We start from the raw sequence: 108,085 nt of genomic DNA on the forward strand, positions 1-108,085 counted from the left end.
GGATAACAGAAGATGATAAGAGAATGGCTGAAGATGAAATTAACAAAGCTCGTTTAGACTTCAAAAAAAGTATAATAAAGAAACAGAGTTTGCCAAAAAACAACTGGTAATTATTTGTAATATTTATCTCATTGGTTCTCAAACAATGGGGGGCGCCCGACAAGAGGGGCTTAGACAATTTTTCCTATAGGTACATGAAGCTAATTAAAATAAAAATATTCGTTAGATTTGATCTTGCCTGCCTTATTTTGAATATTTATATTTCTTTTTGTTTTAGATATTAACGTTCCATCTATGTATTTTCAACATACTTTTTGAATAAAACTTCCGAACTTCGCTTCACTATCTGTTATTTGTAGTTTATTGTTAGCTAGTTATTTTTGAGGTATGATGCAGGAATTGACAAATGTAAAAAGAGGGTGTGGCTCAAAAAGTTTGAGAACCACTTTTTTATCTCCAAAATACATAAAATTGTTGGATAAGCAGATATACAGGGTGTCTCAAAAGTGAGTCTACATTATTAATATTGAGTTGCTTCTCAGGTACTCATCATAGAGCGTTCATTTCCTCAAAACCATCATTTCCAAAAATCAAAAATAAGAAAGAGGAATTGAAGGAAGATTTGGACGAGAAGATTAAGGAAACTGAAGTGGTAAACAAAGAAAATAAAGTAAGTTACCCCCACCCCAGAAAAATACTTTTATTTGTGAGTATGGGTATTCATATTTTAGGTGGGATAACTGAAAAAGGTCCAAAAATTTTATATATATGCAGTGGCGCAGCCAGGGAGGGTTTTCGGGGTTGAACCCCCCCCCCCCCCCCTCTTTGGAATAAAGTCGCCGATAACGCGTGCAATTGCCTTCTGCTATAATCGCCGGTTGTTTTTATCAATTTGGCGTGATATTTAGGCCGTAAACGCGGTGAGATTTATTATACGTTCATCGACGGAGAAGTGCTAAAGACAAATGAAGAATGAAATCCGCCATCTACATTTTGTGATTGAAAAGCGGCAATATAAAATACTGACAATAAAATCGTAAACAATATAAGTTTTGTTGAGTCCCGCGACAGTCTAAAAACGCTTTTCTAGGCATTGAAAATCGCAAAATTTTGTGTGCCCACGCCCCACATTATATTTGATCGCGTTTAGGAACATACCGTCACTAAAATCGCAACACGGTTAATTGAGGGTGGGATTTGCCTTTTTATCCATTACTTTAAAATTAGCGTCGAAAATTTCCGTGTCATCAATAAACAAAGTTTAAAACGCAATTTTTTCCCGGTTTGTGATGATAAATAAGATAATTGAAGTATATCGATCAATTGTTATTGTACTGAAATAAATTTTACTCCATGAAAATTTACAGCAGATTTACGGATTTTTAGAAAGGTTTTATCTTTGAAAATAATCGGAGTGGCAGCATTTCAATCAAGATATTTGTATTGAGTGGCTTCAAACAAGGAATTAGTGAAAAATATTTGTGGTTTAACTTTGTTATCAAGTCAATGATTTCCAACCATTTTTGGTCTGTGAAACACTTTTTAAATCAAGCGATTGAACAAGCATTTATTTTGGCTTTTTCTTCATGTTGATAGCCTATATTCATACAGTATTTTACAGACCATAAGCGAACCGGGTTATGAGGAGCAGTGTCAATAAATAACACTATCATTCATACGTAAGGCGCGCCAAGCTATCACACAACGGTATTTGGGCAATAGTGTAGGGTAGGCAATAATTAAGCCCTGATCCGCACAAATGTGTTTTGACAGAAAAAAAAAAGTCTTTAGAGTGCGCCCTTTGATTCGCAAAACACGGTAGATGCTTTTGGAAAAAAAAATTATAATATAATTCTGTATTCATAATTCTCAGCATATACCAATAGTTCAGACATGACTAGAACAATCCATCCAGCAACGCCATTATTGTTGGTCAATCTGCTAGTGATTAAGCTATTGATCCCAATTGTTATGATTATCTTAAAATCAAATTATTTGTATTATATTAAATCTTTAACCGATACCCTGTATATATACTATGCAATTATTTTGCCTTCCTGATTATCTGCATTTCATCACCTAAACCAATGTGATTACCAATACGAATAAAAAAATGGTAAGAAGCTAAATAAGTTAAACATGGTTATATGCTCACGCAATCCACTGATGTTCCTGCAATACATACTGATTCCTATATGTATGGTGTCATTGCAAGTACCATGAGGTATGCAGGACGGGGTGGAACACCTATGATAAGAATGAGCTTATTTATGGCCCATATATCTTTTGGTATTCGAATATAGGGCTGATTTATGGTTTAGGAAATAGGCCATGTCCGTTTACTCATCCTTGGACAGGCAGCCAAACGAGGGACAGCGTTCTAAATAAAATGCTTTCAACTGCATGCAAGTGCTTGCTTGACCAGCCATCATCTTCTCTATGCGCAGGGTTGCCATATCGTGCTTATTTCTAAGATTTGTGCTTATTTTTTAGCCCGCGTCTTATAAAGTAACGATGTGCTTATTTCTAAGAAAAGTGCTTATTTTTGAGTCGCGTGCTTATTTGGTCTTAGAAACGTGGATGACCAGTTCTTGTTTTGTGTACAAAGCTTCCGTGGAAACGAGGGACGAACTTTTTCTGTCAACGGCGGAGTTTGCGGTATTTCCAGGCAAACTGTGACACACACAATAGTTGCTGCAAGTTTTTAGGAATACTGTTTTAGGGACAAACTGCAATTTAGAGTAAGTGTAACCATGAGTTCTGTTTCGAACATGAAAAGAAATTTTCTATTAACTACTGCTATTGCGACATTGAGAAAGGTGGGAAACAGTAATCGATGCCCACAATACTACCACAAAACACAAGAAGCATTACGGAAAACCAAAGTATGAAGACTTTAGATCAGAGGTCAGCCACCTTCGGCACGTGGAGTAAAATAATCCGGCCCACAGTGGTTCACTTAAACCTACGGATCGTTATTATGTTATTCTTGTTCTTCATTAATAATTCGTTTTCCCATCGTTATGAAAAAAATCGTTTTTGATTTCAATTACTTAACCAAAATGAAATTTTCCTTGCGAAGAACTAGAATTAGTGATAGACATTTAGAAAGTGTTCTAATTTTGGTTTTATCTAGTGTGTCACCAAGTGTCGCATTAAATGTTATTTGTAAATATTTTGCATAGTAAGACGACTTGAGTCCACGAGTTGTCGCAGTGTTCGCTCGCTATTTAATGTCTGAATTTCTAATCTGTATAAATAATGTGGTTCATCAGCCAACCGTTCAGTTTTTAACTTTCTTGAAAAAATATGGGTGGCCCGCCAAGATTCGTAACACTTGGTTTTGGCCCGGGAGCGACAAAAGGTTGCCGACCCTTGCCTTGGAGATTGCGTGTGGCAGTGACTGCATGGCCTTTTGCGATTTCGGTGCTGCGTACAACAATGTTCGAAGAGACTTCTAATGATAAAAAGTGGGAGACTCGTGTATAATCTCTTTCTCATTCTTATTCATCGTTCTGCCGTTGTTAAGACCCCCTTTTGAAAAATAACCTTTTGACGCCAGTGCTTATTTTCGGCTCTGGGTCGATGGCAACCCTGTCTATGCGTCATTGCTCGATTGTTTAGACTGGAGAGGTGGTTTTGGCCGTTGAGGGGTTACTTTGACCTACCTATATTGGGGAATCAAGTTTGCAAGCAAAAAAATGCCCGAACTAATTTGACCATGTTCATTAAGTCTTCACCTCATGAATACTGTCCAACCTGGAAGTCTTTTTTTATAGTTTTACAGCACTGCACGCAGGAATAGAAGTTTTGTTTAGAGCAGAAGGCGGGCCAAAATTAGGGGTTGCAAGTCATTGGCTGGCCGCACATATTTTGTGCAAACTGATCGGATGATACTTTGTATAATAAAAATGGAAGCAGTGATACATATCTCTCGATTGTATTGCATCTCGAAAAATTCCATTTAAATATTTGCGGCGCCATTGAACCCTTTGCACTTAGCATCAACTTTTCTGCGTTGTGTCTAATTATAGGCTCATTAAATGAGTAATTGTGAATTATTTACTTATTAGGTTATAATATATATAACTTAGTAGTCTACACGTTTCTCCCAATAAATTCTGTTACGTGAAGAATATAATTGTCAAAACAGATGTTTTTGCCTCATGAGAATATTGAGATAATGGGGGTTGAGAAGCCTTGGTATATAACCTTGTTCAGGGCCAAGACGTGAAGTGAAACATTTCCTAAAATCACAAATAATAAAACAAGATTCGGAACAGCATCACATCAAGCATTTAATTTATATTCCGGTTATTTTTTAATTATTAATAAAAGACGAAAAGCAGAAATTTTACACATTTTAAACGAAAAAATAATCACAAATCACCTAATTATACTAAACACACAAAATTAAAAAACTAGATAGTAGCAAATCATCTCATGCCGAAACAGGTGTCTCAAAAGTGTCATGCCTCACACTTGTCCTTTTTCAGCACTTCTGTTCCACTGTTTCGAGTTACAGTAGATATAGATATGGTGGGATTAAGTAATCATATGAAGCGACGCTCTTGTGTCAGTATGGCTGTACATCCTTTGGCTGACGGTTTGGGAATTAATATGGAATGAGATTCACACAATTGGTACAACATTTTCGGAACAGCGCCGAAATTGCAAAATAATTTTAATTGTGTTATATACAGAGATGCTATGAACACCAGAAACCCATCCATGCCTGGAGTCGAAGGCAAAAATCTATTTCTTCTTCAGCTAGTATTACTTTATCATTATGAAATAACTAATGAAACCACATTGAAATTTAAAAGCAAAAAATTTTGAGAGTCTGTGGTCCAAATCATGAAAGTTTGAGAAACACTGGTGTGAGAGAATAATTCTGATTTTTGAATTTAAAAATTAACATAACTCTTATTCAAAGAAGAAGTCAATAATATCTCAAGTCTATGAACATTGAACATAGTATGTGTACCAGGTGAAGATTCAGGTTGTGCGTCATCTTGTGCCGAATTTTTTATTTACGTCACAGGGAGAAGAAAGTTATTAAGAAATTATGGGGTCCAATATTTTTCGAGTAATTTTCTATAATACAAGGACTAGGAAACGTGGAACTTTCTAGAAGCAAAGAAAATTGCACTAAAAACTCATAACAAATATTTACAAAAACCTGCTTCATAATAATAATGTAATGATACAGGGTGTCCATAAAGTCCCTTTACAATTTCAATTTTGTTATGAAGTCAGTTCTCAACATGTGTTAACCAGGTTTGTTGTTTTTTAATCAGTAATGAAGTAATTGATAAATACCCTTTGAATTTACCCACAGAGCTAGCACTATGAAGTTTGCATCAGTGTGTTACCGAGCTTTTCATTTAGGGAGAAGTGTTTTCAAATTTACAGAACTGGTATAATTTTACTAGTAGTGATATTTGTAACATATGAAAATGTGATATTGTATTTTAATGATTATCTACCCAGGCATATGAGCCACTTTCTGAATATTCAATTATATTTAAATTAGAAATTTAGAGCGTGGTGTCAGACCTCAAAATTAAGGGGGATGTTCGAAAATTTATATAAGGGGGCAGGGGTGCCACCCCCTATAGAGGCGTGGAGGTAAATCACAGTCCGGCGTGTTCTCTCTGTGAAGCTAAAGTCCAATTTTCAAACTTCCCAAACTTGAACTTTCGTACTATCCGAAGCTGTATTTTGCTTTGAAGAGGAGGCATCATTTTCTGTCATGTCCTGGTTTTTTGATGACTCTTGCGTTGTCTCACCCTAAAAAAGACAATGTTTTACAATGACAATACTTTAGCAAGAGATAAATGCTTAAAACAAATAGACACGACGGTCCAAACAAAGTAGTATGAAATCTTTTACAGTGCCGGTAATCTGATAACCAGCAGAACATTGAGATGTGATCACGTTATCGAGGCACAGTGCACAATTTTTGGCGCTCCGGAAGTATTGTACCAAGATGACACACAACCTGAATCCTAACCTAGTACATATACTATGTTCAGGTTGTGCGCCATCTTGGTACATATACTTCGGGAGTACACAATTTTCAATATGAATGACGTCATCACACAAAACTTTGAAGTGAGAAACGAATCGGACAGCCTTGTTCAGAGTGTTGAAGTAAATATACTTCAAAAACTATTTTTAACCACCAGTATTAAATACCTCTTGAAGACCAGCAGTTGCAAACCAGGGGGCCATAGAGCGATTGAGAGGGGGCCACAATGCTAGACGCAGAATTGATTTTATATTTCACTTAACAAGAAAAACTCGTTCTTTCTTCTGGTTTCATTGCTTGATAAGGTTATTCAACAGGGTATTTTCACTTCTATTGTTGAAATTGTTTGAACATAATGGGATTTGGAATCTACCAATCAAAATAACACTATAAATACCACTGGAATGATAAACAGTGGGACCATAAGTGGGAAAAGCCACGAGGGATAAAATGTATAATCTGTTATGGTCTGTGACCACAGATTTAGGCACTCCCGTAGTATGTGAACAAAGATGCAGAACGTGGTAGAACGTAGTATGTGTACCAGGTTAGGGTTAGGTCATAATTTTATTCCAATTTTTCTTATTTTAGTACTATTACGAGTTCAGGAACTAGCCAATTGACTCTCGTAGTATTTGTACCTGAAATTATGGCCTAAGCTCAACCTGGTACATATTCCACGTTCTAATGTCCGCCATCTTGGGAGTACATAGATTTACTTTATCTACCTGGGTGTTCTCCAACTCTTGCACCTGAGTGTCCTCCAAACCTTCAGGGCATTTCATTTTCGTCAATAAAGCTTGAAGTTGTGTCACATGCCTCTGCAATGCTGTATAATTATGAGCGATATTTCTGCGGCCATGTCTTTCATTTGCTTGTTGTTTAAGATCAGCTAACCACTGATCACATTGAGCGAGGATTTCTGTTCGTTTGAGCCAGAAGTGGTGTTCAATAACCTGGAATGAGATAAGATGGCTTCATCATACAGCCAACCACAGCCTCTTATCTATGACCTGTCCATGTCTGGTATGAGGTTAGTTTAGCCAGCTTTGTGTTTCAGCTGCATGGACAAGCTGTAAACGACAAACGATTACATCAACCACTATATGGCGACGAAGAGTCTAATAATCCTCTCGCACATGATTAATACCTCTATTGCAGTGATTCCCAACCTGTAGTACACGAGGTTCTTCCAGGTGGTACATTCTATTTATCAAAGAGAGTTCTCAACTAATTGGACTATCGAGTCATCTATACTTACTTATACACCTATATGCTGAATTACAGAAGCAGATATAGAAAAAGACATAGAAAGAACAATGATAGAGTGTAAATAAAATACGAAAATGCGAAAAGCCATAAATGTTTATAGGATACTGGTTGATGCGCGCAATGCCATTACATCAATTACACAAGAACAATATAATACTTAAAGCAGACAAATAGAATAAATTTAATGGTCAAGCCCAATTGCTAGATATATCAATACAAACCTCTTTGAAACAGGGTGAAGGGTTCTTCAGCTGTTCCAGCATTCCCCATTTCACAGTAGCTTGTTGAATATTGGAATCATATTCCTGGCTGCTCTGTTTCCCAGCAGGCGTTCCTCGTGACCTCTCGTAACCAGGTTCGTTGAAATACGGCTCCGATACGAGAATAAGAGACTGAATTGAGACTAGGATCTAGGAGAAATAAAGTTTATTCATATAAAATTTAATAAAAGAGTAATTATTTTAAATGAGTGCGCATGTGTTTTTATTTAAGAAACTGTGCTCAAAGCGAGGTTATCACTCACACTCTCTCAGAGGAGATGACTAATTTCTGTGAAAAGTTACAGGTGACCTCTGGAATGCCAAAAGATACTGAAAAAATTTGCTCAAAGCAAGGTGACGTGTACTCACTCAGAAGTAAAGAAGATTGATCACTGAGCGAAGTTACAGGCAGCTACTAAAATGCCAATAACTACTGAAACTATATAGAAATATAGTGGTGAATTATGTGCATTCACTCAAAATGTAATGAAGACCCATCTCTGTGTAAAGCTATGCGCACCACTGGAATACTAAGATATATTGAAACTATATAGAATTATGATACTGCATTATGCAGACTCACTCACAAGTAAAAGAAACTCTCCTAAGTCACGAGCGACAACAGACATGTCATATCTACTGAAGTTATATAGATATATGGTGATGCATTATACAATAGTAAATATGGATTGGCACGACACTAGGAAGAGTACATACAGTCAACTGCAACATCTAGTATTTCTGTCAGTTTGGGCACAGAAAGTAGGGTACTCCCCCTAGTGTATGTACCAGGTTAGGGTTAGGACATAATTAGGCTTCCCGCTGCTTGTCAGCAGGGAACCTATTGTATTCCTGTGTTTTATTATTATTATTATTTATTTATTATTATTATTTTTTCAAATTGGTCCTACAAACTTGAAATTCACCTCAAATGTGCAGAAGTTCTCAGCTAGCAATAAAATGCAAATTTTTTTTTACGCGGGAAGCCTGTTAAAGCTGCACGCAGCTCTAGTTTTATTCCGATTTTCCCTATTCTAGTTCTATTACAAGTTCAAGGACTGTCTGTGTTAGTCAAGTAAATATACCCCCTGCCCATAGGTTTCCGTCCCTTCACACAACTTGATGTAAAGTAGGCAAACAGACTTAGTTACCTCCATATTGGTACACACACTTCTGGAGTAGTAATTCATTAACTTTAGATGCGTTACAAGGTTCACGTAGCGTTTTTAAAAATTTACTGGGCAAAAGAAGAATATCTTACCTGTAAGAAACTAGATGTCTGTGGATTCCACTTTTCTTCCGGCCTTCCATGCCAAGTGTTCAGTATACTGAGGCAAACCTGAATAAAAAATATCTTGAATTAAAATCGTCAAATAAAGAAATCACTGGACTTGAAGTGAGGAATTCTGGAATCAAATTAACCGCAACATTTTTCGGCGCAAAATGGGTAATGGATGTGGTATACTGTGTAAAAAGACCATTGATTTTGAACTAAGCCATGGTACAAAAAGTGGTGCTCCCAAAGTATTCGTACCATAATGGCGCACAACCTGAACATAGTACATGTACCAGGTTAGAGTTGTTCAGGTTGTGCGTCATCTTGGTATGAATACTTCCGGAGCGCCTAAAAAGACTTCCAAACACACCGGATGGAATTTCAGAGAAGTTGTCATGCAATAAATTATATCGAAGCTTGCACCAGAGATGGAAAGTAGAATAAATTACTGGAACGAAATAGTATTTTTGAAAAATGAAGTATAGGCATATGGCAAGTGAAACACAAACCTTTCCATCATTATATAGATTTGGGTTAAATCTGACACTGTGGTTTCCAGTAGTTTGTAAGTTAACAAGCGGAGGAGAATTGTTGTAATCTGAAGGGAAGAAAACATCAAACTCGAAACATCCGTTGGCGTACGGGGTTTCTGACGGTCCGGTTATCAGTACTTTCATAACGTCTAGTCTTTCTTCATCACATCTGGAGTGTGGAAAAGTTATTTAATTTTATTTTAAGGTTTAAAAATATTTGGCTTGAAAAACTGGAAATATTTTGTTTTATTTGGAGTTTTAAAAGTTTAATGTGTGTTTACCACAGCTCAAAATTTGGCTATTTAAGATTTAGTGGCTGCATGTACAGTGCCTTGTTCGGAGTGAAAGGCGTTAAAAATGTGGAGTATACAAAGCGACATCAATTGCTAAAATGAATTTCATGTCTGAATAAAAATGAGAAACTGAATCAACTGTTTTGTAATATTAAGTTTCAAAGAATGAAGACTTTATTCTTCCTCATCGCTTCCTGATTTTCCTTTGAAATACTAAAAAAATCACTCATGTTTGCTAAACCACTCACTTTTACTGTCTGTATAAGGGATCATATTATACATCTTTGATTTTTTTGTTTTTTTTATACTAAAAGGAGTGCATGCCATACATTCGTGTTTTAGGCCGGTATCAAACATCACGTCTTCAGTATTGATAATTGTCAACTCTTTTATATTGCTTTTACAAGATGAAAAAACATACATACATATATACAAACTCTGCTTGGAGGGCACGATTTTCGGGAACCACTGACTTATACATTCACACGGTGACCGTACATTTGAACCCACGTACCATTGAACCCATGTGTATATCCACGGGTTCAATCTATATGCGGGTGCTAAAACCCATGGGTTAGGGTTGATATGGGTTCAACTATCCGTAAAACAAAACCAAAATTTATAGGTACAATAGCATACAGGTGCAATTGTCATGGGTTCAAATGTAATGGAACCATTCACACAGATAGGTATGATACAAATTCTCTCACCTCACAAATACTGTAGAACTGTGTGACAAGGGCAATGAGTTTGATAACGTCACGGTTTCTTGTGCGAGTCTTCTGGCCCTTGATGCATCTGCAACATTTGCTGCATCCTTGATGTGGGATGCGTAGTGATGGCCGGACGGAAAGCGAAGTTTTCCTGAAATAATGAAAGTGAGTGTCAATGAGAGGAAAGCCTAGAAAATGCAGGGTGACCCCAAAAAATGGAACCCAGTGTTTGTTGGTGTAAATTAATTTTTTATTGAATACAAGCAACACTCAACCAAACAGAAAATAATTGACACCACAAATAACAGAAAATATAAAGTCAGACATAAGACACATGTTGCTTCTGCTATACCGAATGACCTCTGGAGACCAGTATGACAGTATTTACACCCTGGGAGCATGCTTTAGTGGTTTTACCCACAATGCCATAACATCATGCTGTGCTGTCATTGGTCAGTTAAAGAGTGGGAAATGGGGTTGGAACACGTTATTCCAAGATGACAACCAACCGGACAAAATGTGAATGAGAACACAAGTTAACACCCAGTCCATTCAAAACATATCTGACAGGTCCCGTTTTTTGGGGTCAGGATGTTAACTAATAAATATACATTTTCAAAATTGAAAAGTTTTCAGCCTGGCATTGCAAGTTACATAACTTAGTTTCAAATTTCAAACTAGAGTAAAAAAAAAGGCTATGAATTTTCTATACATCTGAGCCTGTTTTCAAACATAAAATGTCGTATTAGAATTGCGCATAACACAAACTAAGAATCTATTAAAATATTAAATGAGAATATCGGTCAGAGACCGAAGACTTATCGATCGAAAGTTAGGGGATCCCCCAAAACAACGCTCTTACTCCATAGTGACACCTTGTGTCCCATCACTAATTAATTAATAACTCGCTAATTATACGACATAATTCGCGCAAAATCAATAGGATTTTGGGCCGAGATAAGATGAATGCACATGCAAAATCTGGAGCAGATTCAATCTCGCTTTCGAGAGATATCGCGTGCATCTAACAGACAGACAAACAGACATACAGACAGACAAATACCTATCAACATACTTACCGATTAAAATCGATAAGTAATGAATAAAACAATTTTTATGCATGGGGGGGAAATAAAGAATTTTAAAACAGACAAAAAATGAGTACAGTACTCCCATAGTGTGTGTACCAGGTTAGGGTTACGCCACAATTTTATTCCGATTTTCCTCATTTTAGTTCTATTACGAGTTCGGGACGGTTTATGTTAGCCAAGTGAATAAACCCCCTGCCCATAGATTGCGTCTTTTACACAACTTCATGTAAAATAGGCAAACAAAATTAGTTTCCTCCATATTGGTACACATACTTCTGGGAACGCTAAGAAAAGAACTAAATGAAAAAAGGTTCGGAATTGATGTACTAACCATTGTCTTCTTCTACCACTAATTCCGAAGTATCAAATTGCAATTGTTTCATGTCATCAATGTATCTTCTTTCTAACGAATCAGAGGAGAGAGAAAGTTTAATCACACCGGAGGGCGATGCACGTCCAGAGTCTGTGCTGCTTGTTGAATTTGAGTTCCGTGCTCGCTGGGAATCTGAGAAACATAAGAAATGCTTTTACCAAATCAGATGAATGAATTATAGATGTATTATTTTGAAACCATGGTAAAAAAAAAGAGCACAACACACAGCGCAAACACAAGAATTCCAGGAAGTTGCCAACACTTTGAATGCCTAAAACATGCAATCTAGAAGCCCTACACAGGCAAACATTCAATGATAAGAAGCAAGATGAGATACTCCGGCTTTGAGCTTGAGCTAAAACACAAATTCAAGCGCAAAAATTATGATTCAGTTCCTTCCAATTGAGCTTTAATAAGCTTGTGAGCTTGTGTAAAGGGGGTGTAAGCTGATCAGGTCATATCCCAGCCACACCATCTTACCCAGGATATATGCGATCAATATGGCAGGGGCGTCAAACAGAAAAAATTCCATTTTACAAAAATAGCGACTCCTTACACAAGGTTAAATATAAGTAGTTGTTAGTATAGGGCTTTGAATGAAATGCGTAAAAAGCGTCAGATATAACAAAAAAATTGATGAGAATGTTTTTAAAATACTGCAAGAAAATTAACCTTTCAATTTGAGTTCTTTAGCAATCTTCGTTAACATTGATTCTGTTTTTTGCACGTTCAACACAAATGATGTCAAACCTTCTTCTCCTTGGCTTTCTAATGTTGTATTAATGGCTCTGGAATAGAAAAACAAACGGTATCCTTCAATGAAACTATTAAGCATATTTATTTATATATAATGAGTTAGTAATAATAACTTGTGTAGCACGTACCACAAATTATGTCGGCATCACTTGGCGCCGCACAAACAAAAAGTTCGGCAATCGCTGCTTTAGGATATCGTTAGATATAAGGGGCAGCTTTCATCCGACTTTGTTCGGAGAAAAAGGAATGAGTAAGTTTTGTATTGCGGCATTATACAATTTGCATTCTCCCAACAATTCAGAGGTCTAGTGTGGTTTAGTTATTCCTAACCCCCATCTGACTGTGTAATCCATAAGTAGTCAGCTAGGAGTTCGGAATAATCTATGAAAAAATGGTTATGACAACTGCACTAGAAATACTTGTAGCACTAAACTACAGTAGACCCAATTTGGGTTGGCTACGATCATGGCAGTGACTGAGACTACTACATTAAAAAACAATACAATAAAGATCTTAGCTAAGTTCACTTACTTTAACCTGCTTGCATATGTATCTATACATTTCCTCATTTTTGACAAAAGTGAGAGAATTGAATCTGAACTTGATGATTTCTCTTTGCTGCCATCTGGAGATTGTTTGCTTGTCATCTTTGAATCCATCAGGAGGCGACAGAGAACAGGACAAACAGCAAATGATCGAATAACACTCAATAGGGAACAATATAAAGGAACATGGTGAGCCATGTCAAGCACTGAAACAAATGAAAATGTACCAAATTACAAGAGGCCCTCCAAGATGTCATTTGCAGGTTGGGATTGATCTAATGCAGTGATTCTCAACCTTTTTCTTTTGTGGCCCATTTTCGTTGCACAAAAATTCTATGACCCATTAATTTAACATGTTGGGGAAAAACTTCGGGAAAAAGAATTCTTTCTGCGACAATTTCACTTTAATAATAACGAGGTTAAAATTACCACCCTGTAGCAAAAACAGCATCATCCATTGCTACTACCATCAAATTTAACCAACTTTATCAGCAACAACTCTAGCAATTTTAATAGGTATGTGGCCCACCTGAAAATGTTCCTGTGGCCCAGTAGTGAGCCATGGCCCACATGTTGAGAACCAGTGATCTAATGCTTTCAAAGGTTACTCTGGTTGTTTATTGAGATATCAAATTAAATGATCAGATCAAATTGTTAGAACTGTGCTTACAAACAGCTGGGCGCGAAAAGTTTTCAAACAAAATAACTGCCACCAATAAGTGTGAAGGGCAGTTGATAGAAGTAGATTCTTAAAAACCAGTCACCGTTTATCTACCAAACAGGCCTTTTTCGAAGTTAAGGCTCTAAATACATTCAAAAAGATACTAGAATAATATTTTAAACTACAATATACCTATTTATAAATCGCCAATTGTTTAGCACAGTGGTTCTCAAACTTTTTATGCCACGTCCCCCCCCCCCTCACAAGGCCATCTCAAAAATAACTAGCTAAAAATAAGCTATAAACACCAGATAGTAAGGCGAAAATATGTTGAAAATACATGGATGGACATAAATATTCAAAATGTAGAAATGTGAATATCCAAAATAAGGCGAGCAAGATAAAATTTAACAAATATTTTTATTTTTGATTAGCTTCATGCCCCCCTCAAAAACATGTTTATGTCCCGCTTAAGGGGCACACCCCGCCGTTTGAAAACCACTTATTTGAAGCCTTGTTCAGAGTGAAAGTTTCTCATGAAAAACTCACCAGAATCATTTCTTAGATAAGAGGCAATAGCTGGAATCAAACCCGATGCAGAAAGTAGTTCAGTTATTGAAGTTGCAAATTTGTCTTCAATTGGAATTGGTTGTTTGCCCTCTGAACTTTCACCTTCAACCTTTGGTTCTGGGCACACAAAGTTGGCCAGGACCTGAGAATGGGATGGAAGTTTTTGTAAAAAATGAGGTTTGAAATGAAATTACTTGTAAAAAAAATTGGTAAATATTGGTGAACTGATATTCAATGTGTTTATACAGGTCCCCCAGTGAACGCTGAACTATGTCAGATATTATTAAAAATAAACTTAGTAGGCTTATCATAAAATATACCGGCCCTTACAAAATTAGGAGCTCCCTACAAGAATTGTGGATGTTGCACTAACCATGAAAAATTCACAGGTTGAAAAAATCTGAGTGCAAACAACATGCATGCAACCCCACTCAGTGAGTTATCAAATGGACAATGCATATTTAGAAAAGAATGCTGCCACGATGTCTCAGTGGTAAGAACTTTATATTTAATTTCACCGGAGTTGCAGGTTAAAAGACCTTGGGTGCACACACCGTGCCCATCTCGAGCAGGGTTTTATAAATTAAGAAATGCAGATTTATGAAAAGACTAAGCAAAAACAGATAAACAGAATAACTTTTTAAATCTAAACTTTGACCCTGTCCCTGTAATCAACATAATCTTGTATATTCTGGGGGTAAAGCCCAATAGCAACAATAATGTAGAAAAGACTGACAGTAACTTTAATGAATAAAAACAGATGAATACAATACTACCTACCTCCAGGAGAACAGTAATATATCCTTCATCTTTTTTCTGTTTCTTTACTGCATTACCAACATCCCAGTCACTAGTTGTTGAGCCAGTTCCAAACCTAGAAAAGGTAAATTGGCAAGAATGAACGGATCAGAATAGTATAAATCAGCGGTCCCAACTAGGGACCTATGACCCCCAAGGGGTAACAATGCCAAGTCGCAAAACTCATTTTACTTTTCCCCTTTACAAAAAAAAAACGTTCTTCCTAGTTTCATTGCTTGATAAGGTTATTTCATAGGATGTTTTCATTTTGTTGAGCATGAATTGCTCAACATAATGCAATTTGGAATCTACAAATCAAAATAACACTTCAAATACCACTGGAATGATAAACAGGGGGGCATGAGTGTTAAAAGCCTCCTGAAGGGGATCACAAGCCATAAAAACTTGGGAATCATGTATAAAAAAGTACTTTACTCATTCATTAACTTGATCATGTGGTTGTAGGCAAAGTTTTTAGAAACCTAACTAAACATACATTTTCTCATAAAGTGACCTTAAACTACGTTCTTCTATCAGGATTTTTAGAAGTATAGGGTGTCCATACCGTCTCAATATTATGTTGTTATTGTTATTATTTGTCTCCATCATTTTTAAAAAATCGCTTTTCTCTTCGAAGACCAATTGCTTTGAAATTTCAGTGTTTGAAGATAAAATTTTTCTCCAGAAGGCTATTACTTTTTTTTTCGCTACGACATCATCAAAATTATTGCCATTGGGTGGCGCTACGTGTCCATATATTTGAGCATAGCTCAATATATTAGCATATATAGTTTCGGCCCTCACAGATGTATTAAATGAAGTAAAAATACAATTACTGATTAAAAAACAACAAACCTAGCTAAAATATGTTGAGAAAAATAATCATATAACTTACCCTGTTCCTTTAGCCCAGTAGTTCTTTTCAGTCTGCTTTAAGCCTTCACTGACCATTGGTTTCTTAGGGGTTCCTTGTGGTTTGATTGGTCCTTTATAAGAAGGCGGGGCAACATTGATGGGCGCGGTTTCCTGCTCTGGGAGAAGCTGAAATGTTTAAAAATAAATTGGAGGTAAGTAAAATTAAATATCTTTAAGATTTAAAACAGTCTTCACAAAGACTTCCAGTATGTGTATCCTCATTAGGTTCAATATGAGTAAACTGTGATATACAGAATTTTTAATTTTTTTAAAATGCAGTGACTGTTTGCACAAAGTCTGGTTTAAGTGAAAATGTTAGAGCGCCTAGAAATACTCGCATGAGTAACGTCTACTTACAGAAGCTAGAAGCCTTCCCGCAGGTGTATCCTCATTAGGTTCAATATGAGTGAATCGTGATAAGCAGGCTAGTACGAGATGAATAGAAGTTGTTTGATAAGTCATTGCTTCACGAACAGACATCCCTGACGCCGAGTCGGGTCCGTGCTTCGATAAGAGAGAACATATCGCAGTGAATGGCAACATAGGTAATGATTGCGCAAGATCCAGTTTCAAAATTTGTTCTGAAGTAAAAAATATTACGTTGATGAAATGAATTGACTGGAGCAGTGGTTCTCAAACTCAAGTTGTGTGGTTAATTTCTTCAGACTTCACTGCCCTGAGGAGTCTTGTGTAAAGTGAAAGCTTGACGGTGTGGCGCATCATGCTAAGCGTTAGGAATACGCTCGCAGATTCGAATCCCATGCAGGGATAATTAAGTACGAAAGTATTGCTGGACTTCTCATCGTCGTAGGGTGGTTCACATAACTGCTTCTTACACCATCAAGTCCATGTGTCTTAATGGACTAGAAACCGGCTGAGAGGCCTTAGTTTGTCATATGATTAATTAAGCAGTCTTAACAGCTTTCCTTTTCTCGGGATAAATATGTAAACCCCAATCCAACGTCCTTAAAATGCTTCATATAAAGATAACACACTAACCTCCCTGTCCATCATCTTGTACTCCGAGCATCAAACGTAGCAAACAGCGGGCTTGTTTCTGTTCTGATAAAAACTCATCTGCGAAGTGGGGGACACGTAAAAACAAACACAATGCTGACATCGTGTGTGCAGGTACACACGGATGCGACGTTGTGCTTACAATCGCCGAAGTTGGCGGCTTTTTCGTGCCTGGTTTCGGATGGATTTTCACCACTGGTCCTAATTCTTCTGGCAGTTCTGCTTCCAACTCATTGTCAAACTGTAACAATAATTTGAATCAGTGATTGGCAAATAAACAAATAAACTGCAAGCATGTCAGTGGTCGTTTGTAACTGCTTTTCTTGTACTTTTGGGTCGGGCGCTTCAATGTTTAAATGCTCTGTGGGACAAAGATCGGAATTGCGATTTATTTCGTCGCCAGGGAGATCTCCGTCGTCAGTTTGCCTTCCAACAGCCAAAAAAGTTTGAGAAACACTGGTCTATCACAAATATTACTCTTTTTTATCACTCAAATATTATTAAGCATTCTTGTGGAAGTGGCCGCCTACGAATCCTAAAAAAGTAGCATAATATGGAGCCCTCATTATAACATAGGAAAGTTCCATAGTTCAGGGGGACCTTCCTTTCCACCCTAAAAAAAGAATCTCTACACTTATTACACTTGTTAGTCACTCCTATCTACAAAAGTGATGCGGGAACATAAATAAGCTTGATTGAAAAGCTTATAAAAAGACTCAATCATATGACCAACCACGGCCTCTCGTCTGGTTACCGGTCCATGTTAGATATGGCAATGATTAGCAGATTAGAATCTTTGTTATAAACATCAAAACCTCATTCTCACCCCAAACCAATCCTCATCTTCCATCCATCCAGGTACAGTGCTGCCATAATGGCCAAAATGTTCTGCAATGCTTTGATGCTGTATGTGAGACATTATTGGTGGTTGCATTGGTGACGGTTTCGCATCATCGGTGCTAGATGATTCGTGACCAATGTCAAGGGTCATGGTTGGTAATCTTTGTGCAACAAGGGCAAGTCCTCCTAGACTGGCGAAAACCTGAAAAATGAGTCAAAGTGTTATTATAAAAATTTCGTTTTTTTTTGGACTTTTACTGTTTTATTCATAACAAAACAAACTGGATAGCAACGGAGACTACCGACTTATTGATCTGCAGTTTCGATTTCTTCGCTCTGACTCAATAGCGACACCACATGTCCCATCACTAATTAAATAATAATTTGCTAAATATATGACATAATTCATCCAAAATCAATAGGCTTCTGGTACGAGATATGATGAATGCACATGCAAAATTTAAAGCAGATTCAACCTCTTTCATGAGATATTGTGTAACGGAACGAAATGGAAACAGACAAATACCTATCAACTTACTTACCGATCAAGATCGATAAGTAATTAGGTAGAAATGACATGGAGCCGCAGTGAGATGGATGTAACGTCAGCCAAACTTTGAAAAAATTGGGAGAAAATAGTTTTGTAAAAAAAGCATTTGAGTTTCATGCATGTTCCAAACCAGGGGTCGGCAACCTACAACCCGCGGAGTAATATATTCCAGCCCGCGATGCTTCACTTAATTATAAGCATCATTATTATATCATGCTCGTTATGGTTACTTGCTAACTTATTGTTATAAAATGATTTCGAAATATAAGTGGCATCATTGCGTTGAGATTTAATAAATTTTAATTACAGCAGTATTTTAGTACTACCTCACGTTTCAGAGTAAAGGCACTTCACATATACTTTTTAACAATGGCAGCAGTCTGTTTTAAAAATTTTGGGGGCATGCGGCAGAATTTTTTCCTTAAATTTACCAGATTCTGGCACGTAAGCCGAAAAAGGTTGCCCACCCCTGGACTAGTCGGTAGGAAAATGACATTAGCCCCGTTTTTCATGCTTGTTCACAATCTTTGAACAACTTGCCACACTTGTACGATATGTATAAAGGACGGATGTGAAATACCTAAAAATCTCATTTAATTGTATCTCATGTCTGTTGAACCTTTATTACGACAACATGTTCAGCATAGTATGTATAACCGCACCACTTGTTACAGTAACATCATTTGCACCTTTTGTGAAGTGTTTATGCGCAAAAATACCTCAACTGTATTTCCTTCCAACTAGATTCAGTCATCATAATTTGAAACTTTTGTTTCTGCACCATTTACACCACTTGTACATTTTATATAGTGCACAGATGTGAAAATGCACTAATTGTGAAAATCTCACCTCTAACATTGTCTTCATACAATCTTTTTTCAATGAAAATGTATCTTTGGTTGCAGAAGTGGAAGGAGTCGATAATTCAGTTTCATATGGTTTTAAATTTGATGTTGATGGTTGTGGATCGTCCACTTCATCCTGCGAAAACCAAACCACATCAAGTCTAACAGAAAGGCACTGAAGGTTATTGGTTTATGGCAGCAGTTTCCAAACTTTTTGTTCGTGTGGTACCAAATTAATCAGAAAAAAACTCGACAACGCACTTACACAAAAAAAAAAAATTATGAAACAAAAAGTAAACAACATAGAAAAGCAAAATGAATTTAGCATTAAATATAACAAAAATTGAACATTTATAGTAAATACAATATGTTAAACATTCAATCATATAAAAGCACTCACATTCAACATTTCTTCATCTTTACTCTCTGGCGCCCCTGTTTCCATGGCAACATTCGAGCCTTCTCCGCCAACTTTTACTCCTATTAGTATCGGAGATTTGAGATCTTTGTGGAGATGGAACTCAAAATCCATGACTGATATGAATGGCTGATTTTCTTCGGCCTGTGACAGATTTTAATAGTATTTGTGATTAAACTTGAGAATAGAAAAGAGTAGCCAACTGGCACACGGACTAATGAAACCAACAAAAACTTATCTTTAAGAATAATAATATTAAACAGTTGGTCTCGTAGAATCATATTAGGCAATCGAGTATGTTCTGTTTGTGGACATCCATGCAATGATACTTTTGTGAGATATGAGGAATATTTTATGACAGACCTTTTGCCAAGATATAACTTGCAACAATGTGACATCATCATCCAATTTTTCAAGGTCAAGTGAAGGACATTTCAATCTGACATATGGAATTCCAAACTTAGTAGGTTCTGGTGTTGAAGCCTGTTCCTCTTTATTAGATTGGCCAGTCTAAAAACGAAGAGGATGTAAGTTTAATTAAAATGATTGGACCTCCAGAAGTATGTGCACCAAGATGGCGCACAACCCGAACACAGTATGTGTGTACTGGTAAAGATTCAGGTTGTGCGACATCTTGGTGTGCATACTTCTGGAGCACCAAATGATTATTGCACAATGAATGGACCTATGAATCATAGGACGGGCAGTCTAGAACATGATGGGGTGGGCAGAGTTGAATTATCCCTAATGGACCTATGGGTCATTTTAAAAAAAAAATATTTTTGTTGTCTTCTGTCATCTCATAACTAATGAACTAACTGATTTGTTTTGAGGAGTTTGTTTGTTAATGGTAAAGAAAGTTATCTCATTCATTTTATTAATATTTTGTGTTCACTAGATTTGAAATTATCATTGTACATGTAGAACCATATCTTACCTTAGGTTTTCTTTTCTTTTGAGCATTTTGTCCGCTGATTAAGACATCAATGAAGTCTTTGGCATTATTCAGTTCTTTAGCAATCTTGGTTGCCGGGGTTTGAGGTTTCAACACACTGGCATAGGATGACATGGCCATTCCTGGGTGTTGTGTGAACGTTGCAACAGGCTAAAAGAGGCAGAAATAATTCTAATCTTTTGAGTTTTTCTACGCAGACTACTGTATTATCTGGATCATAAGACTTACTTACGTACTTTCAATAAATTGTCTAAATTGGGCTGTCATTCATACATAAGGCACCAAAATCGGCTAAATTTAGGGACAAAATTCTTCCGCGTGCCGTCCAAAATTCAAAACAATGCAATACACAATAATAAACCTTTTAAACATATACAGACTGATTCACTAATCGGGAAAATGTCAGTCCGACAAATAGATTTGATTACTTTTCTTATTCTATATCGGCGAGAGTCTGCTGCTGCATTACCACTTATAGAGATTTTACATTGGGTTTATATTTTATAACTTCCAGAGAAAACTAATCATTTCATCTTTCAGGCTACTCCTATTACGAGACTCAATAAAGTTCTTAACTTAGAACCAAGATTCACAAGCATATGTAGATGAAAACATACATGAGTAATGCAGTTGCAAAGTTTTTAAGACACAAAAATTTTTGGGGAATGGCATTCCAATCACGCAATAGTTCATTTTCTGCACTTCTCTCTTGTATTCCCTTCCCTAATTGCTTATATTTCATTTGAAATCAACTCATAACAGTAAGTTAGCAAGTAACTCTAGCCAACATAAGATTTACAACTTCAAAAATCAAGCAAAAATGAAGAAAAAGGGTGGCACAGACGAACTATATTATGTAAGAATGTAGCAAAATGAATGCGGCGCTCTTCTCAAAAGCCCACTCATTTGTTGCGTCATGATATATTTCTTTGTAGCCATACGCCATGAATAGACAAAAAGAGTTACAATAAGTAACAGATTGTTAAAAAAACGATAATGAATAAGCGAACACCCAGTTTCATAAGATAATTCAGAGTCTTGAAACACTTCATCTGAAGAAGAATGATCTAGTTTCCAAGGCCTCGCTCGCGTGCCGAATAAATGAGCGTGCCAGGGGTTGCCCACTCCTAGTCTATAAGACGCAACAGATTTTAAAGCAGTATCGTTATTGGTTTTGATTGTAGGCGATAAAGTATGAAGCATTATAGCTGATCCTTACATTAGTCGCACTGGCTTTTACGATACTCGATCTATTTTTGAGAAAAAAAAATTAAAGTGCGTCTTACGGCCAGTGAAATACGATTTTTAAGATGCTGATAAACGATTGAAAAAGGACAAAGATAAGGAATTTCATATTTATCTTGGGGGAAGTAAAATCACAATAGGATGTAACTAATTAAGCACTGGCTTATAAGATATTCGATCTATTTTTGAAAAAAAAAATTAAAGTACGCCTTACGGTCAGTGAAATACGATAATCGTTCATTTTTGAGATGCTGATAAACGGCTGAAAAAGGACAAAGATAAGGAATTTCATATTTATCTTGGGGGAAGTAAAATCACAATAGGATGTAACAAATAGCTGCACATGGATTCGATATGAACACACTAATAAGCTGAAAGAGACGAGAATCAGTTATGAAGCTGGAGCCATGTTTTACCATAATAAATGGAAATGGAACTGACGCTACCAAAAATTTAGGTGGTTTCAGCTCCTAACCATCAAACCATTTTCTAGGTGCTCCCGAAGTATGTGCACCTGAACAGGTTGTGCGCCATCTTGGTGCACATACTTCTGGAGCGCCTTTTTCTAATATGTAATACAAATAATAAAATCTATCCTAGGGTCGGAGCCAGTGTGATTTCAAACCAGCTTCCATCCTGAAAGAAATTATAACTCAAAGCTCATCATCATTATAATCAACAAATAAGTCAAACAAAGGGTGCTCCCGAAGTATGTGTACCAAGATGTCGCACAACCTGAACATAGTATGTGTACCAGGATAGGGTTCAGGTTGGGCGCCATCTTGGTACACATACTTCCGGAGCGCCAAACGAAGAATAACTTATGGAACACCACCTTTTTATTGTCAGTTGTTCCCAAATTACTTTGCTTTCTATCTGATGTCAGTTTATTTTGGATTCTGTCAATCACCAATGGAGCATCTGAACATGAATTAAAAATAATTATTTCTTTCCAAGTGCAAGAAAATGTGATGTTAATAATATACAGCAAATGAGGGAAGATTTCATTTCCAATTACATAAGAAATTGGTTTAACCAAAAACTGTACGGTTTTCACATGAAGTTTAGAATCCTGAGTTAGACGAGTCCGAATTATTCTATTATTTAGACCAGTGCTTCCCAACTTTTTTCAGTTTGCGACCCACTTGTATTGCCCTTTTTTTCTGTGAGACCCACAATGAGACAATGTACCAAGCTTGACGGTGTGGCGCATCGTGCTAAGCGTTAGGAATACACTCGCCACCGCATCTCTGATTACTCTTCGTGGGATCGCAGGTTCGAATCCCATGCGGGGATGATCATGTGCGAGAGGATTGCTGGACTCCTCGAAAACAAATGCTTGGTTAACTAATCCCATACCTGACCTGGACTGGTAACCGGACGAGAGGCCGTGGTTCGCCATATGGTTAAGCTGTCTTATCGGCTTTCCTCTCCCCCGAGATAAATATGTAAATCCTATCCTATGTATCCCAATGTAATTTACGCTGATTAGAAACCACTGACTCAAATGCCTACCTGAAGCCATGGACCATATATCCTTCATTGTACTGCTTACCCCAACTTCAAATGTTCTAGTCATGTGTCCTGTTGCAAACATTGGATGATGCAGAGTAGAACTTCCACTAGAGGTGAGAAGAGAGTAAAATTTAAAAAAAAACAATAAAACTTAGTCCATATCGTGATATTAGGATGGGATTTTTATATTCATTCTGATGAGCGGAAAGTCAATAGGACGGTTTAATCACACGGCAAAAACCGCCATATGATTAATTTGTAACTGTCCAAAAGAATTAATAACGAATTGACAACATTAGCAGCAAAATGTCTTAACAACTCAGTTGTTCAAATATGCCATTATCAAAATCAAATAGATAATTTTTATATACATATTGTGAATAATAGTCAATCTCTTCATAGGTTCCATAACACCAAAAGTTTAAAAACACCTGGCTTAACCAACAATAAAATCTATATCAATTATGCACCCACCTTGTTAGGCTGTTACTTTGTCCTTTTTGTGGTTTCTGTCCCGTTCCTGATATCAAGTTAACGATGTATTGTTCATCTTCAAGCACCACACGAAGTAGCAGAGAGCGTACGAAGCCGGTCAATTGACCAAGATTTTCAGTGTTGTCAGAGTTGAGACTGAAGAATGATTTGAGAAATAGTTAAGATTGAACTCAAAGGTATTTACTCTGATAATAAAAATATAACTGCTGATAGCGAGGTTTTTTACTATTGCTGGCAGTTTGAGCAATAGGTACTATCCGTTAGGTCTACGCTAGCCTAACTACCAACAAATACTCTTTGAATTTATTTCCACTGATACATTGATTACAGTAGTTGATTGACCGCGGGCCAAAATTAGAAGCTGTGGGATCTTAGAGGGGAGGCGCCCACAAGAGGGCAATACTTGTATGGATGCGGATAATCAGGATACCGGATAAATAAAATCCCAAACTGAATTGGTACGAATATACACATACTTTAACTGTGATAATTATGTAACAATTGGCGATATCTAGAACACATCAAGAAAAAAATATCTTAACATCGATAAGATCTAACCCAGCAGTTCTCAACTACAAGACCACAGAGTAGTTGGAGGAGACCATAATGCTAGGCAAACACCGATTTTACTTTTTTCCTCCCAACTCTTTCTTCCTACTAGTTTCATAGCTTGACAAGTTTATTTCACAGGGTGATTTTACTTTGAGTATGAATTGTTTGAACATAATGGGATTTGGAATCTACCAATCGAAACAACACTATAAATACCACTGGAATGATAGAGGACCATGACAGTGCTAAATGACTTAGGAAGGAGGCCACAAGCCATAAAAGGTTGGGGACCACTGATATAGACAATCTATACAAACAGGTGACAATACCTGACAATATCACATAATGTCTTAGTGAAAAGTTGTTGATTTCGAGCGTTGCATTTTGTGACTTGCTTCAGTAAACATATAGTTGATTCTTGCAATTCCAAAAGGAGATAGCGAGGCAATCTTGATGAAGGAGTACCTGAATAAAGAAAACTTACAGATTACCGTATTTGCTCAGTTTGTAGCCTGGGCCGATATTTTTTTCAACCAACTCACTAACCGGGCCCTTATTCAAACCGGCCCTTATTCAAGCACGAGCGCTTGTTATTTTTTATCTTTACAATAATTAATATATTGTTATTTCCAGTTCTCAAGTATGATTTAAACGAGAATAACAAAAATTTTGAATTTTTCTACGCACTGCATGTACAAATCCGCAAATGAAGAAAAGTTTTGCGGCGTCCTATCAATATTTGAGTTTGATCAATATCAATATCAGTTTGAGAAGCACGGTGTTACGTAATCAATGCTATCTGTTATGTACTTGGACGCCTAAGGCGTAAGTGTTATCTCTACCGGCACCCAAAATTCAACAGCGTTGTGACAAAATGGATACTTATTTCCTATTTCCTATTGTTCTCTACCACTGAAAAATCAGCTTTTACATCGGGCGGGTATTCAAGCACCGGCCCTTATTTATTTTTTTGTTCTGTTCACACGGGCGGCTATTCAAATGGGCCCTTAATCACGATCGGCGGTAAAACGAGCATATACGGTATACAGAAATTCACATGCACATTTACATTTATAGTTTTAATTATAAGATGACCTAGTTAGAGGTTATAGTCTTTGGCTTAACTATACAGGCATCGCCGGTTATAGTTCTAGAATTGAAATCCTAGGTCTGCAACCTTTCACCCCGTATGTGATAAATAGGGTCGGCAATGTCGAACTCAAAAATTTTATATCCTTCGGAAAAATATCTCCTTATATGACAATGGCTGACATGGTGGGGCAGTCTTAATGGGAGTGTGCCTGAATAAAAAAAAATTTCTACAATAATTTACATGCGCAACATATTAAATTTGCAACGAGAATATCCGTCAGAGACCAAAGACTTATCGATCGAAAGTTGGGGATCCCCCAAAACAGCGCTCTTACTCCATAGTGACACCTTGTGTCCCATCAGTAATTAATTAATAACTCGCTAATTATACGACATAATTAAACCAAAATCAATAGGCTTCTGGTACGACATATGATGAATGCACATGCAAAATCTGGAGCAGATTCAATCTCGTTTTCGTGAGATATCGCATGCGTCTAACAAACAGACAGACAAACACCTATCAACATACTTACCGATTAAAATCGATAAGTAATGACCTAGAGTTAAAACAGAGTTTCTCCCATTTCTGGGCCACATTATATATTTGGGTAGGCCACAAACCTATTAAAAATTGCTGGAGACCAAGATTGCTAATTGATCAATAAGTTAAACTTTCACAAATGATTTGTAATTATCATTCTAATTATTAAAGTTGAGGTGTCCATCTTTGTAATATTAATTCAAGTTTATTCATTTTGCTATGGTCGCCTGTATTTTCAGTATTAAAGCGAAGGAAAACTAATATAAAAATCGAAACTTACCCAGAAGATTTTGTCTGTTTGAAACCATCATAACTTGATGCAGTGTTGTCAGTAATGTCTGCCATGTTTTCATGCCTTGATCTGATCCGAGAAAGTCTTGTATAATGTGGAGATTGCAGAGGTCACTGGAAAATAGAGTAATTGTCAGTGGATAAAATTTACAAATTTATCCAAGGGGAGAGGAAAACTGTTAAGACGGCTTAATCATAAGGCGAACCACGGCCTCTCGTCCGGTTACCGTTCCATGTCAAGTATGGGATTAGTTATCTAGTTTGTTGCACATATATAACCTCGCGTGGGATTCGAACCTGCGAACCAACGCAGGGTAATCAGAAGTGCGGTGGCAAGCGTACTTCTAACATTTAGCTCGATGCACAAGGTTTACGTGGTTTTCACGGATTTTGCACAACATTGTTGAAAAAGTATCGAAGTCCAACCTAAAAACAGGATAAATTATCTTAAAAAATACCTGAAGAAGTTGATGACTGCAATCACGTTATGTACATTCACTTCCAGTATGAGGTCAGAGGCCAGGTCAAAGATCATCTCAATTGAAGCAGTGTTTATTTGATACACTTCCAACACTCGATGACAGAATTTTTGAAGTCCGTTCGATAATGCTTGCACAATTAATTGGTTCCCCAGTATCTGAAACAGTGACTAGTCGATAGCAGAGGTTTCTCAAAGGGCTCCATACTAAGCCCTAGGGCTCCGTGACCTATTAGTCTATTTATTAAAATACTGAATATTTTTTAAATGCAAAGCAGCGAATACAACCGAGTCATTGAATAAAGTAATTTTAGATTACTCAGGAACATTAATTGGTTGATACCAATGTGTTTTTTTGTTTTATTTCTGATAAATTGATTGCGGGGCTCCATGAATAATAGTCAACTTTAACAAGCTCTGTAACACCGAAAGTTTGAGGGTGCTCCCGAAGTATGCGAACCAAGATGGCGGACATCGGAACGTAACATGGGTAACAGGTTAGGCGAGAATTTTTTTCCAATTTACTTATTTTAGTCCTATTATCAGTTCGAAGACTAGCCAAGAGCCTCCCGTAGTATTTATACCTAAAATTATGGCCTAACCCTAACCTAGTACACATATTACATTCCGATGTCCGCCATCTTGGTTCGCATACTTCGGGAGCCCCAGTTTGAGAGCCCCTGATCTAGATCAGAGTTTCACAAACAAGGAAAATTCCTCCCATTGAAGAACTTCTACTTTGCAGTTAGTAAAACTAACTTTTTTGTAATTTAGTATTAATATAATATATATTTATGCACACATTATAAAGTATTCGAACTATGCAGAATCCAGAGTAGGAGTTGCGTGTATCACTCGATCCACGTTTCTCAAACTGTGTTATGCCGAACACTCGTGTTTTGCAGGCTGTGAGAGTGTAGATACATTTCACAATTTTTTTATTATTAATTTTATCTTCTAATTTCTTGGTATTCCGCAGGGCGTGATAAAAAGGTTAGGTGTTCCGAGACAAAATAGGTTTGAGAAACGCTGCTCTAGATAATTAGTGGGGAAAAATGAATTCCTAAACAATTCTGAAAACGGGCAAAAATGTGTCAAAAAGGTTAGGGAACATCGTTCCGAAAGTTGCAGAAAGTCAACCTATCACTAAGCTAAGCAAAAAAGTTTGAATTATTTTAATGGCCATTGCAATAAAATTATGAAATTTTTCTGAAGGTATATTGATAATACATGAATTGAAATAAAACTGAAATTTTTTACCGTACCCCATAAGACTGAGAAAATATTTCGCATTGTTTTTACCTTTATACATTCTGGAGTCTGTGATACAATAGTCAATGTCTTGATCTGTCCTGAAGACAATGGGATCCGCCTTGTATCCATATTGTTTAAACCTGGGAAAGGGAAATATAATAATTTTTTTTCATTACATTTATCAAACAATATTATATATCATACGAAGTGTCCAAAAAGTTTCGCCCGATTTTTTAGGAATAACAGTTAAAAATTTCTTTGTCTTTGTTTACTAATAGTTCTAATTGTGCTTGTAGTAGAGCTAAGATCTGCAGCCCTGCAACCTGAAATGTGAATCATTACGTTCGGGTCGGGCTTCTCTATCGCTGACTTTTTTTGAAATAAATATATTTTTATAAAAAATATATACTGAAACTATGTGTGGATACTAAATTAAGGAATACTTGTTATAAAATAAATAATTTAAATAAAACAGAGAAGAAGCTGTAATGGACCTTTCCCCGACCTTTGACCCCCAAAAATATTCTTTCTATACTTTACCCTACCCGGCTCGGTCGGGTCGGGTTTAATACCCACGGGCCCGGGTCGGGCTGGAATTTTTGGACCCAATCTCACCTCTAGCTTGTAGGTCTCATTAATCAATATAATACCCTGTATATATTCATATCGACAATTAGATGGATCGTATATTTTTCATGATAAGAAATTATTATCAGCTGAAATAGTTAACTCTTACGGAGTGTTCTATAGCGATTGTTTTGAAATTCTATACAAAAATTTTTTGAGTCGCAGTATGAGATTTTTAACGCCCCCTCTTTTGTACAATTTGGCTGCTCCCCAACGACCTTGGCATATGACCCACTCCGAGTTCAGACACCCCTAGATGTAACAATATCAGAAATACTATCCGATTGGAAAAATCAGGCTCCTTTTGAGTGTACGAATATTTTGATTATGGTAATATCGGTATTTACAAACCATTCTTAATTTCAACAGAATAATTTTGACTTCATACTGTCATATGTTTGAAATTTAGCTCAAATTTTAAAACGCCAATGCTCAACTAAAATTGCCAATTCTAACAAAATCTATGGATACAAACAACGATATTTCCCTAGTGTGTGTACCAGGTTAGTGTTAGTCCATAATTTTATTCCGATTTTCCTCATTTTAGTTCCATTACGAGTTCGGGAACAGTCTGTGTTAGCCAAGTGAATATACCCCCTGCCCATATGTTTCAGTCCCTTTACACAACTTGATGTAAAATAGGCGAACAAAATTATTTACCTCCATATTGATACATACACTTCTGGAGCTCCCAAATAACAATATCAACAATACTAACCCATTTCTTTCAATACGGCTTCATAATTTTCCATGTTGACATGACATAAACAGCATAGCAACCAATCCAATGAGTTTTTCAATGAAGATGAATTCGAAAATCCAGTTGAGAGAGAAGAGGACTGGCTTGACTGTAGAGACTGGATATACAGAATTTATCAAAATTCTTGTGATAGATAATTTTTTACAAGGCTTATACTGGCTTACACGTAAAGACAAGCAAAACTTCTGATCAAAATTGACTATACCAGGGCTACTCAACTGGCGGACCGCGGTCCGAACCCGGACCTTTCGAGTACGAGATTCGGACCGCACCCAATTCTTTATTTTAGATCATAAGCCCCACTTTTGAATTTTCATTTTCATAAAATGACTTTTATAGTTTTGATTATATATGAAAAGAACTATAACACCATAATAAGTAGGGCCCGACCGATACTGCCTTTTTGAACCGATACCGATACTGCTAGTTTTCCAAAACTAGGCCGATAAGCCGATAACGATACCGATGTTTCTTCACATATATTTGTGGCAGCATTTCTGTTCTGAAATACTTCTCAGTCTTTAGGGCGTAGCGAGGTTCAATGGTTTCTATTAGCCTGCGGAATCCATCATCTTGCACTATTGCAAATGGCCTGTTGTCAGTGGCTATCATCTCCATTATTATTTTATCAAGTGATTTCGTTCTTGCGTCATTTCCATGCCATTTATTAAATTTATCCATTATGTGTTCCCATGAAGGTTGCCGATTAAACTGGGAAGCTTCAGCTGGCCTTTTTCGCGTTCACTGCGTCTGCGAAATCTCATCATACTTGCTCTTGTGTTTCGGTCTGAGATGACTCCACAAATTACTGGTGTTTTTCTTTTTGGAATCGGCGGAACCTTGACTTAACAATGATGAGCATATTTTACAAAGTACACCATCACTGTGGCATACAAAGTATTCCCATACTTTGCTCTTACCGCTAGAACCAGCCATCTATAACATACCAATACAAGAAGTTAAATAATACCTTCAACGACTAAAGCGCAAGGGAAATCAAGCGCCGTGTAAACTACGCGAAAATTCTCTATCTAGCGTATATTATTTGACACAAATAAGCCGTTCACGTGTTTTATTGCTTCGATTTGTAAGCCACCACGCTGCAAACTTGCTTGCAAAGTGTGAAATCCCGTGTCGCAATCGTCCGTGAAACCGCTTTTGATAAGAGAGAAATAGAAATAGTGAAGAAAAAGAGTTTCACGCAGAACCGCTCTCGAATGAAACAAGCGATAAAACTGCTTTCCCGGCGCAATTTTGACACTTTGGCAGTCACGTGATTAGCCGATAACTATCGGTAAAATTAGCCGATACCGATAGTTCAAAATTTGTGAAAAACAAGGCCGATATATCGGCCGGCCGATATATCGGTCGGGCCCTAATAATAAGCAATTTCGATTAGCTAATAATCATTAGCCGGTCGAGAAAGTGTGCGTTTAAGGATGCCTAAATATAAATTTTGAAAAGACCGGACCCAAATAATTTTGAAGTTTTGTATGCGGATCTTCAGTAAAAATAGTTGAGTAGCCCTGGACTATACTATGAAAATGCTCCCCACGGAGAGATCTGTGAGAGAAACCTAGAGACTCCACGAGCTATTCGGTTACTTTCTAAAATTCTGAATATATTTTAAATACAAAGCAGCAAAAACATCAAAGTCGTTAAATGAAGTTGTTTAAGTGTACGTCCCTGAACTCCCTATTAAATAAATGTAATGTAGTTTATTTGATTTTACTTGTATTAATTTTAATGAGTAACCAGATATAAAAAAGTACAAATATTATTTTATTTTACCTGGGCCCACTGATATATAGTTCTTGTTAGTTCCAAATTTGCACAATTCTTGGCGTCAGCTGTACCTGCACATGACCATAAGCCACAAGCTATAGCATGTATGTGTTGGAAATTGGCAGTGGGGGGATTCAAACACATGACCTCTGGGTTGGAAAGCAGAAAACAGTCCGAAACCCATTTCAACATTTCTGATAATCTGAAAATATAGGTTAAACAAGAAATGATCACTATTATTGATGTCTCTATAGATGAGGCTTGCTATGGAATAGCTGCGATAAACATGATTTAATTTTCTAGTTGTTGCAGTGCATGGAGTTAAAGAATAGGATAAGAGGAAATTCATGTTAATCTTAGAGGAGTAAAAATATGAAAAGCTCCACGCACGATCGCCAGTCCAGCAACCCTCTCACACATAAATATCTACAACAGGATTCAACCTTGTCAACGCACACAGCATAATCAGAGATGTGATGGCAAGCCTCGTCCTGACGCTTAACACAATGCGCCAGCGCCAAACACCAGGGCAAAAATAAAGTATATTATATGGCCATCGGGCGTATTTATTTGATTTGGCAAAATAAAAATATTCTACATTATTCTTGAAAAATGAGAGGTTGAGTATTACACTTAAAATATGAAATATAAAAATTGAAATACACAAATATTTCATTCACAACTACTTTTAGCGAAAATCCGCATGCAAAACTTCAAAAATATTTGGGGTCCGGCCTTTCTAGAAATTATATTTCGGCATCCTTGAACACGCACTTCTCAGGTGACTAATGACTAGGGCTGGGCATTTTCGAATACCTTGTGATTTCAGAATCAAATCGAATAATTTTTTCGAATCGAATCTCGAATACTTGAAAATATATAATTGTAAGCGACTTTATTATAGTAATTGGTCCATTCAACAAATGAATTACTGAAGACATAGAATAAATCAATAAGATAGATTACTGAGCGTTCACACAGAATAACAAGCACGTTTTATCAATAACTCACTACAGAGGATAGTCATATGTTAGAATTGCGTTGAAAAAATATGACTCCAATGAAAAAAAAATTGGGGATTTCACCTTGACCATTAGCGGAAAGATAAAAACAAGATGGCGGCGATTCGAAATTTAGCTCTGAACCGATTCGAATAATTTACTATTCGATTCGAATATTCGATTCGAAATGCCCAGCCCTACTAATGATTAACCTGTTTCAGACGCCCAATCGAGCCCAATTTTGAATACCCATTTTTATTAATGTCATACGACCCCCAAAATTTACCCAATATACAATAATTATATACCATTGGAAAGGTATTTTAGAGTACTATACGCTAGATGTCACTGGAGGACCGTAAACTAAAACACCTCTTTCAAGAGGTCTCTCGTAACGTCAAAAAATAACAAAAATATTTACACTCTCTCATTCTATCAGCTGTTGGACGTCTATAGCTATTGTAAAGCTGAAATGTGACTATACAGTTGACTGCACATTGGTTTTCTCTTTCATATGATACTAAACGCTTTTCCATAGCGCGCGTTGTTCAAGCGTTTTGGAAATTTTCCGTTTGAGAAGTCACCACATCGAATCAGGCCAGGCTAAGCTTGATAGATCGATCGGTTGTTTGTTTGTGCTTTATCGCGTTGAAAGCTTTTGTGAGTCATAATAAAACATTTATTATGAATCATAAAAGCTTATAATCGTCAGACAAGGAGAATTTGCGAGATAAAACGCCTAACTTTTTTTCGGTGAGGCAGCTGCGATCAAACGACTCGATATTTTTATAACTTCCTGACGTTGTGAGATGTCCACTCTCCTATGTTATGTAGCATATAAAATGACCTTCAAAATAAGACCTTATCATACTAGCTTTTGTTATTGGTTAGCGCGCAACGCCAAGGTTTATGGAATCATTTTCTTGTTGTGCGACGTTTTTATATCGCAGCGGGAAGTACACGCGTGATATGTAAGCGAAATTTTATCACTTCTAAATGTCATATAAGGTTCATTCTCATATCGTTGTGTGGGGAATAAGATTTCCTTTCAAGCAAGACCATAACAAACATTCCAGACCTCATGGTATACACACAGACACAGCATTGCAAAACGTCTGAAACGTCGCGCATGCGTCAAACCGGGAAGATTAGGTTAATCAAGATTGTTTATTATGGCGTTATAGTTCTTTTCATATATATTTAAATCTATGAAAGTGTTTTATAAACGTAAACTTTAAATGTGGGGCTAATGATCCACTTACCTCAACTCAATATCTCCTGTTCGATTTTTACACAAAGAATAAATCAGGTTGATAGAAGACTCTGTTGCTTCATTAGACAAACCTCCAAGAAAATGGCTGAAAAAAAAAAAAAATGCTATTAACAATTTTTATATTTTACAAAATTAGTTTGACACAAAAACCACAAAAATATGAAATACCAATAGAGCATGATGGTAGTGCTTTTAAGGCCATTAGCGGAAAGCTGCATTATCAAAAAATTAAAAAACAAATCTATCGTACTCTTTTAAAACTGTGAAGATATTTTCCGTAACAATATAAACATTTTTCCGTATGCATGCTGATCCATTTTTCGCACATTTATTTTATAAAGTCAAATACCAAATACCTCAGTCCTGCGTGTTCTAAGCTCAAAACAACGCAATACCACCAAGGACTTATGTGAAAATATGCAACAAGTTTTTCATTGATGCTTCAATTGAAAATCTTAATCTCTTCTCCATAATGAAAATATAATTTTTGACTTTTGCATTAAAAATGGTTCTTAATCTCAGGCCTAGGAACTGGTTGCCACTTCGTAAAAGGAGCAAAGATACAAAAACACCAAATATACTTTATACATAAAGTCCCTTTACAATTTCAATTTTGGTATGAAGTCAGTTCTCAATATATCTTAAATAGGTTTGTTGTTTTTTAATCAGTAATTGTTTGTGTATTTTACTTCATTTAATACATCTGTGAGGATACTCCAATGTATGTGCATCAAAATGGGAGACATCAGAACGTAGTATGTGTACCAGGTTAGGGTTAGGCCATAATTTCAGGTACAAATACTACTGGAGTCACTAGGCTAGTCCTTGAACTCGTAATAGAACTAAAATAAGGAAAATTGGGATAAAATTATGGCCTAACCCTAACCTGGTACACTTACTACGTTCCAGTGTCCGCCATCTTGGTTCAGATATTACTGGAGTACCTCTGTGAGGGCCAAAACAATATATGGTATCAATAAATTCCCTTTGCAATTTAAAACAATTCTTAGGTCCTTATGAAAACCATATAGATTAACTAATATTAATCACCTTGTGCCAGAAGATCCTCTCAAGATACAATTAATCAATTCCGAAATTTTTTCTGAAGTTCCAGACTGAAGCAAAACCATTTCCACAGCTGTTTGGTGCATTGGTATGATGGGCTGATGTAAAATGGCACACAGGGTGGGAATCAAACCTGGGACCTCAAGAATGACATTGTTGAGCTGTGAAATAAAAAGAGTATTGATCTACTTATTGAGAATAAAGTAATGGGGCCTGTGCAACATTTTAAAATTTACAATAGTTTGCTGTTGCATGTGGTCGGTTTCTGTTGTTGACATGCACGACTGTTAGGCATACCTTAACGTATTTTTTGTTTTTCAAAATAACATATATAGTTTGACTTTTTATTATTATTTTCTTGTTACTTTCTTGTTGGTTATATAAGTTTCCCACTGCTCCCCTCAACCATACTGCTTTTTTTTTATAATTTTTTGTCAACTTCGTGAGCGGTAGAATGCGGCACACATGATTGGAAGTATTTCGAATAGCAAATGCATTGGTTTGGTTTTCAAGGGTCCCCTGCACCAATTCAAATGGATTGAAAAAAAATAAAAACAATTAAATATCCCTACCTTAGGTGTAATTGCAACATCAATGGTCAAGCAATGATGCAGAAGTCTCAACCAATTCATGGTAGATCGTCGATCAAAAGTTTGATTCAAAGGTCCGAGAGCATCGTTGATGAGTTTGTTGCCAGAATTTCCGGAAGATGAAGAATAGTTCATGAAGTTTGGAACGCCATTGACAATTATTCTGGTCAGACCTAGAAGATGAGATTCGTCAATTTTTATGAAAAATGTCTCAGTTTGTTTTCGAATTAAAGGAGATTTATCATTGAGCAAAGTCACATGTCCACTCAGTTCCAAAAAAAAAAAACACTTTTGATTGATTTTTGATGATATACTCAAACTTTTGATAGCAAAATTTAAACCAAACTAATATTGCTCACCAATAGAAGATGAGTCCACTGGTCTTTTCATGTGAATCTTCAGAGAAGCCACAACGAGATCAGATGGAGGGCTGATAATTATTTGACTGAGTCCGTTTGTAGCGAGAGGAACAGATATAGGTATATATGGAGTAGTTTCTGAGCCTGTACGATTTGTCTCTAACATCACTGCAGATGGCGTAGCTAAGTAAGAAAGAGCGAAGTGTAAAAATCCTCAAGTTCTTGGATTTGAATTTCAGTCACATTGAAAATTGAGCAAGTCTAACATAGCTTCTCTTAGTCGAGAATTTCTACGAATAGAATTTGAAAATTTCTGGCAGGGCTGAGAAGACACCTCTTATGAGGGGTTGAAGACTATCCTATACACACCGCTTCAAAAGTTGTTTGCAGTATTCTGCAGCATATTTTTAAAGTAAACTTCTAAACTTATGAAAACAGGTTGGCCGGGAACTTTCGGTTAAGAAGTTTAAAGTAGATAGAAAGTTCTGTGATGGGGTTAATAAAAAGAAGATATATTGAATAGGATTGTTTTCCAACATTACTGCAGATGGAGTGGCTGAAAGAAAAAATCTCTGTTCTATATTTTTGGGACTAAGGAAATTGTTTGGGCTAGGGTGGGCGGATGATGATTGTATTTTCATTGCTGCTGCGTGGATGACATAGGCATGAATTATTACAATGGCGAATTAAACTGGCATAAATTAACACATGTAAAATTTGAGAAAAATATCGGGCCACATAGAATTTCAAGACAAATAAAACTTTCCGAACAATTCCTGAAAATTTGAATTTGATTGGCTCATCAGCTGCACAAAAAAGCGGCAATAAAATAACTTGGTAAAATACTAAAGTGTACACTGTATGTTCAATAGATATACTCACTTGATAGTGACATTGTCATAGGTATAAGTTTCACACTTTTCAAAATGAACGCTGTCGGAAAATTGAGCTGTAATGACACCCAGTGGCTCTTTGTGGGAAAATGATAAGACCATGATGGAGATCTTGAACGTCTGTGAAGAGCTTTTGGTTTCAAGAGTGAATCAGCAGGCTGGGAGGCAGTATCAGAGCAGTTTATTGTTGCTGTAATAAAAATAATTTTATTTGAAAAACTTTGAAACAAGAAAATTGCTCAAATACAGGGGCGAAGACAGGGAAAAAAAGGGGGGGGGGATTAGTTGAGGGTCGTAACCACCACTCCCTCTTTTAAAATGTAAAAAAAATAAAATAAAACTGTAACATTTTAGCTTGGAAAACTTTTTAGACCAGCAAGACTCTTGTAAACCCATGTTTTCCGGCCTCTGGCCTCTGGCACGGCCGATAGCCGTTGCGGTCTGACTTGGCAATTAAAAAAATTTTAGAATCCCCTCTTCAAAAATCCCTGGCTATGCCCATACTCAAATATATAGGAGGCTCTGCAGGATTTGAGAGAAACTATAAAAATTAGCTTTCCACCTTTCAGTGCTAAGATTTTGTGAGTAAGTAGCAGGAAACTGAGCCCAACAATCTAGCAAAACGAGATTTTCAATCAATAATCAGTAATTTATTTTTCCACCATTCCAAAGCACACAATGTGAATACACAATACAAGAAAGAGGAAATATGGTACTTTAGGGTAAAGGGAGGCGCGAGACAGCACGACTGGTGATCGAGCAGCAACACCCTTGAAAAGAAAACTGAAAGAGGAAAAAAACCTACCAACAGCTGCAAAATCAAACTCTTTATTTTCTTTCCAAGGACTTGTCAGTACTTTAACACCAGGGTTGCCAGATGGTACTGTATTATTCACAGTGGCATAATTGAATCCTTGACTGCCAGTTGTGATTTTTTGAACAGTTTTCCCCGCTGAACCTGGCAACCCAGGCCACACAGAATCATTATGTAGAACAACAGGAGCACGGGGAGCAAAAGCTGTTGCTCTATCTGATGCCGCTGTCAAATAACGAAGAACCTGAAAAAGGATTTGAGGAGTTTTTATGAATAGGATTCATATTTATCCACAGCTGTTGAACCAGAATAATTTCTGCTTTTATTGATATTGAAGCTGTAGTCGTATTTACACGTTGGAGTCGTAGAAGATAAAATTGGCCAAGTTGGCCCAACAGAGGATTGGAAAAGGCATGCATACGCCAAATTCTTCACTATCAATGTAATAGACCAGGGGTGTGCAACCTTTTTTTGTCGGTGGACCATATAACCAACTTCAGACATTTACCTGGGCCTCACGAATATACAGAATACGGCTATCGCTTAACCTCACTGTAATAAAAGCCACCGGGCATAACAACGAAAAATTTAACACAGCGACAAGAGCAAAAAAACATTGTGTATTTTTACCCATGCGAGCGCCCTTTTAAACATAAACTGCCAGATTATGATTTTAGGCTTGATAGTGTCGACAGGGGCCACACTAAAGGCCGACTGTTGCAAACCCCTGGTAATATATGTTATGTAAATTACTACAGTAATCCCAGATATAAAGCTGATGGCAGCAATACTTTTCAACGTTTACAAAACAAAACGGTTGACTTTTATCTTAGCAGCAGCAGAATGCCATCTATTTACAGTAACTCTTTCTGTCTAGGGCACCACATTAGCAAAACTAGAAAAGTTTTTGATGGTTTTTGGCAGTTTTCAAACGTTTTAGCGAGTTTTCTGATAGTTTTTGGTGGTTTTCACATGTTTTAACGATTTTTTTGATGGTTTCCACACGTTTCAGCGATTATTTTGATTGTTTTTACATGTTTTAGCGATTTTTTGATTGTTTTTGGCAGTTTCTACACATTTTCACAAGTTTTTTGAAATAAAATACTTGCCTCTGAAGTCTGCCCATGTGTTTGGTCAATCGTCTCTTTAGCAGAGGCTACAAGTGAATCAGCGATTAGTCTAGCTCCACCTAGTGCACAGAACTTGCTCACATTTTCTGAAGTATCGAGTACGGAAAGGAGAAACCATAACAGTGGCATTGATAACTGACAAGTTGGAGAAATAGAGTCCTGAAATAAAGACAAAAAAATAAGTTGGGACCTACACCTGAACCTTGTATGATACCGTTAAATGGGCTATTGCTGCTTAGGATCACACAAATATTACAAAATTGAATTAAATGATACGAAAGACAGTAATATCATACACAGCGAACATGCCATGATATATAGAAGCTAACGACACACCAGTCAGTCAAAAATAATAGGGATGAAAGGAAAGAAACGCGTATTGTTGCCTGTTATCAAATTGAAACATCACAATATGAACAGAGCAAAATCTAAAAAAATCGCTGTCAACTTGAGTGGGTAAGGCAGGGAAGATAAAAGCCTCATAAAAAAAGTAACTGCCAGTTTATTAAGCTGAAATTGTCGAATTTTTAAAAATAAAAAATTGTTTCTCTCCCAAACCTCTGCAGAGACATATTTTCCATCCACCAATTCTCCATTGCTCATGTATCTCAATATAGCTTTCAAAGGTGTTGAAGAGTCAGTGGCCGCATCCACAAGTCCGCTCAAGAACACATACACCCCATCACCAGTAGATGAAGCTGCTTTCTCTATGACAACACCGGGTGTGATGTCTCGACCACTGAATAATGAGTACATTGAAGATCTGAAAGAAAAAAAAATAGTCATTAAAGATAGCCTGGAATTTGGTTTAACTTAGCCAGTGGTTTAAAAACTTTCATGATCTCTTTCAAAGAGTTGTGGCTCCCCTGCTATTCATTCTATAAAAATACTTGGTTTTAAGAGTTATTTTATGCACCACGTTTAACAATTATAAAAAAACAAAAGCAAAATACATTTGGAATAAATGCTATTCCGATAAGGTGCGAATCCAAGTACCAAAATAACTTTTTATCTTTATCTTCATCTTATTCAGTCTAAATATATGAGGCAGCTAAATTATTACAATTTGTCCGTTACTGATTACTATCAACTATATAAGTTAATTCTTGTGTCTGTGGGGTGTCTTTGAATAAAATGAAATCAAACTAAAAAATATGGCTGACAAGCGTCAAGAAACAAGGTAAGTCAAAATCTAAGAAATCTTTACACAGAGCAAAAAGTTTAAAGAAAACATAGCCCAGAAGGAATGGAAAAACTACCCAACTTTCAAGATACAAATCCAATCCTTACCCTGAGCACATAACCAAACTAGACAGCAGCGTTCCCATCATGTCATGGTTTTCTAAGATATGATCTGCAACCGTGCGGAATGGACGAGGCTTCTTCACCACTTTTACTGGTTCAGTAGGTTTCTCGTCGTCTACGTCCATTTTCTGAAAAATTTTAGTTATATTAGAAAAATGGGATTTTTTATACTCATAGTGGGATATCTGAAGGATTAGAAGAGCTGCTTCACACACTAAGAATTTAATTTAATTCACAGAAAGGGTGAATCAAAATGGTAATGGCAGAGATTGAATCTTAGGGTAGTTCATGTTCTACAACCTACTTTCCCGACGATTTTTAATGCTACATATACTATACACTTGTGATGTCATATTCATATACGCCACGATGATGTCACACGATTAGGAATACGAAATTATTAAACATATATACACTGTATAATAAAGGCTCTGATACTAAAATCCTAGTGCAAAGATTCTAGGAATGTAATCTACATAAATTTCAGAAATTCTAACATTAACATTATGTACGAGTCACAAGCTATTAATGCTCTACATATCATTTATTGTTGGTGATGTTAGTAGAAATCGGCTAACACAGGTTATAAGTCAATAATTTCAGAAAAAAGATGAGCAGAAAAAAGTTCAAGTAAGCAAGGTTCTTCCAATTCAGTATAGCATCGCCTACCCAATTCATTACAACCGAATAAGGTTACAAACATGAAAAAAAGCGTTCAAACTTTACATGAATTAATCAATTTAATTATCATAAATACAAAGAATAAATATAAATACACTTACTTGCTGTTCGCTATCTACGTCCATCGACTCTTCCTTATTTTGTTCATCAATCATTTCAACACTTTCTGGGGAGGCCGGATCCACATACATTTGGTAAACAGCAGTTCGATGTACATTTGCAGTAGGATGAAGAGGCGCCACAAACTAAAAAAAATGAAAGCATTAAAATGGTCGCCAAGATTTTTGAAGAGTTGATTCTAAAATTTCTAATTGCCAAGTTAGACCGTACCAGCTGGCGTGTCCGGTCGGAAAACAGAAAACGTGGGTCCTAAAAGAGTCTTGACGAATCTAAAATGTGTGTCAAGCTACGAAAAATTGCTATGTATGATAAAATGAAAATGCTTTTTTTTACATTTCGAAAGGAGGGGGGTTCTGACCCTCAACCTTCCCCTCCCTACTCCCTTGCGCAACATCTCATCCAATACCAGGTCGTGTCTATGAAATATAGTTTATTAATATATATATATATTTGTTTCAGATGAATGTTATCAAAAGTTGAGGGAGACGTAAACGGTTATCTGTTACACAAATCACCCTACAACAATGAGGAGTCCAGCAATTCTCATGCAAAAAATTATCCCCCTCAGGATTCATGTTGAAAAAGTACACAAACAATTTACCCAAGCCAGTTCAGAGCAGAGTTTCAGCAACTTTAACATTAAAGAATCCCTTGGAGATTCAATCTTGGATGGAAAACTGCTGGATGTTGGGTTGTTTAATATGCTTGATAAGGCTCCAGACATACATGAACGTGGGTCGACCTAAAACGAAAAATATTTATGATTTATGATGGAATTGTTGGTTAGTGTCAAGTAGGTGATGTCATTGCTCAACACAGTAGTTCATGTAGGTTTGCCATAGGATTAAACCATATTTTCGTTTTTCCTTTCCCCCCTGGATAAATATGTAAATCCTATCTTATCCTGTAGGCCTAAGGAATAAAGGCAAACAGTCAACACTTCTTCTTTATCGCTGCATGAATTTCCTTTAAAATACTAAATAATCACTCTAAAATCGCCTTAGCAGATGAATAAACTGCGAAATTGCAGCAAGTAGTGTCTATATTATGTTACATAACAATAGGGCAGACAACGACATAGAGGGGTAAAATGAATTTATTGATTCATATTCACAGCATTTGAAATAAGCAATGAAACATTTATAATAAAAACAATGTGTAAAATATTTAATTATATATTAATTAGGTTCAAAAGAATTCTGTTTTCTGGATTTTTCGGGACGCACTCAGCAAATCGCCCACCTTGGGAAACCCTGGTTCAACGCTGGGATCGGGATTGTACAAGTAATATTTTTTACAGAAACTTGAAAAACATTCATATTATTGAGCGTTTTTAACAGTATATTAAAAAAAGCCTGAATACACCAAAGTTTTTAAATTCAAAACTGACTTTTTCATATTCGGAGCTGGAATTGAATTTCTTAGAAATTTTTTTATGAGAAAAAATATAGGAGTTTTAAGCAAAATCCGTCCCGTTTTGCAATTCAATCAGGCCCACCCAATGCTGCAACAACCAAACTAAAACCAAATTTTAATGTTTTGGCTAAAAAATAGCCCAATAAATTTGTTGAGATTGCGATTGAATTTAGTTTTGGAACGAGGTTTATTGTTTTCCACTTTTGCTTTTGTAACATTGCAAATATTGTTCATAAAATATAACTTTTCAAACTTACATGGCAAGCCATGGGGGGCAAAATTTCGGCCCCTGGTCCAAGAACATTGCCAAATGTCCCCCCCCTTCCTGTTCTGTACGTATATAAAGCTTGAAACAAGTGGACTCTACACTGTCCGGAAAAGAGCCTTCTACTTACCCCTTGATCAGAATCCCCTTGTACAGCAATCTCAGACCATTGAAGGTATTTGTAAGAATTTTCTGTGACATTTTTGATGACCATTAAAAGGATTTCAACGTCTTTTTCCCATAATCTAAAAGCATACAGGGTGTAACTTTGAAAAAGGCTGGAGTAGTTTGTTCAAACTGGATGCTAAAGGGGGTCTGTGGGGGTCATAAAGCAGATCTCCGGGGACCATGAAGTAGATATGTGGGGGTCACATTTCTGCGGGTCATGGAGCAGATCTCTTGGGGTCATGAGTAAAGACTTTCACCAAATGAAATTCGCCATGTATGCATTAGGTTAACGTAAAATGACTGCCAATTTGTTTTATTCTTTGACCATGATGCATTTCATTCATTTGGTTCGTTAGATGGTTTTTCAATATTAAACATGACACATAAAATAACTGCTAGAAACTCGTTTAAAGCAAAACTATGTATTCTGATAAAAGAGTAGGGAGACACATGGGTTAAGAAAGTTTTTCGAAGGGTCAGCATCATCCTTTGATGCATCATGTATTAATAAGCAGTGCCAGTGGTGTAGCTCGGGGGGCGGGAGTTGATGGTTAAACAATACAATAAAATATAAATAAATATTGAAAAGCTTACTTTAATTCCCAGGCCCATTTTTCATTTGTGATAATTTCAAGCACCGCGTCCACAAGAACAATTTGTGCATCAGACGGAGTTACTGACGTAAATCCCATCGCATCGACGCGACAAAGTTCAGATAATGTCAGCAATAACATGTCTTTATACTCAACTATAAGCTGTGGAATTTGTCTGCAAAAAAAATTAAAAAAGTTTTGATTTAAAAAAAAATATATAGGGTGTTCATAGAGTCTTGAAAAATTTTTAAAATTGAAAATGGAATTTATCGATACCGTATAACCCTAACCTGGTATACATACTAATTCTTTTAGTGTATGATTGATTGATTTATGGAAGTTTAATATTCCAGGACGCTTTACACAAAAGTTATGTTCTCTATAGCAGTGTTCTACAACCTTTTTTACCGTGGTATACCTTTTACAATTTTCAAGAACTTTGTATACCTTACAAACACCAATGTTCATTCAATTCCTAAGTAGACATTAAATTTTAAGCACAGATTGTATTGCAATATCATCATGCAATCTGATAGGCTAGTTATAAACGTTGTGATTTGACTGCCTTTCCTTAGCGTGAACGGGAATAATGCTCAATGTAAATCATGGCAGCCAAAATCACCAGCCCAGACACGTGCCCGCATCATCTATATAATTTGTGACGTAACAACGTGCTTCAGTTTGTTATTTGCGTAAATACCATTTTATATTTCATGTGCGCCTCGTTTGCATTGTTGTCTCCGCTTGAATATTTTATAATTCATTATATTACAGTTTAAAATCCCTGACTCAGGCTGTATACCCTTCGTATACCCTCTATCAGTTGTATACCTAACTTATGGTCCGGTATACACTTGGGTATATGGTATACCCGGTTGAAGGGCACTGCTCTATAGAATTTGTCCCGAATCTTAGTTTATTTTTTGTGGAGGTGGGGGGTAGGGGGATTAACATGTATTTATATGAGTGGAATCTCTACAAAACGAACATATAGATTTCAGAGTGTAATCTTTTACCAGGAGTTCCTCCCAACTTTACCGTATAGAAATGGAAAAACTTGCTGTTACCTTGTATGAGATTTATCAATATCTTTGCAAGCTATAACAATGTTGTGGAAAGTTGAAAGCAATTTTGTGAAACTTTCACAAGTCGATGTTCCCAGCAAAGATATCGACTGATTGAAACTACGACTGCTGGAATTCGATGCTGCCATCTGTAGAGAGATAAAAAAAGAAGTTATTAATTCATAAGTTTTTTCATAAATTTCCCACAATAGTATTCTGATTGAGGTTCTAACCAGACAGGCATTGTATATTTTCGAGACTGCAAACTTTTGAGATATACTCCGCACACGGATGATCTGAGTAATTGTTCAGTAATCAGCAATTGTCTTTCCATCTGATACTAATGATATTGCAATCTTTCATATGACTGTCGTAAGTCACCATTGATTGATTTCAGGCAACACTGCATGTTGCTTTCTGGTATGGCTGCTATGTGTGGTAATATATCTGATATAATTAAATGATATTTGTGCATCACGAGTGACAAAGGCCAATATAACAGACATATGTAGGAAACTACTAACTGACTCCAGTATAAGTAAAAAAAGGTTTGCGTGAAAGTTTTTGTGATCAAAATTTGCTTTTCTAAGAGTTGAAATTTCCTCCAAGTCCAAATTTTTTTCAACTAACAAAGGGGGAGTTTTATAAATGGCTTGGCATTTGTAATTGGGAGTTTCCATGACTACTCAGCAATTGTTTACCAACCCATTTACCTGCAAAATTTATCACTTACCTTGGATGAAAGCATATTGACAAAAAATGGCACAAGGTCAATTTCAGGTTGCAAGAGTTCACGAAGAATCAATGGTTTGCTGTATATTCGCTAAAAATGGAATATTAAAGATTAAAAATCAAATATGGAATATACACTAAATTGTATAGCTCCCTTTCTCACACTAAAATTTCCATGATCATGCTTTCCAAGTCGCCATGATGTATCTTATGTTACTTATTTTTTTTCTTTAATTTTATTTATTAAATAACATATTTAGTTTGACCTTATTTTATCACGACATCCCCTAGAGCAGGGCTACTCAACTGGCGGACCGCAGTCCGAATCCGGACCTTTCGAGTATTGGATTTGGACCGCACCTAATTATTTATTTTGGATCATTAACCGCACTTTTTGAATTTCCTATTATAAAATGACTTTCATAGTTTTGAATGTATACGAAGAGAACTATAACACCATAATAAACACTTTTAATTTGCTACTAATCATTAGTCGGTCGAAGAAGTGCTCGTTTAAGGATGCCGAAATATCATTTCTGGAAAGACCGGACCCAAATAATTTTGAAGTTTTGTTTGCGGACCTTCGATAAAAATAGTTGAGTAGCCCTGCCCTACAATAACCAGTATTGGTTTTAGGACTTCCTCTTCAACCTTGAAATGCAGGCTTTTCAAAATATTCAAAAAAGGAATTTATTGAAAAATGGGTTGAGAACAATTCACTTACGTTATGGCCTTCTAGAAGTGGTCCAATGAGGTTCAATACCAAGCTCCAAATTTGTGGGTTGCTATGGAAATTGTGTCCATAGTTACTGTTAACTGCCAATAACAATGCTCTAGTGCCCTTTAGTGACAGCAAATGCATGAGCTCTGAATCAGTTGATTCACTTGAAAGTTTAACGTCTCTGTAGCAGTTCTGTAAGGTAGTGGGAATAAAAATATTACTATTGATACTATAGGCCAGTGTTTCTCAACCTAAGGTCGCAACCCAAAACTGGGTCGCCTGAAAATATTTTTGGGTTGCTTTAAAATAACCAAAAGGTAATTTCATTGTATTCGTGGAAAGTACAGTAAAAACATTTATTTTGATTTGCTTAAGTAAAAACTGCCCCATAATTTCAAAACCTCGCTGACGGCAAACTAGCATGTCTTTCTCACTTTGTTTTATATTAGTCATTCAATTTTGTGGCCATAAAAGTACTACATGCCATTTAGTGTTTAAGAATATGCTTGGGACATGAGATTTGACAAAATTTATTTGTTAGAAAATTTGGGTCGCTTGGAAAAAAGGGAAGGTTAGCGAGAAAGCTGACAAAATGGCTTTATCATATGGCGAACCACATATGTCTGTCTCCGATTACAATAAAACATAAAATAAAATAAATGTAAAATTTTCATTTCCAATACATTCGAATATTAAAACTGAATGGCCATCCATGTCTACGATATTAAAAAAAATATACCTGTAACAGCATGATCAGTTCCAGTAATGAAGGCAAATGAACGGAGTGAGACTCTGAATCATCTAATATAGACAGAAAGCATTGCTGAAGCATCTTAAACGTTTTCAGAGGATACGGCGGTACAGGTTGTGGTTCTGAAATGAAAAAAAAAAATCTAAAATGTATTTATCGTATTTTCTAGTAATTACGGTAAGTCGCTTTTCTGGAACCAATTTTTCGGCCTGATTTTATGTCTTCAATGGGTGGTATGCTAATTTTATTTTTTCTGGGGACGGTTTAGTTTTCGCATGAGTCTTCTCAAACATGATTTGTGTAAACTTTATATCTGGATTAATACTTTATAATGTATTCGACGGCAAAGTGTCTCTGCCATAGGGAAAAACCCTCTTTTTGATGCTAAAAATAGACTTCGTCTTATTTGCCGGGTAGAGTAATTAGCCGGAAAATTCGGTATATGTTTACTTTTTATAATATAACAAAATGGTCCATAATTTTTTTCAATTCAAATCTAATCTTGAATACTTAGCAGGGATGGCCATAACCGAATACATTCTAAAAAAATATTTTCCCACTCGAGCTCATGTGGGCTAAAATGTTCGAGCATCGTTTAATAATAGAACAGGGGGAGGAAGGACCAGCTCAGCATGCTCAGTATATACTGGTATACATATTTTCTTTTATATGCTTGTCTTCTCCAAACACCATAGTGGGTGGGCAAGTGGAAGATTTGGATACCAAATTGGGGGGGGGGGGATAAGGGGGCCTGTGCCAAGCATCATGCGCTTATCAGTACCCATATTCTCTCCTATTTATCAACCATCATCTAGGTGAGTTGGTGATAGATTGATATCAAGTCGGCAAGGTCAATGTTTTGATCAGGAGGGTGGGGTCGGGGGCTAGGGGTGATGAAGGGGACCTGCTTAGAATGTTATGCACTTACCATATTCTCTTCTATATGCTTGTTATCTTGAACTACCATAATAAGAGGGTTAGATTAATTTCAAGTTGGCAAATTTGATGCTTTGATAAGGAGGGTGGGGTCGGGGGCATAAGGGGCAGGATGGGTGGCACCATAATAAGAGGGTTGGTGTTAGATTTTAATATAAAGTTCATGTTTAGATCAGAGGGGCGGGGTTGAGAGCTGGGGGTGGGGCTAGAGAGGGTGAATAGGGGGGCCTTCTCAGCATGATCAGTACTTACTAGTATCCATATTCTCTTCTATATGTTTGTCATCTTCAAGTACCATAGTGGGAGGGTTAGTGATGGATTTTGATATCAGTTTCAAGTATCCCATTGTACATAACTTCTGGTTTAATTCACATTGCCTCGATATACCATGAATCTTTCTGGAATCGTAAATCTGAAATGAATGAAAAATTTGTAAAGAAAATTAGGCCTCAAGACAGGAATATACTAGAACAGTAACTCTCTAACTTTTTAACCTCTTTGTAGTATTTGTTAAGTCTCGCGCCCCACCCTCAAAAATAACTAGCTAACAATAAGCTACAAATAACAGATAGTAAGGTGAGAGTATGTTTTATTCAAAAACATGTCGAAAATACGTGGACGGAACGTAAATATCAGAAATATAGAAATGTAAATATTCAAAACAAGATTGAATCTAACAATTTTATTAGCCCCACCCACCCTTGAAAAAATGTTTATGCCCCCTTGTAGGGCGCACTTCACCGTACTAGATTATAGTATGTTTTATAGGCCTTTCAATTATAACAAGGCTTGGTACAAGTGGCAACTCTTAGATAGTGAGGTATTGTATTTAGTACGAACCAGAATATTTCTGGTTTGGCATTGCGTAACCAATTTTTTTTAAAACACTCACATGAGAACAGAGTAACTGTCTGTTTGCTCCAGTTGAGTTCATTTGTCCTTTTTTCCCAGTTTTAACATCGGTCAATCGTATTTCTTTTAAAAATGATGACATCGGATTCGTTGAGGAATTATTGACAAAAACCACTGAAGAGGTCTGAGGAGATTTTTTCACTTTCATTTTTACGTCAATTCCATCCATCTCAGCACGAAGGATTGATATGTATCGCATTTGCTTATAAACCTGGCCTTTTGGTGAAGGCGATGAATCAGTTTTCTTCAGCTTGGGTGATGGGGCTGAATCTGGAATAAAAAAAGGGGATCAGAATATCTATGATGTCAATCAACTTTTTACAGATACTTTGAGTTATAGCAAAACGACGCAACATCTTTTTCGAGACACTATCCACACACCTGCACCCCATGCAAAGCTTTGTACAAGCAGCCAAAATATACAGGCACCTATTTTTGAATGGGTTAAAATTTTTCAGCATTGCTCAACCAAAATATCGTGGTAATTTATGTAATTTGTTTTGCATATTTTGGTATTCTTAACTTCATCTGTTTACTGGCAACAGTAATTTATTTGCCGAGTCATACTTGGCTTGGTTTTATCTGAGTCTTGGTGCTTCATCATTTCATTGTGTACTGCTTTAAGGTGCTGCTACCGTTTAAGTGAATTAAAGCCTAGTATTTGTGAAAACAATAAACTGAACTTGGGTTATGACACTAATTATACCTTGGTGAAATGGTGGGCATAAGCTTAGAGTCAGGATTTTGTAATGGGCATAAAAACTTACCAGAACTTTTCACCCCTCCCCCTCCACTCCCAATATCTGGGTCCTCCCCATGTTGTACCATGATTCTTTTAATATCGTTAATAAACTCTTCAGCTGATGATATGTAGGTGTCAACGAGAGTCAAGCGTTTAGCGTGTTCGTCATTTTTGTCTTCAATCATTTCGCTTTCTTCGATTAAATCAGAGGGTTCAGATGATTTTTCTGCGTTTTTGATATTTTCTGCCATTTCTTCCGGTTTTGCAGAAGTTTGAGAAGTATTTGCCTAAATATAAATCATGTCTCATGGTCATTGCCAATAGCTCAGCCAGGGGGGTCAAGGTTGAAACCGTAGTCATAGCAACTGCGAGCTACATTGAACAACGAAATTTAATATAAAAGACATTTTGAATTCTGATATCAGCCATGAATTAAATATTTTGCCCAACAGGAAGATTTTTTGGTGCTCCCGAAGTATGCGAACCAAGATGGTGGACATCGGAACGTAACATGGGTAACAGGGTAAAAATGGGCAAAAATTTTCCTTATTTTAGTCCTATTATCAGTTCGAAGACTAGCCAAGAGCCTCCCGTAGTATTAATACCTAAAATTATGGCCTAACCCTAACCTAGTACACATATTACATTCCGATGTCCGCCATCTTGGTTCGCATACTTCGGGAGCCCCGAATTTTTTTCTGTTGAAAAATTGACACTTTTACGAGTTGCATATTTGTGGATTCATTCTTTGATACAAAAGTGGTTGCCAAATGTATCTTATCAAGATAAAAAATAGAGATAACCAAATAGGTTACAAAATTCTCTCATCATGATATAAAAATGATGCAAAAATGATCTTATCAAGATAAAAAATCAGATACAAAAATTATCTTTTCAACCTAAAAATAGTCTTATCGAGGTAAAAAATAAGTTCAAAAATCCTCTTATTGAAATAAAAAATCAGATGCAAAATTAATCTCACCGAGATAAAAAAAAAGGGAAGAAAAGTTTATCTTTGTCTTATAAGGATAAAAACAATTTACAAAATTCATCTATCAAGATAAAAAAATTTTCTGGTCAAGATAAAATATAGGTAGGAAAATTATATTATCAAAATAAAAAAAATAATTTATCTCATCAAGATAACAGATAAATAAAAAATTATTTTATCACCACACAAAATTATTTACCTCAGAAGTACTTGCAGACATCTGCTCCAAAGCCTCATTCATCATTCTCTTTCTTAAATTTTGCAACTTCAACCAATGGATGGGGTATAGCTGCATTTCACAAGCCACGATCGCCAAATTCTCCGACTCGATTGCGTCTTGTAGAAAACTTAGAATCGCGTGATTCGGCCAAGGTCCTGGTGAGATAGTGGAACCAGCATGGGAATTCCCCTTCGAATTTGCATATTGAGTACCCCCAGTTGATAAAAAAATTAATTTTCTCATTTCGTCAGGTGATACAAGTTCTGCAACGAATAGGGGAAGGGGTATAACTCTAGCGCCCTCTGACTGCGACTTTTCACGCGCATTGTAGACACATTGAGAGCTGCACCATCGACACAATTGACTTGAAAGCTAAAATTTAAAGAAAAAATTGATTATTAAAACTAGAAACAAATCAAGCAATTAAGGTGATAAAGATAGGTTATATATTGCAGTACTACCTTAGTATGCGAACCAAGATGGGGGAGACCGAATCATAGTATGTGCACCAGGTTAGGGTTAAGACTATAATTTATGGCAATTTTTCTTATTTCATTTCCCTGGACTAGCCAAGTGACCCCCACAATATTTGTACCTGAAATACGTTACTACGTTTGGGTGTCCACCATCTTGGTTCGCATACTACGGGAGTACCTAATCGCAGCAGTAAAAACAAAGGAAACAAACAATTTGTCAAATTTTGTGGTTTATAGAAAATCACATTAAGTATCATCTTTGAAAATCAGCTTTGAAATCTATAACGACAGAAGATGTCCATTTCATGTAAACGTTAAATAGGCTACTTCCGTTTTACTGCGCCGATAGTGTATCAGAATATATTCATAACATACAGGAGGACTCCAAAAACAGAACCCATAAATTTTTTATTAACTCAATTTCCTAAATTAGTAAATTTATTCAACACTTTGGACTTTTTTGTGTGTGATTGTACCCAAAAGTTTGGGTGATCCAGGACATTTTGAACAAAAGTCTCGTTCGGTGCTCCCGAAGTATGCGAACCAAGATGGCGGACATCGTAACGTAACATGGGTAACAGGTTAGGGTTAGGCGATAATTTTTTTCCAATTTTCCTTATTTTAGTCCTATTATCAGTTCGAAGACTAGCCAAGAGCCTCCCGTAGTATTTATTAAATTATGGTCTAACCCTAACCTAGTACACATATTACATTCCGATTGTAGCTTATCGTTGGCTAGTTATTTTAGAGGTGGGGGGAAATTCTGAAAAGGGGGCGTGGCCTTAAAAAGTTATGTTTCAATTGACCTGGGTATTTTTTTTGTCACCCTTTAAACAAATCATACTATGAGGTATTATACAAATTTGAAAATATTTTTTAAAAATGATACAGAATCGAAATTTATTCATTTCCCACACAGTTAAAAGCAGTGCTCACCTTGCAAGCTAGTACTACAAAATCAGAAGGAACATTAAAATCCATTTTCAGCATCAAACCAAGTACATTACGTACAACGTTGCGACAAGAATCCACAGACACATTCACGAATTCTGTCAGACATGGTAAGTTTTCGGCGCCTGGTATAAAAACAATGATTATGTATATTTTAATTTTCGAAAGACTGACATGGGCAAGCTATGGCCCGTTGGATAGTTAAATATGACCCGCCTGATGCTGCCTCAACCAAACTAAAACCAAATTTTGATGTTTTAGCTAAAAATACCTCAAGGAATTTGTTGAGGTTGCAATTAAATTTTGTTTTGGCATGAGACCTATTGTTTTCCGCTTTTGCTTTCGTAACACTGTAAATATTGTGCATAAAATGTATATTTTTATGTCACACTTACAAGGCCCGCCTAATCTGAAATTTGATAGCAAGCGTATTCCTTAAGCTTAGCATGATGCGCCAACCGCCAATGCTACGGATGTTTTCCCGGACATCAATTTCCTTGTTTATTTCCGTACCAAAAACCAATCAGCATAAAGGGAGCAATGACATAACAATTGCAAATTTTGCGATCATTCAGACACTTAATTCCCGCAGAAAAATATTCAAGCAGGGTTGTAAACATTGCCTCGTTTTTGCGTGTTATTTGTCAGTTTTCAGTTGTGTCTCCAAAAATAATTGTAAATAAAGTAATTACCTAAATGTTTTTGCCCATCACTTGGTTTCACTTTAAACAATTGATGTAGTACAGTCTTTCTATCAAGGGCTCTTCTGAAACCAACGATCCCTCGTAAATGTTCATTCGCTTTGGAAGTTAACTTTTCGATTCCTGCTTGTATGTGTTCATCAGGTTTGCCTGAAAAGTAGTAAATGAAAGTTCAAGATTATTATTTAGGATGAAATTTTTGAATATCTGAGAATTTGAGAATCTAAATACTTCAAAGATATTCGAATTCAATAATCAAATGACATAATTGTATGTGGATTTGTGATTGCAATAGGCCCTTCAATTAGTGGAACATATGATTCAGTTCATAACTCAGTCAGTTCGTTGAGTTGTAATGCAATTAGAAACATGTTTTCTCAATGAAGAAAAAAGTCAATGAAAAAAGGTTGGGATATTGGAAATTAAATTTATTCATGGATTATACACAAATAAATATGTTACATATGGTACTGCGAGTGTTGTGTTGGAGAATTGCCGCTATATGTTGATCAAAAGCTATGACGTCATTGTCAAGCACGTTTTGTAGCAGACATCCTTGAAGGACGTTCGAATAGTGAAGCAAGTCGCACTAACTTGTCTCACGCTGCATTTACTCTAATAGACTTTTCAATTAAGTTGTATAATTTGCGTGCTTGCTTTATTACTTATCGATCTTGATCGGTAAGTATGTTGATATTTGTAAGTATGAGGTATTTGTCTGTTAGATGCACGCGATATCTCACGAAAGCAAAGTTGAATCCGTTCCAAATTTTGCATGTGCATTCATCATATCTCGGACCAGAAGCCTATTGATTTTGGATGAATTATGTCGTATAATTAGCGAGTTATTAATTAATTGGTGATGGGACACGTGGTGTCACTATAGAGTCATGAATCAAAACCGCAGTTTCGATCGATAAGTCTTCGGTCTCCGACCGACATTCTCGTTTATGTATTATAAATAGACACTACTGCGAGCACCCACCAGCCTGTTTCATAGTTTTCGACCTTATGATCAATGCAGTCTTATCTTCGAAAAGCCGGACAAGTTCGGCCCGATGAAATTTCAAACGATTGAGGACAGCTTGCATTGAAGTAAGAACCTAAAAAAAAAAATAAATGTGATAAATCGAGGATAAAAGGTTACTTTTTGTCTTGAGGTTGCAGCAAATCTTTTTGACTTCTAAATTTTGCTGTGGCGACCACTAACTATAAAGTTGACGTACTAACTAACTTGGAAGTGGACGGTACTAAAACACTTTTCGATTTCATGTCCTTGTATGATATTTAATATCTGCTTGAATATTTTATATTCGACAACAGCTATTATTACTGAGAGCACGGGCATAGCCTGGAATTTTCGAGGGAGTTCTGGAAATCGCAAAGTCAAGCCGTTCCCGCACGTCCCTGATTGAGATCACACACTGTTTTATTTAAAGTCACATTTGAAAAAGGCGTCTTTCCCCCTCCTAATTAAGATCAGTTCAGTGATAAATAAGACTCGGAACACTGATTACCCACGACTAGGGCTAAGCATTTTTGAATACCTGATGATTTCGGAATCGAATCGAATATTTTCATCGAATCGAATCTCGAATACTTTGGAGATATAAAATTGTATGTAACTTTCTTATTGTTTTAGGCCCTCCAGACACATAAATTACTGAAAACATAGAATACATCAATTAGGCAGATTGCTGAGCGTTCACACTTCACACACAATTAAAAACCCGCTTTCACAAATAACTCACTACAGAAAAGAGTCATATGTCAGAATTGTGTTGAAAAAATATGGCTTCAATAAAAAGACATTGAGAAATATACCTCGACCATTGGCGGAAAGAACAAAAACAAGATGGCGGCGATTTTGAAATTTTCCTCTGAACCGATTCGAATAATTTACTATTCGATTCGATATGCACAGCCCTACCCACGACCCAACTAGGCTCCAAATTAGGAGACTCCTACACAACACACACCCCGTAATTTCTTTTTCCCAAGATAAAAAAAATATATTTTTTCTAAAAATGCAGTCAGTCATACCTTCAAATAGCCAGAGCTAGCGGACAATTTCCTATTTCCTTCGTCGCCTGATACTGTGATAAACTTCCATCTATTCTTCGATTTTGATTCTTTAGATGTGCTCGTTGGTGGTTTGGGTGGCATGACTTTTGGTGGTGGCATGACTTTTGGTGGTGCCAAAAAACTGGTTGAAGGTGCCTCGGATGGCATTATGATGCCACCAGTCATTGCTTCCGGGCCCATTAAATTTAGCATAGGATTTGGTGCCAATCCTGGTACAGTTGTAGTTTTTGAAGTGCTTATAAAAGCTTTTGAGATTCCAGCTTCATTGGTTCCCATGGGCGGTGTCATGGTTGTGACATTTGTTGCTTCGGTCGTGGCCTTTTCTTGAGATTTTGAGGCATTCGTTCCAGACTGTGACTCGGGAGTGCTGTCAGACATAAAACATTCATTTTGAACTGCGATTGTTTCAATCATGTGCGATGCATATAGCAAAACCCAAGTTAATAATCCCATATCAAGATTCTGTGGCGAAGAAACATTTCCAGCCTTAATGAAAAGATTTTCCAGCAGTTTCAATAAACTTTTAATCAAATTTTCAGCTTTCTGAGACGTTGCAAGCGAGCGCTGGCCGAGTACAAGCAAAATAGAGAACATATGATCTTTTGAAGAATGTTTTGCATCCGATGTTCGAGCCGCCAAAGTTTTTACCAAAGTTTCAGCGATAAAATCGCCCCACCACGGAAATGGTGATGAGTATGACAGAAGAAGGCAATTGGCTTGCACCTTGAGTCTAGGATTTCCAGTACAGATCAAATTTTGAAAAAATGTTGCACATAATGATGGGCTTATGAGAGCAGAATGTCCGTTTTCTAATTCTTGTTCCAAATTTGGTTTGAAATAGACACCGTGGGGTACAGAAAGCATCGTGTTCAGCATCAACTCACAAAAAGTTTGTAATTGGGTAAAGCTGGGTGGCCTTGCAGTTGGTAGATCAAAGTGGGGTACGTTCAGGCCCATATTTGGCTCCCCAGCGCCCCCTAGTAAAGATTCCATGTAGCGTATTGCATGAGAGACTCTGTTCATTTGGACTTGTAGACGACTGCACTTTTTGTATGCTGTTGTGAGTTTTTTCATTTGTCCTCCTTTGCCGAATTTTGATTGGTTATTAAAAGGGAAGTTTTCCATGAAAAGATCTGAAAATTTTGATGAGTCAGCACTTTTTCCAGAATGTGTAGCAGATAAGAATGTTCGCAACTGGTTACATGCGAGACTATATCGGCACTCAATGTCATCTTGATATGACCTCAAATAACCTATTGACCTTTGAACTGCAGACTTTCCTGCGATCGAATCACTGACATCCAATAAATCAAGTAGAATAGGATGCTCGTCTTGTTGAGTGGAAGTCTCTTCCGCAGAATCTTTCATGCTCTTTTTGGGGGGTGAGGGAACAGCAGTCTGAGGGTCAAAGTTCAAATGATTTTTCCGGTATCCAACGCAAGCGGGGCGGCCATAGAAACGACCTAGACTCACACAAGTCTGTGCGTTTGTGGTTCCATATCTTCCAATCACGGTTATTCTCACGTAACGACACACCACTGGAGGTGCTAGATTGCTCAAGACGAAATCGTGGTCACAAATATCTAACGTAACCCCAACGTGAGTGAAAACAGCTTTGTTCAGCGTCGCGTCTTTCGTACCCTCAAGAACCAGAGAGGATATATCCGGACATGATGGTATATGAACGTCTGTTAGTTCTGCAATTTGACCAAAATCCAACACGACGCTTCGGCGAGCACCTGAGTGCATTCGAGACACCGTCAATACACTAGTTGGCGGTAAACTGAAACTCATATTGGGGATGACGATATTCATCGACACTTTTTGTTCCGCTGATGTACTCTTCAACTCAGCATCGATTGGTAAATTTTCTGAAAAAAACAAATAACTTGAAGTATTTCGATCTGGAACTTTAAGGGCAGTCGCAATAAACCAGGGTTCTTCAATCTAGCGCACCAGTTCTCAACCAGTGGGCCCTGGCCCACAGCTGGGCCACTGATAAATTATTCAAATTTGATTGTGGTAGCAATTAATGATGATTCTGTTTTTTGCTACTAAATAATAATTATTATTTATTGAAGTGGAAGTTCCTATTTGTACTTTGTACGAGAAGAAGTTTTTATCTTTTCTTGTACCCTACTTGTTAGTCAATAGCAAACAGAAAAGAGATCATCCCGGTACTAGATAGCAGTACTGGTCTCTACGGGATCTTTCTCAAGGTGAAAAAAGTCATATAAACCAGAGGCGTGCAACCTGCGAGCCAAATGCGGGCCAAAAACAGCTAGCTTGTGCGAAGCATGACGAAATATCAAAAACCAAAATTTTTGTGTCTGCAACTACTAGAAAGCCTGGACCTCCCGATGCACGTGCACCAGGATGCCGCACAACCTGAACATGGTATGTGTACCAGGTTAGGGTTCAGGTTGTGCGCCATCTTGGTGCACATACTCCAGGAGGGCTTTGTTATATGAAGATGTAGCCAGCGGTTTCACCCAGTTATTTGTATCTGGCCCTCCTGTATTAAAGGTTGCACACCCCTGATATAAACAATTCAATCTTACCTGACGCTTCCATGAATATGGGTAAACTTCTTTTCGGTGCAGAATCTTGTTGCATTTTTTTCACATAAGTTTTGGGAAGTTCGCAATAACCTTTTTCTGCCAACAGTTTCAGCTTTTCAGTTCTTTGTTCCGGTGAAGAATACCAATGCAGGATGTCATTTATGGCATCTGTATATAAATTGGGATGTTGGTTGGGGCCCAAGGCAGGGCTTGCGCTGGACGCAACAATATCATTTGCGACTGTAATATTCGGAACAGAACTTTCCAGGTCGTTTTCAGTGTCAAATCCGACAGAACACCCTTCGCTTGACTCGACACATGTAAAATGCAGCGGCTGGCAATCCAAGAGTCCAAATCGAGATAAAGATAGTCCGTCAATCAGGTCTCCAATTGCGAGTCCACGTCGAATGCCGAGACTTCGTGGCGTAACTAGGTCTTGCATGTTCAACTCCTCGCTGCTAAAATATTTCTCCCATGATTGTTGTTTCGTTGCGTGTTCTGTCACAGCCATTGGAGTAGAACCACTAGGTGGTGTAAGATTCCTGTGTGAACCGCCTACGAATTCAACAGTAAAACGTTCAGGGTCAAAGGGCGTTCCATACAACCCATGCGACGCTCGCAGCAAAACATGCAAAGGGTGGATGCTCTTTCTCATTAAAGTTGAAGACTTCGCAAGCACGGAAACACATTTTTCCAACAATTCTATAAGCAATGAACTCTGACCTTTGCCCTTTTGAACCTCAGTTGCTATGACAACGCTCAAAATTTGAAACAAGCAATATAGTCCATGAGCAGATTCAACTTTTCGTTCTAATGCCATTTCCAAGCATTCTAAGACAGCTTTACTTAGAATTTCAACTCCGGAAATAATTTCAGACTTTGAGAGAGAATTTGGACCGCTAACATCAACGCATAACACTGTATTGAAGATAAGACGCAGAGCTCGTACAGAAACATCTCTTCCGGAATATAAGAAACACGATATCAGGAATTTTTTCAGCGTGTAGACACCGTCGACAATTTTCGTTGATTTTTCATTTTTTTCATCAACTTTTTTCGGGTTGTCCTCCCCAAGGGTAGCATCCAAAGTTTTACTATGTCTCGAAGACTTCTTGATTTTGCCGTCAAAAAAGCATAAAAGCCATGCCAAAGTTTCTGAGGGCGCTAGAGATCTTGTATTCGCGACAACTCTTGAAGAGTTGTCTGAGCCACTACTGTTTTTCTTTCGTTCATTTGGATTTGCCGTTTCCAATGATCCAACCCAATTCAAAATGTCGAGTGCAACGACTTTTTGTGGCAAAGATTCCGCAACGAATATTTCGCCACTTGAGGCGCTGTTAGTTTCCTGTTCGCAGAGGCCGTTCAAAAGTTTTTTATGAAGTGATCGGGAACACATAAGACTGAATCTTTGAGTCCTAAAAACAAGAGAGGTGTTAAAATATAATATGGTTATGTAGGTCAAACAACTGTCCTTCCGTATGTCATAAAAAGTGTTCCCATAATATGAAAGTGTTCCTCGTTGTATAAAGTGTTCCCATTTTTAGAAAGTATTCTTATGTGATAACAAGTCTTCTAATATGTTACTAAAAGTGTTTCCACATATTACGGGAAGCGTTACTTATGTTATAAAAGCAATCCTATATGCTATTAAAAGTGTTCCTATGGATTTAAATAACGCAGCATAGTTATGGGTGAAATATTGGGTGATTGGGTAAGGACCATAGACAAGTACTTATAGTCTCGCATATAAGCCGACCCTGCAAATCGTAACCTGCCTTACACACATCACAGCAAATGGTTGCAGAAGAGAATTAATGTAAATGATAACCATTATTGTTATGTTTTACTTCAATTAATAACGGTAAAAAGTGTCTCAAAATGCTTCAAAGTCATACTGACTGACCAATCACAGACTGTTATTGGTGTCATAGCGCAACTTTTTTTTAGTTTTGAACCGGGGTTACATGCGAGGATATAAAGTAAAAGCCTTCTAGTAGCTTCATCCATGTTTTAAGTACGGAAAAATTAAAATCGTTGGTCCAAACCATAGGATGTCTAAAAAATTTCGATCAATTTTATAGTAATTAGAATTGTAAGTTTAGATGAATTTTATTGTATGATAAATGATAACTACAAGAACAATGGATAGAATAGGATTTACATATTTATCCCGGGGGAGAGGAAAGACGATAAGACGGCTTATCCATATGGCAAACCACGGCCTCTCGTATGGTTATCATTTCAAGTCGGGTATGGGATTAGTTATATTGTTTGTTTTCGGAAGTATGGACTTGGTGGTGGAGGAAGCCGTAACCCGACCAGCGGTTACGTGAACCACCCAACGAAAGCGAGGAGTCCAGCAATCCTCTCGCACATAACCATCCCTGCATGGGATTCGAACCTGCGAACCCACGCAGAGTAATTAGAGGTGCGGTGGCGAGCGTATTCCTAACACTTAGCCCGTTGAGCCACACCGCCAAGACTATTAATATACAAAAATAAAAATATTTTCAATCATTACTACTATAAAATTGGGCGAAATATCTCGGACAGTTCGAATTTTATTCTAACCCTGCTACAAGAAACTTAACAAACCTTTCATGAGCAATATTCGTTCTCTGAGACTTATTTACAGTGATAGAAATCTCCTGCAAACGATTGCAACCTCTTTTTCTCCATTCATCAGAGAGAGATCCTGAAATGAAATAGTAATAGGAAGATGGAAAAACTCTCCAAGTTATGTGAGCCGTGTTATATTGTTTGTGTGCGTCCGTGAGAGACACACGTCGCAAACATTATTTTAATCTTCATTTTTTCAAGATTTGTAGACATTCAAATTTTATCAAGGTATTTGATCGAGGTTTTGAAACAAATGTCAAAAACAGCATGAAACTTCAAATAAATTACAAGAACATTAAATAGGTAAAAAATATTAATAATAGTACAAGAAATAGAAGTCAAATTTCATCCCACAAAGCATCTGGTTAGGAAACGATGCTCTAAATATAGTCTTTTGGGTGCTCCGGAAGTATGCGAACCAAGATGGCGGGCATCGGAACGTAACAGGGGTAACAGGTTAGGGTTAGGCGATAATTTTTTTCCAATTTTCCTTATTTTAGTCCTATTATCAGTTCGAAGACTAGCCAAGAGCCTCCCGTAGTATTTATACCTAAAAGTATGACCTAACCCTAACCTAGTACACATATTACATTCCGATGTCCGCCATCTTGGTTCGCATACTTCGGGAGCCCCGTCTTTTGTTATAAAACAAGCTTCAGTAACTTACCTATTTTCACTAGCTTTGCACTGCTTGCATCCTGAAACAAATATATATATGATAAGTGAATCTGCTAAATACGGCCTGCTTGTGTAGTTTCACCAATAAATCTATATTGTAATATACAGTAATAGCAATTCAAACTAGAGCTGCGTGCAGCTTTAACAGGCTTCCCGCGTAAAAAAAAATTTGCATTTTATTGCTAGCTGAGAACTTCTGCACATTTGAGGCGAATTTCAAGTTTGTAGGACCAATTTGAAAAAATAATAATAATAAATAAATGATAATAATAATAAAACACAGGAATACAATAGGTTCCCTGCTGACAAGCAGCGGGAAGCCTAAATATGGTATGATTCAAGTTCATTCAGGAGAGGAAAGTGTACAAGAGTTTTATCATATGGTATCATACGACAAACAACAACCCTTGTCTGCTTACAAGTTAGGTAATCTTTCCCGAAAGAAGGGTTTGTATCAATCAATTCATGGCCAACTAGTCTAAAAAGAGTCAAACTTAGCTATGTTGCCATTGCACATTAAAAATCTCAATCACAGTTTCACAAGTACCATGGCTGCCACCTCATCCAGATTGTAATAAAGTGGGTAGGCAATGCTGAGCCGGTAAGAATCTAATCCTTTCAATTCATGGCAGCTTCTAATATGTCAGTGATTACTTGCGTTGAGCCTTGTTCTGAGTGGAGACATGAAAATTTTTAAGAAATAAAATATATGTGTATAGAGTGTCCGAAAAATTTCACCCAATTCTATAGTAATAGCAATTAAAAATTTCTTTGCCTTTGTTTATTAATAGTTCTTATTGTGCTTGTAGTTATCATTTATCATACAATAAAATTTATTTAAACTTACACTTGTTATTATCGGCACTATAAAATCGTGAGCAATTTTTTGGACACCCTGAACAATAGGAAAAATTCCACCATCAACCAGCTCCTCCAAAATATAATAGCTTCCTAAATATCAGTGGCTGCTTCAGAGCCTTGCTCAAAGCAAACATCATTAATTACCCTCCCTAGATGAAATATAAAAACAAAGCTCACACCTGGATTTGCACTAAAACAGCTCTATGCCTCGGTTCTTTAATAATGAAACGACTTGCAATCGTAACCACGCCACCAATGCCGCTCGCATCTGTGTAGTCTGATAGGTTGACTGGTCCAAAGAGGACGGAAGAACTGTAAAATTATTAATTAAAAGTATATTCAGTCGAAAATATGAAATATTGTCTATTGGGAATAAATAATCAAGGACAGTGTTTCTTAAACTGCGTTCCGCTAGCTTATTCGAAGCCTTCCGTGGAACTGGGATCAAAATTGCAACTAAATTGATCGCCATGACGATCTCTGTCGTACTTCGACAACTCTGGGCAGGAAATTTGTCTTCCAACTGGCGACGAACAGGCGAACAAGCCTCGATATCAAGTTCGAAGTCAGACAAGAAGAATTTTAGTATCTACCTCTGAAGACATAATGCCTCTATAGAAATCAGTAGATGATTGGCAAAGACTGGTTTGAAATAAAATTAGTCCTTTTAAACCATGTTAGAATATTAAAAGATAGGATGGCATGATGTTACAACGAGAATATCGGTTGGAAACCGAAGATTTATCGATCGATAGTCAGGGGATCCCCCAAAACAGAAACTGCAGTTTCGATTCATCCGCTCTTGTAACTTGCGCACTGCGCATCGCACACACACACTCGGCGGGTTTCAAAATTCTCTCGCTTTACAAAAATCTAGATCACTATATCAATAATTGATTGATAACTCGCTAATTATACGACATAATTCGCCCAAAATCAATAGGCTTCTGGTCCGAGATAAGATGAATGCACATGCAAAATCTGGAGCAGATTCAATCTCGCTTTCGTGAGATATCGCGTGCATCTAACAGACAGACACACAGACAGACATACATACAGACAAATACCTATCAATATACTTACCGATCTTAAGATCGATAAGTAACAACTAAGACAGTAGTAAGTGGATAAGATAGGTTTCACATATTTATCCCATGGGAGAGGAAAGTCGATAAGACGGCTTAACCATATGGCGTAAGACGGCCTCTTGTCCTGTTACCAATCCATTTCGTGTACGGGATTTGTTAGCCAATTATTTGCTACAGTTGTATGGACCCATGTTATGGAAGAAGCTGTAAGTGACCAGTGGTAACGTGAACCACCCTACGCCACGAGGATTCCAGTAACCCTCTCGCAAATAATATCCCCCACGCCCCACGATTCAAACCTGTGAACCCACGCAGGGTAATCAGGGTGACTGCTAATGCTAATAATACAAATAGTATAAATTACGAACCCATCTTGGTTCATGCTCTCATCATGTTCTTCAGTTCCTGACATGTCGATCAAAGAAGGCGGGGACTCATTCATTGAAGCATTACTGTTATCTTCTATGACATCACATTCTTGATCAGGGTCTTCTGCAGAAGGCTAAAACATGGAATAATACATAAGACATATATACAAGGCTCACCCTGCAAAGATTTTGAAACCCACTGCCAAATTGTTAATGATATTTCACCGGTGATTCACATAATCGATGGTCGGTTACGACTTAGTTCGTCACCAAAGTCTATGCAGAAGAAGCTTTTCTGTAAAATCCGAGATGGACTGGTAACTGGACGAGACAATTTTGTTGCCCTATTGGCTTCCATAATAAAAAGCAATCTAAAATTATCTTTAGGACCTTAAAAGCTATCAAAGAATCGCAGTCATAACTTATGATGTCTCTGTGCATTATCATGGTATTTGAATCACAGAGCTAATTCAAGTTCATTCATTTTCGAGTTCTGGCAGGAGTGCAGTTATGCTCACTCAGAGACACTTTATGACTTCTAAACCTGCACATCACCCCTAGGTGGATGTGTGAGGGAAGGGTTAAAGCAGAATTGCCATTCTTACAGTTGGAATTTGCTATTACACAACACAGATAGTACAATGAATAGTTGATGAATTATGTTGTTTGCGGAAGACACTTCTGCCACCTCTTACCCTCCCCCTACTTTAAAGGAAAAAAAGCCATGCATGGGAATTTCCGATTTTGAAACACCTAATTTAAAATTCCTGGCTGCGCCCTGATTTCAAGACATCGATTCGATAGATTTCAAGTCATAATTCGACGCACTGTTTAAACTGCACTGTCCCGTCCCAACCCTTGCGAAATGGTTATTTGTTGAGTTACTTGTTGCAGCATGGTTCGCATTACTACTGCTTTTATTTCAACATTCAATTTCTTGCAAATAGAAAAAATAATCGCGATTCCTGTGAGTGATCTGGATTAGTAAACTGACTGAAGGCCGCCGTAGATTACTGCGTTTTAGCTTTTTTTATTGATATTAAGAATAAATATGACAATCTTGAACCTGAAAGGCTATAAGCTGCAATAGCAAAAAATATCAAGTTTATTGAATTAACTGTACTCCCGAGGTATGTGAACCAAGATGACAGACATCAGAACGTAGTAAGTATACCAGGTTAGAGTCAGGCGATAATTTTATTCCATTTTTCCCTATTTTAGTTCTATTACGAGTTCGGGGACTAGCTAAGTGACTCCTGTAGTATTTGTATTTGAAATTATGGCCTAACCCTAACCGAGTACACATACTACGTTCCGGTGTCCGCCATCTTGGCTCACATACTTCGGGAGTACCAGTTAAACAACTATATATCTCATTTCATGGGAAAAAACAAAGACGTTACCTCTTCAATGCCCTTTTCTTCGGACTGCCCTGTGGCGCCATCACTTGGTGGATCATTGTCAGTATCATTGTTGATTGGTTCCTCACCACTGGTTGTTCTGGACCAGTACACATCTTCTTCTAAAGACTTGAGTTCATCAGCCGACACTAAAGATAAGTTGTGATAAGCATCTATAGTTCTATACCAAGGGTGGGCCAAGTTCTTGCACCAGGGGCCAAAAATTTGGCCCACCTACACTGACAGGTTGGCCATGTAAGTGTGACGTCAAAAGTTACATTCTATGAATATTATTTACAGTGTTGCAAAAGCAAAAGCGGTAATCGATAAGTGCCAAAACTAAATTTAATCGTAATCTCAACAAATTCTTTGAGCTATTATTCAGCTAAAACAGTGGTTCCCAAACTTTTTGAAAAAAATTCCATGACGAACCCCTCGCAATTTTCATAATGATTCGCGGCCTTGTGCACTAAAATGAAACATTATAAGATACAACAATAAATCAGTGCACCGTATGGTATAGTGAAAAATGCCTCTTTCGCACCTGCTCTTACAAACGTGCAAAGAGGCAGCGTCAGCTACACCTCTGCAGTCAGTTGGCTTGTAATGGCATCAACAGAAGCCTCTCTGTAATATCACAAGCTCATAGCTCTGTGACGTCACAAAGGGGAATCGCGTTTGAAACAGAAAGTGGGGAATCAGTGTATCCGTTAGTGATTGCAAAGGTGATAAATGTGTATTTGCAAATTTAAGCACTCGGGGCTCCCGAAGTATGCGAACCAAGATGGCGGACATCGGAATGTAATATGTGTACTAGGTTAGGGTTAGGCCATAATTTTAGGTATAAATACTACAGGAGGCTCTTGGCTAGTCTTCGAACTGATAATAGGACTAAAATAAGGAAAATTGGAAAAAAATTATCGCCTAATCCTAACCTGTTACCCATGTTACGTTCCGATGTCCGCCATCTTGGTTCGCATACTTCGGGAGCACCAAGAACTCAATATTTGTATTATCAAACTATATGCCATATAACAGATTTCTTTCGTGAACCCTTCGAAGATGCTTCACGAACCCCAAAAGGTCCGCGGACCCAAGTTTGAAAACCACTGAGCTAAAACATCAAAATTTGGTTTTAGTGTGGTTGTGGCAGCATCAGGCGGGCCGGATTTGGCTCGCAGGTTATAGTTTACCAATGTCAGTTCAATACGGTGTCAGTAGATCCCCTGTATTTCAGTGGTAACTTTACTCAAAGATCACTCTCCTTAATTCCGACTCGAGTGTGTGAGTGTGCATTATCTTGCTTTAAATAAACGCTCTTGAAAAAATAACATACATTGTTTCGTTCAAGAATTCTTCAACAGACCTTAGGCTCTCTTTCTTAGAACCCAAATCATTTTGATCCAGCCATACATACCCAGACTAAGAAGGGAACATTTAATTTATAACAATTCAGTTTGAATTCAAAAACACTCACATGAAGAAATCTCCTCTTCTGTGCATATTTTTAAGGCACCGACAATAATTCTCACACTGCTCGTCCCAACACAAACTCTCATGTAACCATTGACAACGACCAAATCTCCAACCTTTATGCCTGTGAAACATTTTTTGCACATGGCAATGATCTGTGAAAGAAAAATGAAATTGTCAGTTTTTGTGAGCTTCTGCTTTGCTAACTTGAAGCAATACCTTTGATAAAAAAGACAATCACTAACAAAATCTATCTATCAAAATATAAGGCGTTTCCCATAAACTTGGCTGTGTGGCACATCCTGCTAAGCATTAGGAACACGCTCGCCACTGCACTTCTGATTACCCTGTGTAGTTCAAAAGTTCAAATCATGTGGGGATAATCATATGCCAGAGGATAGCTGGACTCACCGATGCTGGTCAAACGGCTTCTGCCACCATCAACAACCCATGCATCTGAAACAAATAACTGGCTAACTAATCCTATACCCGACATGGACTGGTAACCAGACTTGGCTCCTCTCCACTGGGATAAGCATGTCACATTAAATGAATATAACAAAGTAATCTGCTAATTTCATTATTCAATAAATGAGCACCGTTAAGTACGGTGTATTCGGGGTACATCTAATAACCACTTTTGCTACAAGGGTAAGAAAAGTTTAGAAGTGAAGTACTATGTTAACTTAATATAAATGTACATTTATTGAATCTCCATAACAATAACCAAAGTAACTTCTAAGACACACCAATAGAAATGAGGCCTCAGTACAGAGAGCACATGACCACTTGACCTTTACAGCTGGTTTGTCATGATCAGTCATCTGTGACTGATGACATCATAGGTCAGGCTCAGCCATCTGGGTAAAATACCAGTTGCCAGAAAAAAAAGTTACAGTTAACACAATGTGCTTGAATCACATAAAAAATCAACATACTGTCTTTCTACTCCCATCCATCATGACCCATTCTTTTGCCATAGATTCCGATGTTTTTCGCTCAAAAACCACAAGTAAAATTGGGTTTTCAATGTCTGATTCCATTAAATTGTCAACAAAATTCATTGTGAGCTGTGAAAATAGAGTTGAAGTTGGGAATTTGAAGCATTGGTTCTCAAACTGTGCGTAGAACCACATCAGTTTTGTGCCAACAGATATTTTTAGTGTGTAAACCTATTTCTTAAAAAGTACTTATTTGCCTGCGTAAAATTGGACACAATATGATCAAATCTAAAGCCAATCTCCCAAAGCTTAGAGGGTGTAATACACTGAGTACACTCAAGATAAGTCAAACTTGAACTCTTAAAGCTCTTAAGACTTCTCTATTTGAAAATGCGACACAAAGAAAACATGACAAACTCTGCAGTGTTCTATCAGTTTCATCTTGCCCAAAGCCTTATTCTAAGCAAAAGTTTTGATGATTTATTTATAAATTTTTTATCTTCCACATACCAAACAAAACAGAATTTTATGTATAGTGCGGGAGGAATAAAGATGTTTTTTTTTTTTTGGGGGGGGGGGGGGGAGGAGCCAATTGAAAATAAACATATTTGCTAGATTTGATCCTGCCCACCTTATTTTAGATATTTACATTTCAAACTCATTTATTTCATTCATTACGTTCCATGCATGTATTTTTAACATGTTTTTCGAATAGAACATACTTTCGCCTCACTAGTTGAGGCGGGGCACGAGACTTGACAAATCCTAGAAAGGGGCGTGGCTTATAAAGTTTGAGATAAATACTGGTATATATCATGCCGTCTTCCACATACCAGATGCATAACTTTAGGAAATCTTTCATCAGCAATAGCAGCAAATCTCGACTTTCCATCTTTCTTGGACCCCGTGGCCGAGACTTTTGAATGGTGGCGCCATTTTCTTCGCTGTTCGTTTCGTAGAATCTCATTCTTGCTTGTGGTAAGTCCTGGGTGCTTCAGAAGTGTTATCTGAAATAAAGTGAAAAATAATATTCAATACTGGCTTCTGAGTAGGACTGTAATCATTAGAATAATGAAAGCGTTGGAAGAATATCAAGTTACATTTAATCAGAACAAGGCTGTGAAGTCGCTTGGCATGTTTTTATCAATGATGTGAAATTTATCCAAAAACTGAAGCAGATAGTAGACATAGTAAAAGTACTGACATATCAATGGATTTAAGTGAGTCAAAAAGACAATTGTGTCGATTTTCAAACTACCAACAGTAAAGACTCCCTCAATCGTGAATCATAATTACAGACTTAAAACTGATAAAAGAAGTTAAAATAAACTACAGAAACCCAAAAAGCATAAAATTCACTAAGCGTTCTTAACAGTTTCTCAAAGAAGACTTGCTGGTCCCAAGGATATAATAAACTAGACAAGCTGCCATATTGTGTCACATTGTTTCCAAACAGGAAAGATTCCAGTTTTCAAACCCTGAAGCATTAAAGCTCCTAAATATTAGCATCTATTCGTCTAGATCAGGGGTTCTCAACCTGGGCTGGAAGATTTCCAGGGGTACTTGGATGACAGTCGAGTTTTTGTATGTTGCTGTTTTTTATATCCTTTATTACTACCATGGGAAAATGCGTGCCCATTGAAACTAGATCAGTGCTCTTCAACAGGGGTTCCGCAATACATGCAGTGCGTCGTTGCGAAGTTGTTTGAAGAGTGTAGACATGGATATGAGAATTCAAGAAGATTGCAAAGGAAATGCAAGAACAACCCAGTCATTGAATTTCACGCGTGTTACCTTCTTTCTGTTCCGTTGTTGAAGTAGAAATATTTGAATTACAAATATTTTGTGTTACGAGTATTTAGTGTATTATTTTAATCTTGTTAATTGGAGTTCCATAAAAATCGAAAAATTATATCAGGGGTTCCACAATAACAAAAAGGTTGAAGAGTACTGAACTAGATGCCAATTGGAACGTAAATTTTCCCAGACGTTGCGTGGTTGTGATTGTGATGTAACAATGTGAAATTCAAGGCTTTGCGTGCAAACTGTGAAATCTCCAAAGACAGCGTGCTGCGAGCATTGGAGAAGTGATTTTGCTCATTGAAACTTGGGAGAGATTTTAAGAATTCATTAGTGAGGCAGACGATAAGAGCAATAATATCAACAAGATGATTTAATTTAGTTACACATGGTCATTAAATTGGTGTTGCAACAAATTGTCAGTCAATATATCAGTATATCACAACTTTGTTTGGTGTCTGATTACCGGGGGTTCGCGTTGATTGTTTCGTGACTCGGGCGGTGCTTGACAGAAAAAAGGTTGAGAACCCCTAGTCTAGAGCCTTGTTTTAAACAACCTAGTAATGGCCCTGTGCATCAGCTCATGGCTTGAATTTCTTTGAAAAAACAATGGAAGTTAGCAGTGAAAAAAGATCTGGAGGCTGATCCATATTTTAAAACCAGTGACTGCGATAAATTAAAGTGAATCTGCTCATAGTAGTCCACAATATATAATAGACAATCATATCAATAAACCAACCTGTATGTCAGATCCTGGCTTTAATTTTCTTGAGAGAACAAACTTAAGATCAATATGGCTGATGTTGGTTGGTCTTGGGAAGACTAGCTCGAATAGATGTTCACTCCAACTGAGACTAAAATGCGAAGAAAATATTGGAAATTAAATTCTGAAATTTGTTGATCAAATCAAATTGTATTGGGTTCTGTTTCAAAAAGTCCACTGTAAGTTACTGCAAGTTAATTAGTGTGTTGTGAGTTTGAAACTTTTGAAAAAAAAAAGATCTGTTCCGCCCTTTACATATAAACTGCAGGATTTTGGCGAATGACTGAAGGTGTTAACCAAGGTAAGTTGAGAGGAGCTCCCGTAGTATGTGCAACAAGATGGCGGACACCTGAACATAGTATGGGTACCAGGTTAGAGTTAGGTCATAACTTTATTCCAATTTTCCTTATTTTAGTTCTATCATGAGTTCGGGGACTTGCCAAGTGACTCCAGTAGTATTTGTACCTGGAATTATGGTTCAACAGTAACCTGATACACATTATCACATAATACGTTACGATGTCCGCCATCTTGGTTCACATACTACGGGAGTACCAGTTGAGAGACTTGGATTCGAAACTGCGATAAGAAAAGTACCAGTTATTATTATTATATGAAACTTACCAATCAGGTTGAAGTCTCCAAGCTCTTGTATATGATACAGCATCAGGAGGGTAATGCTCATTAGCATGTCGTAAATGTCTTCTATAAGGCTGTTGTTGAGCAGTTGACATTTGCGCCACGCCTTGCCTTCTGTACCCCGCCTTCTCAGGTTGTGGGACTGTGTAGTATGGTCCAGTCTGACTGGCAGCCCCAGAACCCAGGTTGGGGCTAAATGGGACTTCTGTCCAACAAACTGGGGCATTCGCTGTGAATCTGGGACGCATTGGTTCAAACCTATAAAAAAAGAGATTTGAATTAAAATTTGTAATGATATGATGACAGCTATATTACTGTATTTCTCCATGTAGGATCTATTTCATTATCAAAATTGGGGTGTGTTGGCCATTGGTAAATGAAAAATCAAAAAACACCTTTTTTCATGCTTAATAACTGGCTAGCCCTCTCCATGTATTTTTCCCAGTGGGCCGCATTTGGCGCCCGGGCTGCTGGTTGCACCCCCCTGTGCTAGGGCGTTCATTCAGACCTAAACTTGGAAACGAGAGCTGATATTAAATTGTTTGATATTGAAGTTGTGTTCAGGCCAAACAATATTCAATATTGTGCAAGATGATTTCTCAAGGTGGCTCATTCGGCTGTTAATCATTTATTGTTGGGTTGTTGCTAATGTTGATGAACAGTGTTGCCAGAGTTTGAAAATCATTTAAAGCAGGGGTGTGCAATATTTTTCGTCGTTGGGCCATATAACTAACTATACACATCTAGCTGCGTCACACAAACATGCAACTATCGCTTAGCCTTATAGAAATAAAGACACCAGGCAAAACGGCAAAAGCAGCAGGTTGTGGCCTGAGGGTAGTCTGTTGCACACCCCTAATTTAAGTCACACACATACAATATTTTCAAGGAATAACTCACTTTGTAAGATGAACAAGATTCTTCAGGTTCTCTGTAGTCAGAGGGTGATTGACAATCAACATGGCTGGAGTGAGTTTAGTTTTTTTGGTCTCTGTAGTGGACGGCCCATCTACTTGGTCAGAGGCCTGGGCAGTTGAGGTTCCTGGTGCAGTTGAAGGCTGAGATGAACCTTCAATAGCTGGCTTAGTGATGCTGGGAGAATGCTTCCCAATCTGAATAGTAAAATTTGTTGATGAGAATTCGCTCAAATTAAGGTCATGTGAATACGCTATTTGAAATAAAGTTTTTTTGAGCAAAGCTACTGGTAAACATTGAAATGCTGCATGAACCATGAAATGGACGCGTCTCCCTATTGCAAAGGTTCCCTGAGGGGGTGGCCACGGTTTGCTGAGTGCGCCCAAAAAATTACCAGAACTGTGTTGAACCTGACTAATATATGATTGATTCTTTGAAAAGATGTGTTCATAGCAGCATCTCACGATATAAACGAGAATATCGGTCAGAGACTGAAGACTTATCGATCGAAAGTTAGGGGATCCCCCAAAACAGCGCTCTTACTTCATAGTGACATCTTGTGTCCCATCACTAATTATTAACTCGCTAATTATACGACATAATTCGCCCAAAATCAATAGGCTTCTGGTCTAAGACCAGAACCAATCTAAAGATCGATAAGTAAAAAGTGTGAATGAGACATTAGGCCTGCATGTTTACAAACTTTAAAAATTATAGAATACACATTAACGATCACAAAATTGAGATTTATTTAAAGGCAGCAATTTTTTTTTGTAGGTGCGCCATGAGTTTTTTCCCTGATAGTTCGGTGCCGCATGAACAAAAAGTTTTGGAAACCACTGTCTATTAGTTATCAGAACTTGTTGATCTTTGAGTTCTGGCTACATTGGAGTCAATAAATTGGAAATTGTGTGTGTGTGAGTGATTTATTAACGAAGTAGCAACTCTTCCGCGTCCTTAGGCTACACTAGACATGGGCACAAACTATGGCCCGTGGGCCAAATCCTGCCCGTTGGATAATTCAACCTGGCTCGCCTGATGCTACCACAACCAAACTGAAATCAAAATTTGATGTTTTAGTTAAAAATATCCCAAATATTTTTTTGAGATTGCGGTTAAAATTAGTTTTGGCACAAGGTGTATTGTTTTCTAACGCTGCTTTGTAATACTGTATATAGTGTTCATAAAATATATCTTTTCATGTCACACTTTCATGGCCCGCCAGTCTAAGCGGGCACAATTTTTGGCCCCTAGTTTAAAAACGTGTCCACCTCTGGGCTACACAGAAGCAATATCAAAACAAAAATCCAATTTGTATTCACCTTCAAAAATACAAGCTTTCCAGTGTCAGTAGAAGCACAGAGTCTTTCAGTACCAGAGCAATAAGTAATAGCAGTGAATTTCTCTGGATCAGATAGAATTGTTGAAGTTTTCGAGCTCTGCTTTTCTGGATCCACATCAGTGGTTGATATAACTTCTTGCACTGTTTCAGGAGAGTTTATTGGAGTCACTGGATGAATAGAATTGTTTTTTGGGGTTGATAAAGCAACGTCACGCATTAAGCATTGGGTATTTGAAATAAGGGAATGATATATGGTCTTCTTCAGTAGAGAATTATTAAGCTGCAATATAGACAGCAAGTAAGGAATAGATATGAATACATTGTCGCAATCGCCATTAGTATGGCCTCCTCTGTAAAAGGCTAGTGGGCTGCTATATAGACAGCAGGTCAGGAATAGGGGATGGATATATGATTCCAATCAGCATTTCAATGGCCTCAACCGCAAAGGACTATTGGGCTGGCATATACATTTCTATTTTTGAGTGCTCATTTAGAAATACTGATAAATACATGTACATGAACTCCAAATGTGGCCTCTTTCATAGATAGATGTTGGGCATAGAGGCAGAAGGTTGGGAATAGAGATGGATATATTATGGTCTCGATGTTCGTTTGAATAATAACAAACTCTTTCAATGTCAATGGATATTGCTCTATTGACTAAAATACTGAACATCAAACAACTTATCCTTTCTTTATTTTATTGTGCTGGTAGATGTGTGTGCTTACATCAAAAGCTGCTGTATCAAAAGTTATTCTAAGTGTTTGAAGAGTTTCACAGAAGAGCTAAGAAAAGCAATGCATACTATTTTTGCAAAAAAAAATATTTACTTGCAAATATCTCTGTTGGGTTGGTTTTAAAAACAACTTCCAGGGTTGCCAGATTCATAACATTAATTTCACCATCTCTTGTCAATCCCAGGATAAACAATGGTCCAGGTGGAGTAGGACTGTAAAAGAATAATTATCAGTTTTGTTTTTTGGCATCCTATATGGCATAGATTGAACAGTTGGCTTTGATTTTTTTTTGTTTAGTATTCCCATATCTTCACTCCAAACTAGGCCATGGACAAGCAGCTTATTTTTATAATTTCGCTTAGGACTGTTGAATTGGTTAGAGCTGGGGTGCGCGACCTTTGATACCGGAAGGCCAGATACAAATAACTGGTTGAACTGCTGGCCGCACCTTTATTTAACATAGTCATAGGTATTCTAGTAGTTGCTAACACAAAAATTTTGGTTATTGATCTCATGACATGCGTTGTTCGCTTTGCACAAGATAACTGTTGGGGGATTGTAACGTCATAGATATAGATAATAAATGGGACTCATGTATAGGCTAAGCAACAAAAAGAGATTGGAATTACTCGTATCTTCCAGATTAAACTGAATTGAAAACTCGTTTCGCGGGTCACACATCATTCAAAATAGGCACTTCTAATTTCCACCGTATTTTAACTCATTTTACCTCCCACTCTCATCACTTTTTCCCACTTCTTGCTCCTCCTTATTCTCTTTCATTGATTGCTCATCCTCTTCTCCTTCCATGCTATCCACATCCTCATCCTCGTACGAGGATTGATTAAAGTCAGACGGTAGAATCAAGAGTTGGTCGTAGATCAGAGAGTAGATCCATGATTTATCTAATGAAAATTCAAATTGATGGTTCAATAATATGGAATTGCTCAGAGCAGGGCTCCTCAACTATTTTTACCGAAGATCCGTAAACAAAACTTTAAAATTACTGGGGTCTGGTCATTCCAGCAATTATAATCCACCATAGACTGGTAACCAAACAATACAGGAGGCTGTGGTTCACCATATGATTAAGACTTATTCGCATATCTCTCCCTGAGAAAAGCTATAAAATCAAAATCCCACTTTTTTATGAATAAAAATGTTCTAGCATTTGAAGTCAGTTTTAATGAAAGTTCTAACAGAAACAAAAAAAAATTAGGCTCCGAAAGATAGGTAATTCATAAAAACAAACCATGAACACATCTCGTAACAAAACTGCAACCAACCTTTATCGTCAGAAGAAATCTCTTTCGGTGAAACACAACTCACATTGCTTGAAGGTTCAATCTTAAAAACGAACAATTTCCCTCGACTTTGACAAGATATATCTTCAATTCCGACAGTTTCCATTTTTGCATCTTCTTGAATTTTCATTGGCTGATCCACATTGGGCGTGGAAAAAGCTTGGGCAATGATTGGTTGATCAGCTTTAGGTGTGGTCATGATTTGAACTCCAATTGTATGATTCTGAGGTGTGGTTGGGGCGTCGTCCATTTTTAAAATTTCCTCTGCATTAAATGATTGAGAGTTATCCAAATCCTCCTCATCGGTTTTGATTAGTTGTTGAATTGTGGGTGTGGCTTCATCCTGCATTTCGATTGGTTGATCAAGGCCAGGCATATTTTCTGAATCCACATCATCAACTTTGATTGGTTGGTTCTCTTGAGGCGTGCCAATGTCACTCTTGAGACCATCTTCTGGGCAAGTCCCAACAATCATCTTGCACCCATCCTCTGTGGTTAGTATATTGTTGATAACTTGAATTTGCTTTTTTGAATCAGATTTCTCAGGTTTTGCACAATGGTCAATCAGGACTAGTTGTAGTATAGTCGCTGGCAGGCATTTTTCTGAAAAAACAGGAAAAAGAGCTGATTATATCATTTGTAAAAAGACTTATTATGCAAAATCTCGCTCAGAGCTTGATCCAACTATATGCCTAGAATCTATATCTATACTTTTGATACATCATTAAAATGCATAGCAAATGGTATTCAACATAATTGTAAATTTTCGCTATTTTAAAGACTCGCTCAAAATTTACAGTCTCTCTGAGTCACTTAGAGTCTTTGAAAAGGGGATTAGATTACAGGCGAGTTGAGTTACCGACTTGTCTCGTGTCTCCACAAGAGAGCTATATCCCAGACTCATGGTTTATACACAATATCCAGATTCCTTCTAATATACTTCATTTTAATTTGGTAAAGATAAAATGATTATATAGATTTAGAGATGGAAATTACAGAATTCATTTTTCGGAAAAATTAATTGAGATAATTTGTATAATTAACTAATCGACTTACTTTTTATGCCACTAGAGGCAGCATCTTCTTCTTCATCGGGGAGTGTAATATTGGCATTCTCATCAACCATCAATCCACCGTGTGGATTATTGAGTTCGTTCTCCATTTCAGCCATTTCATCGGGGAAAATCTCAGTGAGAACGTCTTGGGCATATTCTTCAAATTCTTCGGCCGTCTGAGGAAGGTATGGAGGCATGTTCTGGAATTATAAAACAATTTATGAATATTGGTGCTCCCGAAGTATGCGAACCAAGATGGCGGACATCGGAACGTAACATCGGTAACAGGTTAGGGTTAGGCGATAATTTTTTTCCAATTTTCCTTATTTTAGCCCTATTATCAGTTCGAAGACTAGCCAAGAGCCTCCCGTAGTATTTATACCTAGAATTATGGCCTAACCCTAACCTAGTACACATATTACATTCTGATGTCCGCCATCTTAGTTCCATACTTCGGGAGCCCCTGAATATTTTTATGAAGTTTACTTGTAATGGTCTTAAACCTTCAACTAAAGTAAACCATCTATTGAGGAGTATCTTTCAACTAAATAACTGGGTGAAGCCGCGGGCCGCACCTTTATTTAGCAAGGCTTTCCAGTAGTTGCAGCAACAAAAGTTTGGTTATTGATCTTACGGCATATGCATTGTTCGCCTCACACAAGCTAGCTGTTAGGGCATTGTAACGTCATAGGTAATAAATTGGACCGAGGTATTAACTTTCCAATGCAAAGGGATTATAACTACTCGCACATACCAGATTGAGGTAATTAAAAACTTGTTTCACAGGCCAGACACCATTGAAAATTGGCACTTCTACGCGCCCCACACAAATTTTCCTTGTGGGCCGCAGTATGCACACCCCCGGTTTAAGGGACAAGCACTGATCTCACTATCTGATAGATACACAAAGCTATGCTACTTCAAAATCAAGCTTGTTAAATACAAACCTGTAAATTCATCTGGACTGGAGGAACCGAGATATCAGACGCCTGTTGTTGTTGCATTGCAAGTTCCATGAGAGGCATCATTTGTTTGTTTGCCTAAGAAAAAATATTAAAAATTATTACCAGTAAGCCAATTGCTTTCGCTTATTATTCCAGAGCGATGGGCGCATACGAAAAACAATAAGTATAGAAAAAATGGTACTCCCATAGTACGTTAACAAAGATGGCGGACACCGGAACGTAGTATGTATACCAGGTTAAGGTTTGGCCATAATTTTACTCTAATTTTCTATATTTTAGTTCTATTACGAGTTCGGGGACTAGCTAAGTGACTCCCGTAGTATTTGTACCTGAAATTATGGCCTAACAATAACCTGGTACACATACTACGTTGCCGTGTCCGCCATCTTGGTACCGAACCGAAAAAACAGTTCACTGATAAATGGGGAATAGTAAAAACAATGAGGTACTACCAAAAGTAGAAGCTATAGGAACTGAGAAAAACATCACAAAAAAATATCAGGGAAGCAAATTGGCCTATGCAATTGTGACTGAATGTATTAGTAAGCACAACACAATTATGTATGTGATTTTACTCTGAAAATAGGCTTATCTAACAGTATCAATGCAAAAATGTCAAATTTCACAAAACAAAAAATTTAAATTTTTCTATAAATGCTAAATTTGAATTCTTAAAAAAAACTTTTTGGACTTCTAGCTCTGGAAAGGTTGAAAAAGGTAGCGATCAAAGACCGCATACTTATCGATCTAGCGGTGTGTATCCTTCACTCTCTTCGACTCAATAGCGACAGCACCTGTCCCATCACTAATTACCTATTAACTAGCTAATCATACGACATAATTCATTCAAAATCAATAAGCTTCTGGTCCGAGATATGATGAATGCACATAAAAAATGGAGCAGATTCAACCTCGCTTTCGTGTGATATCGCATAACATACGAAAGTGTTTAACAGACAGACATACAGACAGACAAATACCTATCAACATACTTACTGATCAAGATCGATAACTAATAAGACTCCAGCTTATACTCTAATGAAAACATGCAAAAATTTAGCTCAGACTTCTCAGCACGAGAAATAGAAAATTTGACTCACCATTTGAAAACTCTGTGGTATAGAGACAGACCCCACGCCATTGGTCATCGGAGCATCAGGGGGCGGATATATTTCCACTCCTTCCATTGGCTGGGGTTGAAAAAGCGTGGTCTTGGACATTGATAGTTGCTGCTTCTGAGATTTGGACCCCAAGGTGCTGAAACAGTAAAAGATAGATATATTACTTATCGGTTTTATTCGGTAAGTATGTTGATAGGTATTTGTCTGTCTGTTTGTTAGTCTGTTAGATGCACGCGATATCTCACGAAAGCAAGATTGAATCTGCTCCAGATTTTGCACGTGCATTCATCATTTGTCGTACCAGAAGCCCATTGATTTTGAATGAATTATGTCGTATAATTAGTGAGTAATTAATTAATTATGGAACACAAGGTGTCACTATGGAGTAAGAGCGCTGTTTTGGGGGATCCCCTAACTTTTGATCGATACGTCTTCGGTCTCTGACTGATATTCTCGTTTATATATTTACGATGAACAAGGTTTTTTACGGGGGGCATAGCCAAGAAATTTAATAGAGGGGGTTCTGAAAGAGTCCAGGTTTCCAAGAGTCTTGAAGCCAGGGGCTAAAAAGCGTTTTCGAGCTACGAAAAATTACCATTTATCATACAGAAAAATGGGTACTCCCGAAGTATGTGAACCAAGATGGGGGACACCGAAGCGTAGTATGTGTAACAGGTTGGTGTTAGGCCATAATTTCAGGTCCAAACACTACGGGAGTGACTTGGCTAGTCCCCGCACTCGTAGTAGAACTAAAATAAGGAAAAATGGAATACAATTATGGCCTAACTCTAACCTGGTACACACACTACGTTCCGGTGTCCGCCATCTTGGTTAACATACTTCGGGAGTACCGAAAAATGTGCTATTTTATATTTCAAAAGAAGGAATTCAGAGTCCAAATCCATTACAATTATTTTCAAATCCGATTTCAGTTTGTTACTGAGTACTTTGGGCGGCCCTAGGTCAATCTTCTTCCCACTTCAGCTTCAACCACCTCATTTTTATCATACAGAAAAGTGGGTACTCCCGAAGTATGTGAACCAAGATGGCGGACACCAGAACGTAGTATGTGCACCAGGTTGGGGTTAGGCCATAATTTCAGGTCCAAACACTACGGGAGTGACTTGGCTAGTCCCCGCACACGTAGTAGAACCAAAATAAGGAAAAATGGAATACAATTATGGCCTAACTCTAACCTGGTTTACATACTACGTTCCGGTGTCCGCCATCTTGGTTAACATACTTCGGGAGTACCAAAAAATCTGCTATTTTATATTTCAAAAGAAGGGGTTCAGAGTCCAAATCCATTACAATTATTTTCAAATCCGATTTCAGTTTGTTACTGAGTCCTTTGGGCGGCCCTAGGTCAATCTTCTTCCCACTTCAGCTTCAACCACCTCATTTTTACCACCCTTACTTTTTACTGTTATTTCATCAATAATTGTTCCCGAATTTATAGAAACTAATCCAAATTTACCTTTTTAGATCTTTATTGTCTTCAGTCCTCAGAAAAAGCAGGAGAGAGAATTTATGAGATTCCAAAGCAGGAGGGGGTTCTTTTCTGGGGCTTCCCCTTCCACTAGAAGATATATAACTCTGCTCCTCTGAACAATCGTCAGATTTCTCTGCAAGTGGGGGGACCTCAGATTTTTTATCAGCATCTATGCTCTGGGTTGGCAATTCCACTATTACTGGATTACCAAGATTTTCGATAGGACCAGTTGAAGTCAGTTCTAGGACATCCATGGCATTTGAGAAATTTTCTGTGGCACCTGGGGGCACATTCATGACATTATTATTATTTATGACTTCGGAAGAAGTGTTTGTGGCATTAGATGATTCATCTGTGGCATTGCTGGGATTATTTGTCATTGGGGTTGGGTGTTCTACGCTAGGTGTGATGTTTGTATCGATGTTAGGGGATTTCCTCTCTTCAGTAGATATTTTGGGAGCTTTACTAGGGCTCTTTGTCCTACTCCCAATTTTAGTTTTACTCAAGTTATGAACGCTACTCCCCCTAAAGGGTCGCGGGATCAACTCAATCGTTACCCCCACTACGATAGAGGGGGTTTTCACAATTATGGGTGAAATTGCGCTTGACGTCACTTTCATTTCTGATTTTTCGTAACTTTTTTTAAACTCCTCATTTTCCTCCGTTGCCGTGGTGATTAGATATTGTTCGGGGTCACACGCTTCAAATTCTGGTTCTGGGGCTAACTTGTCGAGTATATGAAGACTTGTAACCTTGAGGTTGGACATGGAATAGTTTGCTGAGAAAAATAAAAGTATGGGAGTCAGTGACAGAAACCAATATGTGTTTGCGGGTGCAATAGCCTAGCAGCGCAGGGATGGTGACGCCCTGACCCACAGGTTGCAGTGTGCCGAGATATGTTTGTTGGTGTCTTGTCAAAAACACAAAACACCCAACACAGATTGTACTTGCTAATCTGACAGGTAGTTATGAATGTTTGACCTTTGACCCCATAAGAAGTGTAGAGAAAAATGCAACACCAAGCTTCTCCTTGGTTTACACAATAATTATTGCAAATACATAAACATTAAATTTGAAATACAAAAAGTGAAATAAATGTTGTTATCAGATTTTTTATTTTGTACAGTTTAGAATTAAATAAAACCAATTTTGGTAGTCCCGTAGTGTGTGTACCAGGTTAGGGTTAGGCCATAATTTTTCATCCCAATTTTCCTTATTTTAATTCTATTACAAGTACGGGGACTGTTTGTGTTAGACAAGTGAATATACCCCCTGCCCATAGGTTTCCGTCCCTTAACACAACTTGATGTAAAGTAAGCGAACAAAATTAGTTACCTCCATATTGGTACACATACTTGCACTGCCCCAATTTGTTACTACCAGATGGCAAAATTACTATTTTAATTTGAAATATTCTACAGCCAAAACACATAATTACTCATACGAACAGAATTTATTACAAATTTACCATGATTATACCTGAAACAAAGCTTTCAGCATTTGGAAAGTTCTCGTGCTTGAGTCGTCGTCGTAGAGAGAAAAAGACGCTTGATTTGCAAATTGATGAGATGCTTTGAAGCTGAAATGCAACAAGAAAAAGTTTTTTTATCCTTGTTATGAAAGTTATTACGTAAGGGCTGTAGATATACTGTTTGACGTAAGTAATACTAATCTAATGACAACTTTTGCTTGACTCCACCTGTTGAAATCCAGCAATCTTGTTGCGTGTGAATTAAAAATAAAATACATAGTAATTCGAAGTGTGACGGAGGTGTTTGACGGTTGCCATATTCTTAACTATATGCTAGCCATTTCACTTCTGAACATTCTGGGTACATGACCTGGCTAGAGGCTGTGAATTGCAATATGATCAGACCATCTTATTGGTTTCCTTCTATCCCCAGACAAATATAAAAACCCTATCCATCGCACTCGTAATTTATGCGTAAGTAGACTGGTGGGTGGACTCCATAGAGTGATGCACGTAACTGCTAAACGGTTACGGCTTCTTCACCATAACAAGTTCATGCATCTGAAACAAACAACATCGCATACCCTGGCATGGACGGTAATCAAATGACACGCTGTGGTTCACAACATAATTACGCTGCCTCGCCGGCTTTCCACTCCTTAGAATAGATCTTAAAAAACTTACCTGGGGCATCATATCACTGACATCCCACGTTGCCAGATATCCATCTCGTGAAGCAGCTGCAATGATATTTGAGTTCTCACCAGCAGTGATAAAATCCAATGTGGGAATAACCTTTGACCTGCCCTCTGACCCTGCTATGTTGACCTCTGACCCCTCCAGGTTTGTGAAAGGGTTTGGTAATGCAGGTTGTGTAGCATAACTGACCGAGATCGGGACGTTAACTGTTGGTTCACAACACACAAACGGACAGGATGGTGAATGGCGTTCGTGTTCGGACCTATAAAATGCAAATAATACAAATCAATTGAATCTACCTGAATTGATATTAAAATAGTGGGCGACTAGTAAATAGTGAGACACTGATACTGGGGAATATAAAACCAATGCCTAAATGTTCTAAACAAGAAGTAACCAAACTTTTCAAATTCATTATACATTTACTTTCTATAATACAAATCATGGTACAAGTATACCGGTCAGAAAAAAATCTGCTTCATTAAAACCGGATTATGACAAGGAAAAGATTTTGAACATACACAATTAGGCGATGAATCGCATCATTTTTGTTCGCATAAATAGGATAGGGGGAGGATAGGATTTACATATTTATCCCGGGGGAGAGGAAAGCCGATAAGACGGCTTATCCATATGGCGAACCACGGCCTCTCGTCCGGTTACCATTCCAAGTCGGGTATGGGATTAGTTATATAGTTTGTTTTCGGAAACATGGACTTGGTGGTGGAGGAAGCCGTAACCGACCAGCGGTTACGTGAACCATCCAACGACGACGAGGAGTCCAGCAATCCTCTCGCACATAACCATCCCTGCATCCCTGCGAACCCACGCAGAGTAATTAGAAGTGCGGTGGCAAGCGTATTCCTAACGCTTAGCCCGTTAGGCCACACCGTCGCGCCATGTCCGATATCGCTAGCCATGCTTCTCCCTCAACATTGATTTTAACAGATTTGATCATTTTATGTCAAATTTTAAACACTGGCAGATTTGTACCTTGATATGTCTGTTAACAGTTAAAGTAAAACCGTTAACCATCTAAAATTGGTTAGCCAAGTAACCAGATGACCATTCACTGCCCTAGTTCTAACCATAACACATGTGCAGGATACTGACAAGGTTTAAGCATTGTGTTTATGCAAATATGAATAATAAATGATCATAATTCTTACCATGGTTCATCAGATGGCTCCCAACAAACAAGACAAACATTGCAAGCAAAGCACATCGCTCTGTCGTCTCCTGCCGCTGCTGGTTGGTGATAGAAGCCTGCCTCTGCCATCGCATGTGGAAGAGCATATCTGAAAATAATGAAGATTATATAAGAGAATTGAACAATAGGAATAAAGAGTCAATATTTTGCCAGTATTGTGTAGAACTATTTTATTAAAGAGTCTTGCTGCACACTAACACGGATTTCGGGTCGGGCTCGGGCTTCAGATCTTAGCAATACAACAGCAGGGAGTCCAGAAATCCTCTCCCACCTAATTATCCCCCAGAGGATTCAACCTTTGAACCCACACAGGGTGATCAGAAGTTCAATGACAATCGAATTCCTAACGCGTAGCGAGATCCAAGCATTTCTACCACCTAGCTTCCGTTAATTATCAAACTCCAATTATTTTTTGCATTCATAATATTTTTCCTACATTTTTTACCGCTAATTTCCATGGTTATGAAACAATATTTATTGATTGGAACAGCAGAACATTTAACAAGGTGATGGTAATGCTACTCCTTCGATTTGGAGAAACGGAAGCCACTATTTCAATAATACCCTATGGCATGGGCAGTACAGCCCAGGGGCTCTACAAGTTTACATTCATATCCGAGAGTCTATACAGGGTGTTAAAAAGTAATGCAAAATTAACAGAAATTAAAATGAAATCCTACTCAAAACAATTAACGACTGACACCTTTTAGCAGTATTGAATTACGGTGAAATGCCATTTAAACATTTCACGACTGACTATTTTCAACATTACCATGACGTAAAATTTTAGTTTATTTTGCGTAGCTTTTTCAACACCCTGTATTAATATACAGATAGTGTTTAAATATAATCAAATATCTATTAGGTGTGCCAATATTATAAAACTTGCTACACTTTAATAAAGATCAATTCACTTAGTTAATATTAAGTTGACATCGTTAAATCATAAGATTAAATTAGGCAGGCACCACACACAACGCTCTCTCTAACAGCCAGAGACATCAATATTGAATAGTGTCATCTTTGTGTTGTGGTGTTTCGGTTTATTTTTACCTCATGTCTCGAACTCCAATTATTTTTTGCTTTCCTGATAATCACTCTCCATGGTTATAAAACAATATTTATTGGAACAGCAGAACATTTAACGAGTTCGTATTTCTAATGCTTAGTATGATGTACCAACATCCGAGCATTTCTAATTAAATATCGCCTACCGGTAGCTTCCAGTGATTTTCAAACTCTAATTATTTTTTACATTCATAATATTTTTACCACCTAGGCTACCTTCCATGGTTATAAAACAATATAAATTGGAACAGCAGAACATTTAATGATGTTCGTACTCCTTCAATTTTGGAGAAACGGAAACCGCTATTTCAATAATAAATAAAATAATATGAATTCAAATTTTTGATCGGTTCATGTTCTCATTTACAGACTGAATTTATAGAAATTGCGTCTAGTAATAAAGACTATGAAGAGGTACTAGGATGTTGTGTATTGAATTACAAGACCTTTCTCCTTACTTCCCAGTGGTTCTCAACCTTTTGGAGGCTTTTAGCACTCACGCTTTTAGCCCCCGTTCATCATTCCAATAGTATTTATAGTGTTATTTTGACTGGTAGATAACAAAACCCATTATTTTCAAACAATTCATGCCAGACAAAGTAATAACACCCTGTGAAATAACCTTATCAAGCAAAGAAAGTGTGAAGAATGACAAGTGTTCTTGTAAAGTGAAGGTAAAATCAGATTTGCACCTGTGTTGTGCAATGTGGCCCACTAGATGGGCCAAGAGCGCCCAGTTGGGATCCACTGCTTTATTCCATTTAAGACCTGGACTCGTTTCATGGATTGTTCAATTGAACTCTTATCTCATTGCTCTCCACAGGAAAAAACACATAAATTATATTCTATCCCTATTCGAACAAATGTAAAAGGCCACCCAAGATTAATTGAAGACATTGAACAAATTCCTAGGGTCGCTGGCGTTGTCCATATTGAGCATATAACAGAGAAAAGGCAAAAATTAAGAGAGGTCGCCAACATTAAATAAGTAGAAAGAGACACATATTCAAAAGACGGGGCTCCCGAAGTATGCGAACCAAGATGGCGGACATCGGAATGTAATATGTGTACTAGGTTAGGGTTAGGTCATAATTTTAGCTATAAATACTACGGGAGGCTCTTGGCTAGTCTTCGAACTGATAACAGGACTAAAATAAGGAAAATTGGAAAAAAATTATCGCCTAACCCTAACCTGTTACCCATGTTACGTTCCGATGTCCGCCATCTTGGTTCGCATACTTCGGGAGCACCCAAAAGACTTTCTAAGAAGATTTTTTCACATATTTTGCACATAGTTTTTGAATAAAACATACTTTCGCCATACTATCTGTTATTTGTAGCTTATAGCTAGCTAGTTATTTCTGAGGTGGGGCGCGAGAAATGATGAATTTTAAAAAGGAGGCGCGACTCAAATAGTTTGAGAATCACTGCTTTAAATCATTTATTCAGCCCCGGATGAGATGGGGTACAAGTCTGAGATCTTTTATCACCCAGCGAAGCGGACATTGTTTAAGTCTACCAGGACTGTCCACAAAATTATCATTTAATTAGGAAATAAACAAAATGGATGAGATGAGGTACAAGTCAGAGATCTTTTATTAACCTGCAAAGCCGACATTGTTTAAGTCTACGAGGACTGTCCACGAAATTATCATTTAACTAGTAAAAAAAACAAAATGCCTACTTGTATTTTGAATGTGGCCATTCTGTAAACGTAGCTCTTCTTGTTAATTCTGCATACATCAGCTCACGAGATGGCATCCTAATGACAGGTCCATGGCATCCTTAATGAAAGAAAAATCATATTAATCTGTCGGACTAGCTTGCCGATAATCGTGATAAGTCGTCTAGCACAGAATCCAAGCAAAGTATGTGCTAATACCTCATGTGATGCAATGGAATTTGAAAAAAATAAATGCACTAGAGAAAATGGACTGTGACTGAAAACACTGAACTGTGATTAATGAAGCATTGCCCACAAAAGCGAGAAAGCCCCCTTCAAACCGGGGGTATGTGACATTTTTTGGTGGTGGGCCATATAACCAACTTCAGATACACACAAAAAAATTTAGTTTTTCCATGCAGGAAACGCAAGGAAAGAGAATGCGGATACTGCTCAGCCGTACAGTAAAGACACTGGACATAACGACAAAAGATTTAACAGTGACAAGAGCAAAAAACATTATCTGGGATTTTAAACATGTGAGCAACTTTTTCAATATGAACTGTCGGATTCGAATTTGATGCTTCATGGGGAAGAGCATGAGTGTAGACAAGGGCCACACTAAATGGCTCGAATGGCCGGGTTGTGGCCGCCTGTTACTAACCTCTTGCTTTGAAGCTAAGCAACAGACACTATCACCATGACTGGTGATAAAGCTTAGTATTTCTAACACAATATGCTGTTACCTGGGTTATCTGATGGGTTTAGCAGAACCAGTTGATGCAGCATAGAAGATACGATCGGTAATCCGTACGAAGAATGAGATGATTCATGATATCCTGGGACCATGGATCGTTTTTCTATCGATTGCACCCGTCTGGAACAAAAAAAATGAATAATTTGTCAAAAATTGAATAATTCCATATTTGGAATATTTCCCCCTCTGTTGTCTTGGCGCACTCTCTCTGCCTGCGTGAAGTATGTTTCGAGCCGAACGATATTTTACATTTTGCCTCTGTTCTCTTGGCGCACTCTCTTTGCGCCTCGCGTGAAGAGCTATCGCTTGGTGGATTCGAACCTTCTAGCCTTCGGCGCAATCTTCTCACGCCTAACCCAGTGCGCCACCGCACTGGAGGGGGCCAAGATGCTAGACACAAAATGATTTTGCTTTTCCCTTTATAATTAAAACTTCTCATTCTTTTACCGGTTTATTACTTGGCAAGGTTATTTCATAGTGTATTTTCACTTTATTGAGCATGAGTTGTTAGAATATAATGAAACTTGGAATCTACTAATAAAAATAACACTAACACTATAAATACTGCTATAATAAAAACGGAAGGCCATGACTGCTAAAAGCCTCTGAGAGGGGTTACAAGCCATAAAAAGTTAGAAACCACTGTGCTAATGTAAGAGCTACTACTATTTGAAAGACTAAAAATTTTCAGTTCAGCATTGATCAGGTCCATTACACCCTAGGTCAGGGGTTCCCAAGCTTTCTTCAGGACGACCCCAAAGACAACTTTCAAGTGTCCAGTGCGACCCCAGGTCAATATATATATTTTTCGTAAAACTTTGGAGCTTCTTTTACTGGACTTTTGAGTTTGGTCATGTGGTGGTATTAAGTAAAATAAGCTAAAACCACCAACAGTTATGTCATAATAAGCACCTACATTTTCTGTTGTATAAGCATAGAGCGATGCCTATATATGACCGTTTTACAGTAAGCCATGGTACAAACTGCTAAATTTAACATGGTTTGTCAAAATTTAGATGTTTCGCACATCCACCCTCTACCATACTTCAGCGACCCCACCGACCCCATGACTTGTTTGCCACCATACCTACTTATCACTCCGACCCAATTTGAGGTCGCAACCCCTGGCTTGGGAACCCCTGCCCTAGGTGAACGATGGCGGGCATTTAACTTGCGACAATAACAAGAAAACTCTCTAACCAATAGACCAGTGATTCAAACCTGTTTCGACACATAACCTTTCACTTGCTATTCAATCTTGAATAACGGATCATAAGCTAGTGCATACATATAGTAGACTTTTGGGTATTCCGTTGTATGTGAACCAGGATGTCGGACACCGGAACATAGTATGTGTACCAGGTTCCAATTTTCCTTATTTTAGTTCTATTACGAGTTCGGGACTAGCCGAGTGATTTCCATAGTATTCGTACCTGAAATTATGACCTAACCTGGTACACATACTACGTTCCGGTGTCCGGCATCTTGGTTCACATACTACGGGAGTACTGACTTTTGTACACATTAAACAGTATATAAAATGTGCATGTAGATGTATGTATTACAATAACACTAAATTACTCAAAATTATGAGTAATACAACATAAAAATACAAGTGCAATTCCCTCTTAAAAACAATGAAACCTATTCATGGCTGGGGAAACACTGGTGTAGGCCATCGCGTTCGCCAGTTGCCAGATATTTGATGATGATTAAAATACATGAATATTGCTCATACGAACAAAATTAACTTGAGACATAAAACTGACTACTGAGTGAAAAAAAGTTTTCTTTACCTCTGGTGTGGAATAAACAGTGTTTGGCAAGCTGATTTGAGAGTAGAGTAGGGAAGAGATATCTTCACTGTTGTCCATTTGCCAGAAAGCTGAAACACAAGAAATAATTGTTTGATTATGGGACTAAATCAGGGGTGAGCAACAGGCGGCCAGCGTGCGAATTTCAGTTCTAAAATGAAGCTAATCGAAAAAAGTATCTCTTTCAACTAATCATTCTCAGTAGATAATTAAAAAATGCTTGCATGCGATGCGTCAATGTGCTAAAAATTTCCTTTTATTTGGAATCAGTAGCAGAAGTCGTAAGTCAAAGTTTTTGTCAACCTGATGTTTTTAAATGTCTAGGAGTTGAGTGCAAATTTTTGCACACTTGATAGCTCTGGTTTGTCGTGAGTAAACTATATAAACAAGCAACTATGCAGCAGATATAACACAGGTGCCAGAAATGAGATTCGATTCTACAACAACTCACAGTCATCTTATCTCTCTCATCTGTATTACTGATTTCTTTAACCAAAATACTGAGCAATTCCTCCACTGCGTCAACATCTGATCCTTCAATCTTGGGTTTCTGATTGCCACCATCTTGTGCCGAGGATGTAAAATCACTATCTTGAATGAAATTGGTCAGCAGCCGAGCCTGAATAATAAGAATATTTATATTGCTTCAACGAAAGTCAGCCATAAACAATTAATTTAACATTTCAAACTTCTGCTTTTGTATGTTTGTACCCAAAAGTTTCTAATCTAGGACGTTCTGACCAAAGTCATGTTATCTTAAAATAAGTTTAAACTAATATAAGTTCAGTTTTTTATGGGGGTCGTCCTGTATATTGACTACAATATGTTATTTGTTGAATCTAGACCTATTTGGGATAGTTACATCCTTGCATATAAGCTTATCTCGCATATAAGTTGAGTGACTAAAACGGCCCTTAAACAGTGAATTTACAAAAATTCGCATATAAGCCAACCCTACAAACCGTAACTACCGTACGGTTGTAGATGTTGGAATTAAGTTAGCATAATGGCATTTCATGATCAGGGTTATGTGTGAAAAGCTGAATTTTTAGTGTGATCAGACTTATGTGCATAATATAAGCCGACCCCTTAGTTTGGCAACCTTTTATAATAAGTTTTAAACTCTGCTAAAATGCCAGAATATACAGTAATCGAAATTCCATATTCTGAAATAATATTTTAGATCGTATTTCGACATCACTGATCAGAAGGATCTATGTAGAGAATACCGCAAAAAAAAACTTACATCAGAAATTGGTAGCTCAAGAATCACTGCATCTGTATTTGCAGAAACAGGAGTTTGAAGAGCGGTGTTGATGAGAAGAATTCCGTTATTATCAAACCGGTATCCAACCGATTGACTGTCAGTTATTGCAACGCTTCGTTTTGATTTATGGTAGCAACATTTCAATCTCTTTTTCGGTTTTGTACCTGTGATTATTTTAATACAAATATGACATTAGTTTATTAATGGGTGCTACTGGTATATCGTTTTGTCTGAAGAAGTCAAACTATTATCTAACGCAGTGGTTCCCAATCTTTTATGACTCGTGGCCCCTTTCCAGAGGCTTTCAGCACTCATGCCAACTCCCCCCCCCCCCCCCCCCCTACCCCTCTGTTTATCATCCCAGTGGTATTTTTTAAAGTGTTATTTTGATTGGTAGATTCCAAATCCCATTATGTTTAAACAATTCATGCTCACCCTGTCAAATAATCTTATCGAGCATTGAAAATAGGAAGAATGGGGAGTGTTCTTGTAAAGTGAAAAGTAAAATCAGTTTTGCGACGAGCCTTGCGGCCCCCTTCAACTGCTCTGTGGCCCACTTAGGCACCAAGGGCCCCCAGTTGGAAACCATTGATCTAACGAAAGCTAACAAATATAGATATTATTTTGAAGTAAGTGATTATGTTATTCTTATGTATCACTTCTATACTATCTCATACAAGCAGCCTTGTGGTAATGGCCACATACAGATCCAAAGTAAGAAGTAAACAAGGAAAAAGGGACTGCACTACAATACACGATATTAATTTTCATGGTTCATAGTCACAGACTAGTTGGGGGCACAAAACTGATATTACATTTACATGGACTTGATAAATATCACTGGAATGATAAACATGGGGCCCATGAGTGCTAAAAGCCCCTGGAAGGGGGCCAGGGGCAATAAAAGATTGGGAACCACTGGCCTTCACCCACTGCAGTTCAATACACAATAGGGATTTTCCTAGTGATATTGCCAAAATCAACTTACCATGAATTACTTGTTGTAGAGTAACACCAGAATTTTCATCGAAAATTTTTATCGTATTTTCTTTTGTAATTCCCAGTACTGCATTCAATGAGGCATGATATTCCAATTGCTCCATAGCACCAGCATGTGGCACGCTATCATCGCAGAAGGAAAACCAAGTTTCCTCATCCATAATTTAAGTTCGATTGTTAGGTAATATCTATTTCCTATATAAAGTTGGAAAGAATGTGAGACAGAGATGCCTTGTATAATCAATCTCAAGGTTATCGGTACTCACTACAGTACGGCCCCCAGATTAAAAGACATAAAGTATAACAGTGAGTGCAAAACCCTCCTTTACAAGACTGTCTGGAACTCGATATCAGCACAACACGTCAAATTGGCACTGCGCAACAAACTAAAAGATAGCACAACCTAAAAATGTCACTATTGGATTCTTATGAAAAAAATAATCCTATTTACTGAAAATAAAAATCTTCAGTAGCAGTCAAGAGACAATTCATTCAAATTAATATCAGGACAAGCATGGTGCGATCTGACCCAACTGCCGTCATGCCAGACGTCCTCTTTTAAGAGACAAATAGAATGTTTGTTTTATTGAATGAAATGTTGAGAAATACGAGAACTTCGCCCTACTGCACTAACACTCATTACTTCGCTGTGTTTCTTTATGGAAGTGGTCGGCAGTAACTTTGATAGACTCCGATTATGAGTTGAAAAAAAATTTGTCTCATATGGCAAATCTCAGACTCTCATTTGGTAACCAAGCCATTCGAAGTCAATTCAATCCATACAGTACGGCACACTATACAAATCGGGAAATAGTTGTCCCGTTTCAGAGAAACCCATTTTACAGATGATCAGACACCCCTCCTTCGGGAGACGTCTGGACATCGTTGTCCCTCAATATCGGTAATAATACAGTATAATGAAGTTGCGCAAAATACTACAAAAAAGTGCAATCTAGTAACGTCATCATTGGATTCCTTGGGGAAAAATAATCCGATTTGCGAAGGGAAAAAATGCATTGGAGAGCTTTTAGCAGAAAACGGCAATTTTGGTCATGTGACAGCCGCGATTAATTTAGATTATTATTGAGCATGGCGCGATATGAAGCATCTGAGGTGGTCCCAGACGTCCCTCGTTTGCGCTTTTTTGTAGTATTTTGCGCAACTTCATTATACTGTATTATTACCGATATTGAGAAACAACAATGTCCAGGCGTCTCCCGAAGGAGGGGTGTCTGACCATTTGTAAAATGGGTTTCTCTGAAACGGGACAATGTCACCCGATTTGTATAGTGTGCCGTACTGTAGTCAGTTCTTTATCGTCGGCACCGATGCCATTTCGGGCGATCGTATGTGTATTTGGCAAGCTCTATGACGTGATTGTGACGTCGTAGTGACGTAATTTTTGGATGGCGTAGTCGGGTGGGGGTTAGGCTTGACATGTCAAAAAATTGTTATGCTACGCCCACTAGAAGTACATTAGGTACGAAACTACACGAGACCCTATTGCTGGACCCTTTGTCGTCATAGTAGGATGGTTCACATAACCACTGATCGATAACGGCCCACTCCGCCATTCATCCATCTGTCCATGGTTTCGAAAACACCAATCTCATAGCCTATACCAGTATACCCGTCATCAGGAACAGGACATGGACTGGTAACGGTACCGTACGGTAATGCTGTAAGGCATGAATCTGAAAAACGGATGAAATACCGCTGTACCGTGGTCCGTGTCCGACATGACCCTTCATCTGCCCGGGATAAATACCGGTACAGAAATGTGTGAACCCTGTCTGCCTGTCCTAATTCAGTAATTACAGAATTATAAAAATTTAATTTGTCAGCTACGGAGTTGAAATTAAAAACGTACCTAATGGACAGTTTTGGATTAGGCCTAACTGTACAATATGTGATCTCACCCTATAACAATAACTAACTAAAACTTTCACATCTTAATATCTGAAGGATAGATTGATGGCGAACTGCGGCTGCTCTTACAGCCTTAGCGTATGACCTTGTTACCGGTACCGTTTTACGTAAGTAGCCAGGCTTGACGTTTACTCATGTACTCCTTAACTGAGTAAATAAGACAAACATGGAGTATAGAGACCCATTTCATTAATAAAAATTTAAAAAAAGTAGAATTTAATAACTTTTATTCACGGAACTTGCCAGAAAGAGCAAAGAGGAAAAAACGCCAGGTCATGCGTGACCAGGTCCATTTCCTCGACCCTTCCAAAGTTATCAAAACCAAAGCATCTGTGGAATATTTGATCATGGAATCAATTCTTTAAATATTTATAACTGTTACTTTTTCAAATTTTAATTACTTAATTTTTAGCAAAATATTGGCTAAAATATTATCTGGCATCTTAATATAAACGTATTTCGCAATTACGACCACCAGTCGGTTAAGAGAATTTACTCAATGAACCTTTCCCCGAGCATCGACTTTCTTGTTTACTTCGTGACATTGGCCAATCAACAAGATGCAAAAAGTGACGTAACAATGCTCCCTTTTTGCATCCGCTCAGACCCTTTTCTCACTCAGACAGATTTTCAAGCGTGGTCGTAAACATTACCTCATTATCGCGTTTTTGAACTCTATTCGTTAGTTTTCAGTTGTGTTTCGGAAACTTAAATATGAATCAGATAATTCAATGATCACTCTGTCTTCCTAGGAGTTTTAATTAAATTGCAGTAATAAAATATTAGTGTAGAAATAGCTGTGATAGACTAGGCTAAAATTCTTTACCGGTACTTTTAAAAAACAGAAAGTTGTATGCGATGAATCATAATGATGGTTTGAAACACATACCCCATATTACAGGCGCCAACTCGCAAAAGCACTCTTAAAATAGCCCCGAAAATTTTGCAATGGTAAAGTATAGGAAGAATTTTTTCGGGGGTCAAAGGTCGGGGAAAGGTCCATCAAAGTCACGCGCTCTCACTCAGTAGAAGTACAAGGGATAGGATAGGATAGGATTTACATATTTATCCCGGGTGAGAGGAAAGCCGATAAGACGGCTTATACATATGGCGAACCACGGCCTCTCGTCCGGTTACCATTCCAAGTCGGGTATGGGATTAGTTATATTGTTTGTTTCCGGAAGCATGGACTTGGTGGTGGAGGAAGCCGTAACCGACCAGCGGTTACGTGAACCACCCACTCATGTATGAGTGAGGTTTTAGTCGACCATTGAGACTATATATATTTTTATGGTAGCGCTTTACGGGCCGGCAAATGTCAGCCGACCCGAGATTTGAAGCAATTCGTCTGAGATCAGAAACAACGAATTCGAGGTACCGATACTGACAATAGTGAAGATATCCTATAAGTTTGCTGGGTGGACGTAGGTTGTTCAGTCAAGCATAGGCCTATTTGTTACTATTGGTGGATTTCGTTCTACCACGTTTGGTATATTCACTGGAACACCAGCTTAAGTACCGGTATGACAGGTTTACACTTTCAGTCAGTCAGTCGTTTATTTTTCACCAAAATGAAACATACACGTAATGCGAACAAAAATTAGAGAATTTCGCCTTTTTTAGTACTGTAGTCAGTAGTGTATTTTTGTACTTCATCCCAAGTTACGCTTGCCTTCCATGTATGGTAACTCTGCACTTTGTTATTTTATTGTTTTATAAAATCGATTGATTTGCTCGGCGGTGTGGCGCATCGCCCTGAGCGAATACGCTCGCCAACGCACCTCTGATTACCTGCGTGCAGGCGTGTGCGTTCATAAGTTTGAATCCCGTGAGTGATGATTATGTGCGAGAGGATTGCTGGACGGGACTTCCGTAGTATGTGTACCAGGTTAGGGTTAGGCTATAATTTTATTCCAATTTTTCTTATTTTAGTTCTATTACGAGTTCGGAGACTGTCTGTGTTAGCTAAGTGAATATACCCATAGGTTTCAGTCCCTTCACACAACTACATGTAAAATAGGCGAACAAAATTAATTACCTCCATATTGGTACACATACTTCTGAAGCGCCTGCGGGACTCCTCGTCGCCGTAGGGTGGATCACCTAACCGCTTGGTCGGTTGCGGTTCTTCCACCATCAAGTCAATGCATCTGAAACTAATAACTGGCTAAATAATCCTAAACCCGACATGGACTGGTAACCACACGAGAGGCCGTGGTTTGCCGTATGATACTATGATTGATCTGTCTTATCCACCTTCCTCGCTCCCGGAATAAATATGTAAATCCAATCCTATTTATGAATTACTCGAGGACGACTGAAGCATTACTAATTTGTAGATGGCGGGCTGCAATCAATATGGGTTCAAATCCAACACAATATTTCAATAGATAAAAAGTGCGGTAAATGAAACAACCTAAATTAGATGTCCCGCGAGTCCACGTACTTGAAATCTCACATTGCACCGGAAGAACGGTCAATGACGCTCAGAGTCTATCGCAGTGGTTTTCAACCGCCGGTCCGCGACCATCTTGCTGCCGGTACGCCGAATATATTGCAATATTACTTTATTACAAGGAAAGTATTGGCGGCATGTCCATTAATTTAGTGATTCTTTAACTCCTATTGATTCGTAGTACGCGATATTCGTCTAACAACCAAACTTAGTAAGAGGTCCTCTGCCCATTTCAGGCCCTGAACGGCTGGATGTTCGTTAAGTCTATGACCGGTTAATTAAGTCATAACGGTGGCTAATGTCATAACGGAGCAGTTTGAAAGTACGGTACCTGATTGGGAACTTCGCAGTTCGCACATTCCGTAATTTGACAGTAGGCCTATAATTTAGCGAGGTTTGATAGTAAAATGGAGGTACCAATATGCCCAGTCTGCGCCAAAATTCTTTCAAACGACGCAATGAAACCCGCAAAGCTGACGAAATCGTTGGATTTTCTTCTTTTGCACCGCCCACTTTTGTCTTAATTGCATTCTTTTGATAATGTTTTGTGTTTATGACATTTTTGGTTAATTTGAAAGGTCCGCCGGTCCGCAAAATTTGTTTTGAAATTTTACCGGTCCGTGAACTGAAAATGATTTAGAACAGCGGTTCTCAACCTGTGGTACGCGTATCACTAGTGGTACGCGGGAGCTTTCCAAGTGGTAAGTGATGATTAAAGCGATGATAAAAGCTATTCAGCTCTGACGGTGAATTCTCTCGTGATTTTGCACGCAATTAATACGTTGTTACTGCATATAATAAATACTTTGAACTATGCACGAAGGTCTAAAAATAGATGTAGTGCCACATAATATGCTACCGTATCGCGTTTCTTGTGCCATTGTTCCCCCCACAATTTTTTTTTTTTTCGGTTTAGAACCACTGCTCTATCGCGAATCCTATCCTGATTATTATCATCATATATATAGGAATCACGGGTGTCGCTTCTTGACAACCAGATTGGTTTCTCGCGACTCCTTTCACCCCGAAATACCAGTTTTGATGTAAACGTGGTAATCGCTCAAATAGCGCATGATTGCCACCAGGTATAATTATGTTGAGGATGAATAAAGCACGGTCGGTGTTAACAAAACGATTTAATTTGCCGACCTTTCGAATTTCTATATGGAAAAACTTCATTAGGGAATAATATGGGAAGGGAAGCACAGTAGGCTATCATATATATGTAGAGCGGAGGAAAGGAAATATTATCACGGCAAATTACATCGATTTGCTAACACTGATGCCACTAAAAAATGCCTGTTTGTTTATTATTCAAGACGATGAGAAAGTGGTTTCTTGTCGGTGATTAGAATTTAATAAAGCAATGCCCAAATATATGGAAGCGCGGTTACGCTCAACTAAAATTGGAAAGTGTTCTGATGGATCAGTCTCTCAAAAACGTTGTGTCCCGATTGTGTGAATCTCACCTCGGCCCTCTGCCAAAGTATTATATTTATTCCAAATCAGAACATACTATACGAGTCCAACCTTATATGCTTACTCTAACAATTATATCTATAGATAGATATATATCAGTAATATATATCTACCCCAGCTCAGAACAAGTGTGATGAATAGAGAACAAATGCCGGGTACAAGACTTGAAACACTGGCGGTAGAACAGCTCCAAGCGACAACGGCTGTATAAAAAGATTTATCCCATGATATGAATGTCGCTGCAAGCAAAATTACCCATAACTGCAGTATTTGCATATATATATAAATTATTTTTAATATTTAATATATATATTAAAAGCAAAAAGTCGTGATGTGCAAAAACAATTTAAAACAATAGCCTACTCTTGACACTTTTATGAAAAGTTAAAACTCATTTGCCGGCGCTCCCGAAGTGTGTGTACCAACGGGGAGGTAACTAATTTTGTTCGCCTACTTTACATCAAGTTGTACAAAGGGACGGAAGCCTATGGACAGGGTATATTCACTTGGCTAATACAGACATTCCCCGAACTCCTAGAACTAAAATATAGAAAATGGTACACACACTACGGGAGTACCCACTTGCCAATATCAACTCAAAATAAGTAAATAGAAAAATGGCGTCACAAAACCTCTCAAATGCGCAAGGAATAAGATACAAATGCCTTCCCAAAACACAATATTGCAAATATATAATTTACAGAAATAGGTAAGCAGGTAATTCTGTCTGTTCATCAACTCAAGTTTAAATGGCTAAGCCAGTGGTTCTCAAACTATTCGTGGGATATCAATCCATTTTCCTCCAAACATTACTTCTTATTTGCCCTTGTTCGGTATGTTCCCAGCTTTTTATTTAGAAGGGTGTTTTCAAATGTTGGGGTGCTGCGTATTTTGTTATCGTGATAAAACTATTTGTAGCTTATTAAAAGGTGTTACTTTTTTAGCTGTCCGTTTGCACCGGTATATATACACATTCCGGATATTTAAATACAATTTTAGGCTAAGCTGAATGGTAAAATATTCCATGAAAACATTACTGTACTGAAACCAAAAGGTGAAATTATGGAAATAGGAAACAATATAAAATAACAAAGGCGTTTTAAATAGTCGCAAGCTACCAGATTTGAAAATTGTGATCGAGTCCGCGATGACAATATAGTCTGGCAAACGAGCAAAAATATTGACATTGACCAATGCAAAAAACGGCATTCCTCTTGTGTCTAGAGCACCGGTTCTCAATCAGTGGACCATGGCTCACTTCTGGACCACAGAAATATTATTAGGTGGGCCGCAAACAGATAAAAAATTGCTAGAGTTATTGATAAATTTGTTAAACTTTGATTGAATGATGATGCTGTAAGTTGAAGTGTCTATATTTCTACGAAAAAGATTTTTTTGTTTGCAGATTTTATCTTGCGTGAGAGAGTTTCGTGCAACAAGTTGGCCACAAAGGATTGAGAACTACTGGTCTAGAGGTGAAAATGTGTATCGGGCATGATATCAAAGAATCTACATATCTTTAAGACATGGCTCACTAAATAGGCTATGCAACTTTTCCATAAAATGCACATATAAATAATAAACGTCATAATAAATATTATTTGTAAAAAAGAAAAACGATATATATTTCGACAAAAAATAAATGAATTTTAAAAAAATCAGTAAGTCTCTCACAATAAAACTCTCACAATTTAGTGTGGGCTTTTTCATGTTATGTATAATTGTTTAAACACAATTTATTTCATGGACACGAATCACAGACATAGAAGAGTATTTGGAAATTGGGAACATAGGCTTTATGTATAGTTCAAATTATGATGCCATGAAATGACCTCTATTTTTCGAACATACTGTTTTGAATAAAAACGTATCTAAGGTGGTCGGATTTGAACGTTGTGAAAATTGCAATAAGAGAGCGATGCTCAAATATATGGACACTGAGACCAAAAGAGAGTACTTTTCGTACCGTACCTGCCAGTATCAATTAATTCCCTAGTTTCGCTTAGCGGTGAGTCGGATCGGAAACAGTCGTCCCGCTTGGCGGATTAAAAACTGTGTTCCCATGGGGAAAATAAAAATATAGCTAAATTTAATATGAAATATCTCATGGGATTCATTGAAAATTTAGAAAAAAATAAAAGTAATAACCTTCTAGCGAAAAATACAATCTCTAACCACTGAAAATTTCAAAGTAATTGATCCTTTAGTGAATGAGGAAAGCAATTTTCGCATAGCAACAAGAAGAAGAAGAATACCAACAACAGAATAATAGCAAAACGATCCATAGGTCGATTTCGTGTCCAATAAAGTTCCATTATTCTGTGCGAAACTCTCTCTAATTACCGTGTCAGACTATAGACGTGTTGAAGGCCTCATAAAATCACATACCCATTTGATTTTGCATTATTGATAGTGGAAATACGTCATTAGTCTCATCCCAGTTCTCTGACTTTCTTTTGGTTTGGACATTTCGAAAATCGCTCGCGTACATTGATCTGGAGACCCGATAATAAGTGCCTTCTTGTAAACGCGAGTCATAGCCTACTCGCTCGGGGGCGCTAGTGGATCGTCTTAAACCCGCTCGCAAAACTGGAGAAGCAAAATCGCCGTAAGGGCGTATTGGGGTGAAAATTGAATTGTTCAAACGAACGGATCGATTTTTTCTAACGCTTTTCTTTTGTTTGGTACTTTTACGAGATTTTCCAGTAAAATGCCGCCGCGCTGCGCCCCAGCGAGAAGTTTTGTTTGCTACTGAAAAATTAGTAGATGAATGAGCATTATTTGAATTTGTCTCTCGCAGTGTCGACTTATTCGAATAAGATTTGCTGATTTTTTGTCGCGAATTCGTTACTCTCAGAGTTGTTTTTAAAGCCCCCCACATTCTTCTGCCATTTCCGGGTTTCTCATCTTCGCTGTCGGAATCGGCACGTTTGTCCTCCACAGAGTTTACTTCGTCGCTGATCCTAAATGAGACATTTGCCGAGGTTGGAGGCTCAACTTCAGTCATGACGTCATGACCTCCTACGTTATTTATACTGTCGCCATAATAATCATTTCGTATTGAACTCGCTAATATTCCACTGTATACGTGTCCAACCTGTTTTAAATTGTCTTTTACGTAAACGATTACGTCTTTATGGTTACGTCCATTCGATAGTCTGATATCACACATATCTTTGTCGTCACCAGGAACGTCAGAATCGTCATCATCTGACGTCATACTCGAGCACTTTCGCTTTAAAAAATTAATCAAATAGTCGACGAACTGCTTGATAAATAACGAAATCATGTTGAATAGGGAATACACGCAACAGCATCCGATCACCAATAGTAACCCGTCTATGACGTGATAAAGATATCGATTTATGTTTTGATATGAATGTTCCTGGAAGAAAAAATTTAAAAATATGAAATCTTTGATACAAAATACGCAAATATAAATTGATTAGTATAAATTAGAGAGGAATCATAGTTTGAATTGCTGAAAATCTGCGATCTTTCTCCTCCAGCATAAAAAAAAGAAAGCAATGACCAAATTTATTTGCACGAGGCCCAAAAGCCAAATGAAAGTGTTTTCAAATGTGTGTTTCGTGGAATAAAATAGAAACGCCAAAATCTTAGGCTTAATATCCAAGAAAACCAGGACGAAATGTCACGTTTCTGAATTATGACGCCTTATTTTGTATTCAAGACGCCAAATTTCGTATTGCGCCATGAACATAAATCTTGGCGCCATATTTAGAAAAATTAATTCATTCCATTTCCCTTCGTCTGCAGATGGTGCATCGTGATAAGCGTTGGAAATACGCTTGCTATCGCAACCCTGTGTGGGTTCCATAGTGATATCTTATTCTTATCAATATACTTTACCTGGCCACTAGTGAGATCGCCAAATCCGATTGTGCTGTACGCCGTTATGGTGTAATAAAAGGATGTTAAATATGACCAATCAGATTCCGTCACGTGATACATTAATGACGTCATAAATACAATGAAAAGTGTGATTGATGACAGTGCTAGAAGAACGTGGAATGGCGACGCTTTGTATGATTCTCTCTTTTTTCTTTGGCCGAATCTATCTGTAACAAAATACGAATACTTGGAATTTTCACCAATAACTTTAGTTATGTGAGATGGACAGCTACTTCACAAGTGTTTTCCTGACCGTCTTGACCTGAAATGCTTCAAGTTATGGGTAAGTACCACCATAAAATGAGTTTACCTACTGTAACTCTTGGCATTTCAGTATTGTTCCATAGTTTGGTTAGAGATTAGAATACTCCCGAAGTATGTGAATCAAGATGGCGGGCACCGAAACGTAGTATGTGTACCAGGTTAGGGTTAGACCAATATATCATTCCAATTTTCCTTATTTTAGTTCCATCACGATTTCGGGGACTAGCCAAGTGACTCCCATAGTATTTGTACCTGAAATTATGGCCTAACCTGGTATACATGCTACTTTCCGGTTCCGCCATATTGGTTCACATATTTCGGGAGAACCGAGATCATTTGGGCAGCTGAGCCGTGTCTTTTATACGCTAAATACGTCATTGAATACGAGCACTTACTTCTAACTATCTTTGGCTTTGATTTCCTCTTTGACTTGACCCATGATATGAACTTAGTGAAATATGTGATGAATCTTGACAACCAAGTATTGAAAAAGAGAAAAACTGCGGGGCATCCCAAGAGACAGTAGAATATGAAAACGATTCGTCCAGCTGTCGTCTTGGGCGTTGCTACTCCGAAACCTGAAAAAAATTCTATTTCAAACTCTTTGGCCTGAGATTAAAACGCTGATTACAGCTTTGACATCTCGAGGTAAAATACAATGTATGCCGCATCCTCTATTAATCTTAATGGGCGATAGGGTTATACAGACTAGGGTAGGGTATCTCAAACTGGGACCTAGGGGGTCACATAGCGATACACTGGGGGCCAGGAGCAAGGACCTTCTTCGCTAGGTAACCCCGCCAGTACAACATTTTCTCGAAGTAAATTGTCTAGTTTTTTGACCATGGTTCATTTTTGCATGGTGAAGTGTGTGTATCAATATGGAGGGAACTAATTTTGTTCGCATACTTCACATCAAGTTGTGTAAAGGGACTGAAACCTATGGGCAGGGGGATATTCACTTGGCTAACTCAGACAGTCCCCGAACTCGCAATAGAACTAAAATAATAAAATGGGAATAAACTAACCATAACCTGGCACACATACTACTGGGATATCCGTTTTTACTTTCGTTTACTGGGTTTTTATTTTAAACGCGGTGAATATAGAATAACTGATAGAAACTCAATAAACACGAAAAAGGGCTTGTCATTGCTGATTGATGCAGATGGAAGAAAACTCGTTGAGAAAATTTAGTTCCGAGTGTAGTTGTGAAAATCACAGAAGAGTAAACATAGATAGATAAAAACAGAAATTACGTCTAAGAGAGTTTGCGTGTCCTCGCTTTTAGCAAATTTTTGTGAAAAAAGAAAAAAAAATTCCACAAATTAAACGCTCATCACCTATAGTTGTAACCACGGTTCCACAGAATGTAAACGCGCCAATGAAGCTCCATTTATTAGTGTGCGATTCTTCATAATATAAATCACTCGCTGTATATCCGTTTAAAACCAATAAATCATATTGAAGAAAAAGACTTGTCATTTTTTCCAAAGAAACGTTCAATTCCGCAGACATATTCCGAATTTCTTCCTTCATGATTTTTCTTAGTTCAATCTCGTTCGGAGCTTCTATTAAGGAGAATATAATCGCTCCCAGCATCAGATAAATTACAATAAATACTCCGAGTAGAGGGAGAAATAACCGACTCGGCTCCTTTGCATTCTCCGATGACGTCATTCTTGACGTCAGGTAACCATTGGTGCTATATATAAATAGTTTTTATAATATAGTGCTTTTGAACTATACTTGACTTATAGCATATTGAATATTAATCTGAAAATATTTAATATTTGTTAAAAATCGCCCGTCGACTATTTTTTTTTGATGTGGGGAGGTGGCCGCCTCTCGCTTGCATTGATTCAAAAACTGAAATCCTTTGTCAAAATTGGATGAGACTTGACCCAAACTTGAGAAACATTTGTGAGATTCCGTTATCAAATCGAAAGTTTCAATTTTAATCAGCATTTGTAGAATTCTCTACCGTAAATGTAACCTCGATGACGCAGTTCAACTTGATAACAAAAACGGAAAATTTAGATAATACAACAGCGGTTATCAGGGGAATTAGCCTTTTCTTAGATCCATCATTACTGAATCTAGCATTTTATAAAAGCTATCGGTCTATTCGACAAAAAACCATATTTTTGTACCTCAGACGATAGAAAATTGCAAAAACATTACGGGACTTTGAAAGAATATATTTAACGTTATCTAAAAGCTTTTTTAATGCTATTAATACAATTTTTACAAACATTTTTTTTGTTTGTCTAACAAACCCTTGATACATAAACCCCCATAATATCTTTGAGAGGCAAACTTTCAGTGTTGTTCGGAACGCGATTTTGAGGCATTCGCAGTGAGACACAAACTCGTACTTCGTTTTCAACTCTATTTTACTCCATTTGTGATCGATTCACTGATAACCCGACGTTTTCTGTCTTACTATCGTTGCTTCTCTACAAACGATTCATCCGATGTAGAAGAAAATATGATAGAACTGCAGTGTAAACACCAATCGCCTGACAAATTCACATTTCGACAGAGTATTTCGAATTCGCACGAAGTTAGTGGGAAGTTATTTGCTCCCTTCTATGAAGAGTTACTGAGAATAAAAATATTTATAGCGAAAGACTAGAGCGGCATTGTACAAGCATAATCTATCAACAAATGCATAACTTTCAATTCCACTTCAGCGTGCACCCACGCGAATTGCCTTTTGTTGACCTCGCATAGCTATGTGCGACCAGGCGTCAAAATAATTGAGATAAACAGGCGTTTTATGTGAAAAAAAATTGTTTTTTCTAAGAATCGTATCGTGTGTTGTATTGTCTAACTGCTGTCCTCGTAACGTAAACGTGTTTATTGTTTCTTAAACAATGGGGTGGGAGCCTGTCCTTTGGTGGCGTTCTAGAATCTGGAACATGTCATTTTTTTATGATGTTTTCCACCCTTGGCAATGCTTTGAGCAAGTGGTCACAGATATACAGAAAGCTACTATTGTTTTCAAATAACCGAAATCTTCCAGGTTCAGCACAGTCTACCAAATGTTATCTCTCCTAAGTTAGATGGTGGCATCGAAACTCCGCGTCACAAACATAATTATGTTCCTCTTTCGTAATACTAGGCCGCTTCTTCTAGTTGCTTCACTAGTGTTTTGTTTACTGAAAAATGCTATTGGGCGGACTCTTATCAAATTGTGTCATACCAAAGTATAACTGACAAAACTGATAAATAAAAACTTCTAAATATTTGCTATAATGCTTATATTACATCCCAAAAGCGAAATCACCAGAACCATTTAAAATTTAAGGTGGATGTCAAGATATAATAATGAATCAATGCAGTGATTTCCCTAGTCCCCCTCCTCGCTGAAATTTTAAATTCCCCTCTAAGATGGTAAGTCAAATACATAACACATTTTTATAAGCTACAAATAGTTTCGTCGTTGATACCAAAATATCAACCACCCCTCAAATTTGGAACCCCTTTTCCTAAGATGAAAAGTTGGGAAGCATACTGCCTCAATGTTACACAAGCAACACCATCAAAGATACTTATAAAATTCAAATAATTTTACTGATATTTCTAACAGTCAAAGAAAAAGAAACCGATGGCCTATTTCCTATAATTATACGCTTCCTTGCACCAGAGACGTCAATTTTTGAGTCATTTTTAATATTGAATTGCGATAATATTTTATTAATCGTCCTCGCAATTTGCAAGCGAAGTTTTTGTCTGATCGCTATGGCTATAAACAAGCACCGCATAAAGATACACAAACTGAGGTTTCTGTCTTTCAATATGATAGGTAATTTATTTTTTTACCATATGGAAAATACAAACGATACATACACAAATTGAAGAAATATAAAAAACGCACTTCAGAGTGAAGGTATATCAACTGAATACCGGCTACCAACGAATACAATATAGAACTTCGACTGAGGAAATGGAACAAAAAAAAATAACCCAAACTGGAGTTTTGGGAATCTTTTGTACTAGCCACCGCCAAAAGGAAACACTCCCACCAAGGCTCAAAATAATAAAAATAGTAGTTATCCAGTTTGGGTTAGGAATGCAGACTGCGCTGACAATCATTCATAACCCTAATACTAACCCCAACTAGATAACTACTAATTTGTCATTACTTATCGATCTTTAGATTGGTAAGTATGTTAATATGTATTTGTCTGTCTCTCTGTTAGATGCACGTGATATATCACGAAGGCGTGGTTGAATCTGCTCCAAATTGCATGAGCATTCATCATATCTCGGACTAGAAGCCTATTGATTTTGGATGAATTATGTCGTATAATTAGCGAGTTATCAATTAATTAGTGATGGGACACGCGGTGTCACTATTGAGTCATGAATCGAAACCGCAGTAAAACTTTGGCGTATGCAAACAGTGTTTCCTCTGAGAAAATTTTACACTGAGCAAATGTTTGCTTTACAAAGCATGAATATTTTAAGGCTGAGCAGAGTCCTAAAAGATTCACAAACTTTGTGAAATATTACAATAGTATAATATATTAACAGAATGCTGACAAATTACACATTTAAAATCCTAGCTCGACGTTTGAAAATATGACGACCCACGCTTTGAAAACGTAATGTTCGAACTGCGCGAGAATGAAATTTTACAGCGCAAATGGTTTGGTGGTACTGCGCAATGGCGAAGTTGCACTAGAGAAGCGTTTTCGAGAGGGCATTAAGCTAATTAATAATAAAAATATTAGATAGATTTGATATTGTCCGCCTTATTTCAAATATTCAAATTTACACTTATTCTGTTATTTACGTTCCATTCACGTATTTTTTTTTAATAAAACATATTTCGCCTTATTATCTTATATTTGTAGCTCATTGTTAGTTAGTTATCTTTGAGGTGGGGCGCGAGACTTTGACGGGCGCGGCTCAAAAGTTTGAAAACCACTTGTCTAGAGCAGTGGTTCCCAAACTTTCTAGAGTTGAGACCCACTATTTGTTACCACAGCTTACGGCGACCTATTTAACTTTAATAAATTAATAAAACATTGATGGAGGAAACAAATTTATTTTCTCAAATTTAATTTTCAGTGAAGCTAGTGAGAAAGATGAGCTTGTTTCTTGCTATTTTCCATAATAGACTTGACATTTATTTCAATTTCAGATAGTTTTAGACGTAAAAAATTGAAAAGTTGCGGTTTATTCCCAAATTTGCTTTTAAATTTGCTTTGCCACCGATCAGTATAATTAATCAAAGCTTTCTACATCTTTTCACGATCCACTGAGATTCCCCTTGCGACCCAACAGTGGGTCGCGACCCATAGTTAGATTCTGGAGTCGTTGTAAAAAATGTCGGCTTCCTGCGTCTGACTTTCTGTTGACTGTCTAAGAACCTCGACTGAATTGGCAAAAAATACGAATTCATGCGTAAATCTATCGATTTTACGCCTATGGTGATATATTAATACATGTATTACTTTGTATATAACGTTCCAACAATATGACATTGAAAAGTTTAAAGCGGTTTGAGTTATGAGGCTGAGACCGCCTAATTAATTTACATATATATTAATATATTGAAAAAAAAACATTATTGTGGCGCGACTTGGAATTAAAGATATATAGTGTATTAAGTATACCCATCCTTGAATTTAAGGTCAGTACCGATAACAAGGGCTGGGCATTGTCGAATACCTGATGATTTCAGAATCGAATATTTTTTCGAATCAAATCTCGAATACTTGGACGATTTGTAATTGTATGTGACTTTTTATTGTAATGGGTTCTTCAGACACATAAGAACGTAGGTGTTCCGCAGTCCTATAACATAAACTTCATGAGACCATCGAAATAAATGCGCTGGCTTAGCTGTCAGCAAAATGAACTCCTTTCCTCGCCTGTTACATGGTCATGTCTTATCCAAGCTATGTTTTAGCTATTAGCCCACCAGTATTAACTTGAATTATTTCCAAAATCATTTCTATCTCAGCGATTAAGCGGATATAAAACTCTTAATTTAAACAAGAGAGCTGTGCTCATATATATGGACACGTCACAAGGTGTCGCTATTTTTTATTCTGACACATAAAAAACGAATCTCTTGAAGTCCACAGTAATTCTCGAAATAAGTAAAAGTAATAGCCTTCTGGCAAAAAATTCAATCTTTAACCACTGAAAATTTCAAAGCAATTGGTCCAGTATTCGAAGAGAAAAGCGATTTCATCATGACGAATGAGAAGAATAATAACAAGAACAACAACATAATATTGAAACGATCGTTATGTACACTGACGTGTCCAATAATTATTTCACTCAAATCACCATTTTCTCGCGCCTCCACATTTTAAACGCCAGACCATCTAACTAACCAACATACATATAAAGCTGCATATCTATCGCGATGGGAAACCTATAAATAGTCTTCAAAATTGTCAGTGGAATGCTTCGTCTAGCTGTTTTTTGTACAATACTGTATTAACTTAAATTGTTTTCGATATTATTTTAATCGTATCACTAATATCTCACTCGGCTGCCCTAAAAGTCGTATACATAGCTCTTAACATGTCACTCGCTGCTTGTAACGCCCCTGTAAAAAGTCTTCCTACTTTTAGTAGAGCTTTGCACCTAGACTTCAGTAAATTTTCATTATAAGAACATGTTAGTAATTGTACTGACATCTTTATTGCAATGAAAACCGGGTACTCCTGAAGTATGCGCACCAAGATGTCGCATAACCTGAATCCTAACCTTGTTCACAACCTGAGTTCAGGTTGTGCGCCATCTTGGTGCGCATACTTCAGGAGGTCCGAAAAACGTATATGGGCTATTCCAAGTGACACTACAGGACAATTCCAGAAATTTTGCAAGTTGTTGGATGCAATATATTTTTACATTTTCAGCTACATGTTTTGTTTCATTGTCCAATCAGTTGCTTTATTGAATATGTAAAAAATTGCACAAAAGTTGCACCCAAGACTTACTTAGTAGATAAAAAAAATATAGTAAAATATATATAGTAAATATATATATTCTGGTGCAGTAGCTGAACTACCCCTCTATGTGTTGCTCAAGTTACTTAATGTAGCACTGTAAATCCATGCCAATAATGTGCATATTGTATGTGATACTATAGGACAGGACACTACAGGACACTTTCCACGGCCTCCATCATCTCTTAAAATTCTGGTAATAAATCGTTAAATGGGTGAAGAAATGTCCTACAACACTGCAAACATTTAAACTTTTTTAACTTAAATCCAGTGCGTCAATTCCATATGAAATAACTGTACCACACAATCAAACCCTTTGTGTCAGGAATCATCACAAAATATGTCAATTATACCAAAATTTCTACATTTCAGGCCATTTTTTATAAACCATCAAAAACCTGGGTGAAACCTGGTCTTTTGATATCAGAAATAAAAAAACTTTCACTACACTTTTCAAAAAATTGATGGAATTCAACTTTTGCTTGGAATGGCCCATATATGGTATATATAGCTCCGTGGTCATGTGTAACTAATCCACCAGAATTATTTCTACCCTAAGTTGAAAGCTTTAAATCTAGACTAGCAAAATTTGATCAAAAATTGCCTAATTTCCGCTTCGACTACATTTCAGATGCTGCTCTTATTACCTGCTACAGGTTTACTTAACTTGATTGAATCACAGCGCGCGCTTCAAACAGTGCAAAGGAAACGTTGGCGATGACGAATATTTTGTTACGTCATAATCTGTAAACAGATGATTCGTCTGCGGTGAGCTAAAGGGAAATATTGCTTTGATTGATGATTTTTATATTTATATTGACTTAAAAATTGATTTCAATTAGTTTTTTTTTTTTAATTGACAAAAGAATTTTTAGAACGTAATTTTCGAGTCTTAACTAGGGCTGGGGATTTCCAGTCGAATCGTGGATTATTCGAATCAATTCGGACAAAAATTTCGAATTGCCTTAATCTTGTTTGTTTTGTCCGCCATAGGCCGAGGTGAAAATTCCTTCCCTTTTTATTGGAGGGATTTTTAAAATGCAATCCTGTATTTTCGTCTTTGTGAGTTATTTACTCGCAGTCACTGATAAGTAAACATTTTTATGAGGTCCTTTTTGAGTCTTGAATCCGAGCAAATCTTTGGGCCACTGCAGCAGCATTGCATGTCTTGTTTATTACACCATAGGGAAGGCCTGTGGTTTAATCCCGGAATCTTGGACATAAAGAGCAACGGATTTCAGACCACTTCTGGACCACAGAAAGATTTCGAGATAGGCCACAAAACGATTGAAAATTGATAGAGTTTAGTTAAACTTTGATTGTAGTAGCGATGAATGATGATGCTATGCTGTCTATCGTTGCGAAAATATTTTTTTTTTTCGTAGTTTACTCCTTGCATGAAAAAGTGAATGAGCCGCAAAATATTTGGTACTCTCGAAGTATGTGAACCAAGATGGTGGACACCGGAACGTAGTATGTGTACCAGGTTAGGATTAGGCCAGATTTTTATTCCAATTTTCCGTATTTTAGTTCTATTACGAGTTCGGGGACTAGTCAAGTGACTCCCGTAGTATTTGTACCTGGAATTATGACCTAACCTGGTACACATAGTACGTTCCGGTTTCCGCCATCTTGGTTCACATACTTCGAGAGTACCACATTTTTTGTGCAACAAAAGTGGACCACG

The 108,085-nt window shown here is 37.5% G+C and overlaps 2 protein-coding genes across 2 annotated transcripts; both read right to left on the reverse strand.

Moving 5' to 3' along the window:
• Positions 1 to 4,288: 4,288 nt before the first annotated feature.
• On the reverse strand, positions 4,289 to 89,570 carry LOC120341671 (dual E2 ubiquitin-conjugating enzyme/E3 ubiquitin-protein ligase BIRC6-like). The gene is made up of 82 exons (XM_078116163.1): positions 89,369 to 89,570; positions 88,360 to 88,544; positions 87,565 to 87,732; positions 87,096 to 87,184; positions 85,289 to 85,419; positions 84,564 to 84,663; positions 81,771 to 81,899; positions 80,587 to 80,863; positions 79,911 to 80,010; positions 78,417 to 79,209; positions 76,919 to 77,075; positions 75,801 to 75,893; positions 74,855 to 75,053; positions 73,781 to 74,401; positions 73,225 to 73,399; positions 72,588 to 72,706; positions 71,737 to 71,924; positions 70,400 to 70,611; positions 69,485 to 69,757; positions 68,837 to 68,951; positions 67,131 to 67,304; positions 66,295 to 66,426; positions 65,361 to 65,511; positions 63,887 to 64,032; positions 62,484 to 62,617; positions 61,207 to 61,339; positions 60,156 to 60,186; positions 59,465 to 59,564; positions 56,870 to 58,284; positions 54,267 to 56,179; positions 53,209 to 53,326; positions 52,215 to 52,373; positions 51,508 to 51,647; positions 50,075 to 50,467; positions 48,910 to 49,171; positions 48,123 to 48,412; positions 47,483 to 47,642; positions 46,283 to 46,416; positions 45,547 to 45,735; positions 44,824 to 44,913; positions 44,094 to 44,239; positions 43,028 to 43,201; positions 42,396 to 42,510; positions 41,186 to 41,326; positions 40,566 to 40,709; positions 39,769 to 39,911; positions 39,037 to 39,241; positions 38,458 to 38,637; positions 37,340 to 37,592; positions 36,524 to 36,724; positions 35,642 to 35,824; positions 35,265 to 35,455; positions 34,678 to 34,853; positions 33,617 to 33,712; positions 31,360 to 31,555; positions 29,527 to 29,665; positions 28,230 to 28,321; positions 26,908 to 27,086; positions 26,439 to 26,563; positions 24,852 to 24,987; positions 23,950 to 24,105; positions 23,476 to 23,582; positions 22,796 to 22,881; positions 20,698 to 20,865; positions 20,124 to 20,270; positions 19,743 to 19,904; positions 19,347 to 19,478; positions 17,934 to 18,149; positions 17,090 to 17,348; positions 16,448 to 16,671; positions 16,071 to 16,216; positions 15,158 to 15,251; positions 14,357 to 14,519; positions 13,133 to 13,352; positions 12,518 to 12,633; positions 11,804 to 11,977; positions 10,379 to 10,532; positions 9,352 to 9,544; positions 8,828 to 8,905; positions 7,528 to 7,716; positions 6,763 to 6,990; positions 4,289 to 5,793 (listed from the first exon to the last, which is right to left on the reverse strand). The coding sequence occupies exons 1-82, from the start codon at positions 89,538 to 89,540 to the stop codon at positions 5,680 to 5,682; spliced, it is 17,301 nt and encodes a 5,766-aa protein (XP_077972289.1). The 5' UTR covers positions 89,541 to 89,570; the 3' UTR covers positions 4,289 to 5,679.
• Positions 89,571 to 95,525: 5,955 nt separating this feature from the next.
• On the reverse strand, positions 95,526 to 101,185 carry LOC120348681 (uncharacterized). The gene is made up of 4 exons (XM_039418881.2): positions 100,762 to 101,185; positions 99,814 to 99,996; positions 99,113 to 99,321; positions 95,526 to 98,627 (listed from the first exon to the last, which is right to left on the reverse strand). Exons 1-4 carry the CDS (start codon positions 101,096 to 101,098, stop codon positions 97,623 to 97,625), a joined length of 1,734 nt encoding a protein of 577 aa, XP_039274815.2. The 5' UTR covers positions 101,099 to 101,185; the 3' UTR covers positions 95,526 to 97,622.
• Positions 101,186 to 108,085: the final 6,900 nt, after the last annotated feature.

This window comes from Styela clava, chromosome 1 (genome assembly GCF_964204865.1).
Source record: "Styela clava chromosome 1, kaStyClav1.hap1.2, whole genome shotgun sequence".
Taxonomy (NCBI): domain Eukaryota; kingdom Metazoa; phylum Chordata; class Ascidiacea; order Stolidobranchia; family Styelidae; genus Styela; species Styela clava.

Coding starts and splice junctions, on each gene's coding strand:
- LOC120348681 (XM_039418881.2), bottom strand. CDS start 101,098: ATGACGTCATCGGAGAATGCAAAGGAGCCGAGTCGGTTATTTCTCCCT. Junction 99,997..100,761: donor AACCGTGGTTACAACTATAG/GTGATGAGCGTT, acceptor AATTTTTTTCAG/GTTTCGGAGTAGCAACGCCC. Junction 98,628..99,112: donor GCGATCTCACTAGTGGCCAG/GTAAAGTATATT, acceptor TTTTTCTTCCAG/GAACATTCATATCAAAACAT.
- LOC120341671 (XM_078116163.1), bottom strand. CDS start 89,540: ATGGATGAGGAAACTTGGTTTTCCTTCTGCGATGATAGCGTGCCACAT. Junction 66,427..67,130: donor TTCCTAAAGTTATGCATCTG/GTATGTGGAAGA, acceptor CTATTTTCACAG/CTCACAATGAATTTTGTTGA. Junction 42,511..43,027: donor AAATGGGCCTGGGAATTAAA/GTAAGCTTTTCA, acceptor GTATGCTTTTAG/ATTATGGGAAAAAGACGTTG.